The 141,580-nt window shown below is 52.7% G+C and overlaps 1 protein-coding gene across 4 annotated transcripts; it reads right to left on the reverse strand.

Annotated features, from left to right (window-relative positions):
• Positions 1-26,974: 26,974 nt before the first annotated feature.
• On the reverse strand, positions 26,975-85,768 carry RAB22A (RAB22A, member RAS oncogene family). 4 transcript variants are annotated; one of them, XM_089306963.1, is made up of 7 exons: positions 85,441-85,768; positions 84,526-84,605; positions 49,874-49,955; positions 39,476-39,547; positions 39,282-39,388; positions 38,746-38,835; positions 26,975-33,398 (listed from the first exon to the last, which is right to left on the reverse strand). In XM_089306963.1, exons 1-7 carry the CDS (start codon positions 85,474-85,476, stop codon positions 33,353-33,355), a joined length of 513 nt encoding a protein of 170 aa, XP_089163089.1. In that variant the 5' UTR covers positions 85,477-85,768; the 3' UTR covers positions 26,975-33,352. The 4 variants fall into 4 exon arrangements, with proteins under 4 accessions (XP_089163089.1, XP_069907496.2, XP_089163090.1 ...); XM_070051395.2 differs by lacking the exon at positions 38,746-38,835 and adding an exon at positions 38,571-38,680 and having other exon boundaries at positions 85,441-85,761; XM_089306964.1 differs by lacking the exon at positions 38,746-38,835 and having other exon boundaries at positions 85,441-85,765.
• Positions 85,769-141,580: the final 55,812 nt, after the last annotated feature.

The raw sequence follows: 141,580 nt of genomic DNA on the forward strand, positions 1-141,580 counted from the left end.
ATTTATGTTGTTTGAGGAGTAATTTTACCCTAGAATTTTTGCCAGGTGTTCATATAAATTCATGTTTTAAGAATATCTGTACTCTGTCCCCTTGAAACGTAAGGGCTCTGGAGTCTGGAATCCTAGTCCCCGTCCCTAGGTTCTGGGCTGGAGTCCTAGTCCTCTGTCCCTAGGTTCTGGGCTGGAATCTTAGCCTCCCGTCCCTAGGTTCTGGGCTGGAATCCTTCCCCCATCCCTAAGTTCTGGGCTGGAATCCTAGCCCCCATCCCTAGGTTCTGGGCCGGAATCCTAGTCCCCCATCCCTAGGTTCTGGGCTAGAATCCTAAACCCCCATCCCCAGGTACTGGGCTGGAGTCCTAGTCCCCTGTCCCTAGGTTCTGGGCCGGAATCTAGCCCCCATCCCTAAGTTCTGGGCTGGAGTCCTAGCCCCCCGTCCCTAGGTTCTGGGCTGGAATCCTAGTCCCCTGTCCCAAGGTTCTGGGCCAGAATCCTAATCCCCCCATCCCCAGGTTCTGGGCTGGAGTCCTAGCCCCCCGTCCCTAGGTTCTGGGCTGGAATCCTAGTCCCCTGTCCCAAGGTTCTGGGCCGGAATCCTAGTCCCCCCATCCCTAGGTTCTGGGCCAGAATCCTAATCCCCCCATCCCCAGGTTCTGGGCTGGAGTCCTAGTCCCCTGTCTTAGGTTCTGGGCTGGAATCCTAGTCCCCTGTCCCGAGGTTCTGTGCTGGAATCCTAGCCCCCTGTCCCGAGGTTCTGGGCCAGAATCCTAGTCCCCATCCCTAGGTTCTGGGCTGGAATCCTAGCCCCCATCCCTAGGTTCTGGGCTGGAGTCCTACTCCCCATCCCTAGGTTCTGGGCTGGAATCCTAGTCCCTGTCCCTAGATTCTGGGCTGGAATCCTAACCCCCATCACTAGGTTCTGGGCTGGAATCCTAGTCCCTGTCCCTAGGTTCTGGGCCAGAATCCTAGTCCCCGTCCCTGTGTTCTGTGCTTGAGTCCTAGTCCCCATCTCTAGATTCTGGGCTGGAATCCTAGTCCCCATCCCTAGATTCTGGGCTGGAATCCTAGTCCCCTGTCCCTAGGTTCTTGCTGGAATCCTAGTCCCTCTTCTCTAGGTTCTGGGCCGGAATCCATGGCCCCATCCCTAAGTTCTGGGCCAGAAACCTAGCCCCCCATCCCTAGGTTCTGGGCCGGAATCCTAGACCCCCGTTCCTAGGTTCTGTGCTGGAATCCTAGCCCCCTGTCCCTAGGTTCTGGGCCAGAATCCTAATCCCCCCATTCCCAGGTTCTGGGCTGGAGTCCTAGTCCCCTGTCCCTAGGTCCTGGGCTGGAATCCTAGTCCCTTGTCTCTAGGTTCTGGGCTGGATTCCTCATCCCTCGTCCCTAGGTTCTGGGCTGGAATCCTAGTCCCCATCCTAGGTTCTGGGCTGGAATCCTAGTCCCCTGTCCCGAGGTTCTGGGCTGGAATCCTTGTCCCCATACCTATGTTCTGGGCTTGAGTCCTAGTCCCCCTTCCCTAGGTTCTGGGCTGGAATCCTATTCCCCCGTCCCTAGGTTCTGGGCTGGAATCCTTCCCCCATCCCTAGGTTCTGGGCTGGAATCCTAGCCCCCATCCCTAGGTTCTGGGCCGGAATCCTAGCCCCCCCATCCCTAGGTTCTGGGCCAGAATCCTGGTCCCCCCATCCCTAGGTTCTGGGCCAGAATCCTGGTCCCCCCATCCCTAGGTTCTGGGCCGGAATCCTATTCCCTTGTCCCGAGATTCTGGGCTGTAATCCTAGTCCGCATCCCTAGGTTCTGGGCTGGAGTCCTAGTCACCATCCCTAGGTTCTGGGCTGGAGTCCTAGCCCCCGTCCCTAGGTTCTGGGCCAGAATCCTAGTCCCCGTCCCTATGTTCTGTGCTTGAGTCCTAGTCCCCATCCTAGGTTCTGGGCTGGAGTCCTAGCCCTCGTCCCTAGGTTCTGGGCTGGAATCCTAGTCCCTGTCCCTAGGTTCTGGGCCAGAATCCTAGTCCCCCGTCCCTATGTTCTGGGCCAGAATTCTAGCCCGTGTCCCTAGGTTCTGGGCTGGAATCCTAGTCCCCCGTCCCTAGGTTCTGGGCTGGAATCCTAGCCCCATCCCTAGGTTCTGGGCTGGAATCCTAACCCCCATCCCTAGGTTCTGGGCTGGAATCCTATTCCCCTGTCCCAAGATTCTGGGCTGTAATCCTAGTCCCCATCCCTAGGTTCTGGGCTAGAGTCCTAGGCCCCTGTCCCTAGGTTCTGGGCTGGAATCCTATTCCCCCATCCCTAGGTTCTGGGCTGGAATCCGTCCCCCGTCCCTAGGTTTTGGGCTGGAGTCCTAGTCCCCATCCCTAGGTTCTGAGCTGGAGTCCTAGCCCCTGTCCCTAGGTTCTGTGCTGGAATCCTAGTCCCCGTCCCTAGGTTCTGGGCCAGAATCCTAATCCCCCCATCCCCAGGTTCTGGGCTGGAGTCCTAGTCCCCTGTCCTTAGGTTCTGGGCTGGAATCCTAGCCCCCATCACTAGGTTTTGCCGGAATCTAGCCCCCATCCCTAGGTTCTGGGCTGGAATCCTAGTCCCTCGTCCCTAGGTTCTGGGCCAGAATCCTAGTCCCCCCCCATCCCAAGGTTCTGGGCTGGAATCCTAGCCCAACCGTCCCTAGTTTCTGGGCTGGAATCCTAGTCCCCTGTCCCGAGGTTCTGGGCCAGAATCCTAGCCCCCGTCCCTAGGTTCTGGGCTGAAATCCTAGCCCCCATCCCTAGGTTCTGGGCTGGTATCCTAGCCCCCCATCCCTAGGTTCTGGGCCAGAATCCTAGTGCCCCCATCCCTAGCTTCTGGGCTGGAATCCTAGTCCCCTGTCCCGAGATTCTGGGCTGGAATCCTAACCCCCATCACTAGGTTCTGGGCTGGAATCCTAGTCCCCTGTCCCAAGGTTCTGGGCTGGAATCCTAGTCCCCATCACTAGGTTCTGGGCTGGAATCCTAACCCCCATCCCTAGGTTCTGGGCCGGAATCCTAGCCCCCATCCCTAGGTTCTGGGCCGGAATCCTAGTCCTCCCATCCCTAGGTTCTGGGCTGTAATCCTAGTCCCCATCCCTAGGTTCTGGGCTAGAGTCCTAGGCCCCTGTCCCTAGGTTCTGGGCTGGAATCCTATTCCCCCATCCCTAGGTTCTGGGCTGGAATCCTAGTCCCCATCCCTAGGTTCTGGGCTGGAATCCGTCCCCCGTCCCTAGGTTTTGGGCTGGAGTCCTAGTCCCCATCCCTAGGTTCTGAGCTGGAGTCCTAGCCCCTGTCCCTAGGTTCTGGGCTGGAATCCTAGTCCCCATCCCTATGTTCTGGGCTTGAGTCCTAGTACCCCATCCCTAGGTTCTGGGCTGGAATCCTATTCCCCAGTCCCTAGTTTCTGGGCTTGAGTCCTAGTCCCCATCCCTAGGTTCTGGGCGGTATTCTTAGTCCTCCATCCCTAGATTCTGGGCCGGAATCCTAGCCACCCATCCCTAGGTTCTGGGCTGGAGTCCTAGACCCCTGTCCCTAGGTTCTGGGCTGGAGTCCTAGTCCCCTGTCCTTAGGTTCTGGGCTGGAATCCTAGCCCCCATCACTAGGTTCTGGGCTGGAATCTAGCCCCCATCCCTAGGTTCTGGGCTGGAATCCTAGTCCCTCGTCCCTAGGTTCTGGGCTGGAATCCTAGTCCCCCGTCCCTAGATTCTGGGCCAGAATCCTAGTCCCCCCCATCCCCAGGTTCTGGGCTGGAATCCTAGTCCCCATCCCTAGGTTCTGGGCCAGAATCCAAGTCCCCTGTCCCTAGGTTCTGGGCTGGAATCCTAGTCCCCATCCCTAGGTTCTGGGCTAGAATCCTAGCCCCCCATCCCTAGGTTCTGAGCCAGAATCCTAGTCCCCCATCCCTAGGTTCTGGGCCGGAATCCTAGCCCCCCATCCCTAGGTTCTGGTCCGGGATCCTAGCCCCCCCATCCTTAGGTTCTGGGCCGGAATCCTATTCTCCTGTCCCGAGATGCTGGGCTGTAATCCTAGTCCACATCCCTAGGTTTTGGGCTCGAATCGTAGTCCCCTGTCCCTAGGTTCTTGCTGGAATCCTAGTCCCTCGTCTCTAGGTTCTGGGCCGGAATCCATGGCCCCATCCCTAAGTTCTGGGCCAGAAACCTAGCCCCCCATCCCTAGGTTCTGGGCCGGAATCCTAGACCCCTGTTCCTAGGTTCTGTGCTGGAATCCTAGTCCCCTGTCCCTAGGTTCTGGGCCAGAATCTTAATCCCCCCATCCCCAGGTTCTGGGCTGGAGTCCTAGTCCCCTGTCCCTAGGTTCTGGGCTGGAATCCTAGCCCCCATCCCTAGGTTCTGGGCTGGAATCCTATTCCCCTGTCCCAAGATTCTGGGCTGTAATCCTAGTCCCCATCCCTAGGTTCTGGGCTAGAGTCCTAGGCCCCTGTCCCTAGGTTCTGGGCTGGAATCCTATTCCCCCATCCCTAGGTTCTGGGCTGGAATCCTAGTCCCCATCCCTAGGTTCTGGGCTGGAATCCGTCCCCCGTCCCTAGGTTTTGGGCTGGAGTCCTAGTCCCCATCCCTAGGTTCTGAGCTGGAGTCCTAGCCCCTGTCCCTAGGTTCTGTGCTGGAATCCTAGTCCCCGTCCCTAGGTTCTGGGCCAGAATCCTAATCCCCCCATCCCCAGGTTCTGGGCTGGAGTCCTAGTCCCCTGTCCTTAGGTTCTGGGCTGGAATCCTAGCCCCCATCACTAGGTTTTGCCGGAATCTAGCCCCCATCCCTAGGTTCTGGGCTGGAATCCTAGTCCCTCGTCCCTAGGTTCTGGGCCAGAATCCTAGTCCCCCCCCATCCCAAGGTTCTGGGCTGGAATCCTAGCCCAACCGTCCCTAGTTTCTGGGCTGGAATCCTAGTCCCCTGTCCCGAGGTTCTGGGCCAGAATCCTAGCCCCCGTCCCTAGGTTCTGGGCTGAAATCCTAGCCCCCATCCCTAGGTTCTGGGCTGGTATCCTAGCCCCCCATCCCTAGGTTCTGGGCCAGAATCCTAGTGCCCCCATCCCTAGCTTCTGGGCTGGAATCCTAGTCCCCTGTCCCGAGATTCTGGGCTGGAATCCTAACCCCCATCACTAGGTTCTGGGCTGGAATCCTAGTCCCCTGTCCCAAGGTTCTGGGCTGGAATCCTAGTCCCCATCCCTATGTTCTGGGCTTGAGTCCTAGTCCCCCTTCCCTAGGTTCTGGGCTGGAATCCTATTCCACCGTCCCTAGGTTCTGGGCTAGAATCCTTCCCCCATCCCTAAGTTCTGGGCTGGAATCCTAGCCCCCACCCCTAGGTTCTGGGCCAGAATCCTAACCCCCATCCCTATGTTCTGGGCCAGAATCCTAGTCCCTGTCCCTAGGTCCTGGGCTGGAATCCTAGTCCCCCGTCCCTAGGTTCTGGGCTGGAATCCTAGCCCCCATCCCTAGGTTCTGAGCTGGAGTCCTAGTCCCCATCCCTAGATTCTGGGCTGGAATCCTAACCCCCATCACTAGGTTCTGGGCTGGAATCCTAGTCCCTGTCCCTAGGTTCTGGGCCAGAATCCTAGTCCCCGTCCCTGTGTTCTGTGCTTGAGTCCTAGTCCCCATCTCTAGATTCTGGGCTGGAATCCTAGTCCCCATCCCTAGATTCTGGGCTGGAATCCTAGTCCCCTGTCCCTAGGTTCTTGCTGGAATCCTAGTCCCTCGTCTCTAGGTTCTGGGCCGGAATCCATGGCCCCATCCCTAAGTTCTGGGCCAGAAACCTAGCCCCCCATCCCTAGGTTCTGGGCCGGAATCCTAGACCCCCGTTCCTAGGTTCTGTGCTGGAATCCTAGTCCCCTGTCCCTAGGTTCTGGGCCAGAATCCTAATCCCCCCATCCCCAGGTTCTGGGCTGGAGTCCTAGTCCCCTGTCCCTAGGTTCTGGGCTGGAATCCTAGCCCCCATCACTAGGTTCTGGGCTGGAATCCTCATCCCTCGTCCCTAGGTTCTGGGCTGGAATCCTAGTCCCCATCCCTAGGTTCTGGGCTGGAATCCTAGTCCCCTGTCCCGAGGTTCTGGGCTGGAATCCTAGTCCCCATCCCTATGTTCTGGGCTTGAGTCCTAGTCCCCCTTCCCTAGGTTCTGGGCTGGAATCCTATTCCCCCATCCCTAGGTTCTGGGCTGGAGCCCGAGTCCCCATCCCTAGGTTCTGGGCTGGAATCCATCCCCCGTCCCTAGGTTTTGGGCTGGAGCCCGAGTCCCCATCCCTAGGTTCTGAGCTGGAGTCCTAGCCCCTGTTCCTAGGTTCTGGGCTGGAAACCTAGTCCCCTGTCCCGAGGTTCTGGGCTGGAATCCTAGCCCCCATCCCTAGGTTCTGGGCCGGAATCCTAGCCCCCCATCCGTAGGTTCTGGGCAGTAATCCTATTCCCCTGTCCCGAGATTCTTGGCTGGAATCCTAGTCCGCATCCCTAGGTTTTGGGCTGGAATCGTAGTCCCCTGTCCCTAGGTTCTGGGCTGGAATCCTAGCCCCCGTCCCTAAGTTCTGGGCCAGAATCCTAGCCCCCATCCCTTGGTTCTGGGCCGGAATCCTAGCCCCCATCCCTAGGTTGGGCCGGGATCCTATTCCCCTGTCTCGAGATTCTGGGCTGTAATCCTAGTCCGCATCCCTAGGTTCTGGGCTGGAATCTGTCCCCCATCCCTAGGTTCCTGGCTGGAATCCTAGCCCCCTCTCCCTGTCCCTAGATTGTAGGCTTTCATTGAAGTGTGTGTTAAGTCTGATGGTTTCCATTTTTAGCCCAGGAGACACCATTGAGTTTTTCTACACAATCGATGCCGCTTAGTTGTGTTTTTAAGCTCAACCACCCGGCTCTTTCCTCGTTTTCTCTCCCAGGGTCTCTTCTGATGGCTGGGCTCGCTCCCCCGTGCCTGAAGTCCTTCCTGTAATTGGATTTTCATGAGGCTTTATTGGCGCAGATCTTCTCTGTTTGGTTCTTGCCTGGACAGGACTTTGCTCTGTCCCTGTTTCGGAGGACACTTTGGCTTGCTTGCCGGGCTGGCAAGGGTGCCGCCCACCGTCTGGCTGCTGCCGTGGTCCCACCGCAGAGCCAGACGCCAGTCTTACGCCTCCCTCCCAGGGGTCTCAGCCTGTATCTGTTTATTTTCCGGGCCGCCGGTCCTTGGGCTTTCTGGATTTGTTAGCTGTGGTTCTGCATCCTCCTGAGGAATTCTCAGACAATACCTTTTTTGAAGTTTGTCTGACTTCCCTGAATTTTGGTAACCAACATACACTACATCTCTGCTGCGTGTGTTACACTCACACCGTGCTGCCGCCGTCACCTCCTTCCATCTCCAGAACCTTCAGCGGTGACTTCCCGACGGGAGCGGGAGGAGGGAGCAGGGGGCAGCGTACGGGCCAAGAACCAGTGTCCCTGAAGTTGTATTTATGAAGGGCATGAAGCTCGTATTCCATAAATAAAAGGTTTCCGGGAAAGAAAAAAATGGCTTTGTATTTCCCCTGCTCCCCGCCCTTGGCAACAGCCATTCCTTTGGTCTCTGTGAACCTGGCTCCTCCAGGGAACTCACATGGGGGAATCACACAATATCTGTCCTTTTGTGGTCGCTTTATCTCCCTTAGCGTACCCTCCTCAGGCCCCAGCCCTGTGGTATATACGTGAGAGTTTCAGTGCTAAATGTTAGTGTTATCTCAACCCGGTTTTCTCACTCTGTGCTAGTGGGGTTCTGAGTTTCAGCGTATCCTACTAGCGTTTTTCAAACTATTTAGGTTGTTTCCCGATAGTGGTTGATAAATCAGCTTAGTAGGTTGTTAGCAGCATTGAGAGAAAAGAATAGAAAATAGTGGAGTGCATTATATTATTTCCTTTTATTTATTTATTTATTTGAAAGTCAGAGTCACACACAGAGAGAAGGAGAGGCACAGAGAGAGAGAGAGAGAGAGAGAGAGAGAGATCTTCCATCTGCTGGTTCACTCCCCAGTTGGCCACAATGGCTGGAGTTGCGCTGATCTGAAGCCAGGAGCCAGGAGCTTCTTCCAGGTCTCCCACGTGGATGCAGGGGCCCAAGGACTTGCACCATCTTTTGCTGCTTTCCCAGGCCACAGCAGAGAACTGGATTGGAAGTGGAGCAGTCGGGACTCGAACTGGTGCCCACGTGGGATGCCGGCACTGCAGGCGGTGGCTTTACCTACAACGCCACAGCGCCAACCCCCATTATATTATTTCATAAAACTTTTGTTTCAGTTGTCTTCATCAACGTGCTTATCCTCACCTATGCTGTGAGTCAAGAGTGAAATGTATTCGTCATGGTGGCTGCGGAAGGAAAGGCGGGAAGGAAAGACGACTCCTCATTCTGCGTGATTTTCCAGTGCGACAAGAAGAACCACAGCTACATGAAGTTAAGGACTGTTTGAGTCCCACAGCATCCGCCGCTTCTCCGACCTTGATTTAAGCTGAGTGTAAAGGCTGGACGTCCCTTACGTGCCGAGACAGCTGCGGTGGGCTCAGAGGTGGCCCTCCCCCCCGCGGCGCCTGTCGTCATCATGGAACTGGAGCAGCCGCTTGGCTCTCTCGGCCCCGGCCCGGGCGGGCACTTGAAATACAGGTGATCACGTGATCCGTGTGGCTGCTGCCGTGAGCCCGTGGGAACCCCGCCGTGGTCCAGATCCCACGGCACTGCCATGAGACACGAGGATGTGGCCAACTCAGCCCCAGGGTTCTGTGTGTGAGGGTCTGCTTCCTGGGACCACTGTCAGTCCCAAGCCTCCAACCCAGGAAGGCGGCAGTGACAGCAGTGACTTACCAGGGATCATTTAGTTTACGGAAATGGTTCCTCAGATGATGGAGACGTGCAAACCCAAGGAGGAGGACACAAGGCGTCGGAGGAGTGGGACCTGCAGGAACAGCTGCCAGTCTTTTTCTTTATTCTCTTAAGATTTATTCATGTATTTATTTGAAAGGAGGAGGGAGAGGGAGGGAGGGAGAGAGAGAGATGGTCAGTATGCTGGTTCACTCCCCAAAAGCCCACAACAGCCAGGGCTGGGCCAGGCCAGAGCTGGGAGCCAGGAGCTCCGTCAGGGTCTCCCCTGTGAGGCCGGGGCCCCCACACTTGCGTCATCACCTGCTGCCTCCCAGGTGCACCCAGCAGGGAGCTGGATTTGAAGTGGGGCAGCCAGGACTTGAGCCAGTGCCCCATTACGGGTTCCAATGTCGCAAGCAGCTGCTTAGCGCTCTGTGCCACGAGGCCGGCCCCACAGCTACCAGCTTCTGGGGTGGGGGCGCACGGGACCCTTAGTGATCAGAGGAGAGGCTTCCTGGAGCTGTGAGCCATGGCTGGGCGGGGAGGGGGGGGGCCCACGGGGATGCCTCTGGGGTTGCCAACAGACTTCTGGGGACTGGAACTACTGCTGCTGGGTGAGAGGTCATTGCTAAGAGGACACTGAGGGGAGCAGGAAGCAGCAAGCCCTGTCCCCCACTCCCACCTTCAGGTCGTGACCAGGGAACCTGACGGGAAAGCCCCTGGCTGGGGAGGAATGGATACAGCCGAGCCCCAGCCTCAGAACCCCCACTCCTGGGGCCGGCGCTGTGGGGCAGTGGGCCAGGCCTCTGCTTGCGGTGCCAGCATCCCACATGGGAGCCGGTTCAAGTCCCGGCTGTTCCTCATCCGATCGAGCTCCCTGCTAATGACCTGGGAAAACAGCAGAGCATGGCCCAAGTGCTTGGGCCCCTGCACCCATGTGGAAGACCCGGAAGAAGCTCCTGGCTTCAGATCAACCCAGCTCTGGCCATTGCAGCCATTTGGGGAGTGAACCAGCAGATGGAAGATCTCTCTCTCTGTCTGTAACTCTACCTCTCAAATAAATAAATAAATAAATAAATAAATAAATAAAAAGAAAAATTAACTCCCACTTCCTCCTTCATTTTGTTAAATGTAGCAGACATACTTATTGTTGCCCAATATCTGAAGTGTGTGCAGTTTTGATTCTGTTGTTTCTGCTGGCTCTCCCGAAGGGCGTGTGTTTTGTGACCTTTGACCTTACCTGAGAGTGTTCTGGAAGGTGTGGCTTTCCCATCACCTCTTGCCATAGTGGGCACCACTCCAGAACTCAGCTCACTTGAAACATCAACCACCTGGTTGTTACCATGCGTCTGTCTTACACTTGTGGTGTTGGCTGGGCTCCGCCAGGTGGTTCTTCGGGAGTTTAGGGCCAGCTACAGAGTTCAAAGGCGTAGTTACGTTGCCCCCACTGTGACTCCAACTGCGAGTCCCGGATCTGATGATCCACTGGAAGGCTGTAAGCGTGCGGAAGGCACTCGACTCGCAGTTCTGCTCTGTTACGGGGAACGCGGAGCAGAGCCAGGCGGGTGAGTGGGTGTTTAGTTTAGTTGCGAGGCCCACGTCCCATATCAGTGACCCTCAGCTTCTGCCTTCTGCCTTCTGCTCCCGACTCAGCTTCCTGCCAGTGCAGACTCTGGGGCAGCAGTGATGGCTCAAGTGATTGGGCTTTTCGGCTGGCACTGTGGTACGGTGGTTAAAGCCCCCACCTGCAGTGCCGGCATCCCATACGGGTGCCAGTTTGAGTCCCGGCTGCTCTGTTTCTCATCCATCTCCCTGTTAATGTGTCTGGGAAAAGCAGCAGAAGATTGTCAAGACCTTGGGCCCCTGCACCCACATGGGAGACCCAGAAAAAGCTCCTGGCCCTGGCTTTGGATCAGCACAGCTCCGGCCGTTGTGGCCATCTGGGGAGTGAACCAGTGGATGGAAGACCTCTCTCTCTCTCTCTCTCTCTCTTTTTTTTTTTTTTTTTTGATAGGCAGAGTGGACAGTGAGAGAGAGACAGAGAGAAAGGTCTTCCTTTGCCGTTGGTTCACCCCCCAATGGCTGCCACGGCCGGCACACCGTGCTGATCCGAAGGCAGGAGCCAGGTGCTTCTCCTGGTCTCCCATGGGGTGCAGGGCCCAAGGACTTGGGCCATCCTCCACTGCACTCCCTGGCCACAGCAGAGAGCTGGCCTGGAAGAGGGGCAACCGGGACAGAATCTGGTGCCCCGACCGGGACTAGAACCCGGTGTGCCTGCGCCGCAAGGTGGAGGATTAGCCTAGTGAGCCGCGGCGTCGGCTTCTCTCTCTCTCTCTCTCTCTGTCTCTCTCTCTCTTTCTCGGCCTCTCTGTAACTCTTTCAAATAAATAAAATAAACATTTTATTTATTTTAAATAAATAGATATTTATTTGTTTGTTTTAAATAAATAGATAAATATTTATATGTTTATTTTAAAGAAATAAATATTTATTTATTTGGAGCTGGGCCACTCTGAAGTCAGGAGCCAGGAGCTTCTTCCAGGTCTCCCATGCGGGTGCAGGGGCCCAGGGACTTGGCCATCCTCCACTGCTTTCCCAGGCCACAGCAGAGAGCTGGATGGGAAGTGGAGCAGCCGGGACTCAAACTGGTGCCCATGTGGAGGTTGGCGCTGCAAGCAGAGCCTCAGCCTACGTGGCCCCAGTGCCAGCCCCATGAATGAAAACTTAAAAATTAAAGCAACGACAACATCCGGAGGCCCCCAGCGCCTCCCAGCGCTCCCCCCGGGCTCAGCAAGTTGATCCTGCAGGCTGCGGCCTTTGCAGGCTTCACACGTGCAGGTCCGACCTTCGGGAGAAGGGCTCAGCCAGCCACAGCCCTGGCTCCACGTCACAGCTCTGGGGCTTACCAGCGTCGTCCCCGCGCCTTCTCCAGGCGCAGGCTCCAGGGAGCAAGACTTCCTTCTTAGGAGCTCAGGGTTCAAAAGCCAATGTCGGAGAGAGGGCGGAGGCGGGGTGGGCTGGGTGTAGTGCTGGAAGTCAGAGGGTGGAGGCGGGGTGGGCTGGGTGCAGTGCTAGAAGTCAGAGGGTGGAAGCGGGGTGGGCTGGGGTGCAGTGCTGGAAGTCAGAGGGTGGAAGCGGGGTGGGCTGGGGTGCAGTACTGGAAGTCAGAGGGTGGAGGCGGGGGGTGGGGGGGCCTGGAGTGTAGTGCTGGAAGTCAGAGGGTGGGGGTGAGGTGGGCTGGGTGCAGTGCTAGAAGTCAGAGGGTGGAGGCGGGGGTGGGCTGGGTGCGGTGCTGGAAGTCAGAGGGTAGAGGCAAGGTGGGCTGGGGTGCAGTACTGGAAGTCAGAGGGTGGAGGCGGGGGGTGGGGGGGCCTGGAGTGTAGTGCTGGAAGTCAGAGGGCGGAGGCGGGGTGGGCTGGGTGCAGTGCTGGAAGTCAGAGGGTGGAGGCGGGGGTGGGCTGGGTGCGGTGCTGGAAGTCAGAGGGTGGAGGCGGGGTGGGCTGGGTGTGGTGCTGGAAGCCCCATGACGGCTACTGGGCCGCGGTAGACACACAAGGTCTAGTTCACTGCACCGCATCCCTCCGGGCAGTCAAGAAGCCTCAGAGGGCCAGCGGGCGGGGGCAGCGCGTGAGGCTGGCGCCCTCTGAGCCGCAGGAGTGAATCGCGTGGCGCTGCGGGGCGATCGAAGTTAGCAGACATGCGTCACTGCACAGTCGGGAGGACACCGACTCCAGACACTTGTTAGCTGCTCCTCGCTCGTGCAGCTGAGGCACAACCCCGCCCCGGAAGTGACGGCGTGCGTGGTGACTTTCTCCAAAGAGTACAGAGGGACCCAGATGGCCACCCGCTGACTGGATAAAGAAAATGCTATACATACACACACATACGCACACACATGCATGCACACACACATGCACACGCATACACGCGCACACACGCACATACACACATACACACAGATGCACACACGCATATATGTACATACACGTATACACACACACATGCACACACGCGTGCACATATACATACACACATGCACGCACACACGCACGATGGAATACTACTCAGCCACAACAAAGAATGAGATTCTCTCTTTTGCAACAAAATGGATGCAACTGGAAACCACTATGTTTAGTGAAATGAGCCAAACTCAAAAATAAAAATATCCCTGTTTTCTCTGATTTGTGGTGGTTAATAGAGCACAGAAGAGCCCCACCTCACGTGTGTGCATGAAGTGGAATCCTGGGATTTGATTGCTGTTCGTAGCGCCTGTCAGCAACACACCTTGTGCAACAGAGATCTTCCTACCTTTTAGTTGTTAAGCTCTTTATTCAACGGAGCATTAAGCCTGTGGTCATAAAGTAAACAAAAATGTGATTGCAAAAATTAAAAAAGAAAAATGAAAGGAAGGAAGTAGGAGGTAGGAGGAGGGAGGTATCATTATAGTCTTAGAATTGTATCTATGAACTACTTGAAATCCATTCTTTTTATAGTAATAAAAAATCATTAAAGCAATTTTTTTTACAGGCAGAGTGGACAGTGAGAGAGAGAGAGAGACAGAGAAAAAGGTTTTCCTTTGCCGTTGGTTCACCCCCCAGTGGCTGCTGCGGCTGGCGCGCTGCGCTGATCCGAAGGCAGGAGCCAGGTGCTTCTCCTGGTCTCCCATGGGGTGCAGGGCCCAAGCACTTGGGCCATCCTCCACTGCACTCCCGGGCCACAGCAGAGAGCTGGCCTGGAAGAGGGGCAATCGGGACAGAATCCGGTGCCCCGACCGGGACTAGAACCCCGTGTACCGGCACTGCTAGGCGGAGAATTGGCCTATTGAGCTGTGGCGCCGGCCTAAAGCAATTTTTTTAAAACAGTCCAGTGTAGGGGCCGGTATTGTGGCATAGCAGGCAAAGCTACCGCCTGCAACTCAGTCATCCCATTTGGGCACCTGTTTGTGTCACAGCTGCTCCTCTTCTGACCCAACTCCCTGCTAATGGCCTGAGAAAGCAGTGGACGATAGCCCAGGTGCTTGGGTCCCAGCACCCACACAGGAGATCAGGAAGAAGCTCCTGGCTCCTGGCTTCAATCTGGCCCAGCCCTGGCCATCGTGGCCCTGTGGGGAGTGAACCAGGAGATAGAACTCCCCCACCCCAACTCTGCGCCTCTCTCCTCGTCTCTCTCTAACTGTGCCTTTCAAATAAATAAAATAAATCCAAGAAACAAGAATCCATTATGGAAGGTGGGACAGTAACTTTGGGGTGGGGGAAACCCGGGGAGCCGCGTGTCAGCCAGGAGGAATCTGTGGACGGAGGTGCTCTTGGCAGGACGCGACGAGAAGTGCCGTTCATGCCTGTGGCATTCTCCCCCACAGCCCACGACTCCAGTCTAACCGTGGAAAACATCAGAAAACCTCAGACTGCGGTCCCCCTACAACATCCCTGGCCAGCACTGCTCCACTGCCGAGGGCCACAGGGCGATGGACGAGCAAGGAAGATGTCGCAGCCCAGAGGAGCCTAAAGGGACGACAACTAGCGTCCCGCGTGAGAGCCGGGCAGGAAGGCCACCTGCACAATACCGAGTTTCCCTAACTGCGACACATATCACGTTAGCAGTGACAAACGGATCACGCTCACCCAACAGGTTAACAAGGGCGGACATCGGTGTGGGGTACCTGGAAGCTGTTATTATCATTGAGACTTTTGTCTAGCTCCAAACTATCCTAAAATTGAAAGTTGTAAAATTTTACTCGGGGATGGGCATTTTGGCACAGTGGGTTAAGCTGTCGCCTGCATCGCCAGCATTCCATGCAGGCACCACTTTGTATCCTGGCTGCTACACTTCCAATCCAGCTCCCTGGATGGCCCAAGTGCTTGGGCCCTGCACCCCATGGGAGATCAGGAGAAGCACCTGGCTCCTGCCTTCGGATCAGTGCGGTGTGCTGGCCGCAGCGTGCCGGCCGCGGCGGCCATTGGAGGGTGAACCAATCCAGCTCCCTGCTAATGTGCCTGGGAAAGCAGTGGACGATGGCCCAGGTGCTTGGGCCCCAGCACCCACATGGGAGACCCAGAAGAAGCTCCGGGCTCCTGGCCCCAACCTGGCCCTGCCTTGGCCGTTGTGGCCATCTAGGGAGTGAACCAATGGATGGAAGATTCTCTCTCTCTCTCTCTCTCTCTAACTCTACCTTTCAAATAAATAAATAAATATTTATTTTTTTTCAATAGAAGTTTTAGTTTCTTGTGTTAGCGTTCATGGCAGGACAAGCTGTGACTGTTGCACTGAGCCCTCAGACCCTTGGGTGGCCCAGAGCTCGCCGTGCCGAGTCACGCCGAGGGAGCGGACGACTGCTGAACGGGTGTGGTGGTCTTCGTCCCACTTCCTGTTTTGGAAATGCCACCACCCTCAGCGTCCAGAAGACCCCAGTAACTGCGAGGCCTCCATCACCTACTCTTCATCCATTCTCTTTCATTCACTCACTCGTCCAAGTTTTTCATCAAATCTTATCAAGTTTAAAATATAATATGCATTTATTTGAAAGAGCAACAGAGAGAGAGAGGGGAGAGATACAGGGAGAGAAAAAGAGAATCTTTCATCTAATGGTTCGCTCTCCACATGTCCACACAGCCTGGGGCTAGGCCAGGAGCCAGGAGCCAGGAACTCCATCTGGGTCTCCAAAGTGGGCGGCAAAACCAAGCCCTTGTATCTGCTGTCTGTGCAGGTGCGTTAGCTGAAAGCTGGACCGGAAGTGGCGCAGCCTGGCCTGGAACCGGCACTGATGGGGGACGCTGGCGTTGTAAGAGGAGGCTTCGCTTGCCATGCCACCAGACCAGGCCCTCATAAGATGTTAACTGGATTTCTGAGTGTAAACTTGTACAATGCATTCTTTATTGTTCTCATCTCAGACTCCATCGTCTGCGGTGGATGCGTTTAGCCCCGGCCACCAAGGCCCTCCCTCTCTGGGCAGGGGTCTTGAAGAGAAAGGCCAGGGTGACTACAATCTGTGCTAAGCCACACTGAGAAGATACACTTGCCCTGGCATCAGGGAGGAGACGTAAAAGGGCAGAAGGTATCAGAGAACCGCCTTGCAAGGCCTCAAAGACAGATCTCACCAGACAGGGAGGGGAAGCAGGTCCTCACGAGGAGGAGGAGCACAGGCAAAGGCCCTGGGGCCACCAGCCGGCCTGGGCCGGAGCGCAGGGTCCCACAGCCTCTGCCGCTCCCTTGGCTCCTGGGTGTGTCAGACCCCTGCAGCTGCTCTGACCAATGCCTGCACCCAAGAGGCCTAAGCCACACGTGTGTATTGTTTTACCTGTCTGCAGGTGGGAAGTCTGAAACTGGGTCTTACGAGGGGAAAGTCTGGCTGTTGGCAGGGCTGTGTTCTGCCTGGAGGCCCACGGAACATCTGTGCCTCGCCTTGTCGGCCTGCTGGGGGCGAGCCAAGCTCCCGGGCGCACGGCTGCTTCCTCCACCGCCGGAGCAGCAGGCTGCCTTGGGACCCCCCCCCTTCCGGTCTCGGAGCCTCACCCTCCCACCTCCGTCCTCCAGTGGCCCCACCTGGGAAACCAGTGCCTTGAGCCTCGCACTCCCGCACTCCACACTCTCCATCCCCGCCGTGCCTGGGTTCTGGGCCTGGGTTCTGGGCCTGGCTCCGGCTCCGGCTGAAGCAGTGGGATTCCCATCACAGGTGGAGACCCGGACGACACCCCTATCACAAGTGGGAGACCCGGACGACACCCCTATCACAAGTGGGAGACCCGGACGACACCCCTATCACAGGTGGGAGACCCGGACGACACCCCTATCACAGGTGGGAGACCCGGACGACACCCCTATCACAGGTGGAGACCCGGACGACACCCCTGCTCTCCCCATTCTGGCTGTTGCAGGCACCTGGGGAGTGAACCAGCCAAAGGGCAGCACTCTTGGTCTTTCTCTGTGTGTCTCTGCCGCTCCGGAAATAAAAATTTTCAGAAAGAAAAAAAGAAAAGAAACAAAAGATCCTTGACTTCATCGCAGCTGCAAAGTCCCCTTTGCCATGGAAGGCATCGGATGTGCAGGTTTTGGGGATTAGCACGTGACTCTCTGTGGGGAGCTCTGGTCACCTTTCAAAAATATTTATTTATTTGTTTATTTGAAAGGCAGAGTGATAGAAAGGGAGAGTCAGAGAAGGAGAGATCTTCCGTCCACTGGTTCATTCTCCAAACAGCCACTACAGTGGGGGCACGGGCAGACCAAAGCCAGGAGCCGGACCCTCCATCCAAGCCTCCCTCGGGGGTGGCAAGGGTCCAAGGACTGGGGCCATCTGCTGCTGCCTTCCCAGTGCATTCGCGGGGAGCTGGCTTGGAAGCCAGGCCCCTGAACTCACGCTGGAGCTCTGATACAGCATGGCGGTGGTGCCGGTGGTGGCTAACCCCCTGTGCCCCAGCTCCCAGCAACCTCGGCGACATCACAGCTGTGTCCTTTCTACTAGGTAGGTGGAGGCGCTGAGCCCGATGGGAGCTGAGATGAGCTGACCCGCTCAACACCACTGGACCAACGTGGCTGCCGGAGAGAGCACCCCCAAGGACCCCCGAGGACCCCTGAAGACCCGCAGACCGGAGAGAGGACCCCCGAGGCCCCGCAGTCGGGGAGAGGACCCCCGAGGCCCCGCAGTCGCGGAGAGAGGACCCCCGAGAACCCCCGAGGCCCCACAGCCGGGGGGAGAGGACCCCCGAGGACCCCCAATGACCCCCGAGGCCCCGCAGCCGGCGAGGCTGGGGCAGCCGGGTGTTCCTGGGCGCTACTCAAACTCACCTATTTCATCTCAGGGAGTTGAGAGGGGCTGTTTTTCCTCCTCTGACCATGAGGCTGCGGCTCTGAGTCTGCCGCTGGCCAGGCCCAGGAGCGAGGGGTCTTCTGTGTCCGGCTATGGCGTCTGGATTTTTATCCTTGGGGCAGCTCTGTCCACCGTATTCATACCTCTGCTTCTCTAAGCAGTAATCCAAACCAAGCTCGTGTTTTAAAACAAACTTTTAAAAAAACATTTTACATATTTTATTTGTTTAAAGATGTTATTTATTTATTTTAGGGGTAGAGTTACAGATAGAGAGAGGGAGAGACAGAGAGAGAGGTCTTCCATCCTCTGGTTCACTCCACAAATGGCCATAGTGGCTGGAGCTGGACCGATCCGAAGCCAGGAGCCAGGAGCTTCATCCAGGTCTCCCACGCGGGTGCAGGGGCCCAAGCACTCAAGCCATCTTCCCCTGCTTTCCCGGGCCATAAACAGAGCTGGATCAGAAGTGGAGCAGCTGGGACTTGAACCAGCACCCAAATGGGATGCTGGTGCCACAGGCGGAGGCTCAGCCTACTACACCACGGCGCCGGCCCCACAAGCTGTTTGTTTTGCAGTGATGTTAGGATTATGGGAAAGTTGCAAAGGCAGTGCGCAGACCCTCACGTGGTCTCCCCCGGCACATGTGTCAAATGAAAGACCTGGCACCTCCTCATTAACTAACCGCAGGCCGGCTTGCTGCAGCCGTCATTGGCTTTTCCACTGCGGCCCCTCCGCCGTCCAGGATCCCACCCGGGGTCTCACATTGCACTCGGCCAGCCGTTCCCTGCATCACTGCTGACGACAGCCACATGACCGCTGGGCAAGGGCTGGGCCTCGCCAGGCGGTCCGAGGTGTGGAGTGGGGGGTTCGGACATACTTGCGTGCCTACTGCCTGCCTCCCCAGGGCAGAGCAGGCTCAGTGAGCGCCCATCTCGGTCTGATATAATGCGCTCCCTCCGGCACCCCGCAAGGTCTCTGAGCGCTACAAGAACTGCATAACCAGGACGAGAGAAGAGAGGAACGGGTGAGGAGGGTCACCAGGGGTGGACGTTCAGGGGAAGCTTGTGCACGGTTCATCAAGGCCCTTCCAGAGCTGGGAGCTTGGGGCGGGCCTGGGTGGGGGTGGAGTGGTCCCAGTCAGGCATCCCCACGTCTGGGCCGGAAGAGGAGCGGGGGCAGGGAGGGGGCAGGGGGCAGGGCAGGGGAGGGGCCTCCCTGCAGCGTTCAGTCTGACTGCGAGCAACCAGGGAGTGGATTCCCAACCCCCGGCTCCGGGCCTGGCACACAGAAGGTGCTCAGTAAGTGTTTGATGAACGAGCGAATTAATGTAATTAAGAATTTGAGGGGCCGGGGTGAGGGGAGATAGCCTGTTCAGTCCTTAGGACTTGTCCCCAAGCACCCAGAAGGCCACATCTGCATACAAATAATTGATATTCTAATTACAAATCATTCGTATTGATTTATTAAGCAGATCCCAAAGGATCTCAGGAAGATAATTGGATTGCGCGGCGCTCAGGGCGAGCCCCGTGTGTACCGCGTCGCCTCCCGTGGCGTGTGAGGCAGGGCCGTGATGAACGTTCCCCGAGGCGGGGAGGGAGGGGGCCGAGGTGCGGGAAGGCTGCACAGGGTCCCCCAGACCGCGGCAGGGCGGCGGGAGCCTGCGTCGGGCATCCGCGCGGGGAGAGCTTCCCCCCAACTCGAGCCTTCTTCCTTCAGGGGGCCGATGGGAGGTGCGGGACAGCCCAGGGCTGAGCGCTGGGGACCAGCAGACACAGGCCTGGGCAGACCCTCTCCCTGTCCTGGGGTGGCCCTGCCAGGCCGAGAGTCGCCTCTGTGGGACTCTCCCAAGTCACCCCAAATAACGACAGTGGAAAGCAAAAACAAAGATCACGCAAGCGACGCGTGAAGCCATCACGGGAACTCTGCAGTTCTTGGGGTCTGGAAGCCGCCCGCTCCGAGAGGACACAACCTAAGGCCCCCCCCCCCCGCCCCAGCTTCTGACCCTTCGGCCACTCCCAGGGCCTCCGAGAGGACACCTCCCGCCATCAGCACCGGAAGGAGGTGTGGGTCCCTGGAGGCCCGACGGGCAAGAGAAGGCAGCCAGCAGAGGAGAGAGGAGAGAGGAGGCCGGGGGGGGGGGGGGAGGAAAGGAAAGAGAGAGAGAGGGAGAGAGAGAATGAATTAGGGAGAGAGAGGAGGGAGAGAGATGGAGGGAGGGAGAGAGAGGGAGAGAGGGTGGAGAGGGAGAGATAGGAGAGAAGGAGGGAGAGAGGGAGGGAGGGAGAGAGGGAGGGAGGGAGGGAGAGACACAGGGAGAGGAGAGAAGGAGAGGAGAGAAGGAGAAGAGAGATGGAGAGAGAGAGAGAGAGGGTTGGGATGGGAAGGCGTTTTCAAACGTGGTTTCCTGTTTCCGCGGCCAGGGGCCTCAGAGCCAGGGCCCAGGCAGGCAGCGCAGGCAGCGCAGGCCGCCCGGTAAACGCGGTCATCTCAGGAACTCCAGGTTGTAGCAGGCGCCTGGTTCTGCCCAGGGTGCAGAGGGGTGGACGCGCAGACTCCGCACCTGCCCGCAGCGCACTTCCCAGACGGGTGACTTGGCCCAGTGAGCTGGACTTACTCTCCTGGGTGCCCCGCGGGGACGTGGGGGGCAGGCTGCAGCCGGGGGAGGGGCGGAGGTTGTGTCCCGGATTTGGGGCATGGTTGGGAAGCGGAATCTTTGCTCTGCATTGGCCCCTGGCAGGACATGGGGTGGGGCCTGAGCAGGGAGGGTGTCGGTACAGCAGCAGCCGGCACCTGCACCGGCTCTGTGGCCAATCCCAGGAGCTCGGGCAGCGCTGCTTTGTCTGGGATTCCGGCACAGAGGAGCAGCCTCGTGTGATCTGGGCGTCCTGAGGGTTGTGGGTGCCCCAGGGAGAGCACCCTTCAGCCAGCTCTGGCTGCCAGGGGCTGCTTCTCCCTCCCTCAACCTTAGTTGTCTCCTTGGCGAGGTGGGCAGCGATGGAGGTTATCACCTCCTGGAGCTGGGAGGATTCAGATGAACCCACAGAGGCAGGTTTGGGTTTTAGTGCGCAGTATTGGCGGTTACTGGGAGTCTCACGGCCGTGAACTTCAAAGAGCTCCCACGTGCTCGGGTGACACCTGGGCTGTGAGCCGGGGGGCCACCGTGCTGCTGCCGGGTGGGTTTGTCTGCCGTTCTGTGCTCTGTGAAGGAAATGAGCTCATCTCACGGTGAGCGGGGCGTAGAGTCCCCTCGCCCCAAATAGACCAGCAGCAACCAGGGAGCGGCTCCCCGTCTTCCGTGCCGACTCTGGAAAACATCCCGTCCCCCGGTCTTTGCTACCAAATACATGCAGATGAGCCTTCGTCTGTGATAACTAGGCAAGGGAAAGCGTAGTTCATCCCGCATCTCCTCGGGAGGGACAGTCTCACCCAAGAACCGACTCACCGGTCTTTTTCAGATTAATTCCCGAATGGAGGGTTCTACTTTCTCTGTGCTGCAGCAGGAGTCATACGGGCTCGTCCGGGTCCTTTCTTTATTCCTCCGACAGGTGCAGGACTTCCAGCGGCAGCACGGTGGACGAAACAATAATAAATGATGACGGATCAGCCTGGGGAAGCCAAAACCTGGGAGAGGAGCGGGGGGCCTTCGGCTCTGGGCGGCGGTCGGCCCCAGGGCCGCCTGCACTGTTTCCAGGCTGTGCGCCTCTCGGCTTCCCGCTCCCCGCGCGGAGCCTGACTTGTCCAGACAGAGCCCCTCCGACCACGCGACCCTCCTGCAGCCAGGGCTACGAGGGGTCTTTGTCTTTTTCTCATTTTCCTTAGCAATTTAAGCCATTTGTCTTTTCTTCATTTTGTTTGTGTGTGTACACACAAGCGTGTGTGGGCGTATTTTTTTCTTTCAACTACAGCATTATGAAAAATGAAGACAAGCGCTTCTATCTTTTAGGCTTTAATATAGAAACATGGAAACAATAAAGCAGCCCTAATGGACTCACGGTGAAGAAAGCGGATTCTAAATGTACTCGCTTTTCTAACAAGCAGTGGTATGCCAGGGTGCAAAATGGTACTTGCACGTTTGTTATTGGTGCAATTAATATTGATTTACACAGCTCGACTCCTCCCCCGTTAGTCGCAGGGTGAAGCGAAATCGTACCCTACCAACGGAGGAGGTACAGTCACTGACTCAGCACTACACGAGGGGTTTGCTAGCTGGCCTGAGAGCCCCCCCTTGTTAAACACCCCCAGTCGTTCATCTCCGACTCCCCCTGCCCCAGCAAGCAGGATTTTTTTTTTTTTTTTTTGACAGGCAGAGTTAGAGAGAGTCAGAGAGAAAGGTCTTCCTTCTGTTTGTTCACTTCCCAAATGGCCGCCTCGGCCGGAGTGCTGCGCCGATCCGAAGCCAGGAGCCAGGTGCTTCCTCTTGGTCTCCCATGCGGGTGCAGGGGCCAAGCACTTGGGCCATCCTCCACTGCCTTCCCGGGCCACAGCAGAGCTGGACTGGAAGAGGAGCAACCGGGACAGAATCCGGTGCCCCAACCAAGACTAGAACCCAGGGTGCTGGTGCTGCAGGCAGAGGGTTAGCCAAGTGAGCCGCGGCGCCGGCCTACAAGCAGGATTCTAACCCACGTTCTGAAATGTTCTCGGCCACATTTGGCGTCACTGGGGGTTCACCATGCCATGCTGTGACTACCAAAGACCTCGCCCTGTTGTGGGGTTTTCCTTTCTGCCCTCTGGGTGGCTGTGTCTGTTGATTTGGTTTTTCAGGATATATTTATTTGAAAGGTAGAGTGCTGGAGAGAGACACAGGGAGATCTTCCACCCACTGGTTCACTCCCCAAGTGGATGCAACAGCAGGGGCAGGGCCAGGCTGAAGCCAGGAGCCAGGAACTTCTTCCAGGCCTCCTGCGTGGGTGCAGGGCCCTAGCACCTGCTGCCTTCCCAGGCGTACCAGCAAGGAGCTGCTTCAGAAGCGGAGAGGCCAGGGGCGTGAGCCAATGCTCCCGTATGCGAAGCGCCTGTCTAAGTTGCGGTGTGTTTATATTTTTAGGGGCAGAATTTGAAACACACGATAACCACTAAGCTGCAAAACTTGCCTTTCTTTTGGCACACACAAGGTCGTTTGCAGGCCTTTTATAGACTTGGTCGCTTGGCCACCGACACTCCCGTCTCCTGTTATAATCCCAGAAAGCGGTCTAGAGACGGAAAGAAAACCCACAGGCATCCCAGTTCAGTAGAAATCCCAGCAAAACATTCCGAGTGGCCAGCTGGTCCACCTTGTGACGGCTCGGAGGCTTGGACGAGTGACCGGTGCAGCAGCAAACCATTTGGTTGGGGGGTGGCCCTCCTCTGTGCCACTCTGCTGTTTTCTCATTAAAGAAAACCAAACAAAACTGCCTGTGTTCTTGTTTATATGCAAACTTGCGGCGACTTTAATGTTGATGATGGTATAGCAATGGCGCCCCTTCTGTGCCTCTGTGCATTAACCTCAAATTCACATTCATGACCTCACAATCTTCTTCTAATGGAGTGCAACCTGCTTGCTTTCCCAGGGTAAAATTCCACTTTTCATTAGACAGAAGCCTGAAGGGCCAGGGTGCCCTCAATATTAAGGAGGAGAGGCCTCCCAGCCGCTAGATTTCACAGCACCCTCCCAACGTTTTCGCAAGAGGCGTCCTTGTACCCTTAACGCTGTTTCCTGGAAGACTGAACAGGTGGGCTGGAAATAACATAAGCGAAACGTCCCAGCAGAGTGACGCGCTCTGACAGGTGTGAAGCCGTGACGCTTTGTTCTCTTTTCCCTCCCTCTCACCAGCTCCATCGCTGTCCTGCTGGCGGAGAGAGAGGGCTTGGCCACCCTCGGCAGAAGCACGTTCCCGCTGGCACTATGAGCCGCGCTAACGGGAGCCCGTAAGAGGCCCTGCGGCAGAGAAGTCGGCTTCTCAAACTCAAGTGGAAGCATATTCGGCAGTAACAGCCGAGGCTACTTGAAGCCCGCGTCTGTCTGTCTGTCTGTCCTGTCCTCTAAGGCCAGCAGCCAGCCGTTTGGAGCGCGCGCATACAGCACCCCTGTTGGTTTGGGGCGTGTGATGATTCGCTGCTGCTTTTCGGCGGTGGCGTCGTCGTCCCCTTTTTCTTGGCATCTAGAAATGAGACCGGCTTCTGCCAGCGCTATTGCGACACGCCACGCCAGAACATTCTTCCTCTTCACACTGAATGCGTTACTGACCCCCTCACCCGTGTTCTTCCAAGAGGATTTAGGGCAGCTTGAAGAGGGACGTTTCGGGGCCGGTGCTGCGGTGTAGCGGGTAAAGCCGCTACCTCCCATGCCAGGATTCCGAGTGCCAGTTCATGCCCCAGCCTCTGCACTTCCCAGCCAGCTCTCTGCTATGGCCTGGGAAGGCAGTGGAGGAGGGACACGTGCTCGGGCCCCTGCCACCCATGGGAGACCTGGAAGAAGCTCCTGGCTCCTGGCTTGGGCTTGGCTCAGCCCTGGTTGGTGTGGCCATTTGGGGAATGAACTAGTGGATGGAAGACCTCTCTCTGTAACTTGGACTTTCGAATATAAATAGAAAAAATACATATTGGACACAGAATGACGTGAGTGTGTGCTTGCCTCAATGACACACTTGCCTGAGCTCTGGGCGGGAGCGTCTGACTGACACAATCGAGCAGGGCGCGGGTCTTTCTAAAAGGGGAAATGGGACAAATGCGATTCCAGTGTGCGGGGTCAGTTTTTGTTAAGGATCTGAAGACAGGGTTAGGGTGCAGGGGTTTCTGATTTTTTTTTTTTAATTTGACAGATGGAGTTAGTGAGAGAGAGAGAGAGAGAGAGAGAGAAAAGTCTTCCCTCTGTTGGTTTACCCCCCAAATGGCTGCCATGGCTGGTGCTGCGCCGATCCGAAGCCAGGAGCCAGGTGCTTCTCCTGGTCCCCCATGGGGTGCAGGGCCCAAGCACTTGGGCCATCCTCCACTGCCCTCCCGGGCCACAGCAGAGAGCTGGCCTGGAAGAGGGGCAGCAGGGACAGAACCCAGCGCCCATATGGGATGACAGCGCCCCCAGGCGGAGGATTAACCAAGTGAGCCACGGCGCCAGCAGGGGTTCCTGATGTTTTAAAAAATGTTTCTTATTTTCATCTACTTGAAAGGCAGACAGAGAAGAGAGAGGCGAGCCTCATCTGCCATTCACTGGTTCACTCCCCGAGTATGCAGAACAGCGAGTGCTGGGCCCCACTTACCCAGGAGCCCCGAGCCCCAGGGAGCTGCCTCCCAGGGTGTGTGTGGGAAGCTGGATTGGAGTGGGGTGGCCGGCCTCCCACCGCACTGCTACACGGCACGGGCACCCCGAGGGCTGCTGAGCTGCTGCACCACACACCCCCTGCCTTTGTTTTTATATATAAAAACAACTCCCCCAGCTTCATGGTAACGAATTTTAGAAATAATTTAGCACACACAAGTAGCAAGTGGAAAAAAACAGGCGACCACAGTCCCACAGTCCGTCGTCCTCTTAGATACACCATTCATAGCCTGGGGCACGTACTTCCAGGGCAGAGAAGGTATCAAGTGCGGGCAGGGACGCTGACCCTGCGCGTGAGCAAACCCAAGGGAAACAAACAGATGTGTGCAGGGGCGTTACCTTCCTTGCGACATTCCAGAATAGGCCCAGAAACCCAGCCGCGTGCACCAGACACACGGAACAATGCTGCCACTGAGGTACACCGGTAGCGGCAAAAATCACTGCCTATCGGCACAGAATGCACACGTCCATGGTGGTGGATTCCCCCAATCACACGCCGGACAGCAGAGGAAGATGCAAACGACTACACACCGTCGCTGGACGGGAAGAGGCCAGACCCTGGAGCGCAGAACCAGCTGTGGGTCTTGGGATGGCCACATCCTGTGTCTGCCTGCCTGGTTGGAGTCCCATCTCTGCTTCTGATTCCAGCTTCCGGCGTAGGGGGCAGCAGATGCCGGGGCCCCCGCTACTCATATGGGAAGGCTGGATAGAGTTCGGGGAGCCCGGCTTCAGTCCGGCTCAGTCCAGGCTGCTGCAGGCACCTGGGGCGTGAGCCAGCAATGGGAAATGTGTTTCTCTCATTCTCAGGTTCTCTGCCTTCCAAATAAAATGAAGATAAATTTTAAAAAGTTCAAAAACCAGACACGATTGATCTGTGACGTCAAGAAGCAGGAGCCCAGGCCGGCGCCGCGGCTCACTAGGCTAATCCTCCGCCTAGCGGCGCCGGCACACCGGGTTCTAGTCCCGGTCGGGGTGCCGGATTCTGTCCCGGTTGCCCCTCTTCCAGGCCAGCCCTCTGCTGTGGCCCGGGAAGGCAGTGGAGGATGGCCCAAGTGCTTGGGCCCTGCACCCCATGGGAGACCAGGAAAAGCACCTGGCTCCTGACTCCTGCCATCGGATCAGCGCGGTGTGCCGGCCGCAGCGCGCTGGCCGCGGCGGCCATTGGAGGGTGAACCAACGGCAAAGGAAGACCTTTCTCTCTGTCTCTCTCTCTCACTGTCCACTCTGTCAAAAAAAAAAAAAAAAAAAAAAAAGCAGGAGCCCGGCCAGAGGCACAGGCGAGGGCTTCCGGCACCTGTTCTGAGCTGTGATCTGAGGGCTGGCGTACAGGGGTGGCCTTCGTGAGACTGGTTAAGCTACACACGAGTCAGGGCAGTTTCTGTACATGTTCTACTTAGTAAACATAAAAACCAAAATAGCAAACCAGCAAGCCACTGACACTGGAGAGCCGCTTTAACTAGGTCAGGAGGGATTATGGAGCCGGCTTCTAAAACATTCTCTCTGCGTGTGTACTCTGTCCTTACTGCGCGAGGTGCGGCTCTGCAGGGGTTCCACCCAAACAGCCACACGGGGTAAGCTCTTCTCCTCCCTGTGGGAGGATCAAGGACACGCCATGCAGAGGGTGCGGACCCCGTGAGGCTCCCCCACCCTGGAGAGGGGCTGGGATTCAAACTCAAGGCTGTCTCGCTCAAGCCCTCTCTGGTCTCTGGTTTGTTCATCTCCACAGGCTGCGGCAGGTTCTCTCAACACGGCCGTGGCTGGAGCAGCCTGGGCTGGCGTGCGCCGCGCTGAGCAACGGCAGCCCTCCAGGCCACGCGGGGATGGAAAATCATGGCGTCTGTGATGACACCCCCAACGCGGACCAGCGGACACTGTCTTCCCCCACGAACCGAGGCACCTGGCCGCTGCTTCCCGCTGCTGGGGTGGCGGGCAGCAGCGTGTGCCGCGTGGGGCCCCTGGCCCAGAAGGCTCCCCACCTGAGCTATCAGAGGAAGGCGTCGGGAGCCGCGGGGACGCCGGGGGCTCAGCAGGCACAGAGCCAGCAGAGTTCTTGCCTTGCGAATAACATCACAAAGACGACCACTGGAGAGGCAAACGCGTGTATTTGTAAACGTAGCATTTTATTAACAAAATGTGTACACCCTTCTTACAACAAAGTTTATAGTGATTTAGCACGTTATGTTCTAGAAAAGCCTACGGGAGAACATTAAGCTAGAACAGTATCGCTCAAGTGTGCCAAATCAGCCTTCATGTGCAAACTACCACCAGCGTGAGGACAGGAAGGAAAACAACTCTTAACAGACATCAAAAGGCCTGGCTTTCTTCTGTCAGCATCTATAAACCACACAGACATCAGAGGGCTCACACAGACTTAGGTCCAGCCCAAGGTTAAGACTGCAAAAATAAAGCCCTCAAACATCGACAGGAGCTCGGCGGACGGGCACTACGGTCTCGGCACAGGCAGGCAGGCACCGTGGCAAGCAAAGAAGCCACGACGGGGTGTGGGCTGTGGCAGGGCTGGGGCGCTGTTAGCAAAAGGCACAGAAATCTCACTCCTTGCACCGGGTCCCAGGAAGGCATGGCGTCTGCAGGAGAAACCAGACGTGCTGGTGCGACGGCGCAGCCTTCCGTCTGCTTTGCTTCTCTCCATGGCTGTTCCTCTGGACTTCTGACTTGGGCGCTCACATGTTTTAGCAAACGCCCTGTGACACCTGACAGAGCGCCCACGGGAACGCGTTCTGTTCCCGCACATACAGAGCCGCCCCGCCCTTCACTGTCTGGAAGTCCCGGGGCCCCTCACCTAAAACCACCCGCCGGGGGCCGGCAACCCTGCCCGGTGACGGTGAGCGGAGGAAGGCCTATGGCCTGCTGAGCGGGTGGCTGGGCTATGCAGCTCTTAGGGGGAGGTCGCAGAAAAATGAGAACAGGGGGGTAAAGCGAGAGTCTGCTTCGATCATGGACGGCAAGACACCAATGACGCACGATCATCTGACTCGTGATGGAGAGACTCAGCTGGGTGGGAGCTAAAAAAAATCTGCCAGGGCAGTGGAGCTCTGTCTACACAGCACAACAAATGGTTTAAGAACAGAGCCCCCCTCCCCCACCCGCCCCCCCCCCTCACTGGCAGCCAGCTGCCAGCCCTTCCCCCCAGCGTGTGATCCCTCGGACGCCCTGTGCCTGACCCACGCTGTCAAGAGTTTCACAAACTATGCCACCACGTGATACTCAAAATAAGAGGAAGGTTCCACATTTTTCAGGGGGGTAAAACTGATTGTTCAAATATAAATTTAGTGTAAAATTAATGATGGCCAAGTGATGTTAGGATCAAGCCCCAAAGTCCAAACGCCACTGCAGGCCTGGGTGCAGGGACTGCCCGTGGCGGAGGGCACCCTGCTAGCAGGTGGGCAGGGCTCTGGGGGAAGCCGTGCGCCTGGCCTCAGGCAACAAGACATTTTCAGGAATTTGGCAGTTTCAGTTCTGAGCAGAGATTATTGGCCCCAGGTAAGGAAGTGCTCATTTTAACGAGGATCTCCTCCGAAACACGGCATTAAACAATTTGTTTCCTGAAGCAGTGGAAAGTTCCCGAATCGAGGAGTGGCATCAGGAAAACGCTCGTTTCTGTGGCGTGGCTCAGGAGCCCTGAGGTCCACAGTTTAGAACTGTCAGTTGAAGAGGCTCCTTCCGGAATCCTTACTATCTGAGGACTTCCATTAACTGGCTGGTAGAACTTGGCACCTGAACGCCCTTTCATGGGAAGCTACCCGGAATTTTGTCTGCTGCAATTACAAAGCATTCTGATGAGGCACCGGGTGCCATACAGATTTAAAAATAAAACTTGCAAGCTAAATAAAACATTTTTTTTTGTTTAGACACCATGGTTTTAATTTCAGTATCTGCTGATGATACATCCTCATCTTGTCTACAAAGTTCAACATAATAAAAGGAATGGATGGAAGGCTGAGGTTTCTGCTTTTCTATTAAACTCCTGAATTCGTCTGTTTTGAAGCCAGAAATACTCTAGCGCATCTGTGATGGATCACTCGGCAAGGAAGGCGCAGGGACTGGCTACTGCTGATGGCACAGAGATCAAACTAGACCTGACCTGTGCCGCCGGAGGGCCTGTGGGTCCGGAGAGTAAAGCATCTCCCTCTATGCCGAGAACCCTGAAGGACAAACAGAAGTACAGAGACTCCGGGGTCCGTCTGCCCACCTCCCTCGTTGTCTGGTGAGCGCCATCCCCACAGGTCTCTCACTTAACATTCCCTTAGACTCAAACAACGGAGGCTCCTGAAAAATGTAGTACCCTTCTGATATTTTTTAGACTTTCATTTGCACATAAAACAGGACAAATGCCCCAGAATTCCATTAACGTTTCTTGCAAATTGGATACTCAGACTGCCTGGATTTCTATTACTGGGAGTCAAGACAAGCGGCTCTGCCGTCCGCAGAAGCGTGCGGGGCTGTCTCTTTAAGTCCTGGGCGACACTTCTCCCCACCCCCCGCCCCCTTTCTAAAACTACGCACCATCAGGTTTATCTCCCAGATGATTTGTTGCTTGGACGATTTTTTTTTTTTAAATCCTAACACCACAGGAGCGAAGACAAATCTCCTACATGTCACCTTAAAGGGTTTACTTTTCTCTGATGAGCCAGCTACCGAGGCAGGGATGAAGTTAACAGCTCACCCCACGAAGGCGCGTTCCCCGTCTTCCTTTGTAACACACGAACCGAGGCAGAGCCTCTGCCGTCAGACAGGAAGCACGCGTGGTGCCGCTGGCCCCTTTCAGACGGATCCTGTGACGCAGGTTTCACAGGTTTGCACTGTCTAGCTGGCCACCGCCGTGACCTCCCACAGTGACTCAGGACGGACACCCGCAGCCCGGAGGGCTTTCGGAGCCAGCTGGCCGGCCCACCGTGCCCCCAGGTGTCCTGAACCCGGCTCCTGCTACAGGTCAGGTAGTTACTTTGGAAGGAAAGGATTCTCCCACTACTTAAACTGCACGCCTAAGGGCTCACTGTGTGCCTGCATCTTCTACCGCAAGGGCCCACGGCCGTGGTGTGTTCTGACAGGGCGCTAGAAGGAACACGCGTGATCATCCGCAAGTCACTCTGCGACACAGAGGCTGCCTGCAGCAAGGAACAAACGGCTCCGAAGCGCAGGGCCGAGCAGAGGCCAGCGGGTGCAGTGCGATGGGAACCCCCCTGCCACAAAAAACACACGCGTCCTGATCGGACAGCGGCAGGAAAGCCAGGACTGGCCACCCGGGAATTTAATTACCCTGCCTCCCAGAGTGTAAAGTACAAGGTCTCTCAGACCTATCTTCCTCCTTGAGAACAGAAAGAAAAGACAAGACTTAAAGTTCCGGAATTCAGTGTGCTTTTCCCCCCACTTGCGTATTTCAAAATACAGGGGACTGAGAGAGAACCCCGGACAGACACTGGCCACCTGAAGGGACGGCACCTCTAGGGCCAGTCCCGGTCCCCTCCGACACAGGCGGGCCTCGGGGAGCCGTGTGTGCCGTGGGAGGCAGGCATTTCACAAGCATCGGGGGTCAGGAAAGGACGGGGCTTTAAAAGGAGCCGTCTTCCAGCCGCCGCCTCGGCAGAACTTCTTACCACGGCGGACAAGGAGGTGACGGGGGTTTCATTTGGAACCAGAAGGGCTTACAACAGGTCCTTCTGCCCGGTCACTTCTTAGAGCCTAAAACGAAGGACAGTGAATCACCCAGCGGTGGCTAAGCAGCTGTCACAGAACCAGAACACACTCGTGTGAGAGCAGGCTGGCGACCGAGTTCCCAGGCCTGGACACCTGCGAGCAGCTTATTTCACGTTCTCTGAAAGGGATCGATACTCACTGGGGCTGATTAATGATTTTTCTCTTCTGTTCAGTTCCAGAAATTTAAAAAAATGGTCCTGTGTCAACAGGGAGCCAACAGGTTTTTATAGACGGGCTATGACCAACTCCTGGGAAATCTTTTCTCTTAAGATACAATAAAGAGAACAGGAAGTGTGGATTAGATCACTGCTTAACACGGTTAACCACTCAAATGTGCCTGAAATAACAGGCTCACTCTCAGGCTCATCCGTGCACAGAGCGGCAGCAGCGCCCGTCTTCACTGCATGGATCGTGGATTTGGGACACAGACTTGTTGCTGTTGTTGTTAAGCATTAAAGAGACAGAACAGGAGGAACAGGGCTGTATCCACGTAAACACAATGACGGGGATAAAGGGGAAGAGGCCCGCGAGTGCCCGGCCACAGCCCCTCGTGCGGGGTGACAAAGCGGCATGCTTGAGTGGAGTTTGAGACATCACGGACGGAGACCAGCGCCCGGGGCCAGAGCGGCCGCGGCGAGGGTGAGAGGCGCTGACGGCCTCGCAGCGGGGCCAAGGCCAGGGGACCCCGTCTTTCCCTGTCAGCCACCTGCTGACAACAGGTGAAGGCCGTGCAGTGAGACAGGGAGGCCCACCCACTTAGGGTCTTTTTGGAAGCAGCCAATCACCCTGTTTTTATTTTGTTGTCTTGGAAACAGAGGCCCAGCAGCTGGACGTGGGGCCTACCAGGGCGATGGCTGTGTGCCCAGGATCCACCACAGATGGACATAAAATAAAGTCAAACAGCCTGCAGGTGTGACAGCCTAGCCCTGCAAACCCCTCACTCTCTCCAGGAGCTGGCGCTGAGGCGGTGGACGGCTCCCGCATCTTACATGAAACGTCACAATCTTCACCGACTACATTCTCTGTAGGCGGTGTCAGTAAGAGAATAAAATAACTTAAAATGCCTAAGATATTGGACAGAGGGAACGAGGAATTATTTCTCACTTAATCTGAGTTATAATTTTCCCATTATGATCCACTCACTTCGAGTGGGGGGGCACCTAGAAACACCAATTATTTTTAAAAGTTGCGACTGTTCAGTTTAAGGATAACTCTGAAAACACAATTTAGTCTGAAATTCAAGCTGTTTCATTTCCTATTTAATCTTGTAAATTTCTTCCCGCACAATGCTCAGGCTGGAAGGGTGCCAAATTAGACCAGGAACAAATTCTCACCAAGCTCACGCCAGTGCTTTATTTTTAGATTATATTAAAAACCTCATTAGGCTCCCTGACGGAAAAGAGTGTTAACCACTAAGAGAGGCCGGGGAGAAGAAAGGAAACGAGAGGACGAGCTGAATTGTAACGAGGAAAGCTCTCTAAGACAGTTGGTCTGCGGCTGCTGTGGCAGCTTATTACCAAGACCAGGTGAACGACTTCAGCTTGGAGCTTGATCTTTCCCCCAAGGCGAGCACGGCCTAGCCAGGCTTGTCCAAGTGGCATATGTCTCCATTATGGTTTCCAGATGGGACTGGGAGGGAAGGGGGTGGGTGCAGGGAAGGCAGAGACCCTCAGGCCTGTGGCTAAGTGCTCTGTCTCTGCACAAGACCAAACGTGCTGCAGTCTCCCACGGCCAGGCTTACGAATGGGTGGGCACACGCAGGACTGGTGCAGGGCTCAAGGAAGTGCTGGATGGAATGCAGAATTTATTCAGGTATTTACATAATTTATAATCTTTAAGCAACGGTCTCATAAATATAGACTACAACTTTACATAGGCTAAGCAAGAGATACTTGTTTTTCCCACCAAAATACTTGGGTTAAATAAAAAACCGACAGCATTCACACCGCTTTCTTCACTTTCTCTCTCATTTTCCTCTTTTTTGAAACCACTGCCAGGCAGCGCAGAGCACGTGCCATTCACTTTATTCCAGGAAGCGTCTCACCCGCTGCAGCCTCCGTCCCGGGGGCGTATTTAAGAGGGCCCCTAACGCGTTTGCGACACATTCCTGACGGGGTCACGAGCAAACCCGGCCGGCGAGGGCGCAGCGCTGCTCTCGCCGTGCTGCGCTGTGGGATCCGAGGCGCACGTACGCAGTGAGCCGTGCTTCAGAGACGGCAGAGATGAAACTGTGCCCGCCGGTTTTACAGATAACCCATCTCAGCTCCAGATCACCATCGCCATCCCTCCACTCACCGTATCCCACCACATTCTAATAGCACAGCTCCTCTCACGGTGGTAGTGGGAAACCCAAGGAAATTATAATCTCCCCAGGTCTCTTTTTTCCCTCAAGAACCATGAAAGTGCTAATTTTCCCTTTACAAATGTTACATAAAATCTTGATTACAAAACTACTTAACAACTTACTCCTACGTCCATAGAATCCTGTGCTCCCTCTGGCAAGGCCAGAGCCAACGACGAGTTCCCGTGGTGTGCCAGAGCGCCTTCACACAGCAGAGGGGCACAGGCAGGGACAGAACTGGTCCGCGTCTGAGAATCCTTTCCGCGTGAACTCCAGACCGGCCAAGCGGAAACGGGGGGCGGGAGCCTCAGCCCTCCTGCTCTTTCAGGACCACCTACTTCTCCCTCGAGTCAGAGAGGCCGAGGGCGGTCAGCAGCAGCTCCGCCTTGGCTCTGAAGGCTGCCTCCGGAGTTTGAAGCCCTTACTGCCAGAGGGCTGGCTGGTGTCCCCGGAGGGAATTCTTCGACCTAGACCAAGACGAGAGGGGAAAGGAATGAGCTTTAATTTCTCAACTCTGTTGGTTCTCACGCAGCAATTTTGCAGATGCAATTTGACAGGTTTCATTAAAGTTAAAAAAAGAAACTTAATTAAATTTTTACTTTAGTATAATTTTAGATTCACAGAAGGGTTGCAAAGATCATATACAGAGTTTCTCTCTACCTCTTCCCCAATTTCCCTTCATGTTGGCATCATAAACGAGTATTAACCTGGGACACTCGTCAAAATGAACGTTCAACACTGCCCCGTTACTGTTAACTCCACACTGTTTTCAGACATCAACAGTTTTTCCACTAATGTCTTGCTTCTGTCCCGGAATCCAAACAAGGATATCACACTGTTTAGTTGAACTTTTTTAATTTAAAAAAATTATACTTTGAAAACATTTTGTTCTGAGCAGGTGATAGACACACATTTTAAAGAACAAATCCCCCGTCTCTGCAGCACGGCAGCGGTGCCCACCGTGAGCTGCTCCATGCGCCCTCCGGAGCCAGGCCTGCACAGACGGCTGCGGGTGTGCCCTCTCCGCCCCTCCTCCCTGCGTGGGCACAAACGAGCTCGCAGCGCGGCTCCCTGCACCTGGGGCTGCTCCACTCGGCGCGAGGAGAGCCGCCCGCTTTCAGGAGCTCTCAACCCCACTCAGCGCGATGGACCGCGCTGTCGTTAATCACTCTTTCACTGCTGGCTTTCAGTCTGTTTCCAGCATTCTGGTGCTATGCCCAACGGTGGGGGTGCAGGATAAGCGAACACAAGCAGAGGAGGTAGGTCACAGCTATGCTACTCCTGGGCGCCGGTCTGACGCGGGAAACTGTATCTCCGTGTAGATCCAGCACACGCGCCATCTCAACCCTGACAGACGCTGTAAACTGCTCTCCGCAGAGGCCGTGCCGCCGTATTCTCCTGCCAACAACGCACGAGCGTGAACGGGTTTCACTGGACTGCTCGTGAAGCACACGTCACTTCTGAGAGAAGCCCTGATCACCCGCCCACCCAACGGCTGCGGCTCCCAGCTGCTCTCTGCACAAGGGCTTTGCTGACCCCTGCCCTGTCCCAGCTCCCCCGCACCCCTCCACTCCATGCGAGCGGGACTCCAGAGGCACGCCTCTCCGTTTCCCATGAGACCCAGGCTCTTCGGGCAGGGTCCTGTTTCTGTCTTGGGCTACCAGTATCCACTCACCCAGGACCTACAGAAATGTTCGGGAAAAGGTGGAAGGCACACACACCTTCCGACACTAGGCAGGCTAAGATGTTTGCCAACTCGCAGACTGCTGGCCGCCGGGCCTTGAGCGCCTCCCACTGAGGCCACTTGCCCGTGGCAGGGAGCACTCTGAGCACGTGTGTCCCGATGTCCCACGGCTGCTTTTCTAGTGCTGACAATGGAAACGCTTGCCTGGTGCTTCTTGTCGCTACACACCTTCCAACAACTGGATACTGACATACAGCTGGTGTCACTGAGGCGACTGAACAATGTGACGCGTAACGAATTTTAACACACATAGTATTTTTAAAAGAAAGCAGAAAAGAACATCTTTATGACCTGGGAGTGGGCAATGATCCCTTAAACAGCAACCGACATCCTTTATGCTAACTATGAAAGAAATGAGGATCAGCAAAATCATGTCAGAATGAAAACTTCTGTTCACTGAAGAATGGATTTAAAAAATGGAAGCCAAGCTGTGGATTAGAAGATACATGAATTTCCAACACACACGGTCAACAAAGGACTCATTTTCAAAATAAGGACTACATAGCATTGAGAAGACTGTCAGTGACCCAGAAGAAAACAGGCTAAAGACTTCCCGGGCAGGCACTTCACGGGAGGAGATACCGGATACTAGAGAGGTGTCCAGAAGCAGCTAGAGAGGTGCTCAGCCTCATTCACTGTCACAGAAACGCACATCACTCAGCCCCTGCCCACCAGACAGGCAGGGACTGCAGGCAGCGAGCTGGACTGAACACGCGCTCACCCAGCCACGCAGCGGTTCCCCCTCCGTGCGCAGACACACCTGACAAACACACGCACAGGTATCTAAGGCAGCGCAGAGCAGTACCGTCTGGCAGTAGCCCTCCATCAGAACTGCCCAAACGCTAGAGAGCGGAGGGCAGCCACACAGCAGCTGTGGATCGGACGCTGCTGTGGACACACAGGGTTCAGGGTTAGCTGCGGGAACGCAACATTCATCTGCACGCAACAAGACAGATGACCTAAAAGTGTAACTCAGAACAAAGGAAGCCGGGCACAGAAGAGCAAATAGATTACATCTCACAAAACAGAGCAGAGGCGGCCTCCCAGCCTCGGGACGAAGACGCTGGTTAGAGCACCTGTGCCCCGCTGGAGCCTGCGTCCAGTCCCTGCCTCCAACTCCGACTCCAGCTGCTTGCTAATGCCACCCTTGCAGGTAGCTCAGAATTGCGTGCCTGGCTCCTGGCTTTAGCCAAGCCTAGACCTGGCTGTTGTAGGCATTTGAGGGAGACAATCAGAGGACAGGAGCTTTCTCTCCCTGCCTGTATGTCTGCCTCTCTAACAGACTAAAAACAAAACAGTAACAAAAGCCACTCGCACACCCTTGGCACCTGTGATGTGTGTGGAAGTCACTCTGACCCCTTGCGTGATGTTTCCTACTACAGGTGAGTGAGTGTTTTTTGTCTTGCTGAAGTACACAGTATATGTAAACCAAAACCAGGAAAAACCAATTGGAAGAGTTGGCGGTCGGGATGATGGGTGCCCCGGGGAGCAGCTGCTGGTTCTGATCTGAGTGCCAAGCACAGGAGTCTACTCGTTTGTGAGAATGCAGAGCAGGCACTCCTGACACGTGCACCTCTCTAGCTGTCTCATACCCTTCAACAGAGTCAGCACATCATGTTCTGTGCTCACGACCAGACCCCGCAAGAGACTCTTCTTACAGCTCCTTCAAAGTTTCTAATCTTTATGAATATACATATATTTGAAGATTCATTTCTTTTATTTGAAAGACAGAGAGAGAGAGAGAGAGAGAGAGAGAGACAGAGAGACAGAGACAGACAGGGAGGGACAGAGAGAGAAAGAGATCTTCCATCCACTGGTTCACTCCCCAAATGGCCTCAACGGCCAGGGATGGGCCAGGCCAAAGCCAGGAGCCAGAAGCTCCATCCGAGTCTCCCATGTGGGTGACAGGGGCCCAAGTATTTGGGCCATCTCACACTGCGTTCCCAGGAGCACCAGAAGGGAGCTGGATCAGAAGCGGAGCGGCCAGGACTTGAACTGGAATGCTGGTGTCAGGTGGTGGCCTACAGCCCACTGCGCCACAACGCTAGCCCCATGAATACATATTTTCTGTTCCATAGTTAAAATGAGTATACAGATATTCATTTTTATGTAATAATTTTCTGTTGGTACAGTTTACTCTCTTCCTGTTTTCAATACTGCTATTGTAAGGCACACTTTAAAAATAGTGACAATTTTAACGTGTAATACCACACACTTGGACGTTCTGATTCCTGACTGGCCTCGGGTCGTCTATCAGGAATGCATGTGGGAACCCGCTGCTACAACTAGGTCAACCAGAATCAGCCCCGGCCATTGGGGCCATTTGAGGAGTGAACCAGCAGATGGAGGACCTTTCCCTCTGTCTGTAACTCTACCTCTCAAATAAATTAAGAAAAAAAAGTCTTAAAAAACAAAAATGGTATATGCTATATAAAAAAACATATTTCCAGTTTCTCTGAACAAACTAACAGTGTCACAACAAAACAAAAACATGATTAGTAGAGCAAAACAACTCCAGCAACTGGTAAATAAGGGGTCCACATTCCACCATGACCCCCAGCTGCAGAGCTGGTCCAAGCTGCTCTGAGGGTCCCTGTGCTTCTGAGGCCTGTTCCGCTCAGGGCCGTCCATGCCCGGGCCTGCAGACACTGGTGCTTGTGTGCCTCCTCTCCACAATCACCAGGAGCCCCTCCAGCCAAGGCCCCTGGGGTCTCAACAAGCGGTGGCTCTTCACGGCGAGGGTGCCGCGCTCAGAGGCTGGTGGTCTGTTCAGTTCATGGGACTCCACACACGTCAGCAAGGCCTGCTCCCTCAGACCTCAGATCAAAGACCATCTCTCCAGAGAAGCCTGCAAACGTACTTCTTTTAAAAATTTCACTCTAGGGGCTGGCGCTGTGGCTCACTTGGTTAATCCTCCACTTGCAGCACCGGCATCCCATATGGGCGCCGGTTCTAGTCCTGGCTGCTCCACTTCCAGTCCAGCTCTCTGCTGTGGCCTGGGAAGGCAGTGGAGGATGGCCCAAGTGCGTGGGCCCTGCACCCGCATGGGAGACCAGCAGGAAGCACCTGGCTCCTGGCTTCGGATCGGCATAGCACTGGCCATGGTGGCCAGTTGGGGAGTGGACCAAAGGAGGGAAGACCTTTCTGTCTCTCTCTCTAACTCTACTTGTCAAATAACAAAAAAAATTTCACTCTAAATTATTTCCTTTTTATCACTGATTGCTATCTGAAATGATCCTATTTATCTGGCGTTCAGGGTGCGCCTCCCTCGGCAGGCACTGCAGGGGAGCGGGGCTGCGTCTCTCCCTGGCCGTCTCCCTGGCCGTCTCCCTGGTCTGGCAGCTCCCAATCAACGTTTCGATGAATCTGAATGCAGCGAACACGCACAGCTGCAACCTGCAGAGCATCCCGAGGGAGCAGCAGGCCGGCTCCTGGCTGGCGGCACCACAGCGGCGCCGCGGGACGGCAAGGGCGGCGCGGGGAGAGAGGGCTTCCCTGTCTCTCGCCTGTATTCATTTTCGAGGGTTTTCTTTCAGTGAAATTACACCTGTATTTCATTCCCTTTTATTTTGTTCATTTTCAATGACCTTGAACGACTGATTGAAACATTTAAATAGAGAAAGAGGGAGATGACAGCTTCCACGACCTCAGCACCCTGGGCATTGTTCACTCAGCGGCACGTTCTTTCTGGAAGGGCCACTGTCCTCAGGCAGCAGCTCTCCACAGTTACACGATGATATGGAGCCGGCTGTTACTCTCATGTTCTCAAATCTCATTTCACTGAGGATATCAGAGCCTGGACTGCTCTGAGCAAGGTGGGAATTCTAACCAGAAAGATAATTCTATTTTAACTTGCTCTGCACAGAGGAAACCCGTAAGGCATACAGATACTCACTAATTTCTATAAAGAGTTCATTTATGTTTATCGCGTTTTTTGCGCTGGTCTCTACAAAAATTGCATGAATGGAGTCGGCATAGTCCTTAGCATCTCTCTCCATGACTTCTCTGGAAGGCAAAAATTGCAAATCAGAAATTCTACCCATTAAGTTCTTAATGCTATCCCCACCTACCTAGCAGTCAGCCAGATTTGTGACGACACAGGATGTCCTGAATGGCTGTGACAGAAGAACTGACCACACGTTCTTCCAAGGAGACCACTTCTTTGGTTAGAAAACAACAAAGCAAAGCTCACAACCACCAGCAATGCAGCTAATGGAATGACCAGGGACTGGCAGGCATCCCCCCACCCTCACCCAAATTAAACAACACAAAAACCCACAAGCCCCTTGTTTTGTGAGTCATGGAAGTGGCACAGAGACATGCCCAGTCAGTGTGCCTGAGCACTCAAGTATTCAGGGCTGCACTGAGTTCCGATACTGTCAAGTGCGATGCAATCAACGTTTACGTAAATCACACACCCGCTATGTAAGTAACAGAATTAGCTCCAAACTGTAATTTCAGTTTGAAACTTCAGGACTGCAACCATACAACAAAAAGGAATTTTTCAATGACAGAGATAAAATAACAGCAAGATTTTATGGTGAATATTGCTCATTAAGAAAAGGAACAGATAATCACACTGTAATCTCGTGTTCTAATAACTCACCTGACATCGATAAGATCACACTTATTTCCTGCAATGGCAACCACAATATTGGGCGGCCCGTGCTGTCGAAGCTCCTTTACCCAGTTCTTTAACGTGGAGAATGTCTCCTGCGACACAGGGAAGAGCAAGTGGAGATCTGAACGACCCAAAGAGAACTCTGAACGCCGCCCAAAGACAATTGCTTAGAGTCTTACTTCTTTTGTAATGTCATAGACGATGATGGCTGCAGCCGACCCACGATAGTACATTGGTGCTAAGGCACGGAACTGTGGAGGGAAGAGTAAACAACAGAATTGAGGCAGCCAGTGAACACGCTTTTTACTAGACTTTTTCAGCCTCTTATCCAGGCACAAAAGCTAATCTTTTTCTTAAGCCAAAGATGATGACACGACGCTTTAAAGCAAATGAACCAGTAATTACCAGAGGCAACAACTTTTAATGTAACACTGAAATGTCTCTCAGAAGACAGTTTACAATACAGTTTTATAGGAATTAAATATGTTGCTATAAACAATTGTTTCAGCTAAAAAGGCTTTTTAATTGAACTCCATGTTATAATTCCTAAATTCATTTGTTCAACAGTTCTTTAAACTTTGGCTTCCCAAACTATCTAGGAGATAGAAATAACGTGGTAAATGGCTCTCTGGAGAAGGGGCTGCCTCTGGGGTCACACAGAGAACGCTGGGATGGAAGAGCTGACCGTCCCACCGAGATGAGCGCACGTCCACACTCACCACCGGGACGCGTCTGCAGCTTCTGTTCTGATCATGCCACACACGTGCACCCAGCTCCTAACCAGCTTCACGCCACCCACCCCTCCTGCCCCTGCTCCACCACCACAACAGAGAGGAGAGGGCAGGGAGAGGACAAGCATTTAAACAGCCAGGCTGATCAGTGGGCACTTCTCTTGATGAGGAGGAGATGGAGAATGGCGAGCCTTTCCCATTCCTGGGAGGTGGGCCAGTGCAAGCATCTTACACTACACGTGGTGCCAGCATTCAAATCTGCACTTCTACTTCATCACACACCCTGACCCCTGCACCTGATGGGCACCACGGAGCTCACACCCTGCCCTGCTCCTGGTGCCAAGCACGGGCAGGACTGGACCTCACAGGGAAGCAACCTGTCCACGTGAGTAACGAGTGAACAGTGGGCTTTGTACTCCTCCTCCAACGAGCTTACTCACCTTTTGGCTTTTGGGCTCCCCTATTAATACTTGGTTTCTCACAGGAAAGTGAAATCATGACTGCTAACTCCCTGAGAGAAGACACCGGATCTATTTAGTACAACATTTAATCTCAGGGAACCAAGAATTAGTGAGTGCCTCGTTGAGAGCTGGTGAGGATGGGGCAGTCAAACCACACGCTGGACCCAGGTGTCCACGCACACACTGCTACTGGGCTGTCTGAGAAAACCACCTGCCCCTGCGGTGAAAGCCCGCTGATTTCCAATAAAATGATGTCAGGTTTTGGAAGAAAACGGAAGTTGAAACCAAGAAAGCATTCTACAGAAGGAAACGACCTCATTAGCTGAGAGAGACGCAACCTCTGCAGCCTAACAACAGGCAGAGGACACAGCTGGCTTCATGCTTGCTGCACCCCTGGTGCGGCTTCTTCGCTGGGTCCTCTTCTGAACTCCAATTTGTCGGGTGAAATTCACATAAAGAACAGAGATCACCACTGCACGGTTTGACAAGCTGACAAACGTACACAACCTGCAAACACTCCACACCAAGATATAAAATATTCCATGAACACAAAGTTCCTTAACGCTTCCCATCATGCCCCTCTTTGACCTTGATAATAATCTATCTGCAAATCTGTATTACTGGGGGGCCGGCGCTGTGGCGCAGTCGGTTAACGCCCTGGCCTGAAGCGCTGGCTTCCCATATGGGTGCTGGTTCTAATCCCGGCTGCTCCACTTCTGATTCAGCTCTCTACTATGGCCTGGGATAGCAGTAGAAGATGGCCCTAAGTCCTTGGGCCCGGCACCCACGTGGGAAGCCTAGAAGAAGCTCCTGGCTCCTGATCGGCGCAATTCCGGCTGTTGTGGCCAATTGGGGAGTGAACCATCGGATGGAAGACTTCTCTCTCTCTCTCTCTCTCTCTCTCTCTCTCTGCCTCTCCTTCTCTGTGTAACTCCAACTTTCAAAGTAAATAAATAAATCTTTTAAAAATAAAAAAAACTGTGTGACTGACATCAGTATGTCAATACTAATACATGCTTATGATTTACATAGAACATCCTTTTCTAGTCCCTTGTTTTTAACGTATCTTGGTTTTGCTACTTAATCCTCGTTTAACCAACACATTGCTGGGCCAGGTTTTTGATCTAACATGACTACCTCTTTTTTATTTTTTTTAAATATTTACTTATTTGAAACTCAAGAGTTACAAAGAGGAGAGGCAGATAGGGAGAAGTCTTCTACCTGCTGGTTCATTCCCCAGATGGCCACAATGGCCAGGGCTGAGCCAGGCAAAAGCCAGGCGCTTCATCTGGGTCTCTGACAAGGTGCAGGGGTCCAAGCACTTGGGCCATCTTCTGCTGCTTTCCCAGGAGCATTAGCAGGGAGCTGGATGTGAAGTGGAGCAGCTGGGATTCGAACTGGCACTCATATGGGATGCCGGCCCTGTAGGCGGCAGCTTTACCCACCATGCCACAGCACTGGCCCCCAACCTCTTTTAAGTGGAATGTTCCATTCCTCTACATTTAATTCACATACTATCCTATTTGGATTTAAGTCTTATATTTTGTTTTATATTTGCTCCATTTCTTTTTAAATTCTTCTGTTCCTCTCCTCTTTTGCATTGTTTTTTGGGATTCACCTGTACTTTCTTACAGTGCTTTAAACAGTGTTTGCCCTGTAACAGCAACATGTACTTCCCATAGTCTAAGAGTGTAACACGAACCACTTCATGTAAAATATCAGAATATAGCAGGAGTCTAATTTCTGGCATGCCCCCATCCTCTGTGCTGCTGTTGTCAAACATTTTAAATCTGTACACACTATAATCAGTGCAATCCAATGTGGCGGTTTTTTTTTTTTTTTTTTTGGACAGGCAGAGTTAGATAGAGAGAGACAGAGAGAAAGGTCTTCCTTCCGTTGGTTCACCCCACAAATGGTCACCATGGCCGGCGCTGTGCTTATCTGAAGCCAGGAGCCAGGTGCTTCTCCTGGTCTCCCTTGGGGTGCAGGGCCCAAGGACCTGGGCCATCCTCCACTGCACTCCTGGGCCACAGCAGAGAGCTGGACTGGAAGAGGAACAACCGGGACTAGAACCTGGTGCCCGTATGGGATGCCGGCGCCGCAGGTGGAGGATCAGCCAAGTGAGCCACGGCTCTGGCCATGGAAATTTTTGAATTAAACAGCCAAGCTGTCTGTTAAAGAAGCTGAGAAGGAGGGCCTTCCACAGTGTCCAGTGGTTTCCCCTCTTCCCTGGGATCTGAGCTGCCACCCAGGTCGCTTCTCTTTAGCCTGAAAAGTTCTCGAGGATGCGGCTGCTGCATTATCCACTTTGCTTTATCCACTTCCGCTTGCCTGCAGATGTCCTTACTTCCATTTCGCACTGAAAGACGCTTCCCGGAGGCTGCCCGAGTTCTGCGCTCCGCCTTTAAGGACGCTGTTCTGCAGACGTCCGGCTCCAGGGTTTGCGCAGGCGTCCGGCAGCGTGCACGCCGGAGTCCCTGGCTGGAGGGTGCCTCTCAGCTCTGGAGGCTTTCAGAGTCTCTCTGCATCTTTGGTTGTCAGCAGTCTTACAACGAGGCACCTTTGTGGGTTCCTTTATAGGTTTCTAAACCTTCTGGATTTGTGAGCTGATGTTTCACCAAATTGGGGAACATTTTAACCACTTTTCCTTAAAATGCTTTCTCAGCCCTCTTCTCTGTTTCTTCTGGGTCTCCAATCACACTGTGTTAAACTGTCTGAATTTGTTCCTGTGGTATGGAGACTCTGCTCCTATTTTGCTGTTCTTTCTGTTCTCCTGATTAGTGTCCTGGCCAGCGAGCAGACTTTCACCTTAGGTGCTGCGACTACTGCCTGGCCATGATTCTTCACTGGCTGTGTTCTGGCGAGATTTGCCTCTCCAGTTGAGACCACTTACATTAGTCGTTTTTTTGTTCCTGTAGCTAGAACACCTGCCAGAAGCTCCTTTGGGGAGGAGCCTCTTGGGTGTTCTTGCAGAATGAGTCCGCCTTTCTGGTACTTGCCTGCTTGTACAGATTTCCAGCTGTCCTGGCTGTCTCCACCTCCCTCCTTCAACGCCACAAGCTGCAAGGACAGGCTGGTGACCTCTGCCACGCAGGCCGGGGAGTGCCCACTGGGAAAAGCTGTACAAACGTGGGCCTCGTTCAACACAGCTCCCTTTGTAGTTTCTCACAGCTTTAGGCTGCTCTGCAGTGCCTTCAAACAGCTGTTTTTCAAATGTTCAGTAGAGGGGTTACTACTCCCAAAGTTGTCACCTGGGAGAGTGCCAGTCCTTGATGAGTCACCCTGTGACATCAGAACTCCTCCTGTGGCTTCTGGGGAAGAAAGCAGGCAGAGCAGGTGAAAACTCAAAAGACGCCAACTCTCTGCTCCAAAGCGGCCTCTGTATCGGGGAAGCAAACATTTCCTGCTGAGGGACAAACAGTAAAAGTCTTCAGCTTTTGGTTGTATTTAGTGATCCCAACTCTAGATGATACTGATTCACTATACTTGTTTCTGATTTCACTTTTTTCTTTTTAAAAATTATTTGAAAGTCAGAGTTACACAGAGAGAGAATGAGAGACAGAGACAGAGGTCTTCCATCTGCTGGTTCACTCCCCAGTTGGCTGCAGCAGCTGGAGCTGCGCTGATCCAAAGCCAGGAGCCAGGAGCCAGGAGCCAGGAGTCTCTTCCGGGTCTTCCATGAGTGCAGGGGCCCGAGCACTTGGGCCATCCTGCACTGCTTGCCCAGGCCACAGCAGAGAGCTGGATCGAAGTGGAGCAGCCAGGACCTGAACCAGTGCCCACATGGGATGCTGGCACTGGGGGCAGCCCCGGCCCCCTCCTGACTTTAAGTGCAAGAACCATTCCTCATGTGACTACTGTGACAGTAAGTGAGCCTGCGTCTTGTGGCCTTTGTGGAAGTAGAGTCAGGAGACTCTACATTAAGATGCAGGGATATGCGTCCCTAAGTCTGGATGGCACGTCACTCAACTCTGGTTGAGCTTTAAAAAAATTTTTTTTTTTTTTGAAAGGCAGACAGACACAGAGAGAAAGGGACAGGCAGATCTTTGACCTGCTGCCTCACTCCCCAAAGGACCTCAACAGCCGGCGCTGGGTCAAGAGCCTGGGACCGAGGCGAGCAGCCCAGAACTCAGTCTGGGTCTCCTTGTGGATGGCAGAGACCAAGGGTCCCGAGCTACCACCCGCGGCGCCCGGGGGCGTGTGCCAGCAGGAAGCCTGATTGTACGCGGAGGGGCTGGGGCTCAAACCCGGCACTGAGATGGCACGTGGACGTCGAAATCGGCATCTCAGCTGCTGTGCCGACGCCCCCTGCAGCTGCCTTCCTGCCGTCACAGGCGACCACGGCGGCAGCTGGAACGCTCTGCCGCGCTGACGGTGTATGTCTGTGCTGTGTGGGTCTCAGCTCCAGCAGAGGGAAAGATAATTGGTGGAAAAAGGTGACAAAATGAAGTCATTCAGGCTAGCAAACAGTAGAGACAGAGAGGTCTCACGGAGGCTCTCTCCTGAGAACACACAGTCAAGTCATGCAAACAAGCTTCACTCTGCCAGGCGTCTGAAAACACTCAGCTTTCTTATCACAGGTGGGAGCTCATTTCTAGATGAACGCTGAGTCAGAGCTGACTGGAGACCTGGCTGAGTCTTCTGCTGGAGCTACACACACAGTACGACACCCTTCATTGCACACGTGGCCTCAGAGCCCACCATCAAACAGTGATGTTTACAGAAATGTTTGTCAGCTCCATCAATTTTCCTCAGGTCTCCCTTAACCCTTTGATATACAAATCACTATCCTGTGAACCATTTATATCATCATCCTGGTATTTTTCTTCTTTTAATTTTTTAAAAAGCTTTATTTATTTCTTTGAAAGTCGGAGTTACACAGAGAGAAGGAGAGGCAGAGAGAAAAAGGTCCTCCATCGGCTGGTTCACTCCCCAGGTGGCTGCAATGGCTGGGACTATGCCGATCTGAAGCCAGGAGCCAGGAGCTTCCTCCAGGCCTCCCACGTGGATGCAGGGGCCCAAGGACTCGGGCCATCTTCCACTGCTATCCCAGGCCACAGCAGAGAGCTGGACTGGAAGAGGAGTGGCCGGGACTAGAACCAGTGGCCATATGAGATGCCGGCGCTGCAGGTGGAGGATTAACCTAGTGCGCCACGGCGCCAGCCCCTATAACTCTGCCTTTCACAAAAACAGATCTTAAAACAATATAAACAAAAAAACTGTGTGGTGAAAGATGCTAGGGTGAAATAGAGAGGGTTTCTGAATGGTCAGTTCATCAGAAAGGATTTTCATTTTATGATAACTTTTGGTTCCACAATCAATCTTCTAACAGAGAAGTGAATAATGTAACACCAGAGATTTTAAATCGAGGCATGCATTACTCACAGGATAGAAGTGGACAGTTGATCTGTCCTTATTGTTGCCCGGGTAGGGCTGGCGGTCAGGGGACAGAAATCCTCTGGTATCAGAACCCTCTGGCAGGGGTGAAGACTGTCCCTGGCCTGGGGAGCAGTCTAACAGAAGGCAGACAAGGAAGGACACAGCTCGACAGGCCCGTGTGGGGCAACCGAAGACAATTCAGGATACAGTGGGATAGCCCAGAGCTCACTTGCTTATTCATCCAACTAATACAGGAATACTGACGGTCTGTCAGGTGCTGGGTTAGGCTCTGCAGACACAGCAGTAGACGCTGTGGGCCCAGCTCTCACACTTACCTACCGTCTGGTGGGAGAGACCGGCAAGAAAGCTGAGTAGACAGGTGGTCTGCTCACAACCTGGACCGGCCATCCTGAGCAGTTACTAAGGACAGTGATGCTGACGAGCTGTGGCCACTGCTGAGGTCCGGGGACTGGGAGGACTCTGGGGTTGACATTTAGCGCGGGACCCAGTGGCCGGTGATGAGCCGGCCAGCCACGCTGCGAGGGGAAGAGCTCAGTGAGGAGGAGGAGGAGTGTGTCTGAAGACCTGAAGGCAAGGAGTGCTTAAGGAGCCGAACGGCGGCCAGCAGCCGGGACTCAGTGGGGAGAAGGAAGGTGGGCCCGGAGGGCAGTGAGGAGAGAAGGTGGAACAGCGTGGAGGCCTCACTGTAACCTCTGCAGGACACAGCTTCCCGTCATCACGCAGGGTACAAGTGGGCAGAGAAGAGGGTCTGACTGATGATTTCACAAGATCCCTCTGGGGGCCAGCACTGCCACAGTACCCGCCGGCATCCCAACGGGCACCGGCTTGTGTCCCGCTGCTCCTGCTCCCATCCAGCTCTCTGCTATGGCCTAGGAAAGCAGCAGAAGGCGGCCCAAGTGCTTGGGCCCCTGCATCTGTGTGGGAGACCTGGAAGAAGCTCCTGGGTCCCTGATCAGCCCAGCTCCAGCCACCTGGGGAATGAACCAGATGATGGAAGACCTCTCTGTCTCTCCCTCTCTTATCTGTAACTCTACCTCTCAAATAAAACAAATACATTTTTAAAAAGATTTCTGTGGGCCAGTGCTGGGTTTAGGGCAAGTAGGGAGGCTGCTTAAACAGCTGCAGGAATACTCAGGCGACGTGGAGAGAAGGCTGAGACAGAAAGTGAGCCTGCCGGAGACGTGCTTAGGCAGCAGAGCAGCACAGGTGAGGGAGGGTCAGACGTCTAGATCGGCTTTGCAACACGGTGGGTGACGATGTGGCTACCGGGCCGAGAACGGCGGCAACAGCTGGCAAAGTGTCCCGCCAGGTGACATCAGAGGAGGGTTTTGAGGGCGAAAGGTGTGAGAATGAGTCCAAGGCTCACAACCATGACATGGCACAGGGGATGGGCTGGGGTGAACAGCTACAATGACTCAGGCTCTGGTTGGTACAGTCAGGTCCCTGAAGGCCTTGTCCAGGGCAAGGGGGCAGTCCTTGAAGCAGGACAGGTCCACAGGTGACTGGGGGCTCTTGCGTTTCAGTTTTGGTGACTTTGTCACTGTCCAGCTTTTCTTCTTCAGCCTGTGATCCAGCAGCTCTGGCCACGTGCTGCTGCCAACAGCTGGCAGGGTGAGTGGTGGCTGCTCCCTCCTGGCCGGCAGTGCCCCGGCCTGCAGCACGGCCCTCTGGGCTGCGTGACGGAGGCAGGTTTGAGTCTAGAGAACTAATGCCGCTGAAAAACCAATCAGGAGTGGGCAAACAAGAGGCGGGCAAACCAGCTCATCACAGACCTTCAGACTTCAGCTGTCACAAAGCACATCCCCCTGTGCTATTCGTTCCAGAAAGACAGACATGTTGTACGGTACATCACTGTGTACACCAGGCTCAGACCCCAAGTCACCCGCATTATGTACAGTATGCTTTATTTATCTAATTTGAAAGGCAGAGTTACAGAGAGAGAGGGAGGGAGAGAGAGAGAGAGAAAGAGAGGGAGGGAGGGGGAGAGAGGGGGGAGGGAGGGAGGGAGAGGTCGTCCGTCTGCTGGTTCACTGCCTGAACTGCTGCAATGGCCAGGGTTGGACCAGGCTCGGTCCAGGAGCCCTGAATTCCACCCGGTCGGTGGCAGGAGCCCCGGTGCTTGGGCACCTTCTGCTGCTCCCCAAGGCAGGCTGGCAGGGAGCGGGTCAGACGCGGAGCGGCTGGGGCATGAACTGGGGCTCATTCGGGATGTGCAGTGCTGCACGAGGCTTAGCCAGCTGCACCACGATGAGGCCCTACAGTGTGGTTTTTAAAAAAGTTATTTTCATTTTTTTTTAACTTGAAAGACAAACAGAGAGAGAGACAGAGAGAGACATCGTACACCGGCTGGTTTACTGCCTGCAGGTATCCCAAGCAGCATCTTTCCTCGTGCACCACACGCCCACCCAGGGGGTTCTCCCTGCTGAGGGCTCTGCTTATCATCACACATCGTGAGGAGAGACAGACACATGGCGCTCAGGGGTAGGGGACACAGGGCACCAGCAGGGAGAGCCCGCAGGCTGGTGCTAACGGGACTGAGCGGACGGCTGTGCCCACAGACACAGGCAGGGCCCCGGGAAGCAGCCTTACAGAGGGCGCAGGGGCGACACTGGCAAGGGCACAGCCGTCCTAGTGCTCAGCACAGCGGAGGAGGAGTGGGGAACGGAGGACTGCACGCAGACGCACCTCAGAGGAGTCACTGGACAGGGGCATGGCATCCAGCACTAAAAACAGAAGGAGCCAGACAGAGCAAACTTAAGACAGTAAGCTTTTTTTTTTTTTTTTTTTTTTTTTTGACAGGCAGAGTGGACAGTGAGAGAGAGAGACAGAGAGAAAGGTCTTCCTTTACTATTGGTTCACCCTCCAATGGCCGCCATGGCCGGCACGCTACGGCCGGTGCACCGCGCCGATCCGAAGCCAGGAGCCAGGTGCTTCTTCTGGTCTCCCATGGGGTGCAGGGCCCAAGCACTTGGGCCATCCTCCACTGCACTCCCTGGCCACAGCAGAGAGCTGGCCTGGAAGAGGGGCAACCGGGACAGAATCCGGCGCCCTGACCAGGACTAGACCCTGGTGTGCCGGCGCCGCTAGGCGGAGGATTAGCCTAGTGAGCCGCGGCGCCGGCCAAGACAGTAAGTTCTACAGCTGTGTCATTCCACATCCGGGACAGCAGTCATGGTTGTAGATTTCCTCTCCTTGTCTGAGGAGTCGTCAGATCTGACACCAGAGTCTGTCTCAGAGAGCAGCGTGAGGACAGACTCCCTCTTCCCGAGCACTTCTGGTGTACGTAAGGGGTAAGATAGCACTGTGCATCCACCAGTGTTATGATGGTGCTGTTTGCAAACAAAATTCAATGGCAGCTGAATAATGGGGTGGCTGCCGGAGGCTCCCCGGCAGGGAGAAGGACGTGGGGCCCAGAGGAGGAGGAAGCCACAGGACAGGCGCGAGTCTGTGCCCGCCTTACCCCTCCTGATGGGGTGAGCTTGCCCAGGCCCCACTCTGCTCCAGGGTCTTCCTTAAGCAGAAAACCATCACGGTCAACTTCATCACCAGGCATTATTAAGTACCCACTGCAGGACTCCGCATTAGCTCGTCCACGTCACAATCTCCAACTTTGTATGCTATAAAGTTCCCTCTTGAGCTTCAAAAAGGCGGCCGTAAATGAGTTGTGTGGACTCCCCGTCTGCAGCAGCAATTCTTCTGTATCTGCACTGGAGGCCGGGCCCAGATCACACACAACGCTGAGAGCGACTGTCAGGCCCGTCAGCCGGCGTGCAGACACTGGCAGGATGAAGGCGCCCGCAGTGCGCGTCATCGCTTTCTGCATTAGTGGACCTTGTGGCTCCAGCTGGCCCACGCAAAGGAGAGAAGCGCGCTCTGGCGCACAGAAGGGAAGTGAGGAACGGGAAGTGACAGGGACGGTGGCAGTTCAGCTGGCGCTTTAACGTGGGCCACAGAGAAACACAGAGTGAATTAAAGAGTGACTTACTCGTTCTTGTCCCGCTGTATCCCAGATTAGGAATTTATGGAGCTCATTTTGGTACTGGACAGTCTTGGTCATAAAAGATGCCCTACAAAGAGAGACCTACATGGTCAGAACACAATTATGCAAAGCACGCTTCCAGCCCCAGTCGGAAACATCACTTAGACGTAACCCTCAGACGCCCAGCTCCACACCCCGTCCTAACCGTGCTCCTCTCTGGAGCACCGAGGGGACGCTTAGACGCTGGCTGCATATTCTGACCCACACGACCAAGCATTAGGCACACCTGCCCACCACGAAGAAGGCAGAGTCCTTCTTTGGCTTTGATGGCCTAAGCTCCCATCAAAAGAAGAGGCAGCCTTGTAGAATAGAGAAGCTGTTGTTGAAAGATATTATCACAGAAATTGCTAAGAAAAGGAGTGCTCATAAAATACCAGGCTGCCCGGGCTCGTCCTCCCCCGATTCCCAGGCCACGTAAGCAGTCGAGTGAGAGTGAGTGCTAAGGCTGGAGTTCATCAAGTCGGGAGCCCAACAAGGAACAGAGAGGCTGCACGGAGGGACCTGGCTCATCACTGGCACCCCTCAGCACCCATGACCACCCGTGTGGAGATGGAACCTGGTGTGCAGGTCCCACCGCTTACCGAGGCAGCCACTCTGGCCAACGTGGCTTTGCAGGCAAGGATTCCTATTATTTTAGAGGGTCTCGCGTCACCTCAAAACCTGCAAATTCTCTGAGCAGCCATGAGCCCCAGAGCACCTGCCTAAGCATTCGGGGTAACCCCAGCAGACAGAGCCCAGACCAGTCACACGAAGACTCCTTCTGCCCCATCTCACCTAGAGGGCAGTGCCCAAGGGACATCTGGCCTCCTGGGCTGGCTCCCAGGACCCGAGACAGCCATTCCTCTTTACTGAACAGCAAGCCTTCTGGGGTCAGGAGCCAAGATGCATGCTTCCGTCACCCCCAGATCACCCCGACCAGGACAATGAACGCAAAGGCGAGGCATGTGCCGAGAGCCTGAGACACTGGTGTTGAGACTCTACTACGAGATGCTCTTCCAGAAGCTGCAAGTCGCTACGGAACGACCTTCTGGTGAATCACTGAGCTCAGACAAGTACCAGCATCCTTGGCCTTAACTACTCCTGCCCGATACGATGCACTTCTGCAATACTTATGTGAATCATGGCACAGTCAGTGGCTTCCAGAACAGTGCCTGCAATGAGGGAGGGCAGTGAATAGGAGGCAAGATCACTTTTATTGGGTAGGTTCTATGTACTGAATATTTACTTGTTGAAAATTTACCCTTTGGTAGCCTCGGTAAAGTGGTTTGTGCATAGAAGGTACTCAGTAAGTGGTTACTGTATCAGAACTTTGGGCATCTTGCCGTGATTAAGTCAGGATGTGCACCGTGACTTCTCGCTTGGGAAAGATCTAAGCACTCAGAAACCACTGTTTACTGTGAAGACGAACTGAGCTGCGTACGTGAAAGCGCTCTGTAAACTGCAAGGCACTGTATCTATACAAGGTGTGATGATTATTATTTAAAGGCCGCTCCAGGAAATGTTTTAGTTCAAACTTTGCAATTAGTCCTAAAAGCTTGCAAGTCAACTCCGTCAGTTACGACTGTGCTGTTACACCTGAGCGACAGCGGCTGCCAACAGAGCTGCTCACAGAGCCCGTGCTTCTGACCTGTCCACCGTGGCTCTCAGAGGACAAGAGAAGGGATACGCTTCAAGTGCGCAGAAGGCTGAGGAGGGCACACTGAAAGGCAGCACCTGAAAGGACATGGTTCAGGACAGCAGCGGCACTCACGGAAGTTCAACCCCCTGCCAATCGCTCCCCTTCCATGAAAACAGACCTGTCACCAAGTCAGGAGACAACAGCAGCTGTGATGTGGTGAAGGCACCTTAAAGTTAAGGTTAAACTCGACTCCCATCTCTGATCTTAAACATCTCCGAGCTGTCTCTCACCGTCACTCTCACCCTCACCTGCCTCCTTCCTGTCACCCCGAGGTCTTCGTGTGTCCAAAGCTCCCTTCTCGGTCTGTATCTACACCTGTTGGCTTCCTGTCCTTTTATCACCAGCATCGCTCATCCACACTGCCAGTCTAAACCACCCAGAGAAGCCCCAAATAGTCTTTCCAGCTGCTTCCTCTACCCACCAGTAGGGTGGCTGGCTGGCTGGAGGGAAAGCACAAAGCTCCATGGGCCAGCACAGATTCTCCCGAGCGCCCGCGGAGCCTGCCCCCCGGCCCTTCCCAGCTCATGCAGCCTGAATGCGCATTCTCCAGTCTCCCTCCAGCTCTCTGCACCCCTTCCTACTGCTCCTTCTCAGGCTCACAGCTTGTGGCACCCTTATCCGAGGAGAACTGAGGAATGAGCCCGACGACTCCCGGCAGCTCTCTGGTCAGTGCCCGCACTCAAGGCTGTCCATATGGCTGTCCACTGCCACGGGCTGTGAGCGCCACTTCCTGGCTTTGGCAGAGCAGAGACATCTTTGGCTCACACATCACCACTGCCCTGGTTCATGATCCCAGAGCAACTTGCCTGGTCATGCAGTCCCCGGATAGCTCTCTCCCTCGGTCTCGAATCCTCCCAGCTGCCCCTGTTTCTACCTTCCCATCTACTACTCCTGTGCCCTGTGTATTTCCCCACTGGCTCTCCCCGGGCCAGCCACCCCACCCTCTCTAGATCTCGGCTCAAATGTGGGTAATTACAGAAGTCTGTGCCCCCGCCAGCACAGGTAGGCTCCTCATCGCTCTCCTAGCTACTCTAGAACTTTATTCAAATTACTGCGCTGCCCGCAGGCTGCTTGGCAGCCAGTCACTGACATTTCCTGGTGTCCTGGCCAAATGCTCCTGGAGCCTCAGGGGCATACAAACGAAGCACAGGCCAGGAGCTGAGGTCAGAGGAGTCCTTGGCTCTTTCCCTGTAGCCAGCTGTGAGGCTTCTAGGGATAAGGAAAGTGGCTCACGGCACAGGTACCGTTGCCTTCTCCTGCATGGCCACCAGCTCTCACCCCTGCCCTAGGCAGCAGGCAGCAGGCTGCAAACTGTCACTGTGCCCCTCTCACTCTCTAGGATGCTGCAAAGGGAGAAGTCCTGGCCCCCTGGCGTCTCCGCTTCCCACTCGAGGGCTGCACCAGGAGCTCCACCCACCTCCAGGCTGCGCTCAGGAGGTCATGCTGAGATCCTCGCTCTTGATTCTCCTCCCCTAGGTCCCACAATGCCCCTTTATAGCAACAGGTAACTCTGATGACTCTCTAAAAGGCTTTATTTTTTATTTGAAAGTCAGAGTTACAGAGAGCGACAGAGGTCTTCCACCTGCTGGTTCACTTCCCTAGTGGCTGCAACAGCCAGGGCTGGGCCAGGTTGAAGAAGGAGCTAGAACTCTATCCGGGTCTCCCACGTGCTTGGCAGGGGCCCAAGCCCTGGGCCATCTTCTGCTGCTTTCCCAGGCACATGGGCAGGGGGCTGGATTGGAAGTGCAGCAGCTGAGACACGAATGTTCCAGTGGCCAGACAGGATGCCGGCACTGCCGGTGGTGGCTGCACCTGCTCTGCAGTACTGGTCCCCATCTCTGATGATTTTTGAGGGACGGGAACCACTTCCTCCTCTCAGCATTCACACTTTATTCCTCTGCATAGTGCTAACACCTGCACTCAGGGGCAGACTTGGGGGAGGGTACTGCCTGGTCTTTCCCAAACGTCCCATCAAGCTGTGGGCTAACACGGGCTGAGGCCTCCAGCCGGATTCCAGAGTGAATTCAGCCTTCTGTGTGGAGGACAGCACCTTCCCAAAGCTCACTGAGTGACGCTTACCCAGGCACATCAGACACGGCGCCAGCACCCCACCCAGCATTTCCAGGCCGCCCTAACTGTCCCCACGTCCAGGCACGGGGTGCTGCGCCTGCTCCAGGCCAGCCGCCTGCTGCTACTCTCTGCCCTGTGCTGCCTGCACTGAGTCCTGCAGCAGTGCGACCGGCTCTTCATTCTGTATCTAATCTGCACCTGAACCTCAACCCCTGAAACAAATCCATTCATCGGACCCTAATCTTGGAGCAGGACGCCTGCATTTTCTTCCTGCCATTGTCACTCAACCCCAGGATCACTCCTGTAAGGCTGAAGTTAACTGATGCGGGGGTAAGATAACTTCAATCTCTTGCTTTTTGAAAAACAGGCAACGACTCCTCGCCATTCCAATGATACATTTTTATTTTCCAGGCTGCCATTGACTTGCCTGATAACCTTATTTCTCACTGCTAAACCGTCTCCCTTCCCTCTGCCTAGGCAGATCTTTCTACCTCTTTGATCTAAAATCCCCACTAGCGTTATTTCCTGAAGCTAGGATGCCTTTCATACACTCCTCCATTTTTCATGACATTCTAAAAATTCGAGTTCCATGCACACCAAGCAGTCACGACTGGTCAGAGCACGTGTTCCCGATGGAAACACCTGCTACAGGCTGCTTTACAAACGCCTCTTCTTTGACGGCAGCAGACCTGTCGGTGCTCCTGGCACACAGGGGGCTGACGGCGCCCTCCAGAACCTCTGTTTACCGAAGCCCTGTTCTGTGAAATGCGGAGAAGCTGTTGCCTCTACAATGGTTCTGCCTTTTGAAGAGGAACAACTCAGTACACTTACAAATTCACAGAAGACCCTACCTTCTAAAGACACGGAATCTCACATACAGACAACAGTAGGGGCCTTCGTGATGCATGCCGACAGACCCCGCTGAGTACACAAGGCTGAGACAGCAAAGCCCAGAGGTGCGCGACACTGAGCGGCTCACCCAGAAGAGACCCCCCGCCCCCAGGCCTCTGAGAAGGTTTAGAACTTGACAGGAGCTCAGTGAGCGTCAGCTGGACAGAGAGCACCCGTGCTCATGTCAGAGTGCCCACAAAAGCCGGGAAGTCTGGGGGGTGCGACTGTCACTGGGCAGGGCGTCAGGGTGCTGGTCCAAGGCCTCGCTGCACACTTTAAAAAAAAAATTTTTTTTTTAATTTTTGACAGGCAGAGTTAGACAAAGAGAGAGAGAGAGAGAGAGAGAGAGACAGAGCGTGAGTGAGAGAGAGACAGAGAGAAAGGTCTTCCCTCCATTGGTTCACTCCCCAAATGCCCGCCACGGCCGGTGCTGCGCTGATCCAAAGCCAGGAGCCAGGTGCCTCCTCCTGGTCTCCCATGGGGTGCAGGGCCCAAGGACCTGGGCCATCCTCCACTGCCTTCCCGGGCCACAGCAGAGAGCTGGACTGGAAGAGGAGCAACCGGGACAGAACCCGGTGCCCCAACTGGGACTAGAACCTGGTGTGCTGGTGCCGCAGGCGGAGGATTAGCCTAGTGAGCCGCAGCGCGGGCCCCTCACTGCACACTTCTGATTCAGCTTCTTGCTAATGTGCCTGGGAAGGCACTCTGAATGATGGCTCCAAGTACTTAGATCCCTGTAACCCAAGTGAGACCCAGATGGGGTTCATGGCTCCTGGCTTGGGTCTGGTCCAGCTATTGCAGGCTTTTGGGGGCGTGAACTCAGGGGATGGAAAATAGTTAACATAGATATCCAAATAAAAAGTTTAGCCTCCCCTTTTTAAAGTCTGTCCAGAATGACTTATGTAACATACACCCTTTCACATCATAAACAGTAAAATCCATACTAACAAAGACAGAAGTAGCTGCCGACACCAGCTGTCCCTCACTGCCAGGAAATCATCTTGCACTTTCACACGTGTGCTGTGTGAACACGCGTGGTGAGCCTCCGCTTTGAGTTAAGTTCTTCACCCCCATTTTATGGAAAACACCGACAGAGGCAGTGAGTGCCGCAGCTAGCGTTCAAGGCCAGGCGGTCAAGCCCCGGCCTATGCTCTGAACTGGACCTCCAGAGGCTTATGTGGGGCACTGGTCAGGTGAACGGATGACTGTAAGGCAAACATCCCATGCGAGAACTGAGGAGTGGACAAAGAATCCAAGTGCAAGCAGGAAGCCAAGTCTTCCTACGCGGGACAAGGGGCAGGACGAGGCCCAGGAGGTGGCATAACGCCACCCCCTCAATGCCCTGCTGGACGTGAGTAAGGATTTTGTGTGAGAGTGAGAGTGATCCTGGATTAACCAGGCTGGCCACAGTAATCACAAGGGTCCTTGTAAAAGGGAGTTGGAGGACTCGGGGGCAGAAGAGAGGTGAGCTCAAGAGGGAAGTGGACGTCGGAGTGGGCCACGAGCCAAAGCAGCCACCGGAAGCCGGCCAAGGCGAGTGCTACGGTTTGGGTATTAGTTTGGACGTGGAATGTCTCCCGAGCGCCCATGAAAGGTCTGGTCTCCAAAATCTTGCGTCAATGGTACTAAGAGGGGAACTTCATCCAGTCCTGGTGTTTGGAGGCGGGGCCTTTGGGATGTGACCACGGGGCTGCAGCCCCCATGACTGAAGCCTGGTGGTTAACACGAGTTCACGCAGACACGCACACTCTGCCTCTTGCCTGTGGTGACGCTTTGTGACAAGCACACCATCACCAGATGCCGAACCGACGAGGCCTGCCTGATCTTGACTGCAAATCTCCAGGACCATGATCAGCCAATCTGTCATTCAGCAAGTCAGGCTGTCTCCGGTATCCACTGTGGTAGCGAAAAGCTGACTGACACAGCAAGGACACAGATGCTCCTCTCAGAGTCTCTAGACGGAACCAGCTCCCTTAACACCCTAAATTTAAGCCAATGACACTGATGTTGGACTTCTGATCTGTAGTAGCATAAATCCGTGTGACGCCACCAGTCTGCAGTGGGAGGAGCTGAGCACAGCAGGGAAGACTTCAGCGAGGAGGCGAAGTGCAGGCTGTACCCAGGACAAGGAGGTCTGCCCTGCAGGACGGCCAAGAGCAGGGGTCACTGCAGGAACTGTGCCTATGCAGACAGCAACCCGGCTGTTGTGAAGGGAGAGACTGGGCAGGCAGGCTGGGTGGTCGAGGGAGTCAGGAGACAGTGGGTGAAGGCTAGCCACGAGCCCCTCCTTGTCTCCCTTACATAAGCCAGCACGTCACAGAGGCAGGCCCAGCGCTGCCATCGCTGCTGTACCTGTGTCTCATTTGCACACTACTGCATCTCTCAGAAACCACGCATTAAACAGACTGTCCAAGCAACACCACTGGTGGAGGGAAAAGCCCACAGCTTTTATGGGTGAATTTTATTTTTCTTCATAGACGATAAAATACTTAGCGATGTAAATTAAAAAGGGTTCACCTGTGTTATCATCTGAAAATCACCTCTCGCATGATGTTTTGGAAAAGAGAGGTGAAAGTGAAAGGGGGCCACTGAGGGGAAGGAGGGACGATGCTATCAGGCCTATTTGAGGAGGTGAACGCGGGAAACAGATGACTGTGAGGCAAGCATCCCACGAGAGAACCGAGGCGTGGACAAAGCACGCAAGTGCAAGCAGGAAGCCAAGTCTTCCTAGCAGGCTCGCCCTCCCACAGACCAGGCCCTAGGCACTCACGGACGCGCGAACGGAGCTGTGAGGCAGAAGCAGCGCTGAAGCTGGGGCTCACGGAGGGCGGCACAAAGAAGGGACCAAAGGAGGGACGCACATCGCGTGGCCTCTGGAAATGCTCCTGGAAGAAGACACAGTAGGCAAGACGGGCAGGGAGGGACAAAGGGATCCTCTGAGACGGACACAAAACCCACCCACTGCTGACTGGGGTGGGGAAGGCCCTGAGGCAGGCTCCGTCACCACTGGCAACCGTGTGCGATGGGCTCTTCCTCTCATTTCCGAATTGTAACTGTGCCCCTTCAATTTGTGAACAGGTGATGCATTCATATGCTTTAATTCCAAAATGTGCAAACTTGGGGCCAGCGCTGTGGCACAGCGGCTTAAAGCCCTGGCCTGAAGCACCGGCGTCCCATATGGGCGCTGGTTCTAGCCCCGGCTGCTCTACTTCCGATCCAGCTCTCTGCTATGGCCTGGGAAAGCAGTGGAAGATGGCCCAAGTCCTTGGGCCCCTTACCCACGTGGGAGACCAGGAAGAAGCTCCTGGCTCTGTATTGGCGCAGTTCCAGCTGTTGTGGTCACCTGGGGAGTGAACCGTCAGATGGAAGACCTCTCTCTCTGTGTCTACCTCTCTCTGTAATTCTGTTTTTCAAATAAATAAAAAATAAAATCTTTAAAAAAAAAACAAAAAAACAAGATGTGCAAACTAGGTAGACACTGAAACTCCTCCTACACCTTCCAGCCATCTGATTCTTCTTCTTGGAAACTTGATCTTAACAGAAATACGTTAGTTTTACAAGTATTGATTTAGGGACCATTACCATGGCACAGCAGGTTGAGCTGTTACCTGCAATGCTGGCATCCCTATGGGCGCTGGTTAGAATGCTGGCCGCCCCACTTCTGGATCCAGCTGCCTGTTACCGTGCTTGGAGAAGCAGTGGAAGATGGCCCAGGTACTCGGGCCCCGCCACTCACGTGGGAGACCCAGTGAAGTACCTGGCTTCTGCCTGGCCCAGCCCTGACCACCGCAGATTGTTGGGGAGTGAACCAGAGGATGGAAGATCTCTCTCTCTCTCTCTCTGTAACTCTTTCAAATAAATACATCCTTTTTAAAAAAGTGATTTACTTTTACTTATTTGAAAGTCAGAGAATGAGAGAAGGAGACAAGGGGAAGAGAGCAGAGAGGGGAGGGAGGAAGGAGGGGAGAGAGAGAAGAGAATGACTTCCATGTGCTATTCACTCCTGAAACGCGTGCAACAGCCAGGACGTGGCCAGGCTGAAGCCAGGGCTCCAGAATTCCGTCCTACGTCCAGGACTCCTACGTGGGTGGCAGGGACCCAACTACTTGAACCATCACCTCCCGCCTCTCTGGGAGTGCATTAGCGGGAAGCTGGAATCAGGGCGGAGCTCTGAACCAAACATACGCGCTCCAGTATGAGATGCGGCATCCTCACTGCCGTGCCAGACGCATGCCCCAGAAACAGCTTTAGGTTATACGGCCTGTGTGTGTGCAGTTCCCCTGTAACACAACCCACACCTCTGAGTTGCTTCAACCTACACTATACGTAGGAACTCATCTGAGATGACGCATGCTTTCTCAAGCTGACTTGTTCCCGTTACTGTATTATACCGAGTGATCACACTATAGCTTATATCAGACCCTGCTAATTAATATTGCGTGCTAACCCTGTGCAATTATGAATCTGTTCTTTGGAACTTTATAAGGTTATCTCTAGGAAATGTCCTAGAAAGTCCAAGATATCTTTTTTTGACAGTTAGACAGAGAGAGAGACAGAAAGGTCTTCCTTTTGCTGTTGGTCCCCCCCCCCCCCCCGCAAGTGGCTGCTATGGCTGGCACGTTGCGCGCTGCGCCGATCCAAGACAGGTGCTTCCTCCTGGTCTCCCATGCAGGTGCAGGGCCCAAGGACCTGGGCCATCCACTGCACTCCCGGGCCACAGCAGACAGCTGGACTGGAAGAGGAGCAACTGGGACAGAATCTGGCACCCCAACCGGGACTAGAACCTGGGGTGCTGGCGCCACAGGCAGAGGATTAGCCTAGTGAGCCGCGGCACCAGCCTCTAAAATATCTTAAAAGACAATGGCATCCTGGTAGGAGTGCAGTCACCCACTTTCTTTTTATTTAAAAGTCATTTTAAATATTCTACTTGAAAGTCAGAGTTACAGAGAGGTCTTCCATCCACTGATTCACTGTCCAGGAGGCCACAAAGGCCAGGGCTGGGCCAGGCCAAAGCCAGGAGCCCAGAGCTTTATCCGGGTCTCTCATGTGGGTGCAGGAGCCCAGTCCCTTGGGCCATCTTCTGCTGGTCTCCCCAGGCCATTACCAGGGAGTGGGTCAGAAGTGGAGCAGTTGGACACAAACCAGCATCCACGGGATGCCACACCTGCAGGAGGCGGTTTTACCCGCTACACCACGACGCAGCCCCTCCCTCTCTGTTAATCAGTTCTGCCACCAGCCTTGTACTACCAGGTAAGCGAATTAACTTCTCTTTACCTGAGTTCTCTCATCTGAAAATCGGGAATAACTCAGCATTCACAACACGGCCTTTCCATAACCACACACATTTTTACTGAGGTTTAATTCATGTACAACAGAATGCAGAGTGCAGGCTTTCAGTTCTAGGAGCTTCAGATTTCAGTTTCATGTAACTGTGGCCCCAAATAAGATAACCCACAGTCCTCTTACACCCCTTTCCAGTGAATCCCTGCCCCTACCATAGACAAATGATTCCGCTTTACTTCACTTTTGAACACCCTTGAATTTCACACAGATGGGACTGGGATCAGGAGCCAGGGCTTCACCTGGGGCTCCCAGGCGGGCAGTAGGGGCCAGGCATTTGGGCCATCCTCCCTGCTGCTTTCCCTCGGCCGTTAGCAGGGAGCTGGACTGGAAGTGGTGCAGCCAGGACACAAACAGGTGCTCAAATGGAAGGCGGATGTTGCAGGTGGCAGCTTTGCCCCCTACGCCACAACAGTGGCCCCATAATTCCATTTTTGAGGAGAATTTCTGCTGGATCTAATGTTATCGTTGGCAGGGTTTTCCTTTTCAACGCCGGGTAAGATGTCGGGGCACCGTCTTCTGGCACACTACGCTGTGCAGAGGCAGGGTCACCGCTCCGCTGTGCAGAGTGTGTTACTACTCTTCTGACGGTTTTAAGATCCGCTCTTTCCTTTTGGCCTTCGGGAGCTGGGTGGCAGCCTGCTCAGACTGTGGTCCACTTTGTGTTTATTCTGACTAGAGTCTGCAGACACTCCTGCACGCGTACACTTACTGCTTTCAGCCGTTCTGGGAAGTTCTTGCCTTTCATCCCTGAATGACTTCTTCCACTCTTTCTGCTGTCCTCCTGGGCAGCCATGGTGAGTGTGTGAGACTGACAGTATCCTACAATTCTTGGGTGTCTTTTTTTTTTTTTTTTTAAATCTCTTTCTTCCTTTGTGTTTCTGTTTGTAAATATTTTACTGGCTCGACTTTAAAAGGATATTTTCTTGGAAGATAGAAAGGTTTACCAGCAGACCGGCCACAGTAGAGGAGGGGATCAGTGAATGGGATTAAGATTCTGAGGGTCCAGCACTGTAGTGTAGCAGGTGGGGCCACCGCCTGCAGTGCCAGCATCCCATATGGGCACCGGTTAGAATCCTGGCTGCTCCACTTCCTATCCAGCTCTCCGCTGTGGCCTGGGAAAGCAGTGGAAGACGGCCCACGTCCCTGGGCCCCTGCACCCACGTGGGAGACCTGGAGGAAGCTCCTGGCTCCTGGTCAGCGCAGATCTGGATGTTGTGGCCAACTGGGGAGGGAACCAGTAGATGGAAGGCCTCTCTCTCTCTCTCTCTCTCTCTCTCTCTCAGCCTCTCCTCCTCTCTGTGTAACTGACTTTCAAATAAGTAAAAATAAATCTTTAAAAAAAAATATCCTGAGGATTTCTTTCTTCGCCAGTTCCTGGGTTTCTATGGAGAGGGTGCCGAGAGCCCTGCTCACCTCGAGTCTGCAGCCGACTGCCCGAGCGCCACTCGCAGGGCAGATTCCCCCACCTCTCCGGTCCAGCAGCGGAAGAAAGTGGCCACAAATCTCTTCTGAGTGGCTTGTTGCTTTCTGAAGTTTAGTTCTTTTAGGTTCTTTTTTGTGCTTTCAAATGGGCTACTCAAACGTTCTCCTGCTTAGGGCAGGCGTTCGGCCCAGTGGTCAGGGGACCTGGGTTCAACTTCTGGCTCTGTTCCTGACGCCAGCACCCTGTTAATGCACAGCCAGGAGGCAGCAGGTGACGGCTCCTAGGTGGGGTCTAGCTACCCACGTGGGAGACATGACTGAGCTCTGAGCTCTCGGCTTTGTTGCTGTTATCTGGGGAGTGAACCAGTGAATGAGAGGTCTTTGTCTCTTTGCCTCTCAAATGTAATACACAACTTCTTACTTGTTTTGGTCGTTTACATGAGGATGACAGTCTCTTGTGATCTTTTCTGCCTGAGTTGGAAAGCACAAGGCTGTGTCAAGGACAGAATTATCTTAGTATAATAAGTACATCATTATTACTTCTATTCAACTCGTCAGGCTGTCCTTCATAGTGGTATACTCATTGAAACTCAATGGCGGACTTGTGAATTGCTCCCTTACTAACCCAGGACCAGGTCTCTGGGGAGAGAATGACAAGAAGAGGTCACTGGTAGATAAGCCGGTCCCCGTGTTCCTGGGTGGAGAAAGCCATCACCTGGAGTCACAGGAAAAGGTGTCCCTCAGACCTCTGAGAGTGATAAAATCACCTAGGAAGATACACAGGCTGTGCAAGAAACCCTCACTGCATCAGTACCTTAGTGCACACGAGGCTGAGAACCAGCAGCAAGGCGGCTCTGACGTGTAGGAAGGAAGAGAAGAACTGCGCTCTAGGTAACAAGAGGATTAGAAAAACAACAGCATCCCGTAATGTCAGCTACTTCTAGGGAGGTCTGGCACAACACACAAGAATCTGATGGGGCGCGCCGGGGTACAGCGCCAGCATCCCACACTGGAGTGCTGGTTTGAGTCTGGCCTGCTCCCCTCTCAATCCAGCTCCCTGCTCATGTCTCTGGGAAGGCAGCAGCAGATGTCCTAAGCACATGGACCCCCTCCACCCACACGGCAGACTCAGATGGGGTTCCTGGCTCCTGGCTTTGGCCTGGACCAGCCCAGGCCATGTGGCCATTTGAGGAGTAAACCAGTGGATGGAAGACTGATTGATCAGCCTCTCTCTGTGTCACTCTGCTTTTCAAATAAATAAATAAAATAATAATCTGGATCATTCACCGGATGTTAAACTTCACAACTATGATTTCAGAGGAACAATGAGGGCAGAAGCTAAATAAAGGACTCGTCAGTAGAGGCAATGAATGCACACACCTATAAAAATCCTGAGAGAAGAATGTTTTATTGCTTATCTACTACGGGCTGGGGATACCCTGTGATGTTCTCAGACGAGGCTCTAACTTGCAGAACTGACAGACAAGGACTGAGTAAACAAGCAGTCAAATCGCTGTGGATCTTCACACTTAGTAGGAAGAGAACAAACCAGTGATTGGTAGGGAAATCCCTTGGATGAACCCTAACAGGGAGAAGATCCACCCACACACACCTCTGGAAGGAAGAGAACACTTCAGAATGAGAGAGGAGTAACACAAAAGGCTCGGAACTGGGAGAGGAAACCAGCTGTTTGGGAAGAAGGGTCACCTGGGAAAGGCAGGCCGTGCCGGAAGCCACGGTGCAGACAGACCACCAGCACCGGCCACGGGGGTTAGGACGAGGCTCGGGGCGGCCAGCGGGGCCAGACGCAGCAGGGATGTCCTGGAGAGGGAGAGCCGCGCGTCTGCACAGACTCTTCCCCAGGCCTCAGCCGCACACGACGCGAGACCTGAGCAGAGACGCCAGTCCCTGACCACTGCCGGCCGCTGGCGGGGAGGGGGAGGCATGGGGTCTGCATCCTGCCAAGTCACAACGACCCAGGCAGGAACAAAGATTTACCACAAGGCCACAGCCAACACTCCAACACAACTGTCTTTTTTTTTTTTTTTTTTTGGACAGGCAGAGTTAGACAATGAGAGATTGAGTGAGTGAGTGAGAGTGAGAGAGTGAGAGAGAGAGAGAGAGAGAGAGAGAGAAAGGTCTTCCTTTTTCCATTGGTTCACCCCCCAAGTGGCCGCCACGGTCAGTGCATTGCGGCTGGCGCGCTGCACCGATCTGAAGCCAGGAGCCAGGTGCTTCCTCCTGGTCTCCCATGGGGTGCAGGGCCCAAGCACTTGGGCCATCCTCCACTGTACTCCTGGGACACAGCAGAGAGCTGGCCTGGAAGAGGAGCAACTGGGACAGCATCCGGCGCCCCGACCCGGACTAGAACCTGGGGTGCCGGCGTCACAGGTGGAGGATTAGCCTATTGAGCCGCAGCGCTGGCCCCCAACATAACTGTCTTAACAACATGTAAAACCAAGCAGCCCCAAGTTCTGGATGATTGGTCCATAATTTAACTTTTTGCTAAATAAAATAGTACTAATCTGAAATCTACCTGATACATGTTCTGCAGTGTTCAGTCCACAATAAAAATTATTAGATATGCACAGAAAACATAATCCAGGTCAAGCCAAAAACACAGTAATAGATCCTGAGATGACCAGACGCTGGCATTAGCAGATATGGACAGTAAAAGGAGCTACTATGAATGTAATGAAGACCTAAAGAAAAAGGGATGTGCAGAGTGGGCAGATGGTAATCTGAGTTTATAAAAGACCAAACGAAAATCCCATAATTAAGACAGTATCTAGATAGAAAGAAAAATAAGAAAATGAGATATGGTGAAGAGTATTGCAAACAACAGAAGAGTGGATCAACTGAACTTAGACACATCAGCGTAAGTTATGTGATCCTAAAAGACAGATACAGGGGGTTTGGGGAAGGTGGCAAACAAACCCAGAGCCTCTGCGGCCTGTGACATACCCAGCAGTTTAATTGTGCGTAGCTGGAATCCTCTACGTGAAACAAGAGAATGGAGTTGGGAAAATATTTGAAGAAATAATGACCGCAAATGCCCCAAATTTCATAAAAATCAGATTTTATATCCAAGCAGCTCAGTGCAGCCAGAGTACATCATCCACTAAGAATATTACAGCAAATTCCTGAAAACAAACGATAAAGAGCAGCCAGAGAATAAAAAGTTACATTGCATATGGGGGCACAAAGGGACGATGACAGGCTACTCAAAAAAAAAAAAACCAGTGGAGGCCAGGACAAAACAGCACTGAAAGGAAAAAAAAAAAATCAACCCAGAAATCCAGCAAAAATATCATGCAAAATCAAGGACAGAAGGCAGATGTTACAGGTAAACAAATACCCAGGAAAGCTGTTCCCTGTAACCCTGAGTACATGAAACACGACAAGAAAGTCTTCAGACTGAAGGTAAACGAAAACTCAACTCTACAGGAAGGCATGGAGCAATGAAAATGGTAGGATTTGTGTAATGAAATTGTTTGTTCTTTATGACTACTCAGTCCCGTCGTTGCTATCCAGGGAGCCAGGCAGGCAGGCATTCATGATGGGAGGTAGGGGGAGGAAAGGGACCTTAGAATGCGGTATCCAGACCCAACCAGAGGGGCCGGTGCCGTGGAGGAACAGGCTAAGCCCCAGCCTGCAGGGCCGGCATCCCATACGGGCACCGCTCTGTGTCCCGGCTGCTCCTCTTCCGATCCAGCTCCCTGCTAGTGCACTGGGAGTGCAGCAGAGGATGGCCTAAGTACTCGGGTCCTTGCCAGCCTTGGCCACTGTGGCCATTTGGAGAGGAAACCTTCTGAGGGAAGACCTTTCTTTCTGTAATTCTTTAAATAAATAAATCGGGAAAATAAAGAAATTGAATCTACAGCAGATTAATTTTTTATTTATTTATTTTTTAAAAATTTTTTGACAGGCAGAGTGGACAGTGAGAGAGAGAGACAGAGAGAAAGGTCTTCCTTTTCCGTTGGTTCACCCTCCAATGGCCGCCACGGCCGGCGCACTGCCGCCAGCACATTGCACTGATCCGAAGCCAGGAGCCAGGTGCTTCTCCTGGTCTCCCATGGGGTGCAGGGCCCAAGGACTCGGGCCATCCTCCACTGCACTCCCGGGCCATAGCAGAGAGCTGGCCTGGAAGAGGGGCAACCGGGACAGAATCCGGCGCCCTGACTGGGACTAGAACCCGGTGTGCCGGCGCCACAGGTGGAGGATTAGCCTGTTGAGCCGCAGCGCCGGCCAGCAGATTAATTTTTAAGTTGATAATTTTGTACGGCCCATGAATGAGGTTAGAAATATCCAGAGAGCCCTCGTCCTGCTAGCGGGACACTAAGGCAGCTCTGGGTATGGGCTGTTAGGGCCCATGTTCCATATGGTCAACAGGGATCAACAACACAATCGAATAACATTTTCTTAATCTCAAATAGCCAGTTGTCTTTTAATGACGCTGGGGGAAGAGTGCGTTACAGTGAACCAGTCATTACTCAACAGCCTCCACCTCACAGACACCTGCACTCGAGTACGGAACGTTCTTACCTTGCGCCATCTGATCTCGAACATTAGTGTACGTTTCCTACAGGCAAAGTAAGATCATCGAAACTGTGGAATGCACACTGGCACACTGCTGCCATCTGTTCTCAGAATCCATTTGGGTTTTGCCAGCTGTCCCAGTAACATCCTTTCAGCAAAACACCCGGTTCGAATCACATACTGCGTTCAGCGGTTACGACTTGAGTCTCCTGTACTCTGGGTCAGTGTCTCCCTCTCCTCGACTTTTTAGATCTCGTGAGTGTTGAAGATTACAAGACAGCCGCTTTGTCAAATGTTTCTCAAATTGGGTTTGTTTGATGCTTACTCACCATTAGATGTAGCATACGCGAAAGGACAAGTTGAAACTTCTGAAATTCAATTTGTGTAACTGCGGAGGGCATACAGCGTGGGAGTGACACTCTTCCTTCCCAGAGTGCAGCCCACGCCCCACACTTGCGTTCTGGGTGGGCGCAGAACTCCACTCTACTGCACAGAAGGCATGGGGCGATGCCAAGGAGTGGGCACGAAGACACCGCGGGTTCCTCCTTGCTGTCTCTCTGCTACCCCTTGCTCTGGGGGAAGGGGAAGTCGGCTACTTTGGGGCGAGGACAGCCCAGCAGCCCTACACAGAGCCACCCCCAAGCCTGGCCAACCCTTCAGGTAGCTGCAGTCCAGCTGACACCCAAGACCCTCCTGAGAACCACAGCTAGACACCCCGGACTCCACACTCCCAGGAGACGGGAGGTAGCACACTGAGCTTGCTGATTCAAGCTGCTAAGTACTGGAGTAATTTGCTACTCAGCAGCATAGGATAACCCACCATATTAGAAGAATAAAGGCCCTGAACTGTCCGAGGACAAATGTTGTTCTTTCACTGTAATCTGTTATAGCCTTAGGGAATTAATACTACTATTATAACCTTTTTTTAAAGAAAAGTATTTAGCTCGTAGGTACTCATTTTATTTTTTTAATATTTTTAAAAAGATTTATTTATTTATTTGAAAGGCAGAGTTACAGAGAGGCAGAGGCAGAGGGAGAGAGAGGTCTTTCATCTGCTGGCTCACTCCCCAATAGCCACAATGGCAGGAACTGGGCTGATCTGAAGCCAGGAGCTAGGAGCCAGGAGCCAGGAGCTTCTTCCGGGTCTCCCACACGGCTGCGGGGGCCCAAGGACTTGGGCCATCTTCTACTGCTTTCCTAGGCCATAGCAGAGAGCTGGATCAGGAGTGGAGCAGCTGGGACTTGAAGTGGCGCCCATATGGGATGCCAGCACTGTAGGCGGTGGCTTTAACTGCTAAGCCACAGTGCCAGCTCCTACATATATAATCTTTTCAGATCTATAGTAACTATATTTTTATTCAAAATAAACATTTAAAATTTTGTGTTTTGGCTGAAAAAGAAAGAATAAAGGAGATAATATTATCTAAATAGATGTAAAAAAATGTATTAAGACAGGGGCCAGCACTGTGCTACAGCGGGTTAAAGCCCCAGCCTGCAGTGCCAGCATCCCATATGGCTGCCGGTTCAAGCCCCAGCAGCTCCACTTCTGATCCAGCTCTCTGCTATGGCTTGGGAAAGCAGTGGAAGATGGTCCAAGTCCTTGGGCCCCTGCACCTGCATGGGAAACCCAGAAGAAGCTCATGGCTTCGGATCGGTCCAGCTCTGGCCATTGCGGTCATTTGCGGGGTGAACCAGTGGATGGAAGACCTCTCTCTCTTCCTCTTCCTCTCTGTACTCTGCCTTTCAAGTACATAAAAAATAAATCTTTAAAAAATGTATTAAGACAAAATTCAACAATCATTCTAGATAAAAACTCTCAGCAAACCAGAAGTAGAAGGAAACAGTCTAATTCTAAGAATGGGCACCCTATCATTAACATACTTAGAACACAACAGGGAGCGCTTCCCATCTAACATGCTTAGAACACAACATGGAGTGTTTCCCATCTAACATGCTTAGATCACACCATGGAGCGCTTCCCACCCAGGCTGGGAGAAGACAGGATGCCGGCTCCCGCCACTTTCAGTCACTGTGGTACGAGTGGTCCTTGCCAGCACACAAAAGGAAGGGAAACAACTCAAAGAAGGGAAGCAGTCAGACTGCCGTCACAGCCTGTGTGCACACAACCACAGGAATCCACAGACAGCGACTGGAACAAGAAATGGATTCAACAGGATCAAAGTATCAATGGTTTTCTGGGTAAATATAGTTCTATTTATAATAATTGTAAAACATTAAATATTTAGGAAAAATTTTACAAAAAATACTTTCAAGACTTCCACACTAGAAACTACAAAATAATGCGAGAAAATTAAAGATCTAAGTAACTGGGAAGGGAGATGCAGAGAGAGAGAGAGCGCGAGCGAGCGAGCACGGGCAGGCAGGAGAGGGAGACACACGTGCTTGCAGACCAAAAGCCTCACCATGATGATTTTTGACTAAAGTGCCAAGGCACTCCATGGAGAAATGAAAATCTGCCAACAAATGCTGGGACAGCTGGAGAAACACGAGGAAACAGACTACCTCTGCGTCCCACACTACAGAACAATACGTGGTGGCTCCAAGAGCTCACGCAAGGTTAAAACCAAAGACTCCAGAAGACACTGGAGAACAGCTTTGAGATCTCAGGGCAAGCAGAGATTACATGAGGAGGAAAAAAAAAAAAAAAGAGAGAGAGAGAGAGAGAAAAGGAAAGATGAGCCACACACAAGATCTCTAACAGGGGCCTCATTACGACTGAAGTGCCACTTTATCAGAAGATATCATTAAGAAATGAAAAGGCAGGGCTGGTGCTGTGGCGTGGTAGGTGCTAGGTCAAACTTCTGCCCGCAGTGCCAGCATCCCATAGGGGCGCCGGTTTGAGTCTCAGCTGTTCCACTTCCAATTCAACCCCCTGGGAAAGCAGTGGAAGATGGCCCAAAAGCTTCGGTCCCTGCATGTGGGAGACTGGAAGAAGCTCCTGGCTTCAGATCAGCCCAGGTCCACTGCTGTGGACATCTGGGAAGTGAACCAGTGGATGGAAGACCTCTCTTTCTGTCTCACCTCCTCTCTGTCTTTAACTCTGCCTCTCAAATAAATAAATAAATAAATAAATCTTTTTAAAAAATGAAAGGCAAGTCACAGAATGGAAGGTAATAGTCATAGAAACTATTTGACAAGAGTTACACCTATAATATATAAATAATCTCTATAAATTAATATGAAGTAAAACAAGACCCAATTAAAAACAGACAAAAGACTTAAGAGTGAGTTCATAAAAGATATGCAAATTACAAATAGGCACATGCAAAGATGGTTAAGATTATCATTCATCTGGTAAACCCACATTAAAACCACAATGAGATACCACTTGAAAAAAAAAAAGATTATTTGAAATCTGGAGTTAGAGAGAAAGATTATCTTCCATCTGCTGGTTCACTCCCCAGATGGGCCAGGCCAAAGCCAGGAGCCAGGAGCTAGGAGCTTCTTTCGGGTCACCTATGTGGGCCATCTTCTGCTGGCGGGCCCACACACTGGCTGGCCCACATGCTGCACATCGGCCCGGAGATGCCGCTGTTTACTGACTCAGATGTCTAAAGCTAAAGAGACAGCACCAAACACTGGGGGGGACTCGGGGCAACCAGAACTCTGTCCATGGCTGGAGGGAGGGTTTTTTACACAACCCCCTGCAGAACTGTTGGCAACTTACTAGATCCCACAGCATCTACCCTAGAAACTAGTAATTCTACTCTTCCTGATTTACCCAAAGGAAATGAAAACCTATGTCTACAAAAAGAGCTGTAAAAGAATGTTCACAGCAGCTATACTCATACTAGTCAAAAACCAACTGGAGGGGCGGGCGCTATGGCGCAGTAGGTTAATCCTCCGCCTGCTGGCATCCCACAGGGGCACTGGTTTGGGTCCCAGATGCTCCATTTCTGATCCAGGTCTCTGCTGTGGCTTGGGAAAGCAGTGGAAGATGGCTCAAGTCCTTGGGCCCCTGCACCCGCGTGGGAGACCTGGAAGAAGCTCCTGGCTCCTGGCTTCGGATCAGCACAAATGACTGTTGCAGTCATTTGGGGAGTGAACCAGCGGACAGAAGACCTTTCTCTCTGACTCTTCCTCTCGTTGTCTGTAACTCCACCTCTCAAATAAATAAATAAATAAAATCTTTTAAAAAAAAGTATAATCAACATAAGACACAGAAAAAAAAAAAAACTTGAATGTCCGTAACTGGGAGGGATGGAGAAACTGACTCCTCTTTAAGAGAGTATCACTTCCCCATGAAACAGAAGCGAGGGACCAAGATTCCGGAACAAGGCTGAGAATGCAGGGCGTGACTTCATGGGGAGGCGATAGGAAACAAAGCCTACATTCTGTACTATTCATGTGAAATTCAAGAATAGCTTAATCTATCGAGATCGGAACCACAGCAATGACTGCCTACAGGGACTGGACCGCACAGAGAGAACTTTACGAGGTGACGGAAGTTTCTTCATTTTGATCAGGGAACAGCTGCATGGAGAATATCAAAATCAAACCACAAACTGCTTACAGAGACTCACTTTAAATATAAAGACACAGAAAGGTTAAAAACAAAAGGATGGAGAAAAATGCACGAGGCAAACATAGACTGAAGGAAAGACTGCTGCTGTACTGGTAACAGACACGCTCGTCTCTAAGGCAAACACACTCACAGCTGAGGAATGCATTCCAAAATGTTACCAAGTGTGCTTTAGCAGTAAGATATAGATTCTGAATTTGTAGGTACCTAACGTAGCTGAAAAATGGATAAAATAAAAGTGACAGAATGAAAAGGGGAAACAGACAAATTAACGATAGTGGTAGATCTCGGCTCATTTCTCTCGGTAAGCGATAAAGTCAGGGAGAACAAAAAACCAGCAAGGATAACAAAAGGAATCAACATGACTAATCAGTTGACTTAATTCCATTCACAGAACACAGTACCCAACAGCTGCAGAGTACACAATCTTTTCAAATAAACACTGAACATTTACCAGAACTGACCATATGCTGGGCCACATAGACTTCAAAGGATTTAAATTATACAAATTATGTTCTGTCACTTCAAAATAATTATGCCAATAACAACAGAAAGTTAACTGGAAAATATCTACGCTTGAGGAACTGAGAAACGCATCTAAATGACACTTGAATTAAGATGAAATCATAGTAAAAACTGGGAAATATTTTGAACTGAACGACAATGAAATGATTATAAAAACTGATTAGATGTTAGCAGAAGCCCCAGCTACACTTTTAAAGTCTGAGGCCTGTAACTGCAAAGGACTGGAAGCCGGGATACTGCCACCTCTCTCAGGAAGCTGGAGAAAGAACCGCGCGGTCACAGGACAGAAACACTGAAGAACGATCGGGAACAGATACACCCCAGAGCTGACCAAAGGCAAGACAAATAGCAGGAAGAGACATCAGCATAGAATATGAACACCTTCATGCCTACAAATTGCAAAAACTATGAGAGTCAAATTCTTAAAAAACAAAATGAAAATCCCCAAACAGGAAACCTGAGCACCGTCTCACCACCAGGAAGGGAGCAGACGCGCTGACAGCTCTCACCGCAGGCAGCCTGAGCCCAGGCCGCAACACTGATCAGCTGTGCTGGTCCTCTAGGAACAACGTTACATCATCTCTCCCTAGAAGATTCCTAAACAGTTTTACAAAGCAAGCATGACACTGATGCCAAACCTAACATGGACATGGCGAGACCATCCTGAAACATAAACACAACACACACAAGAACTTAACAAGAGTGAACAAAGCCACTGCGTGCCAAGTCAGAAGCCACGCAGGTTCAGTCCGTGGAACTTCAGCAATGAAATTTACTGTTCATGGCATAAAAGAGAATAATATGTGATCAGCTCAGTATACACAGAAAGATCTTTGGATAAACTCCATACTCCATGTTATAAAAAGAGACCTAGAAAATGACCAAGAACAGGACACTTGTATAATGTGATAAGATGTATGTACAAGGAACCTACAGCAAACATATTTAATGATATAATAGCAAAAGTTTTTCCTCCAAAGAGTAGAATGGGATCAGAAGACCCACTATCAACATTTCTTGTCATTACTGTACTGGAAATTCTATTTGATCCAATACGAACTAAAAAGTTTAAGGATTAGATATAAACATAAAAAAAACCTGCCATTTCTGGCTGATACAAAAGTGTACACAGAAATACAAAAGAATCCAAACATACAAGTCCTACGAAGTAAGTAAACTTAGCAAGGTCACTGGATAGAAGCTCAATTAAAAAATTAAAGTTATCTTTCTGTATACAATCAACAAATGAAAAGAAAATGAAAATCCCAAAACAATGAAATTTACTGCATTAAAAATATTAGACCTCTTGGAATAAATCTAATGAAAGATGTGCAAGTTCACTAGACAGAGAAGCAGAAAAAAACTGCAAAATGACGAGTCCATTAAATGGAAGGATGATCCATGCTCATGTATTAGAAGATTCAATCTTATTTGGAGAGATGTCATTTCCCCGCAAAGTGATCTAAAAATTCAAGGCAGTGCCACTCAGAACCACAGTGGGGATCAGCTCCTGGCGTGTGTGACAGCAGCGGCGTGGTTTTACATTCACTCGTGAATGCAACAGGTCTAGAACCGTTCCTGCAGAGGGACAGGAAGACCCACACCTCGGACATGAAGACTTCCAACAAAACACAGAAATTAAGCAATTACCACATTGACAAGAGAACAGAGCAAAAAGACCATCTCTTTAAAAGATCGCCACTTGGGGACTGTGCTGTGGAGTAGCGGGCAGGGCTGCCGCCGGCATCCCATCTGGGCACCGGTTAGTGTTCTGGCTGCTCCGCTTCTGGTCCAGCTCTCTGCTGTGGCCCTGGGAGGGCAGTGGAGGATGGCCCAAGTGCTTGGGCCCTGCACCCACGCGGGAGACCTGGAGGAAGCCCCTGGCCCCTGGCCCCTGGCCCCTGGCTGTGGTCTGGGCCAGCTCTGGACGCTGCAGCCATTTTAGGGGTGAACCAGCTCTGTCTCTTCCTCTCTCTCTCTCTCTCTCTCTAATTCTGCCTTTCAAATAAATACATAAATCTTAAAAAAAAAAAAAAAAACCTTTATAAAGATCACCCCTTTAACAAACACTGTGGATTTATAGACTATGGCAGCAGAGCGTGACAGTGACAGCACGAGCATGGGGAAGGGAAACAGAAGCACAGGCTAAGAGTACAACACATGTGAAACTGTTTACTACTTGAATGTGGACTGACAAAGAGGTATACTGTAAACCCTCACCCCATCATAATAAGAACAAGGCACAGAGCTAACAAGACAATAACCGAAATGAAAAGGAATCTTTAACGTGGGTCAAAGACAAAAATACAACAAGAAGGCAGGCATAAACTAAGCCATACTGACCGTTACGATACTAAGGCAGGCATAAACTAAGCCATACTGACCGTCACGATACTAAGGCAGGCATAAACTAAGCCATACTGACCGTCACGATACTAAGGCAGGCATAAACTAAGCCATACTGACCGTCACGATACTAAGGTAGGCATAAACTAAGCCATACTGACCGTCACGATACTAAGGCAGGCATAAACTAAGCCATACTGCCCGTTACGATACTAAGGTAGGCATAAACTAAGCCATACTGCCCGTTATGATAGTGGAACGGTCCAGGCCAGTGCCTGTACAGAGCTCTCAGTGAGGAACACTGAAATGCAGCTCGCGTGACTGACGGCCTGAATCGGAGTCCTGACAGTGCTAGTCACTGCAGGCCGCACACTCTCATCAGAAGATGAGACGGCTATACCAGAAGTAAAGCAAACACTTACATCTGTCTACAACAAACCTACTTAAAACAAGTTGTAAGTGGACTGGGAGACGTATGCAAGAAGAATGCTGAAGAGCCTGAACAAGTAATCAACGCGGAACTCAGACCCGGCATCCGCATCAGGGAAGAGGGACATTCCATGAGGGAAAGGGGCGAGCCGTCAAGAAAACGCAGTGCTACACACGTGTGCAGCTGGGAACAGGAGCTTCAGAATGTGGGGCAAAAGTTGATGGGAAGAAACAAATCCTCAGTTAGCTTCACTCTTTTCACTGCAAATAAGAGGAAAAAAACCAGCAAGCACACAGAAGAAACGAGCAATGCTACTCACCCAGCTCATCACTTACTTAGCATTTACAGAACATTCCACACACCAGAACACACCTTCCCAGTGAGTGTGGAACACGCACAGGACAGACCACATCCTAGACCACAAAGCCAGTGTCAAACACGGAGTATGCTCTGTGACCAACAGATTTTTTTTTAAAGATTTATTTGAAAGGCAGAGTTACAGAGAGGAAGAGAGAGAGAGAGAGAGAAGGAGGAGGAGGAGGAGGAGGAGGAGGAGGAGGAGGAGGAAGGAAGGAAGGAAGGAAGGAGGGAGGGAGGGAGGGAGGGAGGGAGGGAGGGAGGGAGGGAGGGAGGGAGGGGTCTTCCATCCTCTGGTTCACTCCCCAAATGACTGCAATAGCTGGAGCTGGGCCGATCCGAAGCCAGGAGCCAGGAGCTTCTTCTGGGTCTCCCACACTGGTGCAGGGGCCCAAGGACTTGGGCCATCTTCCACTGCTTTCCCAGGCCACAGCAGAGAGCTGGATCGGAAGTGGAGCAGCTGGGACTCGAACCGGCGCCCATGTGGGAGACTGGCACTGCAGGCAGTGGCTTTACCCACTATGCCACAGCGCTGGCCCCAACCCCAATAGATTTATTTTTAATTTTTTAAAAGATTTGTTTATTTTATTTGAATGCCAGAGTTACACAGAGAGAAGGAGAGACAGAGAAGCAGAGAGAGAGAGAGGCAGGCGCGTGCGCGGGGTGGGGTGGGGGGGTTGTCTTCCATCTGCTAGTTCACTCCCCAATTGGCCACAATGGCCAGAGCTGCGTCAATCCGAAGCCAGGAGCCAGGAGCTTCTTCTGGGTCTCCCACGTGGGTGCAGGGACCCAAGGACTTGGGCCATCCTCCACTGCTTTCCCAGGCCATAACAGAGAGCTAGATCGGAAGTGGAGCTTGAACCGGTGGCCACGTGTGATGCTGGCACTGCAGATGGCAGCCTAACCCACTAGCCACAGCACCGTCCCCACCCCAATAGATATAAACTAGAAATCAATTAATGAAAAATGCACAAATTATTGGAAATTAGAAAACATGCTTTTTAAACAGTCAACTAAATGAAAGTGAAAATGAAAACTCAACGTCAAAATCTGGGATGGCTGGCACTGTGGCACCGTGGATTGAGCCGGCGTCTCATATGAGCACTGGGTGGAGTCCCAGATACTTCACTTCTAATCCAGCTCCCTGCTCATGCACCTGGAAAGACAGTGTAGGAGACCTGGATGTAGCTCCTGCCTTCGACCTGGGCCAGTCCTGGTCATTGCAGTCTTTTAGGGAGTGAACTAGAGGATGGACGATTTTGTCTCTTCCTCTTTAACTCTGCCTTTCAAAGCAATCAATAAATCTTAAAAAAAAAAAAAAAAAAAAAAAGAACAGAAAAGAAAAAGGAAAGAAGTTGCTGGAATCTGAGGCAGGCACTTGGCTTAGCAGGTAAGACACTGCTGGGGCTGTGGCAGGTTGAGGGCCGACGCTGTCGCTCAGCAGGTAATGCTGCCTGCGAGGCTGGCATCCCGTGCAGGCAGCAGTTCGTGTCCTGGCTGCTCCACTTCCAATCCTGCTCCCCGCTGATGGCCTGAGAGAAGGAGCGGAGGGTGGCCCAAGTGTCTGGGCCCCTGCTGCCCATGTGGGAGACTGGGACAGGGCTCTTGGCTTGGCTTGGCTTGGCCCAGCTTTGGCTGTGCGGACATCTGGGGATGTCCCTTTCTGTAACTCTGCCTCTCAAATAAATAGAAGTCTTTTTTTTAAAAGACTTTTTTTTAAAAAGACTTCTATTTATTTATTTGAGAGGCAGAGTTACAGACAGTGAGAGAGAGAGACAGAGAGAAAGGTCTTCCTTCCGTTGGTTCACTCCCTAGATGGCCACAATGGCCGGAGCTGTGCCGACCCAAAGCCAGGAGTCAGGTAATTGTTCCTGGTCTCCCATGCGGGCACAGGGGCCCAAGCATCTGTGCCATCTTCCACTGCTTTCCCAGGCTGCAGCAGAGAGCTGGATTGGAAGAGGAGCAGCCGGAACTAGAACCGGCGCCCATATGGGATGCCAGCGCCGCAGGTGGAGGGTTAACCTACTGCCCCACAGCACCGGCCCCAGTAATTAGAAGTCTTAAAAAAAGAAACGCTGCTTGGGATACCTAGGTCCTGGTCCTGCTCCTGATTACGCACACCTGGGCAGCCGCACGTGCTGACTCAAGTAACTGCGTCTCTGACGTCCACATTCGGGACAGACTAACTTCCTGGTTCTGGCACGTGCCTGTGTGGGTCTTCGCAGACACTTGTGGATGGGAACTCTTTCTCAAATAAATTAATTAAATTTTCATTTTTTATTTTTAAAAACTATGTATTTGAAAGACAGAGTCAGAGCAAGAGCATGCTCCCATTTGCTGGTTCCCCCTCAAACGCCAGCGACGGCCAGGGCCGGGGCAGGCTACAGCCAGGGCTCCACCCGGGTCTCCCACAGTGGTGATGGGTCCAACTGTTTCTGCTGCTCCAGGAGCACTGGCAGGGAAATGGGTTGGAAGTGGAGCAGTCAAGACTCAAACCAGCGCTCATATGGGACGCCGGCATTACAGGCAGTAGCTTAACCCGCTGTACCAAAACGCCAGCCCCAATACAATTTTTAAAAATGTGTGAGATTCACCTAAACAAGTAGAGGGCAATTTAGATTTCTAAGTGCTCACATAAGGAGAAAAAAAAGGCCCTCAAAATCAATGGCCTAAGGACTGGGCTAAGTCCCAGCCTATGATGCTGGCAGCCACACGAGCACTAGTTCGAGTCCTAGCTCTCCACAACTCCCTGCTAGCGTGCCTGGGAGGGCATCGGAAGGCGGTCCAAGGAGGACACCTGCCACCAGTGTGGGGAACCCAGAGGAAAGCTCCCGGCTTCAGCCTGACCCAGCCCCAGCCACTGTTGCCTTCTGGGGAATGGACCAGCAGATGGAAGACCTTTCTCTGTCTTACTCTCTCTTTAAACTCTAACCTTTCAAATAAATAAATCAATCAATCTTTAAAAAAAATCAATGGCGGCTGGCGCCGCGGCTCACTAGGCTAATCCTCTGCTTTGCAGCACCGGCACACCGGGTTCTAGTCCTGGTCGGGGCGCCGGATTCTGTCCCGGTTGCCCCTCTTCCAGGCCAGCTCTCTGCTGTGGCCAGGGAGTGCAGGGGAGGATGGCCCAAGTGCTTGGGCCCTGCACCCCATGGGAGACCAGGAGAAGCACCTGGCTCCTGCCTTCAGATAGGCGCAGTGTGCCGGCCATTGGAGGGCGAACCAACAGTAAAGGAAGACCTTTCTCTCTGTCTCTCTCTCTCACTGTCCACTCTGCCTGTCAAAAAAAAAAAAAAAAAAAAAAAAAATCAATGGCTTAAACTTCCAATAAAAAGCTGGAAAAAGAACACATTAAATCAAAGAAATAAAAGAAGGTGAAAGCAAAAATCAATTAAGTAGAACACGGGAAATATTAATGAAACCAAAAAATTGCTTATTTGAAGGCTAATGAAATTGATAAACTTGTAGCTGGACAGACCAGGGGAAAGGAGGACTGGGGCTGGTGCTGTGGTGTAGCGGTTAAGGTGCTGCCTGTGCAGCACTGGCATCCCACATGGTGCCACCTGAGTCCCGGCTGCTCCACTTCCGACCCAGCTCCTGCTCATGTGCCTGGGAGAACAGCAGACGATGGCCCATGCACCTGGGCCGTCTCCACTGCTTTCCCAGGCCATAGCAGGGAGCTGGTTGGAGGTGGAGAAGCTGGAACTCAACCAATGTCTATTTGGGATGCCAGCGCCACAACACTGGCTCCAAAATAAATCTTAAAAAAAAGAAAAAGAGAAAGGACTCACATTACACATACCAAGAATGAAAGTTTCAGGCCATTATCACTGTAGATGCTGATGCGATTAGAAGGATGAGGGAGCGGGGCTGTGCGGCACAGTGCGTCAAGCCACCACCTGTGATGCCTGCACCCCACATCAGAGCTGGATGGAACCCTGGGCGCTTCACTCCTGATACTGGGAGGGCAGCAGAGATGGCTCAAGTACCTGGGCCCCTGTCACCACATGCAAAACATGAATGGAGTTCCTGGCTCCTGGCCTGAGCCTGGCTCACACCTCGCTGGCGTCGCCATTTGGGGAGCGAATCAGCAGATGGATGTCTATGGCTGTCTCTGTCTCTGTCTCTTCCTCTCTCTCTGTTGCACTTGGGCCATCTTCTACTGCTTTCCCAGGCCACAGCAGAGAACTGGTTTGGAAGCAGAGCAGGTGGGACCCGAACCCGCGCCCACATGGGATGCCAGCACTGCAGGCGGTGGCTTTACCTGCTACACCACAGTACTGGTCTTGCAAATAAATCTTTAAAAGAGGTCAGGACAATCAGAATTTGATGAACAACTTTAAACCAAAATAAACTAAAACAAGCAAACAAAAAACCAGGGCTGCCACTGGGGCATAGTGGATTAAGCTGCCACCTGCCATACCAGCATCCCATATAGGCACTGGTTCAAGTCCCAGCTGCTCTGATCCGATCCGGCTCTCGGTTGATGCACCTGGGAAAGCAGTGGAATGACTCAGATGCTTGGGCCCCTGCACCCACGTGGGAGACCAGGAAGAAGCTCCTGGCTGGGCCCAGCTCCAACGTCACAGCAATCTGGGGAATGAACCAGTAGATGTGAAGATCTCTCTCACTCTCTCTCTAACTCTGCCTTTCAAATAAATAACTAAATCTTAAAAAGAAAATCAGCAGAGATGCCTGTAGTATAAAGGGACATGGTAGGCCATGGAGGAGAATTAGAGGAGGCAATGTTGGCAGAGGCACGAGCTGGAGCCTGGAGGCGGGGCAGAGCCGCTGGCCACACAAGCCCCATGAAATCATTTGGTCCGGTCCTGCCAGGGCGATTCCAGGGGATTCAAAATTCAATAAATCTATACCGGGTGAATTTTTAAGCTAATAATTTCGTATGTCCTGCAAATGATGTTATAAATATCTAAATGGCAGAAAAAAAGGTTCCCCACTCCTGATATAGAGGAATCAAACAAATCCGAAAAATCAGTCTGTAACTGGATGACATACACTACCCAATTTCAAGACTTTCCATAGATCTACAGCAATCAAATGATCTTGCTCTGAAGGGTAAAGAGATGAATGGAATAGAACGGGGAAATCCAGAAACACACCCCCCCCACACACACACACTTCTCTTGAGCAAGGTGCCAAGGGAATACAACATATGCTGAATTCAACATTAGTAAACGTTGCTAGAATGACTATGATGACACATGAAGGAAACAACGATCCTTCACCTCTACCTCACACAATAAACAAAACCCAGTAGCAACAGATCATCGACCAGAATTCAAAGCACCAAGCTGCTGGGGTAAAAGCTGTGTGGCCTGAGTCACCACCAGGACTGCCTGCATCCCGAGGTCGGTCGAGTCCCAGAGAGTCCACTTCCCATTCAGTCTCCTGCTAGTGCGTCCTGGAGGCAGCAGGTGATGGCTTAAGCGCTTTGGTCCCTGCTACCCACATGGGTTCTGGGTTCCTGGCTTCAGCCTGGCCTAGTCCTGGTTGTTGTGGGCATTTGGGGAGTGAATGAGCAGATGTAAGACCTCTCTCTGTCACTCTGTCTTTCAGATAAACAATCTTTAAAAGAACACTATAGGCAGACGTCAAAAAAATATCATCTAGACATATAGAGCACACAGACGGCAGCTGCGTTCACATGAAACCCTATACAAAAGACAACAACATTTGAAGCGCAGAGTTTAATCAGTGGCGGCCTGGAGCCAGGGCAGGTGTGGGGCTCAAAGGGTGGAGTGAAAGGGAACCTAAGGGGAGGGAGGTGTATCCCATCATGATCGTGCTGGCGATTTATGCAAAATCTGTGAAAATCCACCAGAAGTTCACTCAAAATAGGTGCATTTTACTGAATGCAAACTGTACTTACTAAAGTCAATTAATAACACAGAGCAATGGATTATAACAGAAAACTGATATACAGAGCCTTATAAACACAGACGGATCAATTAATGACAACTATGGCTCAGAACAGAGCGGTGGTTACAGGCAGCTGTAAGATTCGGGCAGGACCACTGGACATGCGCACTGAAATTAGCCACAAAACAAAACAAACCAGCTCCCCACACTTAATCTCTATCTTATATTTCACTCACTAGAGTGAGTTTTTTGATATAAATTGGAAAAGTTTCTATTAAAGAGGAAAATATTTTCATAAACTTGGTAAATCAAAGTTTCTTAAACAGGACCTAAAAAGCACCAACCGTATAGGAAAAGACAGATTAAACAAATGGGCTACATTAAAAATCAGAACTTCTGATCTTTCGGAAAGACAAAGCCAACATACGACCAGTCTCCACGAGACACTCCAAGTGTGTGTCTACACCGTGAGAAATGAGTACTTCACAAGGCCTGATATCCGAACGGCCAATCAACAGGTAAAAAACTGATCAATGGCTTTAGCCCTCAGGGACACAAAATGAGACAGCAGCGCACAAATTAAGGACTGACCATACCAAGAGTCGCGGAGGCCATAGAGCAACTGATGGGCAGATGAGAGTTGAAGACAGCTGAGGGAATGCCCAGGAAGCGAGCATTGTCAAAACCATGCACAGGTGTCAAACATTTCTGCATCGAAGTATCTTTCAATTCTTTTCAGGAATTTATTTCCTGTGATCTGGCAATTCCACTGCTAGAGAGAGCACGAGCGAGCGAGCGAGCAAGAGACAGACACACCAACAAGCTTCAAAAAAGTTCATGGAAAAATAAAACTAAATATAAAACTGAAGATAACACACAAGGGCCAATGCTGTGGTGCAGTGGGATAAATCCTGGGCCTGAAGTGTTGGCATCCCATATGGGTGCTGGTTCGAGCCCTGGCTGCTCCACTTCCGATCCAGCTCTCTGCTGTGACCTGGGAAAGCAGAAGAAGATGCCCAAGTGCTTGGGCACCTGCACCCATGCGGGAGACCCAGAAGTTGTTCCTGGCTCCTGACTTTGGATAGGCCCAGCTCCAGCTGTTGCAGCCATTTGGGGAGTGAACAGCAGATGGAAGACCTCTCTGTCTCTACCTCTCTCTCTAACTCTTTCAAATAAATAAAAATAAATATTTTTTTAAAAAAAGATAACACACATACCCATGACCTTTTTGATGGCTGCTTGTAAATATCCACCAAAAAATTATAAATATGGGTACAAGATTGTTCACAGAATTAGGCATAATAACCTCAAATTAAAATCAAATGTCCAACTGAGAAACAAAATCGCCAACCATGAACAGATAAATATTAGCTAACTATGGTATATTCAATCAATGGACACTGATTACACAGTGATAACAGTGAATATACTGCTCGGGCAGGGAGCAGCATGGATGAATCTCAGAACTCCTGAAAATCGACACATGAAATACATACATCCTGCCTAATCCCATCTATGTAACATTCAAAACTAGTGCTAGCTTACTAAAACAAACAAACAAACAAACAAACAAACAAAAAAAAAACTGCTGGGCCGGCGCTGTGGCTCACTTGGTTAATCCTCCACCTGCGGCACTGGCATCCCATATGGGCACCGGATTCTGTCCCGGTTGCCCCTCTTCCAGTCCAGCTCTCTGCTGTGGCCAGGGAGTGCAGTGGAGGATGGCCCAAGTACTTGGGCCCTGCACCCGCACGGGAGACCAGAAAGAAGCACCTGGCTCCTGGCTTCGGATCGGCACAGTGCCAGCCCTGGCAGCCATTGGGGGGTGAACCAATGGAAGGAAGACCTTTCTCTTTGTCTCTGTCTGTAACTCTACCTGTCAAATAAATTAAAAAAAATTTTTTTTTAAACTGCTAAGAAATAAAAAATGCTTATCAGAAGGCAAGCACCATTCTAAGTAATTCTTGAGTTCCAACTTGATTTTTACAACTCTGTATGTTAGATGCCACAAAGTCACAAAGATGTTAAACACCTGGCCCAGGGCCGCCGAGCGGCACAGTGCTGGGGCTAGGAGAGGGCAGGACACCCTGCTCGGGTGGGTGTCTGTTAAACACGAAGCACAACCTCTTCGTCACAGAGCTGTGACGCCAAGGTGCAGGGAGGCGAACCAGCAGAAGGAGGTGGAAGGATGGCTCAATCCTCACCTTTCAAAGAAAAAAAAATCAGTGGCTAACACTGAGAAGTGGAGCGCAGGAGTCGGGATCGTGACCTGTCAGTACACGGTGTCCTGAGACACCTGGAGAGGGCAGGAACAGAGCTAAATGCCTCGAGGGAGCAAGCGGGGCCAGGGCAACGTCAGATATTAAACTGGACTTACCAGTCCTGTACCACTGTTTTCCACAGATACTACACATACATGATACAGTGATACAAATTTCACTTCAATGTATTTTTAAGAATTCTGTTTTCACTTTATTTGAAAAGCATACAGGGAGAAAGAGCTTCCATAGGCTGGTTCATGCTCCGGATGCCGGCCACAGCCAGGGCTCGGCCACGCTGGTGTCAGGAGTCTCAACTCCATCTGGGTATCGCACACGGTGAAGGGACCCAAACACATGAGCCGTCACCGGCTGCTTCCCAGCGTGCGTGTTGGCAGGAAGCTGGACGGGAAGTGGAGCTGGGACTGGAACCAGACACTCAGACAAGGCATGTGGGTCGCCCACGTGGCAGCTTAACCACGGTGCCAAATGCCCACCCCAACAAAAACCATCTTAAAGACTTGATTTTAAAAATAAAACTGGCAGCTATTTAGTGAGCTCCCACAGCGCCCTGGCACTTCGCTAAGCGGTTCAACGCGTTTCTCACGGAACTCACCTAACAATCTGACGCTGGTCCTATCGCCACCCTCGTTTTGCTGATGAGGAAACGGATCAGGTACTCAACCGTCCAGGGTGACTGGCTGGCACGTGGCAGACTTGTGGTACAGCCGGCTGCCGGTGTCGGGCCGCATTCCCACAAGGCAAGGTGAGGGCCGGGAATCAGACACCGGCAGTCCGTGCTGGGACAGTCAGGAGGCCCAGGCCCAGGCCTGGACAGGAGTGAGTAACTTGCCGCTGATGGGGAGGGAGGGGTGCGCCGTCAGGAGTGGGCGGGAGAGGGTGCTCCAGCAGCAGGCCTGTGTAACCGAGGACACACTGGTCCCTTCTCCAAAGAAAAGACGCCCGTGCGCCGGGAAGGAGCAGCCGCTGAGGGAACGCTAACCTCTCCCGGGGGCCCACGAGCTGAGCAGCAGGGCAGCAGGACGGGCCGGGGACGCGTCTGCCGCTGTCGCCAGGAGGGCAGTGCTGGAAGAAAGGGGTGAGCGACAAAGACGCTGGGGTCCCAGAGCCCAGGTCGTGAGACAGAAAGCCGCATTCTGAGGCTGAAGAGAAAGAAGGAAGGAAAGGGAGAAGGGGGGGAATGAGAGGGAGCCGTGCATCCCTCCCTCCCGTGAGACGTGAGCCAAGAGCGGGTGAGAGCAGGCTCAGGAGTCACTGGCAGAGGCTGGGAGGAGCCACGGCCTCCCCGGCAGGGGCCAAGCTCACCCTTCCCTCTCATCCCTCCTGGGGGGCCACGCCTCACCACGCTGCTGGAGGGTTTCCCGTTCTGACTCAGGTGAAGCTGTCACTCACTGAGTCATCAGTGCTACCTGCTGTCAACTCTGTCAACTTCACTTCTCCACGCAGGTAGCGACAGGCAGGCGCTTCCGAGGGTGAGGTCAGACTTCAAGCATGTGGACACACCCAGTCCTTCCGTGTAGGGCATTTTAATTACAGGAACAGTTGGGGGTGGATTCCATCCCCTGGCTTCAAATGTGTAGGAAACCCAGAGCTCACAAAGCACACCAAAGATTCTGAGTGCGTAAACTGACAGCAGGGCTTCCAACGCCGCAGCGGGCAATCTTCCGGCAGGGCAGGCAGGGCCCACCCCGCACAGAGCACAAACGCGGATTCCACCCTTACGATGGAGAACAGCGAAGCTCTCTTCAAATGGAGGCATCGACAAGGGAGCACACCAGCTACCCAGCGTTAAAACACCCCGCTCACCCCGAGAAACTCACACACCCCCTGCAAAGCGTGCTTCCACGAGCCAAAGACCTACAGGTACAACCTCACTTACCCAAAGAACCAGACACCCGGAAAAACCTTCCACGTCAACATTGCTTGTACTAACTCAGTACTGCTACTGGTACAGGGATGTGGGAGAAGGGTTTGGAGCAAAGACTAAGGCCACCTAAGCACCTTGTGGCTGACACACCGGCAACACAGGGCCCACCTGCCCTGCCTGCTTTCCAGGTGTAACCAGACTGAAGCTTGCAAGACTATTCTCACAATAAGCAAGCATTCACTCCCCACAAATCTGAGGACCATTTTCCTAAAAATACCCCAGTCCTCACTGTGTTCCTTCAGGTCCCTACAGAGGTGACTGGGACCAGCGCCTGGGGTGCAGGGAGGGGCGGCAGTGCCACACGTGTCACTCATCCGGGGGCCCTCCGCGCCCCTTTAGATGCACAGTGAACAAGAGCCATCTCTTACCCTATGGTTGGGTTGATGTTCGGATCAAAGCTGTCTTCCACAAACCGCCAGACGATGCTGGATTTACCTACACCCGTATCCTGAAAGAGAACGAGACAGGTTCACTGGCCTGCACTGGGGAACGGAGGTCGGCGCTGTCGAAAAGCCACCCTCGGTGTGTGCATTCTACCGACTCGGGACACGCGGCAGGTTCTGCTAAACACTCGGTGGAGCAACCAGGAGATTGCAAAACGCGCTCTAGGGGAGGGCGCTGCAGGCTTGACCCACGACAAGCCCCCCGCCTCCCAGCCTGCATTAGTGCACTGCCAACTCCCGGTGCCTTCTGCGCAATGCCTGACGACTCGGGTCGTCCCACGTGGGGGCACCAGGCCAGGTACTGGGACTCCCGCCTTGAAGGCCGAAACTCGTGACGCGGAGGGTCAGCCTCGGATGGCAGGCGTCGACACGGCCACGTTGTCCCGACAAGACAGGAAACTGCGGCTTGGGCGCCGGAGCAGCCCCTACCCCACAGGGAGAGTTCCTGGGCCAAGCAAACTCCGTGGGAGGTGTCGGGGGTCCCACCCGACCGAGGGGAGGCAGGCCCGGGGTGCCGGTCACACCTGAGACCTGTCACTGGCGCTGCTTTGCAAGACTTGGCCGACTACCCACCCGTCCCTCGGTCAGCTGGGAGCAAACTGTTTGAAAGCCGCTCTCAACCCAGATGCACTGTGGGGGGCGGCCAGAGACCCCCGGGAGCAGGTGGAGGAGGGGGAGGGTCCCTCCAGTCTCCAGGGCCCGCCCGAGGACGCAGCCGGGGGCGGGCCGGCCGGGGGCTGCAGGGCGGGCGGCGTCCCGGGCAGACGCCGGGGAAGGGGAGGGGGCGCCGGGGTCCCTGCCCGCCCGGCCCGCCCGGCCTGGCCAGCCGCCGCCACTCACCCCCAGCAGACACACTTTGAGCTCCCGCAGCGCCATGGCCCGGGACCCAGGGGCGCGGGCCCGCCGCCGCCCTAAGTTGAGGAAGGAGAGGCCGGGCCCAGCAAAAGCATTCCCCGGCGCCGCCGCCACACGGCCCAGCCCCGGCCGCGGAGCGCGGGGGGACAGCGGCCGCCTGTCCGCCGGCCCTCGGCCCGGCCCGTCCGCCGCCAGCCGCGCAGAGCCCGCCTTAGTGGCCGGGACGCCGCCAGGGCCTCCCGGCCGCCGCCGCCGCCGCCATCTTGGGACGCCGGCCGGGTCACCTGACCTCCCCGCCCACCTCGGCAGCCACCTTCGCCGCGAGGGCGGGGCCGACCGGCGCGCGAGGCTGGCGGGGAGGCGGGCCCGGGGGCGGGGCCTGGGGCCGAGACCCGCCCCTCGCCCAGGCCCCGCCCCCGCCCCGCCCCGGCGCGTCCCAAGATGGCGGGTGAGAGGGGCGCCCGCAGCCCCGGTGCCACCTCTCGCGGGGGCGCCCCGCAAAGCCGGGTTGGGGGGAGGGCTGGCCGCCGCGGGCCCCTCGTCACCCCGTGTGTGTGTCTGGGTTTTCAGAGCGCGCCGTGCTCGGTGGACTTGCAGGATGACTTAGGCGACTGTCAGCAACAGTCGGGCGCCCCGCCCCTCCTGGCCCCCGTCACGGAGTCCCGGGGACCCGAAGCGGGACCCCAGCTGCCTCCCCGCGCGGGGCGCCCGCACTCCGGGGCGAGGATGGCTGTGCTCGGGAAGCTCCGGGCGGCTTGTGGCTTCCTCCTCCTGCCGGCCGTCCAGGTGCGCTCCCGCGTCCCCGTGGGCGCCCCTGTCCCGCGCCGCGTGGGCCCCGCACTCCGTGACTGGGGGCCACGGGTGCCCGTGCTCGGCCCTCCCGCCCTCTCCCCGGCTCTGGAGTGGCCAGGACAGTGGCCAGTGGCTCCTGGGCGCCGGGAGCCGGGCGAGATGACCGACACACAGCATGGGGGGCCGAGCGCTCCCGGGGCTCCAGCGCGCGGGCCTGGCCGTGGACGTGGGGGACGCCCAGACCCCGCTGCAGAGAGCCTCAACACAGACATGAAGTGGGCGCTTGCTGTATGCCACTCGCAGACAGCACTTCCCTCGCCTCTTCCCTGCCCCGCGGGTCGCCACCGTTAGAGTGGACGGAACACCTGGCCGTGCGCAGCTGTGTTGCAGCCATCTGTCCCTGAGAGGGGCAGTGCGAGCCAGTGGTTAGGGGCCCCGGTCCTGGGTGGCGTGGTCTGCCCAGTATTTGCCGGCGCACTGATTCCGGGAAATCGCGGGGCCCCACCGAGGGTCAGTGGCCTCATCTGTGAAATGGGCATCGCCGTGGCTCACCCAAGGGCATTCGTGACAAAGGGACCAGCGTGAAGCTCGCCCTGAAATACTTGGTGACTGTTGACTCCCTTTGGCTGTCATTACATGGCCGGCGTGCGTGTCTATGGAACGGTGAGGCGGGTCGGGAGAGGCCTGAGGGTCTCAGCCCCTGGGCATCTTGGACTGAGGAATGCCATGGCCATTCCATGAACCGCGTTGAGCAGCGGGCAAGGCCTTCCATGCGCAGGTCGAAAGGGCTGGAAAAGCGGCTCCCGGCAGTCGTGGCTGTCCAGCCACCCTGGAGCCCAGCGGCTTCAGCTGACAGCCTTGCCGTATTCTGCACAACTCTGGGGTTCACTGTGTGGCGCTTCTGCTCCGTGCGGTCTCCGGGACCCTGGAAGGCACAGGCCCAGCTCGGCCAGGTCGGCCTTCTCAGCATGGTGGCCACAGAGGAGTGGAACTCTTCTAGAGGCTGGCTTCCCTGGCTTTGTGTGTGTGTGTGTCTGGGAACAGGAAGCAAGAGATTATGTAGGATTGTGATTTTACGTCGGCCCTATTAGAACAGATCTTGGGTGTTCGGAACTTGTAGTGAGACATGGCTGAAGAGCTGCCATCATCATGGCGGACTGTCACCAGGCCTTGGGTGGGACAACTCTGGGAGCCTCTTGGGGCAGGAGTGGGGGAGGGGCAGGGTACCTACCTTATGACTTCCTGATGAGTTAATCTGGTAACCATAAAACCAGAACCCCCGTGCATGCTCCTCCAGGTCCTACCCTTGTATCACACCACGTGGTCCTTGTATCACACCATTAGTCCTTGTATCACACCACGTGGTCCCTGTATCACACCACGTAGTCATTGTATCACACCATGTAGTCCCTGTATCACACCACATGGTCCTTGTATCACACCATGTAGTCCCTGTATCACACCACATGGTCCTTGTATCACACCACGTGGTCCCTGTATCACACCACGTAGTCCCTGTATCACACCACGTAGTCCCTGTATCACACCGTGTGGTCCTTGTATCACACCACGTGGTCCTTTTTTTTTTTTTTTTTTTTGACAGGCAGAGTGGACAGTGAGAGAGAGAGACAGAGAGAAAGGTCTTCCTTTGCCGTTGGTTCAGCCTCCAATGGCCGCCGCGGCTGGCGCGCTGCGGCCAGCGCACCGCACTGATCCGATGGCAGGAGCCAGGAGCCAGGTGCTTTTCCTGGTCTCCCATGGGGTGCAGGGCCCAAGCACCTGGGCCATCCTCCACTGCACTCCTTGGCCACAGCAGAGGGCTGGCCTGGAAGAGGGGCAACCGGGACAGAATCCGGCGCCCCGACCGGGACTAGAACCCGGTGTGCCGGCGCCGCAAGGTGGAGGATTAGCCTAGTGAGCCGCGGCGCCGGCCACCACGTGGTCCTTGTATCACACCGTGTAGTCCCTGTATCACACCACATAGTCCTTGTATCGCACCACGTGGTCTTTGTATCACACCACGTGGTCCTTGTATCACACCGTGTGGTCCTTGTATCACACCGTGTGGTCCCTGTATCACACCACGTGGTATCTGGGCGCATTAGCACATGGTTGACAGCAAGGTCTCTGATGGCCTGTCCTGGCTGTCCCATAGCTGTGGCTGTCTTAGCTTGGGTGGATCACTCGCCCACTCTGCTCAGTTTCTCTGTCTGGAACATGGCCTGAGGGTGAGGACTGCTGTGTAGTTCGATGAGGCGCGCACAGGGAGCATGGGAGCCCGTGCTGTCACGTGGTGGTCCACTCCATAGGCTGGTTGTCGTCATGCACATCCCAGGCTTTAATTTAAGATCTTCTGATTCAGTGTTCATAGCTGCTACCCTATGAGGGGTGTGGGATTATTCCTGTTTTACAAATGATAAAATTGGGGGTCGGTGCTGTGGCGCAGTGGGTTAACACCCTGGCCTGGAGCGCCAGCATCCCATATGGGCGCTGGTTCTAGTCCCAGCTGCTCCTCTTCCAATCCAGCTCTGCTATGGCTTGGGATAGCAGTGGAAGATGGCCCAAGTCCTTGGGCCCCTGCACCCATGTGGGAGATCCAGAAGAAGCTCCTGGCTTCAGATTGGCACAGTTCCAGCTGTTGCGGCCATGTAGGGAGTGAACCAGTGGATGGAAAACCTCTCTCTCTCTCTCTCTCTCTCTCTGCCTCTCCTCTCTCTGTGTAACTCTGACTTTCAAATAATAAATAAAATAAATCTTTACAAATGACAAAATGGAAAATTAGAGAGGTTAGGTAACTTACCCAGTGTGGCATGACTCATAAATGGGAGACCCAACCGTCGAACTCTTCTGTCTCTTGTTCTCTTTTATTCTGCCTTGCAAATTGCCCTCACGGGCTCTCTTAACCCAGTGGGTGGGGCGTGCGTGGGTGGGGCTGGATGGTGCCGTATTTTTGTCTGAATGATAGTAGGCTTCTCCACTGAGACTGCAGGTCCCTTTGGGCGGGATGTAGGCCATCCTTCTCATAACGCAGTGTCCTGCCGGAGCCAGTGCTCTCCGAATGTTGCTGCAGTTAGTGGTGATGGAGTAGGAGGCTTGTCTGATGTACTTTGTGATTCTTGATTAGGTTTGACTAATTTCAAAAGAAGCTTTAACAAATGGATGCCTTGTGTTTTTTTTTTTTTGTTTTTGTTTTTTTTTTTTTTTTTTTTTTAAATCACTCAGAGTCTTGGGGCCATCACAGCTCGGAAGAGATTTAATTTTAGAGAATGGGTTTGCCGAAGCAGTCTAAGTTCCTTCTCTTGAGAGACAGCAGGTGGGGCGGCCTGGCACACACTGGCACACACTGGCACACACTGGTTTTTGTGTTGGGTTGTGCAGGAACGTGGAGCTGCGTGAGTCTCTGCCTAGGAGTCTGAAGGCTTGTGAGTGTCTGAGTTTGCACACCAGGGCTGAAGAGGTGTTACTGTTGATACACGGTTTGCTTTGCCGCTTAGAGTTTAAATGCACACCAATGACGGGCGAACAAAAAAAAGAAAAAAGGGGGAATCTTGCAGATATGGAGACACCTACGAGACTTATCAGCAAAGGCGATGTGTGGTCACATTTGGATCCTTAGTCGAACAAACCGAATATAAAGACAGTATCGAGGCAGCTGGGGAACGCTGAACTTGGACCTGGTATTTGGTAATATTAAGAACTGCTAGTTTTGTTGGCTATCATAGTGGTGTCGTGGTTTTGTTCAAGGGAAAAGGACCTTATCTCACCAAAATAAACACTGATGGTTGAAATGACTTCATGGTGAGGTGCTGTCTAATACTGTAGTATATAATAATAAGTCAGGAGGAGGGATAAATGGGGAAAAAATGTCAGAATGTTGATACTTGTGGAAGCTGGGGCTATTCTCTGCTTTTGCCTATGTTTGAAAATTTCCATAGCAAAAGGTTTTTAAAAACGCGAGGAGAGTGTCCCGTCTGATCAGAGGTCAGCAGGGAGACTCGGGAGGCTGGATTCTGAAGACCCGGTGAAGTTGCTGGAAGGTGCATTTAGCTTGAAATGGCTGGAAAGATGAGTGTTCGAGGCACAGTGCATTTCTCTTCAAATGTTCCGTTTTCAAGAGGTATCTGTGGACGAACTTGGGAGAAGGTGAAGATGTGTTTGTGAGAAGAGCGAGATGCCAACAAATGACGTCTGGACCTCTGCTGAGAGCACGATGAGCTCAGCCGGTGCGGCATGGACAGACGCTTCAGATCTGCCTCCTGGAAGGAGCAGTCTGTGTTCAACTCGGATAGAAGACGACTTTCAGCGCAAACTGTTCTTCGTTTCACCTGCCCACTTTGTCCGTGTTTGTGAAAATGCTCACTTCAAGGTCTGCAGCAAAGCTGTGTGTCCCAGAAGCAGAGATACTACCATCATTTGAGTCCTAAGCCAAATCAAAAGTCCAAAGCCAAACCTTTCGTCAAAATTATAATATAAGCTTGAGTCAGAGTGTTAATTTGATATATATAAAAATCTCCCTGTCAAGTGAAATCATTTGAACAAGATGAAAAAGTAGTTGAGTATCTTAATACATGGGAAGTAGGAAAAAAAAAAAAAAACAACCAGGCAGCAAACTGTTTTCCAAATCAGAGACAAGCACATTTTTTTCTGTAGCGAATCGGAGTAAATATTTTAGGCTGTGCTGGCCAGGAGTGTGACACCACCACTCAGCTCTGCTGCCGTAGCCAGGAAGCAGCTAGAAACAGCACAGATATGAGTGGGTCTGGCTGTGTCTTAATAAAACTTTATTTACAAACAGGCGCTAGGCTGAATCTGGCACCTGGCTCTGAATCAAACTTAGTTTCATCCCCTTCAAGCCCCCAAGTCTGCATTAGCTGAGCCCGTTTGATCCCGACTCTGCCAGCGGGTGCAGTTAGGAGAGCTGGGCTTTGTTGAATAACTCTGGACAACTTGCCCAGAATTCACGTCTTGTTTCTCCTGTTGATGTGTTGGAGATAAAAGCGTGAATCTTCTTCCTGGCAGCCTGATGAGACCCCACAAGGAACAAAAGAGCAAGTGGTGGGGGCAGAGTCTGCCCCCATCATGGTAATGCCATCACTTTCTTTCTTGGCATCTTCCATTTCCTGCGAGGCAAACAAACGAACATCAGCAATTGTCTGCTTAAAAAAAGGTTTTAAAATGACTTTTATCACAAAAATAAACTCCTTTAAATGGCACATTTGCAACAGAACCTAGCTAATGAAAGAGAAAGTGGCTTTGACCTTTAGAATGCCAGTTACTTCTCACTCTTATGGGCAAAGGCTAAGAGCAGGGCTGGTCACAAAGTCACTGTTTCTCCGCCCCCCCCCCCGGGGGGGGGCTGCTCCACGGCCGGCTGGTGCCGAGCACAGAGGTGTGAGTAAGCTTTGGCCTCAGCTCCTGAGACACTGACAGCCTGGAGGGGGGTGGGGGGAGACGGGAAGGATAGCTCAGGGGCTGGGGGTCCAGGGCCTGCTCTGGGTGCAGGAAGGAGCAAAGAGTTGGGGCACTGGAAAGAGAGAACTCAGCCTGCTGGGAGTAGGAGAGGAGGGCTTCTGAGGGGAGGTCACGTTGGAGTTGGGTTAGGCCGAGGAAGGGGGTGGGAATGGGAGCAGTGTGTGTGCTCAGGTGGAGTTTGGAGAGGGCCTGGCAAGCAGGTCAGAGACTGGAGAACAGGGGGTGTGGGAGGAGGAAGTGGGGTGCGACTGGGAGCCCTCAGTCGTGGTTGCCTCTAGTCAGCCGGCTCTGGCTCGGCCTGGGAGTGGTAGAGACTTTGTTTTGGCTGGCACTTAGGTCTTAGGAAGGCAACCCGAGCCGCGGTACAGAAGCGGCCATCTCTCCTGGACTGCCGTGTGCCAGCCTCTGCTCTGAGTATTCGGTGTTTTAATTTAAGGACAAGAACCTATGAGGTAGTGTTTTTGTTTTGACATTATTTGAAAGGCAGAGTGATTGAGAGGAGGAGGAGGAGGAGGAGGAAGAGAAAGAGAGAATGAGAGAGTGCTTCTGTCTGCTCACTCACTCCCCAAGTGCTTGAAGCAGCCAGGGCTAGGCCAGGCTGAGCCAGTGAGCCAGGAATTCCATCTGGGTCTCCCAAGTAGGTGGCAGAGACCCATGTACTTGGGCCATCATTCCCTGTATTGGCACGAAGCTGGGTTGGAAGTGCTGAGTAGCTGGGACTGGAACTGGGTATCCAATATAGGTTGTAGGTATCCCAGCACTGGCATAAACAGTACCTTGCAGTAAAAAATACCTTGAGGTGCTGGCACTGTGGCACAGCAGGTTAAAGCCCTGGCCTGAAGTGCTGGCATCCCATATGGGGGCCGGTTCTAATCCCGTCTGCTCCTCTTTCGATCCAGCCCTCTGCTATGGCCTGGGAAAGCAGAAGATGGCCCAAGTCCTTGGGCCCCTGCGCCCATGTGGGAGACCTGGAAGAAGCTCCTGGCTCCTGGCTCCTGGCTTCGGATCGGCTCAGCTCTGGCCATTGTGGCCATCTGGGGAGTGAACTAGCAGATGGAAGACCTCTCTCTCTGTCTCTACCTCTCTCTCTGTAACGCTGCCTTTCAAATAAATAAATAAATATTTCAAAAATACCTTGAGACAGTATTTTTTTTTAGAGGCAGAGTTAGTGAGAGAGAGAGAGAGAGAGAGACAGAGACAGAGACAGAGAGAAAGGTCTTCCTTTCTGTTGGTTCACCCCCCAATGGCCGCCATAGGCGGTGTGCTGCGCTGATCTGAAGCCAGGAGCCAGGTACCTCCCCCTGGTCTCCCACGAGGGTGGCCCAAGGACCTGGGCCATCCTCCACTGCACTCCCGGGCCACGGCAGAGAGCTGGACTGGAAGAGGAGCAACCAGGACAGAATCTGGTGCCCCAACTGGGACTAGAACCCAAGGTGCCGGCGCAGCAGGCGGAAGATTAGCCTAGTGAGCCGCGGCGCCGTCCTGAGACAGCATGTTTAACCCCACTTTATTGCTGAGTAAGGCTCCTGAGGGGCAGAAAGGCAAAGTTGCCAACGCAGCTAGCAAGTGGCAGAGCTGGAAGTGAAGGCAGTCTGGCTGCGGAAGTCATCTTAGCCGTTTCATTCATGTGTCCACTCGCTCATTCATCTGGCCGGTATTCATTAAGGGCTTAGTCTCAGGCGATTGTGAGTACCCAGGGGGTGAAACAAACCTGGTGCTGCCCCATGGGGCTTTCAGTCGCACGGCAGAGACAGACAGTGAACAGGTAAACATGAACGAGCACAGGAACGTCAGATGGGGTTGGTGCAGTGAAGGACGTGTGGCGCGGGTGTGAAGGGAGGTGCTGGACGGGTGCAGGTGTTGGTTCATCAGGGGCAGGTGCTGGGTGGGTGCAGGTGTTGGTTTCATCAGGGGCAGGTGCTGGGTGGGTGCGGGTGTTGGTTCATTGAGGGGCAGGTGCTGGGTGGGTGCAGGTGTTGGTTCATCAGCGGCAGGTGCTGGGTGGGTACAGGTGTTGGTTTCATCAGGGGCAGGTGCTGGGTGGGTACGGGTGTTGGTTCATGAGGGGCAGGTGCTGGGTGGGTACGGGTGTTGGTTCATTGAGGGGCAGGTGCTGGGTGGGTGCGGGTGTTGGTTCATGAGGGGCAGGTGCTGGGTGGGTACGGGTGTTGGTTCATTGAGGGGCAGGTGCTGGGTGGGTGCGGGTGTTGGTTCATCAGGGGCAGGTGCTGGGTGGGTGCGGGTGTTGGTTCATGAGGGGCAGGTGCTGGGTGGGTGCGGGTGTTGGTTCATGAGGGGCAGGTGCTGGGTGGGTGCGGGTGTTGGTTCATCAGGGGCAGGTGCTGGGTGAGTGCGGGTGTTGGTTCATCAGGGGCAGGTGCTGGGTGAGTGCAGGTGTTGGTTCATTGAGGGGCAGGTGCTGGGTGGGTGCAGGTGTTGGTTCATTGAGGGGCAGGTGCTGGGTGGGTGCGGGTGTTGGTTCATTGAGGGGCAGGTGCTGGGTGGGTGTGGGTGTTGGTTCATTGAGGGGCAGGTGCTGGGTGGGTGCAGGTGTTGGTTCATTGAGGGGCAGGTGCTGGGTGGGTACAGGTGCTGGTTCATTGAGGGGCAGGTGCTGGGTGGGTGCAGGTGTTGGTTCATCAGGGGCAGGTGCTGGGTGGGTGCGGGTGTTGGTTCATGAGGGGCAGGTGCTGGGTGGGTGCAGGTGCTGGTTCATCCAGGGGCCAGAGAAGGCACTCTGGAGCTCTGAGAGGTGCTCGTGAGTTGAGATGTGAGTGACAAGATGCAGACACTCCCACAGAGGGTGGGAGAAAGCGTCCTGCGTGCTCTTCCTCCCTGAGGACCAGTGGGAAGGCCTGTGTGTGAGGAATGGAGTGTGGTGAGAGGCGTGGGCGGGGCATGCCACCGGTGTCCTTATGCCCATCGCAAGGCTACAGTGTTGGCCTTTCCTGCAAATAGTCATGGGGAGGAGTTGGGGAGTTTCTCTTCTCTTCTCTTCTCTTCTCTTCTCTTCTCTTCTCTTCTCTTCTCTTCTCTTCTCTTCTCTTCTCGTTTCTTAATTTAAAAATGTTACTTGAGACAGAGCTCCCATCTGCTGGTTCACTTCCCACATGCCTGCAAGACTCTGGGCCTGCAGCTCAATCCAGGCCTCTGACATCGGTGGCAGGAACTCAGTGGCTCGAGTCACCACTGCTGTGATTAGCAGGAAGCTGGAGTCTGTCTGAAGCCGGGATTGAACCCAGTGCTCTAACGTAGACATGGCTGTGACCGTCTGAGCCGCTAGGCCGGGTGTCTGCCCCACCACTGGCGAACTTCCGCCAAGGAAGGGACTAGAGCTGAGGTGCACCCTGAACAGTGGACAGACTGCTGAGAAAGCGAATCAGAGGGGCCAGCTCAGCGAAGCCGGAAAGCCACAGCCCGCGATGCTGGCATCCCATATGGACACCGGCCTGAGACCTGGCTCTCCACTTCTGATCCAGCTCCCTGCTCATGTGCCTGGGAGAGCATTGGAGGGTGGCGTAAGTGCTTGGGCCCCTGCACCCACTGGAAGAAGCTCCTGGCTCCAGCCTGCCGTTGCAGCCATTTGGGGAGTGAACCAGCAAATGGGAAATCTCTCTGTCTCTCCTCCTCTCTCTGTCTCTCTCTCTCTCTCTCTCTCTCTCTTTGTAACTCTGCCTTTGCAATGAATAAATAAATCTTTGAAAATACTAAAAGTAAGTCAATGAGTCAGAGATAGGATACCCACTGTGTTCCTTATGGATCTGGGCAAGGGGAGTGGAGTCGCAAAGGGGCGGGCGTGAGGGCAGATGTCTGGTGGGCAGGAAGGAGTCTGCTCAGAGGCTGGGCCTTCAGGGATTTTTGGACAGCCCCTCTCCTGTCTACCCAGATCGAGTTAGTCCACCTTCTTTGTGCTCCTTGAACCCTGTGTCACCCTGCGGCAGCTTGTAAGCTCAGGCGTGGCCTTCTTTGGATCCATCTCTGTCTGTCTGTGGTTCACGGTGGACTAGCACTGTGGGTGGCACTGGCCAGCACGTGGGAAGCAAGCTTTAGAGAGGGGGTAGAGCAGGTACAGTTACTGTTTCTGTCTGAGACAGAGCTCCCAGGAGATCCTGGTGTCGCTATCCGGGCCATTGAAGAGCCTCTTTGAAGGGTTCTGGGGCACAGGACCAAGAGTCCTTGGTGATGCATGGTAGCTGGAGTGTGGGAGAGTCTGAGAGCAACTGGGTGTTGGAGGAGAAGGCGAGGGTGAGAACTCTGGGGAGCAGAAGCCTCCTCACTGGCCGTGCAGTAAGAAACCAGGAGGCCCTGAAGCCGGGGCTTTACTGGGGTGACCGTTTGTTTACGTCACTTGCATGGGGAACAGGAGGACTGAGAGAGGCCATGCGGTGTTTCAGTGACCACAGTGAGGAGCAGGGGCCGGCTCAGAGTAGCTGGGGAGGCACTGGGAGTTGAGGCAGTGTAGCTGGCAGTCCCATAGCTCGGGGTGGCCATCGGTCACCCACTCTGTTGCAGGTGCTGTTGGGCATTGGCCACCTGGGGGAGGGGTCGCTGCTCCTGGAGGAGGCTCAGTGGGAGACAGGAAGCTGGAGAGGCGTTCTTCACAGATGACGAGGACGGGGTACATCTGCACTGTTCGTGTGTGCTCCGAAAACCTTCAAAACAAACAAAAGGATTCGAGTGATCCGGTAATTCTACTCCTGGTTAAATGCCCAACAAAAAGTGAACATATGTTCTCAAAAAAGACACATTCTCAAAAAGACTTGTTCATCGTAGCATTGCTCTAAGGAGTCAGGAGCTGGAACCTGCTCGAATACGCTTTGTGAGTACAATGATTATGAAGTGTGGCGTGTTTGCACAATGGAAAACCACAGTTGTAAGAATGAATTAGCTAGAACAAAAGCCAGGGGAGCTACCGTGGGCAGGAGAGGGCTGACCCTTGGTGGAGAGGGAGCATGAGATGGTTTCGGAGGTGCTGTGTGCTGTTTGGGGAAATTCAAGTGGTGCATTTCTTACTTCCACACTGTTATTCTGCGTGTTTGTTCTACTTCCAATAAAATGGAGGTGAAGGAAGGGGAGAGCATTTCTGGGCTGAGGGAAGCAGTCAGTGTGAGGGAGGAGGGAGAGAGCAGGCGGAGGAGCTGCACTGTGTCAGCCGGGAGTGGAGCCCCGTGCAGCTGCCGGTGAGTCCGCCTCTTTCTGGAAGGAAGAGGACAGCTCTCTGGCAGTGTGGCCCAGGTGGGTGATAGAGAAGTGAGTGACCTTATTTTGCTTAGCATTGTTTGATTATGTGTTTTGAACTGTGGGAAAACAGCACACCTCCATTCAACAACCAAACACATTATTGGATTACTTTCTTTTCTTTTTGAAAACCCACTAATAAAGGTTTTTTTTTTCTTTTAAGATATATTTTTTATTTATTAGAATGGCAGAGTTACAGAGAGAGGGAGAGACAGAGAGAGCAAGATCTTCCACCCGCTGGTTCACTCCCCAAATGGCCGCAATGGCCAGGACTGGGCCAACCTGAAGCCGGAGCCCGCAGCTCCACGCAGGTCTCCCACGTGGGTGGCAGGGCCCCGCGCCTTCCCAGGTGCATTCCCAGGGAGCTGGATGGGAGGCGGAGCAGCCGGGACTCAGATCGGCGCTCTGATTGGGGTTTAACCTGTGACGCCACAACGCCAGCCCCAAGGTTGCTAGCTTTCTTCTGCAGCCCATTTTCTTTCTTTTTAAAAACATGATTCTTTTTATAAAAATATTCATTTATTTATTTTTAAGAGTTAGAGAGAGAAGGAGAAGCAAAGAGGGAGGGGGGAGGGAAAGAGAGAGAGAGAGAGAGAGAGAGAGAGAGAGAGAGGTCTTCCATCCACTGGTTCACTCATTCCCCAGTTGACCACAATGGCTGGAGCTGAGCCAATCTGAAGCCAGGAGCTTCTTCCCGTCTCCCACATGGGTGCAGGGGCCCAAGGACTTGGGCCATCTCTTACTGCTTTCCCAGGCCATAGCACAGAGCTGGATCAGAAATGGAGCAGCCGGGACTAGAACTGGCGCCCATATGGGATGCCGGCACTGCAGGTGGCGACTTTACCTGCTGTGCCCCAGCGCCGGCAACCTGCAGCCTGTTTTCGCTTTTGAAGGTGCCTGGAGTCATACTTCTGAGTCCTGTTGTTCCGTTCGTTAACCTTGAGTAGATTCCACCCACCTCGGCCGCCTCCCACCCTCTACTTCTGTCCCCCGACTGGTTGCGCTGGTAGGAAAATTGAGATGTGTAATATCGAAGTGAGCATATGAACTCCTTCCAGCTGCAGGGTTCTTTCCTGTCGGGTAATTCAAGTAAATGTTTCCCACTGACCGTCAGTGTAAAAGTCAGAGTCGTAAATAACGACAGGTTTCGGAAGCCTTGATTAAAGCCACAAATCACAGAGGCATTTGCATGCGTGCATCGTGCAGGGAGGCGGCGGCTCCGGAGACAGGTGGGTCCGCCCAGCCAGCCCACTGTGTGGCACTGGCAGCGACGTCAGGGGCCCTCAGCCATGCGCACGGCACGGGCCTGCTCCTGTGCGAGCTGATACACCAGGGTGGGCCTTTGGGAGAGTGACGCTCAGACAGGGGACGCTTGCCCGTGCAACGTGCCATTGCAGTGTGAGGCCTGCAGCAGGTGCGGGTCTTTCCCCCGCAGGAGCCAGGGAAGAATGGAAACCCGCCTTTGAGATGGGTCAGGTTTTTCTAGTCTGGTCTTTAGAAACAGTCTCAATCTGGGGATCTGCATTCGGACTTGTCAGCCTGTTAGCAAGAAGAACAAAACACATTCTGAATAAATACACACAAGGTTTATTCTAGTTGCTATCAAATCACTGACGACTTGACGAAGTTATTGTTCATCAAAGAGTGGCTATTGATACCTTCTACAAACCATTATTTTTAAAAGTTCAGCATTAATACATTTTTGTCTCTCACTTTTTTAAGTACAAATTATACAAAAAAGGCTGGCCATCAGCCGATCTTCCAGCCTTTGAGTCGGACGTGAACATAGTGGCCACGTCTGTCGTGTTCCCCGTGCTGTGTCCCCTCCTGCGACGTCAGGGATGTAGTATTGGATCGTATGGATAATTGGTCTGGCCTGGGGTGGCACATCTCACACAGAGTTATAGTGACAGGATGACATGTGGAATGGAGAATCGTAAATACTGGGGACGCCTGGAGAACGGATTCTTAATGAAAATGCTCGCTGGGATAGACGCGCCCTCACACTCTGCCTCCAGCTCCAGCTCGTTCATGTCTGGGCCAATCAAGGTATCTCACTGGGTATGTTTTATTGTGTTTATTTTTTTCTCACCTTTCCCCTTAAAACCAATGATAGTGTGGGTGCTCCTTCAGAGCGCGGTGGCTTCACGTGAAATCTCTGGCATCCCCGAACCTCTCGAAGGCGGCCGGCAGCGTTGCTCCCTCTGTTGTGTGCATCTCTTTGTCTAGAAGGTTCCTCTGCCTCTCCCAGAGCCCCCTCTTCCTGTGTGGCGATTCCCACTCCGTCCTCAGGACCCAGCTCACGCACCACTTCTGTTCCAGGGGTGCTTCCACCCGGCCCTTCCGCCTTCTTCCCAGCAGCGCCGGTCCCCCCATCACTTGTTCATAGCCGTGTCCCCTGTGTTGCCACTGTGGTGCTAGCAGTGTTGATACGGTGACCTCCGTTCCCTTGGGCGCTTTTGGCATGAGGGAATCCTGTCGTCTCATCTCTGAATCCCCAATACTCTGTTGAAGTGTGGTTAACTGTTGTTACCTGACCTTAACGTGTGCTAACTTTCTTGTGTACTCAAGGTGGATTTGCTATTAATAGGCTTCTCTTTAAAAAAAATTGTCTTTTTATTTGAAAGAGTTACAGAGAAGGAGTGGCAGAGGTAGAGAAAGAGAGAGAGAGCTCTTCCACCCACTGGTTCACTCCCCAGACGGCCTCAGTGATAAGGGCTGGGCCAGGCTGAAGCCAGGAGCCAGATCCTCATGGGGTCTCCCACGTGGGTGCCGGGAGCCAAGCACTTGGCCCATCTTCCACTGTTTTCTGAGGCGCATAAGCAGGGTGCTGGATTGGAAGTGGAGCAGCTGGGCTCGAGCCAGCTCAGATGTGGGATGCCAGCACTGCAGGTGGCAGTTTTACCCCTCGTTCCATAGACTGGCCGCAGGCCTCTGCATTTTTTAAAATATTTATTTGAGAGACAGAGTTACTGATAGAGAGAGGAAGAGACAGAGAGAGAGGTCTTCCATCCTCGCTTTACTCCCCAAATGGTCACAACAGCCAGAGTTGGACCGATCAGGAGCCAGGAGCTTCTTCTGGGTCTCCCACATGGGTGTAGGGGCCCAAGCGCTTGGGCTACCCTCCACTGCTTTCCCAGGCCATAGCAGAGAGCTGGATCAGAAGAGGAGCAGCCAGGATATGAACTGGCGTCCATATGGGATGCTGGTGCTGCAGGCAGAGCCTTAGCCTGCCACACCACAGTAGCGGCCCCTAGGCCTCTGGTTTTTTTGTTTTGTTTTGTTTTGTTTTGTTTTTTACAGGCAGAGTGGACAGAGAGAAAGGTCTTCCTTTTCCGTTGGTTCACTCCCCAATGGCCACTGTGGCCGGCGTGCTGCGGCCGGCGCATCACGCTGATCTGAAGCCAGGAGCCAGGTGCTTCTCCTGGTCTCCCATGCAGGTGCAGGGCCCAAGCACTTGGGCCATCCTCCACTGTCCTCCCGGGCCACAGCAGAGAGCTGGACTGGGAGAGGGGCAACCGGGACAGAATCCGGCGCCCCGACTGGGACTAGAACCCGGTGTGCCAGCGCTGCTAGGCGGAGGATTAGCCTATTGAGCTGCGGCGCCGGCCTGATAATTTTCTATTATTTCTCTCATTTTAGTTTTGAAAAAAGTTATTTTTCATTTTTTTGAAAGGCAGACACACACACACACACACACAGATCTTCCATCTGCTGGTTTATTCCCCAAATACTTGCCCAGTCAGGGCTGGGCCAGGTCAAAGTCGGGAGCCTACAGGTCAGTCTGGGTCTCCCACACAAGGGGTAAGGAGGTAGCAGCACAGCCATGACCCCTCCCTCCCAGGGTGCACACCAGCAGGAAGCTAGAAATTGGAAGTGGCGCTGGGACTCAAACTGAGGCATTCTGACATGGGAACAGGCGTCCCAAGCAGCGTCTTGACGGCTGTGTCAAGTGATTGTGCGTTTCTCTCCTTTTATTGAATTGTATTTGTGTGAACCTGTGGAGCACTTTCACCTACCATTAGACATAAGATGCCAACTTGCCCTTCACCTGTTTTAAGACCCTTTGGTGTCTTGTGAAAAGCATTGGTATAGGCAAGAACTCAAGGCTGCATGGTGCATTTTCCCACCTCGTCCTCATTTGATTTATTTGGTATCCCAGGCTGTCCCTCCTGACGGGGACTGACAGTGTTTGCCAGTTTGGTAGTGAACCCTTAAAAGTAACCAGTTAGCATACAGGAGGGCATATCTTTTTTCCCAGAGCTGTAGATTCCAGAAATGTGTTTCTTATTCTTTTGTTGGCCTTTTAGCTGGGTACAGTTAAATCTGTTCTTGTGCTGTTTGGCTTCAGGGCCAAAGAATAGTCCCATGATCCTTTGCCTTGGCTGAAGAGGGTCCAGACCTGGTCTGGTTGTCAGCTCAGAAAAACTCTGGTTTGGGTTGGGTGGTACAGGTGCGCTGACGTCTTAGCTATTGGAGGTTTCACTCAGTCTGTGCCCCTGGCGGGCGGGGAGCAGCTTCAGCAGCTAACACGCGCAGCTTCCGGGATGTTGGGCACACCAGCCAGGGAGACGGCGGTCTGTGTGTGCATCACAGACGTTGGGCACACCAGCCAGGGAGAGAGTGGTCTGTGTGTGCATCACAGACGTTGGGCACACCAGCCAGGGAGACGGCGGTCTGTGTGTGCATCACAGACGTTGGGCACACCAGCCAGGGAGACGGCGGTCTCTGTGTGCATCACAGACGTTGGGCACACCAGCCAGGGAGGTGGCGGTCTCTGTGCATCACAGACGTTGGGCACACCAGCCAGGGAGACGCGGTCTGTGTGCATCACAGACGTTGGGCACACCAGCCAGGGAGGTGGCGGTCTCTGTGCATCACAGACGTTGGGCACACCAGCCAGGGAGGCGGCGGTCTGTGTGTGCATCACAGACGGGCACACCAGCCAGGCAGACGGCGGTCTCTGTGTGCATCACAGACGTTGGGCACACCAGCCAGGGAGACGCAGTCTGTGTGCATCACAGGCACAGGTGCTGAGCAGTGGGATGAGGGGAGGGCCGTCAGCCCTTGTAAATCTTCCAGACCTCCCCCTGCTATTCTTTGCTGGCTTTAATTGATGTTTTCTTGGTAAAGAATCCACGATATCCCAAGTAAGCTTGCCAGTGAACGTGATACATGGCAGCTGCAACTTCTGAAGTTTATCATGGCGTAGATGGGAAATGAAGTCAAAACATGGTCGAGGCCAGTGCCACAGCTCACTAGGCTAATCCTCCGCTTTGTGGCGCCGGCACACCGGGTTCTAGTCCCGGTCGGGCGCCGGATTCTGTCCCGGTTGCCCCTCTTCCAGTCCAGCTCTCTGCTGTGGCCCGGGGGTGCAGTGGAGGATGGCCCAAGTGCTTGGGCCCTGCACCCCATGGGAGACCAGGAGAAGCACCTGGCTCCTGCCATCGGATCAGCGCGGTGCGCCAGCCGCGGCGGCCATTGGAGGGTGAACCAACAGCAAAGGAAGACCTTTCTCTCTGTCTCTCTCACTGTCCACTCTGCCTGTCAAAAAAAAAAAAAAAAAAAAAAAAACCTGGTCGATATTGGTGTAATCTGTATTTTAAATAGGACCAAGGAAGCAGGAAGTTAGTTAGATTTTCTTAGAAAGCTTTACTTTTCTGCCTGACATTAAGCTTTTGAGCAATAAATTATTTATTTTTAAAGATTGATTGATTGATTTGAAAGGCAGAGACAGAAAGAGAGAGAGAGAGAGGTCTTCCATCCGCTGGTTCACTCACCAGATGGCTGCAATGGCCTATCCAAAGCCAGGAGCCAGGAGATTCTTCCTGGTCTCCCACGCGGGTGCAGGGGCTCAGGCGCTTGGGCCATCTCTCACTGCTTTCCCAGGCCATTAGCAGAGAGCTGGGTGGGAAGTGGAGCAGCTGGGACTCGAACTGATGCCCATATGGCATGCCGGCCCTGCAGGCGGCGGCTTTACCTGCTACACCACAGCACCGGCCTAAGACATGATTTCCATGCTGATTCCAGTTTCATTTCTGACTGTAAGATTTCCCCTGTTTATGTGTGGACTGAACTCGCCAGGCCCCAGGATACCTGACTGCTTGTGGCGCCACCATGTAGATCTCAACTTCTGGCCCCTGTAGCGGCTGGACATGCAAATGTTGCAAGATTCTCCTTGAGAGCCGGCGTCACTTTGTGTCCTGCTCCGTCGTCAAGGGACACGGCTGGCTGGGGGTGGTCTTCGCCATCATCCGGCAACGTTTGTCGAGTTCCTGCTCTGCGCCAGGCGTTTTAATGAGTTAATGGAAGATTCGGGCCCGGGGCGGGGCTCTGGGGGATGGACGTCGCGGATAAGCAGTAAAGAGGAAGGAGGTGTTTTGTGTGTTACGAGATGAGTTCCCTGGGAAAACAGAGAAGTAGAGCAGGGCGAGGGTGGTGTAGGTGGTGACTGTGGAAGGCCTCGCTGAGCCAAGCTGTCAGAGAGGACAATTCCCTGAGAGACGTCGCGGGGAGGCCCAGGGAGCGGCCAGAGCGAAGGCCCCTGGCTGGGACGTGACCGCAACGTCTGGGAAGAGCCTGCAGGCCCTGAGACGGAGGGGACAGGGGCGGGGAGGGGTGAGCCGGAGCTGAGGTCTGGGAAGGGTGGGCCGCACTTCCTCTTGACCAGGAGCTGTCCACTCGCAATGCCTCTTAGGTCCTTGTCTGAACGGAGTCTCCGCTGCGGGTGTGTTTGTCACCCGTGCACACACACGTTAACAGTTTCTGTCAGCGGGGGTGACTGTCACCCTCTGTCCCCCCACACCCCCCGTGCCTGGCAGCGCCACACTTAAATAGGGGTGCTCCAGGCACATGTGGGGGAGGCCAGGGATGCTGCTGACGTCCTGTGGTGCGCAGAACACCCCACAGCAAAGAATTAGCTGGCCCAGAACGCGGGCAGGGCCCAGCCTGAGAAATGCTGCTGCATATTCTGTAGTCCTTCAGCTGTTTGTCGCTGAAGACTTAATAAAGAACAAGCCACTGAAGCGTCGCAGGAGGAGGCTATTAAATCACAGTGGTGGCCAGATGCCTTCACCCTGGCACCGAGGAAGGGGCCCCGATCCTGCCTGCACGCACCGTTCGGTGAATGCTGGCATTTCAGTGGCAGTTAAGGGGGCCACATCATTCGCAGTAAACAGTCATAATCTTGCTGATAATTGATTTAGACTCCAGTAGGCTCTTCTAGTTTTGAAAGGATCCAGGAATTTGATCCCCACAAGGGAACATGTTTACTTACGTGACAAGGACATTGATTCCCAATACTTGGAATAACAGATACTATTCCTTGTGTGTGTGTAACTTTCTTAGGAGGAATGTGTTCCTTGGATTGTGTCAATCCAGTATTGGTCACACTCACTTGTGTACCAAGTTTTGTATTTTCATTTTATCAATGTGCCACCTATAGTTTTTAAAATATTGACTTCCATGTTATTTAAAGACAGACACAGAGAGATCTTCCATCTCCTGGTTTATTCCCCAAATGCCTGTAACAGCTAGCCAAAATATGATAAAGTAGCCATAAATAACATTATTAAAGTCTAGATAGACACAGTTTCCTGGAAGTGATTTTGAGGGCGAGACCTGCTTCTTATTAAAAGGAATAATCATCTTCACATTGCCAGTCTTAGGGAAGTATTCAGGACACTCCAGTACCAAAAGGAAACTTTCTTGGATTTAATTAGAGAAGAGGAATAGCTTTCCCACCGTGTGATTTAAGGATATTTAATGTAGTCTTTTTTTTTTTTTGGTAGAGAAAAGGTTTGTTTATTTATTTGAAAGGCAGGATGACAGAGAGAAAGAGAGAGAACAAGAGAGAGAGAGAGAGAGCTTCCCAGAGAGAAGGAGAGAGAGAGAGAGAGAGCGATCGAGTGAGCTTCCACCTGCTGGTTCACCATGCAGATGGGAGCAGTGGCCATGGCAGGGCCGGGCCAACGCCAGGATCCCCCGCCAGGCGCCCTCCTGGTGACAGGGACGTGGGTACTTGAGTCGTCAGCTGGTGCCTCCTCAGACACATCAGCAGGGAGCGGGATGGGAGCAGAGCAGGCAGCACTGGAATCTGGCACTCGATACCGGATATCCGTGTCTCAAGGTCAAGGCAACGTGCTACAGGCAAGGGGCCCCCTAACGTATCTCTAATGACATTGAATGTGTCACACTTGGGGGTTGCTGTCCCAGAGGGCTGTACACTGGGGCCTGGTGACCAGGCCGTGTACTTGCAGCGTGGCTGGCTGGGCTCAGAGCTGCTACCAGACAGCGTGGAAGCCGTTCGTGATCCACACACACACGGAGATGGGCGCTCTCTGGCTGTGGCTGGCACCAACTGTGTGAATGCAGTCTGGTGCTTTGGTCTGTGTAGGGCCAAGATTGCAATTCCATTTCTTAAAACAAAGACCCGTGTGATTCAGATTCCTTCCTTTAGATGAATGTTGCGCACCTACCCCCTTACATCCCTAGCGTGAGTTCCCAGCGCTTTATATTCATGTCAGTGTCGCTCCCCGTCTTCGTGGAGGAACGACACAGGACCCTGAGCTGTTCTTTTGTCTGCTCGGCCCTCCCCGGGTTTGCTGCTGGTTCTTCCCGGGTTGGCTACCGTCCCTTCCACCTCCGTGGAAGGGCGGTTCCCCCTGGCCACCTTCCCCACTTCCGCGGGGGAGCGGCACACCGCCGGCCGGCTCTCTCGGGGGCTGCACAGGTGTTCCTTCAGGTAGATGTTCCTCTTAGATGTTCCTGGTGCATGGTGTCTCTCTCCTCCTTTATAGTCCTCTTCCACCAATCCCAACTCTGCTACCCACACGCCGAGTACGCTGCTCTCCTCCAATCAGGAGCAGGTCCTGCTGTTTATTGGTTGAACTGGAGGCAGCTGTGTAGAAGCTGTTTTCTTCTCTCCCAGCGCCATATTGTGGGAGAGCAGATGCATAGAATAAGTCTTAATTCCAGTAACTTAGTCTAGTCCGAGTTGCTCCCCACAGTCAGATGATTGAGTTTTGATTAATCATATATGTTATATTGAATGTGAGACTCCACTAATTTTATTTGAACAGTTACATACTAGTTTTGGACCTGTTTTCTCCCGTTTCTGAAACCGAGATGTCTCATTTTTGTAAACAGAAGAGAATTAATTAATGTCTTTTTGCTGTTTGGCTCGCAGTGTGGGTGCGGCCCCGGGCGACTTGGGTTCTCTGAGGAAGCTGAATCCCGGTAATCAAAGTCTCAGGAGACCGATTTCTGCAGACGTGTGCCGCACGCTGTGTGCCACGGCCCGGCACGCGAAGGCCCTCCACGCCAGCCGTGGGGGCAGGAGCAGCCTGCCTCCAGCCGCGGTTGGCCAGCCCATGTCAACGGCCGGACCTGACATCCGCGGAGGGCCGTTTGTTGCGCTCCCCTCTGGGTTACAGGTTTTACTGTGTACAAGGATACTTTTGAAGTTTCATGGAAAATGTCATTCAGAGATGCTTATTTTGGTGTCAAGATACTGAAGTCTGAGTAGTTTTTTCGTAACATGGACGTCCCATGCACCTTTTTTTTTTTTTTTTTGACAGGCAGAGTGGACAGTGAGAGAGAGAGACAGAGAGAAAGGTCTTCCTTTGCCGTTGGTTCACCCTCCAATGGCCGCCGCGGCTGGCGCGATCAGCCGGTGCACCGCGCTGATCCGATGGCAGGAGCCAGGAGCCAGGTGCTTCTCCTGGTCTCCCATGGGGTGCAGGGCCCAAGCACCTGGGCCATCCTCCACTGCACTCCCGGGCCACAGCAGAGAGCTGGCCTGGAAGAGGGGCAACCGGGACAGAATCCGGTGCCCCGACCGGGACTAGAACCCGGTGTGCCGGCGCCGCTAGGCGGAGGATTAGCCTAGTGAGCCGCGGCGCCGGCCCCCATGCACCTTTTTTAAAGTTTTTTTATTTTTTTAAATTTTTTGCAGGCAGAGTAGACAGTGAGAGAGAGAGAGACAGAGAGAAAGGTCTTGCTTTTTCTGTTGGTTCACCCCTCAATGGCCGCTGCAGCCGGCATGCTGTGTCCGGTGCCCCGCTCTGATCCGAAGCCAGGAGCCAGGTGCTTCTCTTGGTCTCCCATGGGGTGCAGGGCCCAAGCACTTGGGCCATCCTCCACTGCCCTCCCGGGCCACAGCAGAGAGCTGGCCTGGAAGAGGAGCAACCGGGACAGAATCCGGTGCCCCGACCGGGACTAGAACCTGGTGTGCCGGCGCCGCAAGGCGGAGGATTAGCCTAGTGAGCCGCGGTGCCGGCCTCCCATGCACTTTTTGAAGTACCTTCATAATGCCTCTCTGTTAGACATCTCACAGCACAAGGTTTTTGTTTTTCCTTCACTGTTGCAGAGACATCGAGAGGGAAGCAGTTTTTATGTTTACCATATCCGGTGCTCTTGGTTCCTTTGGATGATGAGAATTTCCTAATGCGGTCTCTCCAGCGCAGCCTGCAGAAGTCAGCAGTTCCCGGGGCCCCCGTCAGTGGCTGGTGTTACCAATGGCGTGTTAGAATCAAATTCCAGGTTTGTGGAAAAGTCGGATGATGCCTGCATTCCGTTTTCATTTCTGAAGGCCGTCTCACTGCGATCGGATTCTGGACGCACAGTTTTTCTTTCGTGCCTTCCGCTGTTACAGGTCATTCGGATCGGTACTGTGTGTGTGTACTGTTTGCTTTCCTCTGTGGCTTTCAGAATTGCCGCATTTGGTCGTCAGCAGTTTGCCTATGATGTGTTGAGGTGGGATTTTTGTGTGTGTATTTATTCCCTTGGGGCTCACTAAGACTTTTTTTTTCTTTAGCTTTCTTATTTATTTTAAAGGCAGAGTTACGGGGAGGGGGAAGCAACAGAGAGAGAGAGAGAGAGAGAGAGAGAGAGAGAGATTTTCCATCTACTGATTCACTCCCTGAAAGACTGCAACAGCTAGGGCTGGGCCAGGCCAAAGTCAGCAGCCAGGGACTCCATCCAGGTGTCCCCCGTGGGTGGCAGGAGCCCAAGCACTTGGGCCATCATCTGCGTTCCCAGGTGGATTAGCAGGAAGCTGAGTGGGAAGCAACGTAGCTGGGACATGAGCTAGTGCTGCAGTATGGGATGCGCTCTGGTTATCATCTTGTCATTTCCATCTTTGTGTTAAGCCCATGTAGTGAATTTTTAAGTTCCAGCTATTATTTCAATTCTAGAGTTTTTACTTGGTGCCTTTTTGTAGTTAACATTTCTTTGCTGAGATTCCTTTTATTTTCATCCAGCACCATATTTCCCTGTACGGTCCCAAGCATTATTGTAATAGTTGGTGTGAAAGTCCTTGTCAGTAGTTTCAACATTTTTTTCATGTTTTCCTGTTCCTTTTTGAGTAATTTTGGATCGCAACCTGCATTTTGTGAATGTTATGGAACGTCTGGATTCTGCTACCTGCCTCCAAAGAGTTCTGATTTTATTATTACTGTTGTTTACTTTGTTTTAGTGGGCTCTTAAGTTGACTGAGGTCAAACTGTTAACTCTCTTTCCTATAGCAGATAACATCCAAATCTTTGTTCAGTACTTCCAGCCTTAGCTCGGACTTTGCCACACAAATGGATGGTTAAAAAATTAAGCCAGGGTGGGGGTACACTTCTCCGGTCTGAGCTGCCTCCTCCCTCCCCTGCACCCCTTCCAATGATTGTCTTGAAGTCTGGAGATAGAATCATAAACAATATCAATATTATCATAAACTCAGTGATTTAATAATAATAAAAACAGCAGTGGGGATGGTCGGCGCCGCGGCTCACTAGGCTAATCCTCCACCTGTGGCGCCAGTACACCAGGTTCTAGTCCCGGTCGGGGCGCCAGATCTGTCCCGGTTGCTCCTCTTCCAGGCTAGCTCTCTGCTGTGGCCCGGGAGTGCAGTGGAGGATGGCCCAGGTGCTTGGGCCCTGCACCCCATGGGAGACCAGGAGAAGCACCTGGCTCCTGGCTTCGGATCGGCGCAGCGCCAGCCATAGAGGCCATTGGGGGGTGAACCAATGGCAAAAGGAAGACCTTTCTCTCTGTCTCTCTCTCTCACTGTCTAAATCTGCCTGTCAAAAAACAAACAAACAAACAAACAAACAAACAGCAGTGGGTACTTCCCCAGTGCTCATGCGTGTCAGGTGCCGTATAGCTGGTCTGGCTCTCTGTCCCTCTGCCTCGTGGCCATTGAGGCTATGCTGCAGCAGTCCTCTGAGGTAGCTTGGCCGTACCCGTGTGACGTTGAGGACAGTGGGGACAGGAGAGGTGAGACACTGATTCAAGGCTGTGCACTTAGTGAGGGGCAGGGGCGGATGTCAGCGTCAGGTATTCCAACTCAAGGCCCCCACGCCTACTTAACACACAGCAATGCCGCTGACGTCTTTTTAGTGAGGAGTCTGGGACTTAATCTTTCATTGTTCTGGTTTTTGTTTTTGCCTTTGGTGTTCTGTGATGCAGCTAGGTGCGGGCTTGTTCTCAATCAGTTTAGGATTTGTACCACTTCAAGCTGAACACTCATCCTTTTTTTATGGAAAATCATTGTGCGTTATCTCTTTGAATATCGCCCCTTCCGAGTTTTACTTATCCCTGCCTCTGGAAGTCCCTTTGTACTTGTCTTGGACTTTAGCATGCGATTCTTCAGGCATCCTTGTTGCTTTTCCATCTCTACTTCTCTGTGCAATGTTCTAGTAAATTTGGGAAGAATTCACAGGGTAGCAATGTTGAGTCCTCTGATTTGTGAAAGTGGCATAACTATTTACAAAGTCCTGCCAGCATTTCTCTCGGGCAAGATTTGCATGCCATTTGTTCAGTTTTTCCAAGAATTTCATACTTGTGATCCTATCATAAATTATATATATACTTAAAGATTTATTTATTTATTCGAAAGTCAGAATTACAGAGAGAGAGGGAGAGAGAGATAGAGAAAGAAAGATCTTCCATCCACTAGTTCACTCCCCACATGGCCACAATGACCAGGACTGGGCCAGGCCAAAGGCAGCAGCCAGGAGCTTCATCCAGGTCTCCACGTGGAGAGCAGGGGCCCAGGGACATGGGCCATCTTCCAATGCTTCCCCAGGCATGCTTGTGTATTAGCAGACAGCTGGATCAGAAACAGAGCAGCCGGGACTTGAACCGGCACCCATGTGGAATGACGTCACTGGAGATGATGGCTTAACCTGCTGTGCCACAGTGTCAGCCTCTCCGAGGACCTTTTGAATGTCTCCCCCCACCACAAGAATCCTGTGAGAAAAATTTTAAGTGTGTGTCTGTGAGTGTCTTCAGGTTCCAAAGCTATTTTTGTGACCTCAGAAATTTGGGAATCATTTTTTTTTAAGATTTATTTATTTACTTGAAAAGGCAGAGACAGAGACAGAGGCAGAGAGAGAGAGAGAGAGAGAGAGAAAGAGAGATCTTCATCCACTGGTTCAGTTTCCAAATGGCCGCAATGGCTGGAGCTGGGCTGATCCGAAGCCAGGAGCCAGGAGTTTCTTCCAGGTCTCCCATGTGGATGCAGGGGCCCAAGCACTTGGGCCATCTTCCACTGCTTTTCCAGGCCACAGCAGAGAGCTGGATCAGAACTGGAGCAGCCAGGACTCGAACCGGCGCCCCTATCGGATACCGGCTCTGTAAGTAGCAGCTTTACTGGGTACGCCACAGTGCTGGTCCCGGGAATCACTGTTTTGAACATGTTTTCAAGCCCATCCCAGGCTGTGGGGTGAGGACTGTACTGAGAAGAGTCCACACGAAGGGACCATGGTCACTGGGTTTGGCTGTGATGCGGTGTGGACCCGTTCATCCAAGCCAGGGACCGTGCAGAGATGACACACTTGATTGCCACACAAGGTGTAATTCTTTACTAAAATCCTCTGTAAGTTTTTAATAAGCTCTTAGTACTGGCCTAGAAGAATTAGTCGGGGAGAAAAATGTGGTTAGTGTTTCAAAGAGGTCAGACACATGTTTGGCATCTCTGTAAGCCCTGGCGCTCCTGCCTAAGTTGCCCGTGGCTTTCCTGTCTGCCCGAGAGGCCGCCGCCACCGCCTTGTGCACCTGCGGCGCCGCTCGCCCGGCTGTCTCGTTTTCAGCACAGAGTGGCGGGGGTGCAGTCACAGCTCTGCAGCAGGGCCGGCAGCCTTTCCGGAAGTAACTGTGGGGGCCGCGCTCGTGCCAGACCCGCCCCGGGGACGGCCTTGGCAGCTGTTTCTCTAGTCTTATTCTTCCAGGTTAAAATGCAAAGTGTAGAGGATTCTGCTGGGTGCAAAGCTCAAACGCCCGCCAGCCTCTTTCTGAAACAGCGGGAGTTCTCCTGAGAACTGGACGTTGGGTCCAGGCAGTTCCCTGCCCGCCTGGTCTTGGAGGTGGCTGTCTCCCCAGGACTGGAGCTGTCTGCTTCACAGAACAGGTGACGTTTTCCAGAGAGATGCCCACATTTCTGATGTCATTTATCTTAACCTAAAATATGGATGTGATCTGAGCCTTGGGTTGTGGGCCCTCTTCTGTCCTTCCTAGACCACACCTGGAAGGCCTCAGGCCTGAGTCCAAGTTCAGAGTCCTGTGTAGAGAAGCACACCTGTGCTAAGGAACACGCACTCAATTCTGGCGCTTTTCCCAGTATGTTCACAGTATTTTCCACACCTACTTTGGCAAGTGTATTTTAGTAACTCATCTTTATCAAATCTTTCTGAAGAATTTAAACTAATATTGAGAAGAATTTTATTTTGCAGGTTCACACGGTAAATCACTGAGTATTGGGGTCAGAGCAGGAAGGATGGTGGGCTGGGACAGATCTGGGAACCCAGGAACGCCCTCTAGGGAGCAGGTGCTTCTGTCGGGCAGACCAGGTGACTGGAGGAAGGTTCTGGGCCTCTTCAGGTGTTGGCTAGCTTGTCTTCAGCTGAGGATAAGGCAGTACTTTGCTTGGTTGAGTTGCTTTGGGAGTTGAATCAGACCTGTCAGCCACTCACTCCCCTGACCCGGACTCCATCACAAGCACTCAAAAACCGCAGCCAGTGTTTTTATTATTATTACTGCCCACCTCAATTCCTCTAGACACCATCATCTTAGAGAGAATCCTCTTAGTTATGAGTGTTCAGTGTGCCTGGGAATTAGTGTATTTTATAGAGTAGATGCAAAGATTAAATAACTTAGTGGCTGGCTGAGAGCTTCCTTGGTGACATGCATGGCTTTGAAGTGAACTTATTCATTGTGTGTTTAATCAGCATCTACCATAGCCCACGCGAGATGCTGGGCTCAGAAAATCCAGCGGCAATGAGCTGTGCTGCCCCTGCAGCTCTGCCGTGGAGGCCGGCACAGCCTGCCGCCCCAGGAGCGCTGCGCACTTCAGGAGAGCGGGCAGGGCGGGCTTCCCGGAGAAGCCGAGCCTTGTCTGAAACCTCAGGTCCACTAGGAGAGAGCAGGTGGGACACAGTGTTTTCAGGAGGCCTTGGGGATGTGAGAACCCCAGTGTTTCCACAGACCAGAGCCTGGTTGTGGAAGGGACGGGGCCCAGAGTCAACGGGGACCAGGTCTTGCATGTCTTCACCTCCATGGACTCACCTGGCCCAGCACCCTGACTGGTGAAGGCAGAGTTGTCTGTATTTTTTCTTTTTAAAAAATTTGGGGGGACCAGTGCTGTGGCGTAGCAGGTAAAGCCGCTGCCTGCAGTGCCCGCATCCCATATGGGTGCTGGTTCTAGTCCCAGCTGCTCCACTTCTGATCCAGCTCTCTGCTGTGGCCTGGGATAGCAGTGGAAGATGGCCCAGGTTCTTGGGCTCCTGCACCCACGTGGGAGACCTGGGTGCATTCACTTCCAACTGGGGAGTGAACCACCGGGTGGAAGACCTCTCTGTCTCTCCCTCTCTCTTGTCTGTAACTCTGCCTCTCAAATAAATAAATCTGAATATAATGCACTTTTTTCATAAGCTTTTCAAAGTACCTTTGGATTATGTTCCAGGAGTTTCCGCACGTTCGCAGTTGGATGCACGGTCCCCCTGGAGTGACTGGTTCCGGTTTGTGGGCGCTAGGAGGTGGGGTCAGGTTTCGTTTCCTTCTAGTGGAGCTCAGTCAACACAGCGCTGTCATTAAATGTACTCTTTTGTCTATGCCATGCACTGCCACTTCTTTCTTACACCAGGCATGCACATCTGGTCTCCACCTGACACTGCTCCAGCTCTGCTTCTTCTACCTGAACTTCATCACTGCAGTCTTGGTGTTAAATAGCGGGAGTTCTCTGTCTTGTTCTTCTAGTCTGGTCATTCTTGTCTTTTTTTTTGTTTTAATATTTATTTGTTTATTTGAGAGGCAGAATTACAGAGAGAAGGAGAGGCAGAGAGGGAGAGAGAGAGAGGTCTTCCATCCGCTGGTTCACTCCCCAAATGGCTGCAAATGCTGGAGCTGGGCCGATCCAAAGCCAGGAGCCAGGAGCTTCTTCCAGTTCTCCCACGTGGGTGCAGGGGCCCAAGGACCTGGGCCATCTTCCACTGCTTTCCCAGGCCATAGCAGAGAGCTGGATTGGAAGTGGAGCATCTGGGACTCGAACTGGTGCCCGTATGGGATGCTGACATTGCAGGTGGAGGCTTAACTCGTCATGCCACAGTGCGGCCCCGGCCCTGGCCATTCTTTTCAGATACATCAGCTCATCACTTTCTAGACAGCAGTCAGTCTTCCAATCCTTCCACAGATCTTCTCCACTGTCTCTGTGTACACACATGCACATTTAAAGCTGCAATACATAGTTCTCTGCTGCAGACATTTGTGTCTGGTTAGATTTAATTCTAAGTGCTTGATTTTAAGATTGATTGATTGATTTGAAAGACAGACAAGGAGAGAGACAGAGATAGAAAGAGAGGGAAAGAGACATCTTCCATCTGTTAGTTTTTTTGTTTGTTTGTTTGTTTTTAAATTTTTTTGACAGGCAGAGTGGACAGTGAAAGAGAGAGACAGAGAGAAAGGTCTTCCTTTTGCCGTTGGTTCACCCTCCAATGGCCGCCGTGGCTGGTGCGCTGCGGCCGGCACACCGCGCTGATCCGATGGCAGGAGCCAGGTACTTATCCTGGTCTCCCATGGGGTGCAGGGTCCAAGGACTTGGGCCATCCTCCACTGCACTCCCGGGCCACAGCAGAGAGCTGGCCTGGAAGAGGGGCAACCGGGACAGAATCCGGCGCCCCGACCGGGACTAGAACCCGGTGTGCCGGCACCGCAAGACGGAGGATTAGCCTAGTGAGCTGCGGCGCCGGCCTCATCTGTTAGTTTAATTCTCAGATGCCTGCAGATATCCAGGGCTGGGCCAAGACAAAGCCAGGAACCTAGACTTTTTTTTTTTAAGATTTATTTATTTATTTGAAAAAGTTACACACAGAGAGAGAAGGAGAAGCAGAGAGACAGAGACAGAGACAGAGACAGAGAGAGAGAGAGGCCTTCCATCTACTGGTTCACTCTCCAATTGGCTACAACTGCTGGAGCTGCGCCCATCCGAAACCAGGAGCCAGGAGCTTCTTCCAGGTCTCCCATGTGGGTGCAGGGGCCCAAGGACTTGGGCCATCTTCTACTGCTTTTCCAGGCCACAGCAGAGAGCTGGATCAGAAGTGGAGCAGCTGGGACTTGAACCAGCACCCACAGGGGATGCTGGCACTGCAGGCAGCGGTTTTGCCTACTGTGCCACAGCACTGGCCCCAAGAGCCAAGAATTTCATCTAGCTCTCCCACATGGGTGGCAGGTGCTCAGCTGCTTGAGCCACCACGTGCACGTTCTGAGCGGGAAGCTGGAACCTGAAGTGGAGTGGGGACGCAAACCCGGCTACTCCAGTGTGGGCTGCCGGCTTCCCACGTGGTGTTCCGGCTGCCGTGCCAGCTGCGTTCCCCAGCGTTTGATTTTTTTTATGCTAATGCAAGTTGTGTCATTTCTCAGACCTTCTAGTTTTTACTGATACCTGAAGATGGAATTAATTTTTGTACTTCTCCTCTTGTCTTTTGACTATACCGGGTTCATTGACTAATTTCACTATATTTCCTGTGGGTTCTTTTAGGGTTTCTGCAGGATACAGTGATGCTGTTTGCGAAAGGTGACTTTCTTACTTTCCCTTATTATATTCTCAATAACGCCCCTTTGTCAGCTTAGTGACATTCATATTTCTGGTTTGCTGAGAGATTATTTTTAATTTTTGGCAACAGTAACAGGAGAAGTTTCAGGAGGAGTCGAAGGTGCTCTTGCTGTCCCTCACTCTGACGCGTCCGTTGCTAGCATTTTGCTCCATTAGCTTTATTACTCTCTATTTTTATGTTGTTTTATTGAACCATTTGAGAATAGGTCGTGGACTCCATGTTGCTTTTCCCAGTTACAGAAGGTCTTCAGAAAGTTCGTATTATGAAAAACTGTGCATGGATCTCAAATTTTTTCTGTATTGTGGTAATTATCTTTTAATTTCGTTTTGCAATGGAGTTCTTTGAAGTACCCTCATGCGTCAGTGTGCATTTTTCCAAGAACAAGGACATTCATCACTCACATCACAGTGCAATGATCACCTTCAAGTGGTTTAACTGATAGACTGTATCTAATTATGTATTTCAATAAAACATTTTCCAACTCCCCTGATAATGCAGCTTACATCAGTTTTCTGTTGTTTGTTTTTGTAGGTCCAGAATCCAAATCTGCCAGCATGCGTTGCATGTAATTTCTATGTGTGCTTAGTGCCCTTAAACCTTGAATTTTCTCAGCTTTCCTTTGCCTCTCCTCGTGTTGCCATTTTTGAAGAGTACAGATTCCTTGTTTTGTAAAATAAACATGTTTCACTAAGAGTTTTTCAAACCATCAATGAAGTCAGAGTTTTATATTTTTAATATCCATTGAGATTACCAGTTTTTTTTTCTTCTTTTAAAACCTTCTTTTTAAAACTTTATTTAAACTTTCATTATGGTGCAATATAGCACATAGGGAAGATTGTCTAACTGTGCGCACGTCTGAGGCATTGTGAGGGTAATGCCCACGGGTCTGTCCCACCTGAGGATCCTCCCTCACCGCCCCTCCCACCTACGCCTCCCCCCCACCGCCGGGGCTGATGGCAGCTTCCTTCCTTCCAAGCAGTAACGACTCTGCCCTTTTGTGTTAGCCACATCTTTAATTTTCTTTCTATTTTTGGCACCCAAGTATCTCTCCAAATAATATAATTTAATTTTGTTTCTGAACGTGAAATACGTGAGATCATCCAGGATTCGCTTGTGGAGTTTGCCACGAAAGGAATAAGCTCAGCTATAGGCAGTGTTCCTCACTCCTGACTCTGCAGCGGCCGTTGGTGGAGGCTGGTGCGTGTGCCCGGGCGGCCAGAGCCTCTCCACAGGGCACCACCTTTCCCCGCGTGGCCGTTTCAGCTCTGCCCTGCAGGTCCGTCTGTGGTCCGCATTGTCCGAGGTGACCGGTCAGTCGTGGTTTACGTCGCAGCAGCCTGTGACGCGCACTCCGCCCTCCTCGCTGGGACTGTGAAGGCCGGTTCTTGTTGGCCTCTCGCTTCTTTTCTGGGAGGCGCCTGCGCCGTCCGTCCGTCCGTCTGTCTGTCGGAGGGGTGGCGGAAGGGGTGGCTTTTTCTCACTGGCTTGTGGGAGTTCCTGTGGCTCTGCCGCATTCCAGCCCTTTGCAGTCACCTGTGGTGACCCCTTTCCCGTTCCCTGGCCCAGGCTCCCACTGCCGCTGGGGTGTCTCTTGGAGATCAGAGGCTGTTCTCCTCAGTGTAGCTCAGTGGATAGACATCGTCCTCACTGTGTTTTGAAGCTTCTTTCTTTGTCTTTCCTGTTGCTAAAAGGCTTTAGTTCTTTTCTTTCACAATGTGTCTGAACTTCCATTGACTTTCATTATGTGGAAGATGGTCCAGCTTTGTTTCCCAACCATCACGGCATAATTTCTCAAAAGCATTTCCCTCCACACTGCTCTGTCCGGGCACCTTGGTTGCAGTCCAGTCTCTGTGCAGAGCTCTGTCCTCTGTCTGTCTGTCTGTCTTCCCTCCGCCCGTGCCACACCATCTCGATTACTGTAGACAGAGACAGTGCTGGCTGCAGACAGAGCAAGGCTTCCCCCTCTGTTTTCTTCTCTGATAGGACCTGCTATTCTTGGTCCTTTGTGTTCCCATATGGATTTAAAAAAAAAAGATTTATTTATTTGTTTTGAAAGAGTTACAGAGAGAGAGAGAGAGAGAGAGAGAGAGAGACATATTTTATCCTCTGGTTCATTCCTCAGATGGCCACACAGCCAGTGCTGGGCCAGGCCGAAACCAGGAGCCAGGAGCTTTCTTCTGTCTTGCCCACATGGGTGCACGCGCCCAACACTTGGGCCTTCTGCTGCTTTTTCCAGGCCATTAACAGGGAGCTGGATTGGAAGGGGAGCAGCCAAAACATGAACTGGTGCCCATATGGGATGCCAGCATCACAGGCCGTGGCTTTACCCCCTGCACCACACTGCCAGCCCCTCCCATATGGACTTTAAATCCAACTCACTGGAGTGTAGCGAAACAAAAGAAGGCAAAACTAATGGAACAACCAGGCATCTCTGAGCATTCTGATTGAGTTTGCATTGAATGGATGGGCCCCTTTGGGGAGTATCTCCCTTTGAAATACTTAGACTGCAATCCGTACCTGTGGTACATCTTTCTATTCATTTATGCTTTCTTTAATGTCCTGATACAATCTGCTCATTTCCTGTGTAGAAGTTATGTGGTTGCTTTTACTGGGGTACTTTATTTATCTTTTTAAAAGATTTATTTATTTACTGGAAAGGCAGAACAACAGAGAGAGTGAGAGGGAGAGAGGCAGAGAGAGAGATCTGCCATCTGCTGGTTTGTTTCTCAAATGCCTGTAACAGAAGGACTAGGCCAGGCCTACGTCAGGAGCCAAGAGCTGCATCTGGGTCTCCCACGTGGGTGGCAGGACCCGAGTACCTGGGTCCTGATCCGCTGCCTCCCAGGCGCAGTAGCAGGAATGCTGGAGCAGCCGGGATCCGAACCAGCACTCTGATACGGGATGTGGGTTTCTCAAGCTGTGGCCTAACCTGCCGCACCACAGCACCTGCCCCTGCTGGTGTATTTTGAAGTAAATCTGCACTATCGTTTCCACACTCAATAACATTCGTACTCCTTCCTTCCGGTCTGTCGGTCTGTGTCCAGTTTTCCCTGGTTATAGGAAGAACGCTGTGTGTGCGGTTTGTTGGTTTGCCAGTCCCCCGTCACTCCTCATCTCCCTGGCCAGCTCTATGGATTCCATCACTGTTGGTCATTGTTGGTTTTCTTGCCTGTCTCCAGGGGTGAGCTGAGCTCACGTGGCCGGGGCCTGTGCTCTGCTCCTGCTTGCATCCCAAGCTCCCTGTGCCTAGCCGAGAGCTGGCTGGGCTCAGCACAGGGTCCCAGTGGATGAGTAGCAGAGGGAAAAAGAAAATAAGACATGACGGCTGCTTCCGTACGGAACGTTTCCAGGGAACACTGGGCACGTGGCCACATCAAACTGAACCATCTTCTTTCTTTACATTTAAAAGGATCCGTGCAAATAATGCGAGTTGTTGTCCAGTGGAGCATTTGGCAATTTCAAATTTCAGGAATTTAAGTAGTTGAGTTTCCCTTCCTAGCCAATGCAGTCTTGCTAATAACTGTGAACAGACTTTGTCCTAAATGAGCAGATACATGTGAATGTGTTCATGTGTACATGTTCTGCACATATAAGCCTACACATAATGTATGTTAAGAAATGGGTTCTTCTGTAACACTTTTTACCTTTTTTTTTCATTTACTGGTATTTTATGGATATCCTTCGAAGTTGGTACACACCTAACAGTCCCTTTAAAAATAGTTGTATAGGGGCCAGTGCCATGGCCCACTAGATTAACCCTTCACCTGCAGCACTGGCATCCCATATGGGCGCTGGGTTCTGTCCCGGTTGCTCCTCTTCCAGTCCAGCTCTCTGTTGTGGCCCGGGAGGGCAGTGGAGGATGGCCCAAGTGCTTGGGTCCCTGCACCGGCATGGAAGACCAAGAGAAAGCACCTGGCTCCTGGCTTCGGATCAGTGTAGCTCCGGCCGTAGCGGCCATTTGAGGGGTGAGCCAACGGAAAGGAGACCTTTCTCTCTGTCTCTCTCTCTCTCACTGTCTAACTCTATCTGTCAAATAAATTTTAAAAAAATAGTTGTATATACTACACTGTGGCGTAGTGGGTAAAGCCGCCGCCTGCAATGCTGGCATCCCATATGGGCACTGGTTCGAATCCCAGCTGCTCCACTTCCGATTCAGCTCTTGCTGTGGCCTGGGAGAGCAGTGGAAGATGCCCAAGTCCCTGGCCCCTGCACCACTGTGGGAGAACTGGAAGAAGCTGCTGGCTCCTGGCTTCGGATCAGTTCAGCTCTGGCCATTGCAGTCATTTGGGGAGTGAACTAGTGGGTGGAAACCCTCTTTCTCTCTCTCTCTCAGGCTCTACCTCTCTCTCTAACTCTGTCTTTTGAATAAATAAAATAAATCTGAAAAACCAAAAGGTTGATTGTAATTCTTTGATCTCATCGTAAGACTCAGGCTGACACTCTGCAGAGACCACGCTGCAGGCTACCTGTGTGTGTCCTTGGGACGCTCTTTCCAGGCCTCTGCTGCTCAGCTGACAGTGGGAAGTCCTGAGACCAGGGCTTTGAGGGTTCTGCTCAGCTGCTCTGGTTTCTCCAGGCCGTTCCAATGGAAAGCAGCCAGTTTGCAGAGTGTGGCTTCCAAAGCAGCAGTTTGAGTCTTTAGCTCTCTCCCATTCTGTATTCACTGGGGTAGGTTGTCCCTGATTCGTGGGCTGTCTCTTGTCCTTTCCTTCTCTTTCCTGAAGAGAGCAGGTCCCTTGTGAGCACTTGAGGCTCGATGCAGATCTGTCCATCCATTCTGTGGCCTTAGAAGCAGATTGGGGATCTTGGTACTTGATTTCCCAGGGGAGGTGGACGTGAATGTGGTCCAGTGAAATGTAATCAGTGACTTTATAGTGTCTGTCTGACGTTCCCAACCCCCCTGGCTTTCGGATCGCAACCTTTCATCCCCAGGGTGGTGTAAGTCTCTCACTGAGCTGATGGATTTCTTCCTGTCATATGCTGGGCCAAAGGACGGCCTCTTGGAATCCCTCATTTCTAATCTTTCCCTGCAAATCAGCGGGGTTTTTGACTTCTGCTAATTCTAGTGCGTGCATACATCATTGCTGGATGGCCGGTTCCCAGGGGAGCAGACAGAAGCAGGGCAGAGCCCCCTCCTCTTTGCTTGCTTACACAGTCCCTGCGCGTGCACACTGAGCCCTCCAGGCCCCCATGGCCACTGACGAGCGCCCTCACTTTGCCCTCATCGGCCTTTGTCTAAAGCAGTTTCATGGCGCGTGTTTTACATGCACTAAAATTCACCGGCTTTAAGCATTTGTTGGCATGAGTTTGGGTCTGTGTGTATTCATCCAGCCATCACCACAATCAAGTTGGAAAATGTTCATTACCCAGCAAATCCTGTGTGCCCCTTGGCAGTCCTGCCCTCCCCTACTGCTGTGGGTCCAGGCAGCCACTGGCCTGGCATCTGTTGTTTTCAAAACCCAGACAGTTTTCAGTCTGAGACGGCGACTACAAACTTAACTTTCTTTCTCTACTGATTTACCTATTCTAGATTTTTTTTTTCCAGGAATGTAATTCTGTGGCATGTGTCTGCTGTATTCAGGGTTGGCCATATTGTAGCAGGTGTCAGTCTGTCGTTCTTCATTGTGGAGTAGCAGTCCGTCGAATGGATACGTGTGGTTTATTCTTCAACCAGGTGATAGGTGTTTCAGTTGTTTCCGACGCTAGCTACTGTGCATCGTGGTACTGGGATCATCTGTGAGCAGTTTCCTTTAAAAAATTGGGCTGATTTCTTATTACTGAGTTGTAACAGTGTAAGAATTGCTTACATATCCTGTGTACAGTCTTTTTAAGTTGCTTTCCCTAGTCCGTGGTATATCTTTTCCATTTTCTTGATGGTATGGATTGGGGTATAAAGTTTTAAACTTTGCCAGTGACCATCTTATCGGTCAGTTCCTTTTATGGTTTGTGTCTCCTGAGTCCTCAGAAATCTTCATCTCATGTCAGGCCACAAAAGCTTTTTTCTGTTTTTGTCCTTTCTGCCCCGGGAGGTTTTATGTTTGACCTCTTGCATTTACATCTGTATTCAATTAACTTTTGAATTAACTATTGAATTAACTTTCGTGTATGGTATGAGATAAGAGGGTTGATTTTATAAAAAGATTTGTTTATTCACTTGAATGTCAGAATGACAGAGAGAGGGTGGGGAGAAAAAGAGAGTTAGTTATCTTCATCTGCTGGCTCACTCCCCAAATGACCACAACGGCCGGGGCTGGGCCAGGTCAAAGCCAAGAGCCAGGAACTCCATCCAGGTCTCCCACGTGGGTGGCAGGGACCCAAGTACTTGGGCCAGCGTCTGCTGGCTTCCCAGACGCATTAGCAGGGAGCCGGATCGCGCTCTGATGTGACATGAACGCCTGTGTGGCAAGCAGCAGCTTGGCCTGTGCTGGACCAAGTTTCGTTTTTTCCTTTATATGAATATCTGTTTGGGCATCAGTTTTTGTTCACTTCTGTGAGAAAGCTCACCCGAGACCCTGTGTGACTCTGCGAGAGCTCGCTTTGTCTGCTTCTCTTTGCAGTTCCGTGGGTGTTTGCTTCGAGTGTTCCGAAGTTCTGATATTAGGCACGTAAACATTTTATATTTTCCTTATAAACTTGCCCCTTTATCATTATGAAATGTCCTTCTTTATCTCTGATGATCATCGTTGTCCTAAAACCTATTGTGTTTGACATTAATGGAGGCATTCCTGCTGCCTTTTGACTGGTTTTTTTTTTTTTTTGCATCTGTATTTTTTTAAATAAATTTCTGGATTTTCTTTTCTTTATTTTACTTAAAAGGAAGAACGACAGAGATCTTCCATCCACCGGTTCGCTCCTCGGTGTCTGCAACAGCCAGGGCTGGACCAGCTCAAAGCCAGGATCCTGGACTCCGTGTGGTCTCCCGGCTGGTGGCAGGGACCCAGGTACTTGAGCCGTCACCTGCTGCTTCCTGGGATGCGTGTTAGCAGGAACCTGGACTGGAAGAAGAGCCAGGATCAGATCAGGCGCCGGGCGGGGTGTGGCCGTCTCAGCTGTGAGCCCCAGCATCACCTTTGAAGTGCGATTCTTCTAAGCAGTGCAGCGTTCTCGGAGCTTGATCCGTTCTGCCGATCTTTACCTTTTACTTGGACTGTTTATTTATTTTATTTTTTTTTTATGACAGAGTGGACAGTGAGAGAGAAAGACAGAGAGAAAGGTCTTCCTTTACCATTGGTTCACCCTCCAATGGCCGCTGCGGCCGGCGCACCGCGCCGATCTGAAGCCAGGAGCCAGGTGCTTCTCCTGATCTCCCATGGGGTGCAGGGCCCAAGCACTTGGGCCATCCTCCACTGCACTCCCGGGCCACAGCAGAGAGCTGGCCTGGAAGAGGGGCAACCAGGACAGAATCCGGCGCCCCGACCGGGACTAGAACCCGGTGTGCCGGCGCCGCAGGCGGAGGATTAGCCTAGTGAGACCACTTAAATTTAATGAAATTATTAATGTAATTAGTTTTAAGGCAATTGTCTTGCTAATTTTTATATTTGTCACATCTATTTTTTCCCTCTTGTTCTGTGTGTCCCTTGGATTCGTTGAATATTTTCTTTACAAGTTCAGTCTGTCTTTTTAAAGTAGCTTGTATGCTATGAATTATTACTTTGTTTTATTTTAGCATTTGCCTTAACATTTACAGCATATATCACAGTCTACTTCCTAGTGACGTGTTGCCACTTGATATATAGTAGTACCCTATAATAGTATGACTTAACTTCCCCCTTTCTAGTCTCTATCCTATTTTTCCCCTGCATTTCATTTTTTTGAAAGATTTATTTATTTATTTCAAAGGCAGAATTACAGAGAATCAGAGGCAGAGAGAGAGAGAAAGAGAGAAAGAGAGAATGAGAGAGGAGTCTCCCATCCATACGGGATGCCAGCACTGCAGGCGGCAGCTTTATCTACTCTGCCGCAGCGCCGGCCCTTGTGAGTTGCTGCTGCTGCTTCTTCTTCTTCTTCTTTTTTTTTTTTTTTTTTTTTTAAGATTTATTTATTTATTATTTGAAAGGCAGAGTTACAGAGAGTCAGAGGCACAGAGAGAGAGAGAGAGGTCTTTCATCCACTGGTTCACTCCCCAGATGGCTGCAACAGCCAGAACGGTGCTGATCCGAAGCCAGGAGCCAGGAGCTTCTTCCGAGTCTCCCACGTGGGTGCAGGGGCCTGAGCACTTGGGCCATCTTCTGCATTCTCAGACCACAGCAGATAGCCGGATCAGAAGAGGAGCAGCGGGGACTAGAACCGGCGCCCATGTGGGATGCTGGCACTGCAGGCCAGGGCTTTAACCCTCTGCACCACAGCGCCCTCCCCATGTCAGTTATTTCTTAAAGGGATTAATGAGATAAAGCTGTATATACCTTTCCATGTAGTTATAATTTCCGGTTATGATCTACTCCTTTCTGTAGATTCAGATTTCCATCTGGTATCATTAACTTTATCATTTCTTATATGATGGATTCTGGTGATGGATTCATTCCGTCGTTCAGTGTAAAAGGATCTTTATTCACTTCCTGATTCCTGTCTTTGGGTCATCCCCGGCCAGCCGCAGGTCACGTTGGTGTCCGACGCTGGTGGCTCCACTGTTCCCTAAGGCCCCACGCGTTCAGTGTGCCCCCTCCCCCGATCAGCAAACTGGGTTCACCATAGCAGAGACCTCGGGATTTCTCTAGAGTAGGCCTTCGACTGCTCCGATTCCGATGAGGATGGGATGTGGACACGAGGTCCCGTGGTGTCGTTCCTGTTTTGTCCCTGACGGCCAGCGCTTCTGTTCGGAGCACCCGAGCGTGTTCAGTGCCTTTGCCGTGGTGAGTGCGAGCTGCCCTAGCTCTCCGCTGTGGGTCCAGGCCTGCTCCTCCGCCGCAGGCTGCCCCGTGGCCTAGGGCTGCTTGCTTCCTTTCGGTGGCTGGCACTGGCGGCCTCTCCCTTGGCCACGCCTGCTCTGGCCCTGTGGCTTCTCCCCAGCTTGTCTTTTCCTTCCTTTCCTTCCAGCTTTGCAGGTCCTTTTCATTTTGGGGGTTTTATGGTTAATCACAGGACAATGGGAAAGCAAAACTAATAAGCGGGGCAGGGGCTGAAATCGTCCGAGTTAAAAACCTCTCTCAAGGCTCGACAGTTCGTGGTTCCTCAGTCGGGCCTCACGAGGCCGTCAGATCCCTCTTGGGGCCTTTTCCTTGCGTGGTCAGTCACTTGCTGCCACGCGTGGGACTTTCCTGCAAGGCTGTCTAGGCTCCAACAATCAGTCAGAACAGAAGAGAGAGATTTTTAGATTTTTTCCTTTTTTTTAAGATTTTTCTTTTATTTCAGAGACAGAAGAAGAGACAGAATGATCTTCTGTCTGCTGGTTCACTCCTCAAATGGCCGCAACGGCCGGGGCTGGGCCATCCTGACGCTGGAAGCCAGGAGCTCCATCCGGGTCTCCCACATGGGTGGCAGAGGCCCAGGCACTCGGGCCACCTCTGCTGCTGTCCCTGGTGCATTAGCAGGGCGCTGGATTGGAAGTGGAGCAGCCAGGACTGGAACCGGCGCTTATATGGGATGCGGGCGTTGCAGGCAGCGGCTTAACCCACACAGCAAGTGAATAATTTTGACCTCTAATGGCTGCCAGAAAGGCTGTGGGTCCCTGCGCCTAAGGGATCTGATCTGTGTTGAAATGACTGAATATTCCTAGAAAGTCTCTGTGCCACTCTGAACAGAGCTTGCTGACTTTCCCTTGCTCCATTTTTTTTAAAGATTTATTTATTTGAAAGATAGAGTTATACAGAGAGAGGAGAGGCAGAGAGAGAGAGAGAGGGAGAGAGAGAGAGAGGTCATCCATCCGCTGGTTCACTCCCCAGATGGCCGCAATGGCCGGAGCTGTGCCGATCCAAAGGCAAGAGCCAGGAGCTTCTTCCAGGTCTCCCACGTGGGTGCAGGGGCCCAAGCACTTGACCCATCTTCTACTGCTTTCCCAGGCCACAGCAAAGTCTCCGTGTTTGTATTATGTGCTCACAGCACAGTGCCGGGAACGCAGCAGTCCTCTGGACAGTGTGGCCTACGTAGTGTGCCGCCGTTGCTTGTCTCCATAGTCACGTCAGCGCCAGAGGACTCCTCGATGACCTCAGGGCTTCAGTGACGACAAAGACGACTTCCTAGCGGGGGTGCAGGTCCTGGTCGGTTTCAGAGACGCAGGTTTCTATCATCACTGTCTAATTCTAGTGTTTTACATTTGCACTTATAAGAAAGTGTATTTAACCAATGGAAGCTAATTTTTAAAAACCTGCTTATTAATTGATAAATTTTATGCAGTATCTAGCTGTGAATGGATTTTGTCATGAAGAATGGGCTTTCTATTTGAATACAGCTCTTATCGTCCTTATTTTTATAGAGTTAGGGTGGCTGATGGCTGTGAACGCTCTTTGCCTTGGCAGTTAGGCCTTTGATCTTTCTTGAGTGTGGCCAGACTAAGAAATATCTTAGTCTGGTCGCTAAGAAATATCAAATAATAAAAACAGAAATCCTCTGGGTTAGAACAGTCCCAGTTGTTAGTTTCCCTCACCTACGACCTATGACCTTTGTTGGCCAAACCTGATTTTCCTTTCCTCTCTCTCCCGCTTCCTGATTGCTGTTCTGGGAGAAAGGCGCACTGTGTGCAGCAGAGGCTGGGAGCTGTCTGCCCTGCCCCGCCTCGCCGCGAAGCCGAGGAAGGTGAGCGAGTGCCGGGGCCGCCGGCGTGACAGCCGCCCGGCAGCCCGAACGAACAGAGTTTCAGAAGTCTCGGGCTTTAGGGTGTGATCATTTTAACTGAAAATAGAAAAGTAAGCCTTCCATATAGCTTCCATATGAGCTTAAAATATTCATAGGAATGTGACACAATGCTTTTAAAAAGGCCCAAGTGGATGTTTGGAGTCTTTAAATGGATTCTCTTTATAAATGAGTCACCGTTTACCGTGCTGCAGCAATTATATATCTGTGTTAGATTTAATGTGGTAGATTGGAGCTGCAGTCGCTCTTTTGTTTAATGCTTTGCCTCGGAAATAATTGGGATATGTGGATTGTGGGGGAGTGCATTTATGAAAGAATTATTTATAATGTATACATTCTGGCTGGAATTTAAATAAGCTCAGCCCATAGGTCTGGCGTATAAGCCATCAGTCGTAATGGCTTTTGGACGCTGGCCCAGCGTGCAGGCTCCTTGCTCTTCCTTGATTTATATATGGCTTGTTATAATAGAGTTGTCGTTCTCTCTTCTTTCTATGTTTTTATATTGCTTTGTAGCTTATTAGCTTTTTAAGCCTGTCTGTAGCATAAATACTCTGAATGGGAAATGATTTTTAAACTGCATTTGCCTAATTTCCTTGATGAAGTATTTTAGTAAGAAAAGCTAGACACTCTCAGGGCACGCTGTATGCGACATTATGCTGGCTCCTAATGTAATTCTCCTCCGTTTCCCCTTTTGTTGCTTAGAGCCCACCGTGCGGACTGAGCTGATGGAACAAATTCCCCCACTGCCAGTTTTTTTTTTTTTTTTTTTTACAAGAAAACAGATCAAATTTTCCAGCGTTGTTCTCTGAATACCTCATTCCTATTGTCACAAGGTACTGCGCAGATCCAAATAATCAGGTTTGAAGAATTGTGAGTTTAAGATGCTTTTAGCAAATTCTCTCTCGTGTTATTTTAGCTGATGTTCATAAAGCCCAAAGCAGCCTCTCAGAGCCAGGTGATTCGGGAGCGGAAGGTCTGCGCGTGCCCGCTCCCCGGCACGCGGGAGACAGACAGCACTCTCTTCCTACCATGAGACGCTGCTTTTTCTTTAACTTTTATTATGGAAATTTCCAAACACACATAGCAATAGAGGGAATATTACAATGAAGGCTGATGTGCCCTTCAGCCAGCTACAGCCATCATTAACATTTGACCAGTCTTTTGCATTTCTCTCCTCCAGATAAAATCCACCCCAGATAAAAGCAATTCCAGATACCATATCATCTGTAAATACTTTAGTGTCACTCCAAAATAAATTAACAATATTTGGGGCCAGTGCTGTGGCGTCCCAGGTGAAGCTGCCACCTGCAGCACCAGGACCCCATATGGTGCCAATTCGAGTCCCGGCTGCTCCACTTCCGATCCAGCTCTCTGCTGTGGCCTGGGAAAGCAGTGGAAGATGGTCCAAGTCCTTGGGCCCTGCACCCACGTGGGAGACCCGGGTGAAGCTCCTGGCTCCTGGCTTCAGCCTGGCGCAGCCCTGGCCATTGCAGCCATTTGAAGACTGAAACGGGGTAGAAGATCTCTCTCTCTCTTTGTCTCTCTCTCTCTTTCTCTCTCTCTGCCTCTGCTTCTCTCTCTCTGTAACTCCACCTTTCAAGTAAATAAATCTTAAACAAGCGAACATTTTGACAGTATTGTATCACTACTATCAGTATAAAAATTATCAATAGGTGCTTAATATCATCTAGTATCCAGTTATTGGTCAAATTTTCTCATAAATGTGATTTTGGCAGATGGTCTCTTCAAATCAGAATACATTCAGTTCCACACCTTGAATCTGGTCATACATCTCTTAAATCTCATTAAACTTATACCAGTTGTCCCACCTCTTCTCTCCCTTGCTACTTATTTGCTGAGGAGACCAGTCTTTGACCTATAGAATTTCCCACATTTTGCATCTGGTTGATTGCATCTCTATAGTGTTCAGATTTTTTTTTTAAAGATGTATTTATTTGAAAGGCAGAGTTGCAGAGAGGCAGAGAGAGAGAGAGAGAGAGAGAGAGGGAGGGAGAGAGGTCTTCCATCTGGTGGTTCACTCCTCCACAATGGCTGGAGCTGCGCTGATCCGAAGCCAGGAGCCAGGAGTCTCTTCTGGGTCTCCCACATGGGTGCAGGGGCCCAAGGACTCGGGCCATCTTCTGCTGCTTTCCCAGGCCATAGCAGAGAGCTGGACCGGAAGTGGAGAAGCCGGGACTTGAACTGGCGTCCATATGGGATGCCGGCACTACAGGCGGCAGCTTGACCTGCTACACCACAGCGTTGGCCCCTGATCAGATGTTTTATGTTCCAAGTATTTCCTGTAAACTGATATCTGCATCTAGATGTTCGATGAGGCTCAGTTTTTCTGTCTTAGCAAGATACCTGGTGGCTGGCGTTGTGTTTCCCTGCTGCATCACGTCAGGGAGACAAAAACTGGGGTTGTTCTCTTCCGAGAGTGGCATTTGGTCTCTGGATCCAGGGGCTGGCAGCCCCGCCTTTCCTAGTTGGTTCCCCGTCAGCCTGTGAGCGCCACTAAACACTGACAGTCCGGGCCCAGACCCAGGTCTTCCTCACAGGTGCGCAAACTCTGATGCACTCACTCCACTGCGCCTTCTTAGTGTAGGAGCGAGAATTCTCCTCGGGAACTTCCCTTGTCAGCCAGTGGGTAACCCTGACAGCCAGTCTGTATGGGGAAGGCAGCATAAATGCCTTCTGCCCTACTTTATTTTTGAGTTTCCAGAATAATAAGTTGATGTCATACCTGTCTACAGAGCTTACCAGTTAAATGCTGATTTGTTTATTGTTCTGAACTCCTGGATTTTAACATATCAGATACGTTTCTGTTCATCTCAGTCATTATTTTTCTTGATGATCAACCTGTTCTTGAGTTCTGGCCGGTGGGAGCCCTTCTGCAGAATCCTACCGCGTGACACAGTAGACGGATTGCACCCTTTCCCGGAAGTGGCCGTTTCTCCAGGGAGCTCGGGCACCTTTGCAAGAGAAATGATGATAAGAAACAGAATGTGACTACTGGGGGTGCTCATGGCTTCTAGTGACACAGCAAAAGAAATTTATTTATTTATTTTTAGTAAAAACTGCTCATGAATTGCTACTGATATTTCCAGCTGAAATTTAGGATTAGAGGGTTTTTACTTAATGTCTTTGATTTTGTATTTGTTCCTTTTTATTTTTCCTTTTCGTGATATAAATCTTGCTTATAATGATGTTCACATGTGTGTGTATCTGAAATAAAAACCGTAGTGTTATTACTAACAATGTAATAGGGTTATTGAGCATAGTTGAAGATGCTTTTTTGTTTTTATGCCTCTTCCTGCTAGAGACACACAGCCATATTCGCGTTTATTTTTAAAAACAAATTTTAAAAAGATTTATGTAGGGGCCAGGGTAGCAGGTAAAGCCGCTGCCTGCGATGCCTGGGTCCCATATGGGTGCCAATTTGAGTCCGGCTATTCTACGTCTGACCCAGCTCCCTGCTACTGTGCCTGGGGAAGCAGTGGAAGAAGGCCCAAGTGTTTGGGCCCTGCACCCATGTGGGAGACTGTGAAGAAGCTCCTGGCTTCTGGCTTTGGCCCAGCCCAGCTTCAGCCATTGAGACCATTTGGGAAGTGAACTGACAGATAGAAGATTTCTGTCTCTCTGTCTCTCCCTCTCTCTCTCTCTCACTCTGCCTTTCAAATAAATAAATCTCTTTTGCCGGGGGTGGGGAGAGATTTATTTATCTATTTGAAAGGCCGAGTTACAAGAAGAGGGAGAAACAGAGAGAAAGAGATCTCCCATTCACTGGTTCACCCCCCAAATGCTACAATGACCAGGGCTGGGCCAGGCTGAAGCCAGCAGCCAGGAACCCTATCTGGGTCTCCCACGTGGGTGGCAGGGAGCTGGATGGGAAGTGGAGCAGCTGGGACTTGAACCGGCGCCCACATGTGATGCTGGTGTTGAGACGATGGCTTAACCTGCTGCTCCATGATATTGATCTCAGCTCTTTGTTTTATAGTCACTTGCATTAGCTGTTGTCTGGACGGTTAAGCCATCAGCTGGACAGAAGCTTGGATTCATTTTTAATTTTTAGCAATTGCTTTAACTTTTATATCTTGATTTTAGATGTTTACTTGATTCCAAAGTCAGAACTGAAGCACATCCAGAGAGCTCTGATTTCCATCTCTGTCCACCCCGTCTGCCCTTTGTCCCTGCCCACTGGCACCGTTTCCTTTAAGTTCTGGTTTATTAGTATCTTTTTTATTTTAAAGATTTGTTTATTTATTGAAAGGCAGAATTAGAGAGAGAGAGAAAGAGAGAAAGAGAAAGAGAGAGAGAGAGAGAGGGAGAGGCAGAGAGAGAGAGAAAGAGAGAAAGAGAAAGAGAGAGAGAAAGAGATCACTAGATCTTCCATCCTCTGGTTCACTCCAGATGTCTGAGAGAGAGAGAGAGAGAGAGAAAGAGAGAGAGCGAGAGAGCGAGCGCTAGGTCTTCCATCCTCTGGTTCACTCCAGGTGTCTGAGAGAGAGAGAAAGAGAGAGAGAGAGAGTGAGAGCGCTAGGTCTTCCATCCTCTGGTTCACTCCAGGTGTCTGCAGTGGCTGGGCCTGAGCCAGGCCAAAGCCAGGAGCTTCTGAATCTTCCACGTGGCTGGCGTTGCCTAAGCACTTGAGCCATCCCCGCCGCGTTCCCAGGCGCACCAACAGGGACCTGGGTCAGACGTCGAGATCCAGGACTCGGACTGGTACCCAGATGGGATACTGGCAGGGCAGGCAGCGGCTTGCGTGCTGTGCCGCAGGCTAGGCCCGTGTCTTTGGCCTGTTCGTATCTCAAAGCTCACGCATGAGCAAACGCCTGTCCCTGTGCCCCTGGTGCCGCCGGTGCTGGCTTTCCCTGCCGCTCTGTGCCTGGCTTCTCCCTGAGCAGAGCAGACGTCGCGGGCTGCGAGCAGAGTTTATCAGTAGACATTATTATTACTGTTGCTGTTGTTATTATTTCTAGTCTTTCGCGGCTTTACAGTTACTGCACTGAATAGCCTTGCCTCACTTCTCTCCTGCTTCTGTATTGTGGGCATGACTTTCCCAGAAAGATGCATTTAATGTGTCATGATATGCCATCTTTTTATCTTTACGAAATCCCACAGTTTTGCTTTGAGCTTGTTCTTTGATCCAAGTAAAAGAGTAAACAGCATTTTTAGCTGTTAAACAGTGTGATGGGATTAAATGGAATTTTCAAATAAAGGAAAAAGCCGTCCTTCCCCGCTCTGCTGCCGTGTGTGTGTGTGTGTGTGGGGGGGTTATGTTCAGGTTTTCCTCTCTCTGCGCGCCTGTCTTTTCCGCCTGGGCCTGACCCTAAAGCGCCGCAGCTGCGTTCCTGCTGTCGGTGTCCTGACCCTGTCTGAGTGCCTATTGTGAGCCGAGTGCGGTGCTTTGTGGCTGGGGACAGAGAGAGGAGGACGGGTTTTCTGCCCTCAGAAAGCTCATCCACCTGACACAGTTTACTCGGCTTTTTCACAGTCTTCATAATTCTCATTCTGTTGATGCTTAGGTTTCTTTATTTCTGCGTTTTTGTCTGTGGATACAGCGAGCACCGGAAGGATGCAGTTCGGTTCTTTGTTGACTTACCTTTTTCCTTCAAATGCATTCTCGCAAATGAGGATCTACTGGGCCAGGGCATTTGACACTCTCTTAACCTTTGCATGTGTCTCTGGGTGTATTCTGGACCAAAAGGGTAGAGGCAGAAGGGAACCCAGGATCAACACGGTCCCTGGCCCCGGGCAGCGCTGGCGTGCGCAGGCGTGTCGGGTTGCGAGCAGGGCTCCTTGCTGTCAGCCCACACTGCCTCCACGGTTCAGCACCCGTGCCCCCAGAGCTGCAGCACCCCTGAAAGCCGGAGGATGGGCTCCCACGCTCCGACACGCTGGCCCTCTGTCTCCTCCGCCCCTGCCCTGGGCCCGCCTATCCCTGAAGGCTCTGGCCCCACAGCTCCCTGCTGTGCACTTCCGGTTCTTGAGCTGCTCCCTCTCTCATCCCACTCTTGCAAGACCCCTCCCAACAATCACCTTCTGGTTTTTTTGTTCCCCTATTGGACAGTGCTGTAGCCACACTAACTCCGCCTGCAGAGCCCCGGCCCCCCACCGGCCCCTTCCTCCCGTCATGCATTGATTGACGCCATTGCAAACTGATGGTTTCCCGCCGCAGCGGACTTGCAGCGCTGCTTGGCTCGTTTTTTTTTTTTTTTTTGACAGGCAGAGTGGACAGTGAGAGAGAGAGACAGAGAGAAAGGTCTTCCTTTGCTGTTGGTTCACCCTCCAATGGCCGCCGTGGCCGGCGCACCGCGCTGATCCGAAGGCAGGAGCCAGGTGCTTCTCCTGGTCTCCCATGGGGTGCAGGGCCCAAGCACTTGGGCCATCCTCCACTGCACTCCCGGGCCACAGCAGAGAGCTGGCCTGGAAGAGGGGCAACCGGGACAGAATCCGGCACCCTGACCAGGACTAGAACCTGGTGTGCCGGCGCCGCTAGGCGGAGGATTAGCCTAGTGAGCTGTGGCGCCAGCCTTGGCTTGTTCTTGTCTCATCTCGGCTGCTTTCCACATTATCCTTGGCAGCTCTTTAGACCTTTGCCACTTTCGTCAGGCCCCTCACCTCGCCCTGCCGCCAACCAAGCAGGTGACCTTCAGTCTTCGTCCCCTGTGGCAATGAGTGGAACCATTGCCTGCTTTATTCAGTTCCCCAAAGCCACAGCAGGAACCCTCAGCTTCCTTCCTCCTTCCCTCCCCCGGCCCACTAGACCCTCACCTGTCTCCTTGCTCCCACTGTAAATCCGTAACCCCCTCCATTCCCATCATCCTCAGATACGGAGCTACCTTCCTGAGCATTCTTCCGACTCCTGGTGCCCTGAGGAGCGGCCCGGACTCCCTGGTGGGCCAGCTGCCCAGTCCCGCCCTGAGCTCCGCCAGCGTCTGCCTGGTCCGGAGCTGTCACCGGCGTACTCTAACTTGCTCGCTCTTCCTCTCACTCCCGCTGGTCTCTGCCTCACCTGTCCACAGGGGCCTCACCAGGAGTGCCTGAGAGTCCCTAGGGAGTCAGGATTTGACTTCAGCAAAGACAGAGTTCTTCATAAGGGGGTGGAGTAGGAACGCGCCTCCGCCTCTGGACTCCTGCTCACGTGTCCTCCGCCTCCTGTGCAGTGGCTCCCATTCCTGTAAGCTCAGTGGTGGGTGGCTTGCCGTGGACGCGGCTGGTCTGCTCCTTGTGAAATCAGGTGCTTTTTTGTTTTTGAATATTATTTATGCGAGAGGCAGGGAGGCCGAGGGAAAGAGAGAGATAGACAAGCACAGAGCTCCCGTTCTCTGGTTCTTTCCCCAAATGCCTGCAATGGCCAGGTCACCCACATGAGTGGCAGGCCAGGCATGGGAGCCATCACCCCTGCATCTCGGGTGCGGGTCAGGGGGAAGCTGGAATTGGGAGCAGAGCTGGAACTTGACCCAGGTATTTCTGTAAGGAGCTCAACACAGGCATCCCAACCTGTGTCTTACCTGGTATGCAAACTTGCCTCTTTTTTTATTTGTTTTTTAATAGTTTTAGTTGCTAACGCCTGAAATACTATAATCACACATGAAAGTGTTGTGCACTCAACACTCACGTGCCCACAGCTCCTGTTAGACAAATGGTACCATTTCACGGCTTTCCTTCATGCCCTTCTATTTTAAATATTTATTTGTTCACTCGTGGTTGATTGTTTCCCTTTTTGCTTTTTAACTGGAGACTGTAGAAACGCTCACAGCTGCTCGGGGCCTCTTCCCCTCCCACCCTTCCTCAGGAGCTCCGTGTGGGTCCTTCCCGGTGACCTTGCTGACACAGTGCTCTCGGGCGCAGAGCCTCAGTCTGGGCTCCCGGAGACCTCACCCAGACGGCTTCAGACTGCACGAGGCTCTGCCCGTCTCCGTGGTCGCTCTGAGACCATCCACTGCCCAGGTGGCTCCTGCTCGTTCATTGTGATTTGTATGGTGTTGCACTTACGTATTTCTCGTAATTTATTTGTCCAGTGGCTCTTTTTTTCCCTCTGCTTGATCCATTCGTATGAACTGTAACTGTTAACTGCTTTGGGGTTTTTGGAAAAAGCCTTTACTGGATGGCCGCTGGGGATTTGCCAGTGCTGCACCACGGGGGGTGGGATGAAGAGGCCATCAGATGTATCCCCGACCCTTCTGCAGCCCTGGACCGTGGACGGGGGTCCTCCCTTTGTGTGTAACGAGAATGGTGTCCGGGGTCCCAGGCACTGCTCCGAGCCCTTTCCTCTCCACTGCAGCCCTGTGAGACAGGCACTGCAAATGGTCCCCGGCTGATGCAAATGGCCCCCAGCTGATGCAAATGGTCCCTGGCTGATGAGGGTGCATCCTTAGGGCAGGTCAGAAGTGCACCTGTACCGCCATTCTGTTTCCCACTTTCAGTACAATAATCAATCAATTACGTACTCAACACTTTATCGTAAAATAAATATTTATGAAACAGTGTTAGGTGGCTTTGCCCAACTGTAGGCTGATGTTCTGAGCTCGTCTGAGGGCAGGGCTGTCTAGGCTGTCTGGTGGGTTAGGCGTATTACATGCATTTTCCGTTACACTATTTCCAAGGTAACTGCAGGTTTGCCGGGAGGTAGCCCCATCGTAAGTCGAGGAGCGTCCGTGTCATCGTCCGGTTTTACAGACGAGGAAGCTGAGGCTCCGAGAGGCCAGCTCGCTTCCCAAGACCACTCGGCTGGAAGCAGACCACGGACTGGGCCGTGGCGCCGCCCTCCGCAGCCAGAGTGAGCCCTGGGTGTCCCTCGCTGCTGCTTCCCCGCTTTGTGCCTGCATCTTCCCTGGTGTCCGTGGTCGGCCCTGCCCCCTGCTTGCGCTTTGGCGAGGCTGTTCTTCAGGAGAGTGTCTGGTCTTCATTTTCTCACGATGCCAGGTTCCCTGTGTGGACTCCCTGCCACTGTGGCCCCGTAGAGAGTCTACACGCAGCTGAATACAGGCTGCTGTCTCTTGCACAAGCCCCAGGCGTTCATGACCCACCGCCCTGCACTGCCACAGCCCGCTGGACGGCTCCGTCTAGTGGTGTGGTCACCTGAGCTCAGACTCCAGTGCCCGATCCTGTCCTCCTTGACCCCCACCTTGCTTTCCCGCTTTGGTCCTTGGTGGCCGGACAAAGATGTCGAGTTAACTTTGGCTTCTGTGTTTGTGCTGGGGGGCCACGCCCCGCTGTCCCCCCTCTCCCTTCTGCGGATCAAAGCCCTGAGCGGGAGCTCCTGGCCTGCTCTCGTGTGGTCACTCCTGGTCGTTCCCCATGGCGCCTGGAATGACCACTGGTGGGCTCAGCGGGCGTCACTGTCTCAGTCTGGACTTAGCTCCCTGCAGCTGCCGCTGTGGCATTCCACGCAGGCCTCTCTGCTGCTCCCCGGAGCGTGTGCTGCAAGACCCTTCTCCTTCCCTGTCCTTGCTTGGGTTAGCTTCCTGGGGCTGCAGTGACCAATCCAGAAGCCAGGAGACAGCATAGCAGACGTGGGTCATCCCACAGCTACAAGGCCAGAAGCCGAGCGCAGGTGTCACTGAGAGGTGGGGAGAGGGACCCTCATCGCGGTGGCCTCTCACCTCTTCCTCGTTTTCTCCTTGTGTCTTTCTCGTATCAGAACGTTCCTGATTTAATTTAGGGCCCACCTGAGTAATCCTGGGTGATCTAAGTCGTATCTGCAGAGAACTTCCCAAAGACGTAACAGTCAGGATTGGGGGTTGACAAGAATATACCTCTTGGGGGCTACGATTCCACCCACTACCCGTGACATACTCATGCCTGTCTTAATATCCGACTCTGTGTCAGCTGCTCAAGGCCTGACCCCATCCCTGCTACCTTTGTGTGTCCCTGACATATCGCCCGAACCACGTGTGCAGCGAGGTGGCTGTGGACTTGTCCGCCCTTGTCTGCTCCTGCCATGTTCTCACCTCCTGCCACATGCCAGGTCCTCAATCAGAGTTGGACACCTTAGCTTTCCACGGACATTTGCTGCTTCTAGTTGGACCCCGCAGCCTGTCACCGGTCCCTGGGTAACACTGCGGGGACGTCACCTTCCCCACCACTGGCGCCAGCCAGCCCCTCCCTGCCACCTGCAGTGTTGCAGTAGCTGCCTTGCTGACCTCCCTGCTCTGAGGCGTTCCTCGCCTCCCTTTACTCAGCCCGCACCATCAGAGTGACCTTTCTGAAATACTGCTTTCCTTTGTCACTGGTTTGAAGTGTCAGTGTTGCCGTGCACTGGGGCTCCAGGTTCTGCCCTCCTTTAACCACCTGCTGTCCACCAATCGCCTGTGACTCTGTCCATGCAGCCCTGGGGCCTGTTTCTATTTCCCTGTCTTCTCATCATTGTGATGAGTTTCACACTTCTTAAAATTTTTTTAAAAGGTGTGTATTTATTTGAAAGGCAAAGGAGAGAGAGAGAGAGAGAGAGAGAGAGAGAGAGATCGATCTTCCATTTGCTGGTTCACTCCCCCAAATGCCTGCAGTAGCCAGACTGGGCCAGGCTGAAGCCAGGAACCAGGAGCTCCCCCTGAGTCTCCCATGTGGGTGGCAGGGACCCAAGTACTTGGCCTTCGCCTGCGGCCTCCCAGGGTGTGCTTGGTGGGAAGCTGCACCAGACGTGCCACTGGGACTTGAGCCCAGACACCCTGATCTGGGACGGAGCCTCCCTAGCTACAACTGAACTGCTGTGCCAATCGCCCACCCCAGGGGCGTAATGTTTTACTTTCTCTGTAAATGGGATTTCTTTTCCCCCAGCGGTCTCCCCAGCTCCGTCTGATGGGAGCATTTCATGTCGAGTCTGAGGGCAGGAGCCGCCCCCCGTCATCTTCCGTAGAGGGGCAGTCTCTGTTTTCTGTGCGAGTGTCCCACCGTGGCGGGTCCCTTCCTTGGGCCCCCTCCCCTGTAGCAGTCTCCACACGAAACATCATTCACGTTTCAGATGTAGCGTGTGGGGGCTTACAAAGCGCAGCGCTATCCAACCCCTGCACCCCCAGAGGAGAAAGGCATTCACTCATTCAGCAAACCCTTCATTCATTCATTCATTCATTCAGCAGTTTTGTACTGTGTCCTGCCAGGTCCTGAGAGTGACCCGGGGAACCCAGGCCAAGTCAGACCGGGTGCCGCCCTCTGCAGTAGGGGACAGGTGGTGACAATGAGAGCAAACAGAGAAAGCACACTTGCGTCATCCCTTGGCGTGCAGGTGTGCACGGGGCTGGCTCCAGGACGCCTCGCGGACTGTGACTCTGTGGGCGCACAAATGTCGGTAAAGCTGCGGCGCGTTGGCACGTAAGCACCACACATCCTCCCGTGTGCGGGCGTCGTCTCCAGAGGCCTCCTGGCACCCAGTACAGCGTCTGTGCTGTGTCAGCAGTTGCTTTCCTCTGTGGTTTGCACGATCATGACAGGAGAAGTCTTTACGTGTTCGGGGCAGACACAGGCTTTTCTCTCTGAAATTTTCCATCTGCTGGCACCGAAGCGTGGCACTGGAGATGTGTGCACGTGTGACAATGTGTTTGCAGGAATCTGGCAAAAGTTCATGTGTACCCTGAGGCCCTGGCCCCACTGGGGTCAGGGAGAAGAGGGGCTCTGGGCTGAGAGTGGAGGAATGGTATCAGGTGGGCCAAGGGGGCCTCAGGCCGGGGGTGGGCAGCAGGACGGGAAGGCCCAGTGGTCACTCACAGCAGGGGACACAGGGGCTGGGGGCAGCAGGGCCAGAAGTCCCAGTGGTCACTCGTGGTCATTCACAGCAGGGGCTGGGGGCAGCAGGACGGGACAGCCCAGTGGTCACTCACAGCAGGGGACACAGGGGCTGGGGGCAGCAGGGCCAGAAGTCCCAGTGGTCACTCATGGTCACTCACAGCAGGGGCTGGGGGCAGCAGGACGGGACGGCCCAGTGGTCACTCACAGCAGGGGACACAGGGGCTGGGGGCAGCAGGACAGGAGGCCCAGTAGTCACTTGTGGTCACTCACAGCAGGGGCTGGGGGCAGCAGGGCAGGAGGCCCAGTAGTCACTTGTGGTCACTCACAGCAGGGGCTGGGGGCAGCAGGGCGGGAGGCCCAGTGGTCACTCACAGCAGGGGACACAGGGGCTGGGGGCAGCAGGGCAGGAGGCCCAGTGGTCACTCACAGCAGGGCGGGAGGCCCAGTGGTCACTCGTGGTCACTCACAGTGGGAGATGGGGGCAGCAGGCAGGAAGCCCGGTGGTCACTTGTGGTCACTCACAGCAGGGCTGGGGGCACAGTGGTCACTCGTGGTCACTCACAGTAGAGGCTAGGGGCAGCAGGGCAGGAGGCCAGGTGGTCACTCACAACAGGGCAGGAGGCCCAGTGGTCACTCGTGGTCACTCACAGCAGGGCTGGGGGCAGCAGGGTCGGAAGGCCCAGTGGTCACTCACAGCAGGGGCTGGGGGCAGCAGGATGGGAGGCCCAGTGGTCACTCACAGCAGGGCGGGAGGCCTGGTGGTCACTCACAGCAGGGGACACAGGGGCTGGGGGCAACAGGGCGGGAGGCCCGGTGGTCACTCGTGGTCACTCGCAGCAGGGCTGGAGGCACAGTGTCTGTTCAGAGACTTGTTTCTGGTCTTGAGAGCACGTCTCAGGTTTGGGCTTCACCTGTTGCCTTTTCCCCTCTTCTAGGTTAGAGAATCAAGTCAGGATTCTTCCAGAACAAGACCGAATTTTCTAGCATGATGTTGAGGCAAAACGTGTCCTGTTCTGCAGGAGCTGTCCAGGCCAGACCACGATGACGACTGTAAGTCAGAAGCCACGAGTGCGAGTCTGTCCAGCACCTGCTGGACAGTCCCCGTAGCTGGCTGACACGTGACCTGGATTCCACGTGTTCCATTCTGGTCAGTACTGTGCCCACTCACAAGGTGGCCATTGATTCCACGGGGTCCGAGGAGGCTCGCAGCTCAGCTCTGAGCACGCTTTGGGAGTGATCGTCCTTACGCGCTGTTAGGCAGACAAGGCTTGGGACAGCAGAGTGACCGGGGGGTAGCTGAGGCAGGTGGCTTAGGCTCGTGGGCAAGAAGTCGTTGAACCTACTTGGATCATGGGCCTTGTTTCTCCAAGGAAAGAACCTGGTGTGGTGTGTGGCACAATTTTAGGTGGTACTTGGATAGTCAAGAAAAAAAATTAACAGGCATGTGTATCAATTTTATAGACTGAGGGAAGACTAAACAGGGCTGTCCGCCCATAAGAAGAGAGGCTGAAGAACGCGATGAGACCCAAGTCTTTGCTGCAGTTTGGGAATCAGTTAAACAATGACCGCACGCTCTACACGTCATGGTTCATAACGTGCTGTGCTTGCGTTTGTGAGTTCCTGTCCCCGTTGTTAACGATTGTGCTGTCAATCAGGACTTTCCACTCACTGCCGGGGCCCTTGTTGGAAAACGTGGCGGCTGATGGGCTGGCGTCGGCGTTGCAGCCCCTTGACCCGCTGGCCTGGTTTGTCCTTGCGCCTTCTCCTGTGCGGTTCACGGGAGGTCGCCGTGGACCACCCTGTTTTCTTCGGCTGCTGCCTCTCCACTGACCTGTGAGACGATGCCATGGACATGGCCCTTTCTGTTTGTGTTACAGATGTGAGTGGCTCCAGGTGTTCCAGCACTCTAGGAAAAGTCCCACGTAAAGGGTTGAAAGTTGGTAAGTCTTTGTTATGGGTAAAAAATGGACACAAAAGATGGTTATTTTCTTGTTTTAAAAAGAAAAATTAGCCGGCGCTGCGGCTCAATAGGCTAATCCTCCACCTTGCGGCGCCAGCACACCGGGTTCTAGTCCCGGTCGGGGTGCTGGATTCTGTCCCGGTTGCCCCTCTTCCAGGCCAGCTCTCTGCTGTGGCCAGGGAGTGCAGTGGAGGATGGCCCAAGTACTTGGGCCCTGCACCCCATGGGAGACCAGGAGAAGCACCTGGCTCCTGGCTTCGGATCAGCGCGGTGCGCCGGCCGCGGCAGCCATTGGAGTGTGAACCAACGGCAAAGGAAGACCTTTCTCTCTGTCTCTCTCTCTCACTGTCCACTCTGCCTGTCAAAAAAAAAAAAAAAAAAAAAAAATTAAAAAAAAAAAATGGGCCAGTGCTGTGGCATAGGAGGTATAGCCGCCACCTGCAATGCCAGCATCCCATATGTGTGCTGGTTCGAGTCCCGGCTGCTCCACTTCCATTCCAGCTCTCTGCTGTGGCCTGGGAAAGCAGTGGAAGATGGCCCAAGTCTCTGGGCCCCTGCACCCGCATGGGAGACCCGGAAGAAGCTCCTGGCTCCTGGCTTCAGATCAGTGCAATTCCAGCTGTTGTGGCCAACTGGGGAGTGAACCATCAGATGGAAGACCTCTCTCTCTCTCTCTGCCTCCCCTTCACTCTCCGTGTAACTCTGACTTTCAAATAAATAAATTAAAAAAAAAAAGAAAAAGAAAAATGTTAGAGAAAAGAATTCTTTTTCAGAGGGCAGAAACCTCATACACCGTGGAGCTAAAAAATTGTATTAGAGCATCAGAACATTTGGTGATTATTCTTCATTTATGTAAAAGTTTTCTTCAACTCTGTGTTGAAGGTCTGGCTTTTTAAACTAATTTAATTTTTGCATATTCCATATGTTTATGAGAAAAATCAGGCTGAAGAATAATTGATTATTAAAATTCAAATTCTCTAGAGTTCTTTTTTATAAATTTCAAATTTTCCCTGTAAGAAATTAGATTTGGCTTGCAAGATGAACCTGGCCGCTAGCATTTAGTTGGGGTACGTGGTGGCTGAGCAGTGAGCTTCAGCAACCCGATCTTTTCCATTTGTGTGTTGGTTGGGCGAGTTTCCAAGTGTACAACTGACAACCACATATCTTATCCCTAAAGACGGATAATACCAGCAAGAATGATGCTAAAGACAATTTTGCATACGTTTTATTTTGTTTTGCTCCCAAACATTTCATTCTTGTCTAGCAATACCCTTCTCTTTTTTTTTATCTTCCTGGTAGAAATGTTTGGAAATGACGACAAGCCTTTAGAAAGCTCTGTCCAGAACAAACTGGTTCACGTAGGTTGTTTCTCAGTTCAAGTGAGTACCTGTGCCGGGGCCTGCAGCGTGGCTGCGTGCGCTGACGCACTCCGGTGTGCCCTGCAGCCTGGCCCTGGGCTGGGCGCCTGTCTGTGTTTTTCCATGGCTTCCTGGTCTCTCTCCTCCTCCCAGAGCCCGACAAGAGCCTCACGGGGGATGTCTTATCTGCCCATGCATGCTTTGGTCCGGTTCCTTCTCTGGAGCGTGGAGACAGAGGGTCTTGGAAGGGACCCCTCTCCCCACTGGGCCCATGAGCGCAGAGAGAACTGTCTTCCTTCCTGGGCGATGACAACAGGTGAAGTGGGGCATTCAGCGTTCAAGGAAAAGAAAGCCCTGGGTGTGCTTTGGAACGCGCCCCTGGAGGGCAGGGCCTGATTCAGCTGCTGTGTGACACCGTGGCCCCAATGGTTGCTTCTTCTTCTTCTTTCTTTTTTTTTTTTTTAAGATTTATTTATTTATTTGAAAGTCAGAGTTACACAGAGAGAGATGAGGTAGAGAGAGAAAGGTCTTCCATCTACTGGTTCACTTCCCAGGTGACTAGAAAAGCTGGAGCTGTGCCAATCCAAAGCCAGGAGCTTCTTCTGGGTCTCCCACATGGGTGCAGGGGCCCAAGGACTTGGGCCATCTTCTACTGCTTTCCCAGGCCACAGCAGAGAGCTAGATCGGAAGTGGAGCAG

Source organism: Oryctolagus cuniculus, chromosome 11, assembly GCF_051225735.1.
Source record: "Oryctolagus cuniculus isolate XC-2025 breed Fujian yellow rabbit chromosome 11, ASM5122573v1, whole genome shotgun sequence".
NCBI classification, from domain to species: domain Eukaryota; kingdom Metazoa; phylum Chordata; class Mammalia; order Lagomorpha; family Leporidae; genus Oryctolagus; species Oryctolagus cuniculus.

Bases quoted from the DNA above. Each gene is read 5' to 3' on its own strand.
- RAB22A (XM_070051395.2), bottom strand. From the start codon at position 85,476: ATGGCGCTGCGGGAGCTCAAAGTGTGTCTGCTGGGG. The intron at 84,606-85,440 runs GTGAGTGGCGGC...GTTCTCTTTCAG, and splicing joins TCAAAGTGTGTCTGCTGGGG to GATACGGGTGTAGGTAAATC. The intron at 39,548-49,873 runs GTAAGTCACTCT...TTCCCTCCACAG, and splicing joins ATACAGCGGGACAAGAACGA to TTCCGTGCCTTAGCACCAAT.